The sequence below is a fragment of the Neopelma chrysocephalum genome, unplaced genomic scaffold (genome assembly GCF_003984885.1).
Source record: "Neopelma chrysocephalum unplaced genomic scaffold, ASM398488v2 Primary Assembly neopelma1_108, whole genome shotgun sequence".
Classification (NCBI taxonomy): Eukaryota; Metazoa; Chordata; class Aves; order Passeriformes; family Pipridae; genus Neopelma; species Neopelma chrysocephalum.
In genome coordinates, this window is record NW_020897773.1 from 100,914 (window position 1) to 245,092 (window position 144,179).

Consider the following 144,179-nt stretch of genomic DNA (forward strand, 5'->3'; position numbering starts at 1 on the left):
ATTATTACACATGCATGTAAGATGAAGAAAAAGTGTAGAAAGTAATAAAAATGTGTCACCTTCCCCCTCCCTCATCCCGCATCTTTCTGGGCATAAATTAAGCCTTACAAATGAAAAGGCTACTCTGTGACATGCAATTTTTCTTTTAATTAAAAAGCTGGCTGTGTTGTGTTACATTACAAAAATGTCCACATGCATAAATCTAAAAAAAGCCCCAAAATCTACTGTAAATCTACAACATACTAATGATTTACATTTGACTGCTGATTCGCATTATGTAGAAGTCTTAGATTTGGTAAAGCATTGTAACAATGTAGGAAGGCATCTACATCTTTAAACTCTGGACTGTATTTGCTTTTTTTTGTTTTCCTATAAAATTGCATGAAGGCTAACTAGAGAGGCTTCCTATCATAAAATTCCAAAGTCTTGATATGTTATCACCGTCTAGGTCACTCACTTACAAATATTGCCCTTTAAAAGCGCGCGTTTCTAATTGTTCCATGTTTTGTGAACCGAACTTCTACACATCTGATCTCTTAAATTATTCATGGAAATATCAGATATGATAGGAAGACAAACCTGAGATACATTTGAAGTACAACAGTATAACTTGCTAACTCCTTCATTAATAAAGAAAACCTCTCTGAAAAGCCTTCCCAAGCTTTTCCCTGTTTTTTGTCTTAACAACTGTCCTAGTTACAGGGGTCAGGACCAGTTTATCACAATGTGGGTATAACCAAAACTGTGTATTCTACACCCTCTATGTCATTTCTGATGGACTGTTAATAACAGATCATTTGCAGCAGCTGCCCAGGGTACGCGTGACACCTCAGGCTACAAGCTGGGTGTTAAAGAACTCTGTGAGGAGTGTTTCTTTGTCTTTACACTAATGACTCAGCCGTGACTACTCCCCTCCGGGAAGCATTAGCACCTTCACACCCAGCCTGAGGGGGCATCTCTGCTATGGGCCATACTGGACTGGCATAATAGGCAGCTGCAAGGACCTAGATCATTAAAGACTTCAAAAATATCCCATGACTCACAGAGTTAAATCACCCATTGTGAAACTCCCTGCCCTGGGGGAGGTACTGGACATTCCCACCTGAACCTGAGCACATATAATCTTGGGGTTTTGGGACTTCTGGTACCACTCGGCAGATCGAGAGAAAGACCAGAACTCCAACAGGACTGCGACCATCATCTGGACCAACAGGTTTTCCTTTCCTTTTACTTTGCACCCGGGGGACCACGTAGTGCTCAGCACAGGGGCTAACAAACACTGTTTTTGTCCCAGGGTGCTGGGTTATACATCTGTCTTTGGGGGTTAAAATCAGTTTTCTCTGTATCATTGTATTTATTGTAATCTTCTTAGTAAATTGTAAGTCTGACTTGTAATCTCTTGAGTTAGGTTCATTTTCTCCCACCGGTTTACCTTTAAACCAGCATGAATTCTGAAACATGTGCAATTTTATCTTGACATGAGTAGACTTCAAAGCATTGTGATCTTGTCTGATAGGTGTAGGAATTTCTGCATAATCATTACAGTAACTTTAAGAGTCTCTTCCACCCTGCTGTAAAGGTCAGAAAAAAGCTGCAAACTAGGAGGGGAATAGCATATCACCAGAGTGATGTGTCTGAAGCTTTTCAGAATAGGTTGTTTCTCCCTCCTTCCAAGTGTCTGTCTGTCTCCGTTTTCTTCTAACAGCTCACAAAACGTAGTCAGTTTTATATCAAGTTAAAGAGTCACATCGGCTTAGTACTAGTCTTTCTATGCAGTATTCGACTTGCTGAGTTCCTGCCTGATAGCTGAAGAGAAAGAGAGAGAAAATTAGCAAATCAAATAGTCACAGTCAAGGCAGAAAGCCAGAATACACAAGTGACCCCTTAAAGAAGGCTCACCCTGCTCCAACAGTCTTACAATGTGAATAAGCAATATATAAGACAGTCTCATGTGGCTTCAGACAATTGTCATTATCACCCAGGCACTACCCTTTTTTGTCCTGTAAAGTTAACATCTTATTTTTCAGTTCCCATCTCCAGAAAGCCTATGACCTTACCTAATGACAATCACTACCACTGGGATTATCAAGGAGCATATGTGTGGGCTCACATAAGTTTTTTTGTTTGTTTTAAGAGCAGCCTCAGGGTCCTGTACAGTTTGCACTGTACTATTGTAAAAGGCTGAGGTACAACACAGCACAGTCAAAATATAGGGGAAAAGCACTACATTCTCTGTAGTCCAAAACCAGCCAGCTCTTTCTGCAACATCAGCTGATGACATTTGATATTTTATCAGCAGTTGTATGAGTTTAATATGACTTTTTTCCCCCCAATACTTTATTTTGGTACATTCCACAAAGCAAAAAAGAAAAAAAAAAGCCCACCAAGGTAGTAAATTATACACAGAGTTTTATTTAATTCCTGACTGGTGGACCTTTAAGATTGTGCTTTCTTGGTGTTTTCCCTTAACTACAGAAGACTACTTAGGAAAAGGTCTTCCATTAAAAATGAAAATTGTGAGAATTCTTTTCTTTGACTCCTATGTTACAGATCAAAGAGAAGACAAAGCTGGAAGCACCATTCTAGTCCGAATATTACCAGTTTTGAAATACGCACCTCAGCATCTCTGGATTATTTAAAAATAACCCACCTACCACCACATGATACTAAGGACAACTGCAAATCACTCAAATACAGTATCCCTCCAACCACTCTTAAAAGACACTACTTGGTATAAATGTTCTACTAAAGCAAAATTTCCAGGAGAGAAAACAAAGCACATCAATCAGAACAGGTCTGGCACAAATGGTTTGCCACCAGGCTAAGAACAAAGCTACTTTTACCAATATATAATTCTCAAGGCTAGAAACACTTTGTAAACACATTATAAAGCACCTGTAGCTACTTACTCTAAAACTGAAAAGCAACAGCAAACACAGTGGTACCTACCATCAATGAGTTCTTCCTTTAATTTTGTTAACTCCTTCCTCATTTCATCTAAAATGTCCTGTGGTGTCACAACAAAAATAACAGATCAGTGAACAAATTAGTTTTGCCACCTGTAATTTTCTGTGGAGAGAAGTCGACAATTCTTCCAATCTGATTCTTCCAAACAACCCTTAACCCTTCTGAAACACATAACCCACCCTTCAGCTTCCAAGTTAATCCTCAAAACCTAACGCAGGCATCCATAAAACATCCTTACTGCAGTACAATACAGAGAAAAACCTTCCATAGAAGTCCTATAAATTGATTTCCACAGAACTTATGAGAAGTGACATTTTGAAGTTAGAATAGTACACTAATGTAACTGCCAAATAAAAAAAAAAAGTAAAAAAACCCCAAAACTCGACATGTTCCTTTAAACTAAGGAAGCTTTGCTACAGGTGAAATGTGATGTGGAATGCAAAAAAAGGAGCTAACTAAGCACCACAAGCCAAGGAAATAGACAAAGAAAAGAAGAAAAAAGGGAGATTAAGTTATCAAGGTCCCAGTTGCCAAGTGGAATGTGAGGGAATGAAGGCAACAGGGCAAAGGTGCCACCTCCCGCTTGCTGTTTTCTCCATCCTTTCCTCTAAGTGATATTAACTGATGATTTGATAGTGTGTCTACAAGCAGAGCCGGGGGTAGTGTCTGTTTCTGCAAAAGAGACTGTCATCTCCTTGTCAAATCCATAGTGAGCACAAAAGTCATCTAGAGGATTCCAGCTGTTTCTTTTCCAGTGTTGGGGTCAGCATGCTGTTCACAACTGTGCTGTTCACAACTGAGCATGCAATTACTGTCATGTGCTCTACATTTGTTGGGTCCCTTATGAGCTGCACCAACACATGTATGGACGCACTTTTCCTGCCTGAAGGCATTCCTGGTGTAAGAGCATGTACCAAAGCTGCAGAGTAGGTAGGTCTCCCAGTTCACCAAGTCTTATACAAGACTCTTGGGCAAACAGCAAGAAGCCTTGGAGTGGGAGTGTGGCCACCAGTTTCTGGCAAGGGCAAGTAAGAGCTTGACATGTGTCCAGTAGACATAGAGTTTGAGATGATTTTGCCTCCAGAGAAAATAATCTTAACAGAGGCAGTGGGAATGAGCGCACTGGAAAAACATGGGAGAGCTGTGCTTTATGGAATGATGGGGTCCTCATCTTCTGTGCCTTCAACTTGAAAGAACCACAGAAAAGAAATAAAAGCAGACCAGTAAAAAAGAGGAAGGGAAAAAAAAAGGCAGCTAGACTGGTATCAGCAGCAGCATTTCATGGAAGCTGCAGCAAGAGTCCCACAAATCCTCTCGAGATGACGAAACTAGATTCTAGAACAAACCCACACATGCTCCAGGACCTCCCACCACGTCAGAACCCATTCTAGAACTGCCTGCTGAGTCAGGACTCAATCCAGAAGCAACGAGAACAGATTGCTGATCCATAACCCAATTTAGAGCCAACCACTAAATCAGAATGGTCTAGAAGCAACTACCAAGTTAAAAGCCACTCTAGACCCACCAAGCTGGAGCTTGCACCAGAATCTCCCTCCCCACTTGGGGACAAGCTTGTTGATTCAAACACCTCTTCAGGAAGATCCTTCAACTCAACAATTCACACCCCTCTAAAAACCACTGCCACCACCATAGCCCTGCAAGCAATTACTAAATCATTAAGTTTGGAACTAGCTAACACAGTTAAAAATTGGTATGGGACAGCTGCAAGCCCTTATATATCCAAGTTGCCCATTCAAAGCATTATATACATACCTGCTTCAATCTGTCATAATCTAGACCTTCTGACTGTACTCCGTTGGCACTAGGTTGTCCCGTTGGTGTAGATTTTGGTCTGCAGTACAAAAACACATCCATGAGTACAGGATACATAGGACTTCCCCATCAGACTTACTAACACTTGTCTATCAAAAACATAGTAAAGAATCAGAATGAAAAAAAAAATGCTGGGAGTGGGAGGGTGGGAAAATCAAGCAGACCCAAAATACCACACAGAATAGAAAGCAACAACCAAGAACATTCTCCACACTCTGGAAATATTAATTACCATATGAATAAGAGTTATTAGTTCAAACCAAGAACTTTCAAAGTAGCAGACAGATTCCACTGTCAGTGGTTTCTGATTTCTTCATAATGGGCGTGAAAAGCTGAACGCCTTCAGATGTCAAATACTTTATCTTTTCAATTGCTTACTCATTCAAAAGAGGCTTTCTCAAGGAAACACTCCCACTAACTAATGACTACATGTTGATGCTGACTGTATGAATGCCATGGAATCACCCTGGCAGATTTTCAACATTTGACAGGACATGGCTGAGCAACCTTATCTGACATGCTTCCAAACCAAATTATTCCATCAATTGCTTTTTAAAGCTCCTGAAAGCAAGTACTGTAACAACAGTAAGACAACATGTGAGAGGAAATTCAGTGTTTTGGACTATGTCATGTTCGATGTTTTCTGATGCAATACTCTCTTAAGACAAAGACTTGCTTTCCAAGATCATCTTGCATTTTTTAACACAGATTCCAAAAGAAGTGGGTTTTCTGACTTCTCACTTCTCTTTCCTGATCCCCTCTTTTATACAAGGTGTAATTCAGACTCATGTACTTACTACAGCTATGAGCAGAGACAGTACCTAGATGCTGACAGCAGGAATACCAAAACGGTTCTCCAAAGCAGGGAGGGATGGATGGATGGCGTGGGACAAAGTTCATGTCAAGAGGTTTCCCCAGTGTTTAGGATTATCACAGTATGCTAACTTTGAGGAAGGGTAGGGTATTAGTAGACTAAACTGGGACCTATTTCATTGAACAAAAAAAGCCTGGCCTCAACTCAGTGTGTCACTTCCAAATTCCTACACAGGAGAAATTCATTAAGCACCGCACTTTTCTGGATTTGTCACCTGATGGTGCAGCCTCATTTATTACAATGGAAGGTGGACAGCAACAAAAATAAGAAAAAAACAGCAAGAAAGGCACAATTCTGTGCTTTATCTTCTTTTGAATATACACTATAAAACTACTTTTTTTTTTCAGAAAAAAGCAGAATGTGTGAAGGACACAAGCAGTGTATCCCATGTTTTCGTTCTCATTTATTTGTATATTTTTAATTTAGCTAACCAAAAAAAAAAGTTGTGTTCTCACTCAAAAGAAAAAGAATAGCAAACAAATATATGCATATATTTCCTAGTTTGTTTTATCAAATCACTACCCTTCAGCTTTCATACATCTTCCTTTACAAGACAGCAGTTCATTCACAGAGAAATTATCCTATTATACGGGTTTTGTTCAATAAGAGCTGAATGAACGTCACACTGGATTGTTTTGATGACTTTTACAACCTGACAGGAATATTTTCTGGATTTGTTACCTGAAGCAAAAACACTCAAAATGTGACTCCCAACAGAAAAGGGTGCACACACCAAAACGTTGGTTTGATACTTGTTCCTTCATGTGGGATCCCAATACTCAATTGCTACAGCTGTTAAGACTTAAGTCTACACTGTTTAAATGTAAGTTCCAAGAGAGAAACTGCTAACATTAGTATTGCTTGAAACACCCCAAAACGAAATACACAATCCACCAAGTAAGACAAAAGATGAAATACTGAATAACTTGATAATGAAAGAAGCTGAAAAACAGAATTCACCTTGCAACCACCACAAAATCTACTGTGTGTGCTAATGCTATGAAGGCAAACCACAATTCAGGATCTTTTACAAAACTCTTTACGTATTTATAGTGCTTAGTTCATAATGGAAGAATTCCATTCCCTTAAAATATTCATCAAGATGAGATCTTTGGCAATTGCTGTTTCACGAAGTATCTGATATTTGAAGTGTTACTTGCAGTTTACATCTCAAATCATGAACCCCAACTTACTCCAAGCAGAATAGCATGAGCTTTTCAGATTCTTCATATATAGTTTCTCATCACTTCCATCGACTACCACTTTGTTCCCATGCACTGTGGTATTACAGCATTTAACAAAACTGACTGGGAAAAACCCAGTATCCTCTTAAATACAGCTACTGGCAATTGACAACAGGCACCTACTGCCTTAATAGAAAAGCCTAAACAAGAATATACTTATAAATTTTTTAAAATTTTAAAAAAATAACTTATGACTTTAATGTTTTAATGAGATGACTTCAAAGAAAAGCTCTCCACCAAATGACTGCTTCATGTTTTTTTTTCTTCAGAGCTTCAGAATAAAAAGTCAGCTTTACCCACCCTACGTGATCTACTCCTGCTGTCAAAAATCTCAACAGGAAAGCTTCTTTATAAAACTCTACCCCTCAGTCTTAAGAATGTCTTCCATTTTTGCTTTCCGAAATGTAAGACATTCTTAATTTAAATACTGAAAGACAGTAACTTGTAAACTAAATAATTTCTATTATCAGGAAAATCTACCTGTCTTTCCCCCCTCTCTTCAACTTGCTCAGAAGAAAGATTAACAGTGAATGCAGTTGCCATTAAGGAAAATGTTAACTATTGAAATTCAGTTAATAAATCATCCCAACCATTCAATCCATAGACGGCTAAAGAGCTCTCCCGTGTGGCTTTTCATAGCATTGCCTAACAGGACTGTTAGGCAACTCTGACAGTCCCTAACACACCTTAAATCAAGCATGCAAGATAAAGATTTTATTCATGCCATCATGCAGAATACACCACCCAAAATAAGTAGCTAAAAGGGGAACTTTTCATACAAAAGATTAAGTAATCACCACAGCGAGTGCCTTCATGAAAAGCAAAGCTGGAATCTGACTCAGTAATTCTGAGGAGTCTGTGACACTTCTACCTGTGGAAAGTTCTCCTAAGAAAGGTTTAAATGTCAGTACTTTATGAGTACCACTAGAGAGTGAAACTTAGATCTACAGAAAAAAAAATACATGATGTTAACTCTAACTTGTGAGTATGTTCCAAATAGAAACATTAATTTATGTTTAACAAGTCTTCTATCAAAAAGCAGATGTGAAAACTCACCTGGAAAAGTAATTGCTATTCCTGTGTATCTAAACTTTACAGTTTTGAAAACCTGCTTCTCAAAACACCGCAAATAGCTCACTAAATCCTGGCATTCAACAGGAAATTGCATCTTTGCAGGTGGAGACTGCCAGAAAACCAGTATTTAATACGAATTCATATCTGATTCTTAAGCCATCTCAATTTGCCTTTGACACTATCTGCTTTTAACAAGTGCAAAAATGGGCTCAACTGGACAAACAAAATGTGAAGAGATGGTGAGTGTGGTGATTACCAATCCATGTAGAAAAAGTCCAACCCTGAACTGGTCAAAGTGGTTATTACAAAGTCTCAAATCCCAACAGGATGATACCTGTTTAATGAATCATAGAACCTGTTTTCAGAAGCAAGCAGATTTTTCCACGGAGATTCCCGTCTACGAAGGGGAGAAATACTACCTTAACAAGCTATAATAGGTCTTAATTTTGTTCAGTTTTAGCACCTTAAACACCATGGAGTTTCACTAGGTCCAAGAGTTCTATCTGAATGTTTCAGGAAATAAAAGCAAACACCTTAAGTCTTTTCGGTTTGCTACCAAAAAAAAGGCTTGATTTTAAACAGGACACTAGCTTATTTTAAAATGCTTAGAACATTCATTCTCAATAACAACAACTTCATTGTCAACCCGTTTGGAAGCTCTGAAGAGAAAATTTTGCTTACTTGCCAGTTTCTTAAGCACACTTTGCTTAGCCTCTGTAGATGACTCATATCCTCTCTGTAGAGGTTGGAAGCAGGTTCTCAAGCCCTACCAGGTGAAAGATATCCCCTTTTGGCAAACACAGTACTAGTGTTTCAAACAGCAGCACCCTTTGATTAACTCACTCAAAGAAAGTTTAACAAGCTGCTTGCTGAAACAGATTTAGCAAGCGTAGAGAATTAAGAAAAACGCAAGGATATTCAAGGGAGACCTCTACTGACACCTTTTCTTTCTTGGTCTGTGAAACATTCCTCATCCTGGCAGAGCAACTTGTAAACACTGACTAGAAAGCTGTACCAGCAGTCTTAAAGTATACGCTTATGGCACTTGCAAGCAGGTTATGACAGCATTGGAAAAATAATACTGATGTTCAATAAATATAGAATTCTTATTTTAGAGTATACACCAGTGAAGGCCCACATCAACTTGAATTCTACCAACATTTTCCACTGGATGAGTGAAGACAAAAGCTTGATGGAGAGAATGTCTCAATGCATCTCAAGAGACATCTCAAAAATCCTCTGTAGTCCTGTACTCCTCTAGGTCAGAAAACATTTTTTTAAAAGACTTCAGCAACTCTGAATTTCACCAGTTGAAAAAAGATCAGTGAAATTAGATGCATAAAACAGTTTAAAAGAACCTGCTATGGTAGGGGCAGGTAGAATCAAGACTTAAGAACATCCCAGACTCCCCAAAAGAGTCCAATGTGGAGAGTTGCCCTACTTATTAATCCCTTCACTTTCTTCAACTGCTTATCCATAGGGTATCTAAAGCCAAAGGGACAGGTCAGCAACTGTTTTAAACAACACGAAATCTAAAATGCTCTTTAGGATTCCTTACACAAAATATTTCTGTGACAAGTTCCCCCTCAATGCCACACCTTGAAGCAGAACGAGGTATCAGTACAAGAGACCTTGGTTAAAGCAGGTAAGACCTACTGGGGGTGAGGGGGAAGAAGGCAGGGGACAGTCAAGGCTAAAGGCAGTGCAGCATTTTGTTACACTGACAGTGTAGCAGAGAGGAGGACAGACAAGGATATTCATACAGGCTGAGAATGTTTAGTGTTGCATTTTAGAACTGAACTGGCAAACTCAACTACAAGTGAGGCCACTTAAAGAACAGCTGTTTTTAATACTCTAATCACCAAATCTCGTATAGCTGTTTCAAACAGACCAGACTTTTAAGGAGAATTCAAGTAATTTCAAACACAGCATTCTAAAGTTTAACATGTTCTTTTGTTTTCTCTCAAGAAATTCAGGTAATTCTGTCAGATTATCACAGTTCAGAATCCTTTAACCTCTGTACACACAACATACAGGAATTCTAAATGAACCCCAAGCCTTCTGCTTAATGTAAATGGCAATTAAACATACCTCAAAAAAAAAAAAAAACCTAAAGCAACTATTTCACTTACTGAAATGCCTACTGAAACACCCACTACCTACTGAAGTTCCAGTTGACAAGTTACCGAAGACTGGTTAGTGCAGTGAAGGATGTAGTTTTTTATGACAGACTTCCTTAGACTGGTATGAGACAGCTACTGAAAATTGTCACAGAATCAAATCTTACCAAGATAGCTTAAATGCCTAGAATACCATTCTATGACTACCACAGTGATAGAAAGGAGAACACCTATTCACTAGATTTACTACTGAATGTGTGAATTGCAGCACTGAATTTGGTTTTCCCTTGCAGGAAATTTCAGACTTCAAATAAATAGAAAAAATTAAACATCGCTATAGGCAGATATACACCTTAGCAATTCAAGTTATATACTACCAATTGTTAAAGAATGTTTTTGAGTTTTAATTTTGATTTTACTGCCAAAAATTTCACTTACTAGCACTCTCCAAAAGTGACTCGATTCCTACTTAGAACTGCCAAAAGCAGTTTCACAGCAGTAATTTTAAACCCATACATTTTACTTTTAACACTATTAAGGTGAGCTTTGCTATTTTAGCCCACCATCTTCAGCAGCATGTACAACAGCAAACATAAGGAAAAGATAGCCGAGGGGAGTACCTGGAGATAACAGGTGACTTGCTTCCATTCACTGTATTTGTCCTTTCCCAAGGCTTTCTTGTTAGTTCTGGAAAACATAGTGAGGAGATTAAAAACTGTCTTTTTCCATTCCTTGTGTAATTTACACGAGGAAACTTCAAGTATCTGGCAACTTAAGTCAGCAGGTTGGTTTTTTGCTGTTGTTCCTACATTGCATTAGTTCTTTCATATTAAGCTGCCTTCTTTTGTATTCATCTTTTGTATTCATCTGGTAGTTTTTAGTCATACTACCAGTTATGTTGTGAGAGTGTCTTAGAGTCTCACATGTGTCCTAGACACTGTAAATGCCATTTGATTCTTAATCCAACTGGGAGAAGGTCTGCCTATACTTTATGTATCTGATTGCTTTCAGTTGTGAAATATGGAATTCTGGAAACATAACCAGTCAGCTTCAAATACTCGAGGAAGAGGTTTTTAAGCTAAAGGAGTTTTCCTGAGCTGCTAATGAATTATATAAAATTAATTCAGTGCCAATTTCAATTTAGTTACAGAAGGTATGATACAACCTCACACAACTAGAATAACTTTTCAGCAACAAGATATTTATTTTCCAAAGTCTTGTCCCTAAAAGGATACTTCTACAGTTGCAATAGATCATTTTCCCTTTCAAAATAAGAGACTCAAAATTAAAGGAACTTTCCACAGTGTGAAATATCATTACTTACTTGCAATCATTACTTAACTCAGAACTTCAGTGTGCTACTGATCAGTCTATATTTCAGATTTGGAGTTTGTTCCCTTTCTTTCATATTGTTCAGCTCTGCTAAGCTAGGCAAGCAGAGAGGCAGACATGCCCTTTCAGAGTCTCATGTTGCCCAGAAAGTTCTCTGGGATGCAGCTAGATACTGAGAAGAGTATCTGAATTGCAGAAGTCTGCTAGCATAGCCTGTGATCCGGACAAATAAAGGTTGCCAGTGCTAGTAATAACTCTGAAGCTTGTTTTTATACACCAGTCTTCAGGACTTGTCCTGCCATAGGAGTTATTTTAGTGGGATTTTAGCCATCTCTGCAAAACTGAATAACTTCTGCTATGGCTGCAGCTTGTTCGAGGGGATGCTAAGCATTCCTCTTAGAACATTTTAAAGACACATTCCAGTGATGAGGCACAGCATTACCAGAGCATCTCACATCAAGAAATGAAGTGAAATTTCTCCATTGGAAGGAAATGGTTAAATTCTGAATGCATCTGACACTAAGAAGTTTGATGAGGCTTCTTATCATCACAACCAATTAAAGGAACCACTTCTACTGGCTTTTGCTTCCCTCTTTTGGTCCTATATTAATTTCCCTAAGGCTAAATTCATCCCTGTGTTTAACAGAATGAAGCAAACTTCTAAGGAGAGAGAAAAAAAAAGGGAGGGGGGTGTCAAAACTTCATTTGTGTTACATCATTTATTGCCTTGCAGTCTAACTTCTTTAGACTAGTGGCTGTGTCTCAATATTAAGTTTTCCAGTTATTTTCATCTGGACACACTTAGCTCCTAGTACTCCTCAGCAGAGGAATCAGGGATAAAGAATTTCAACTCCATACACTTATATTCTTTATTCACTTACATTTTTTTTATCAGTCACCTTCTGAACCAGGACCCATTTTACAGCAAAATCCAAGGCTATAATTATGGAGAAGAGGCAGGTTCCAAAATTCAACAGAGCTGCTGAGATTTGTCACCAGATTGTAGCATTATAGAGCCCCAGTGTTCATAAACCTGTGCTACTTACCAGGTGTGCTTGTTGAAGAAACTTTAGAAGTTGAAGACTCTGATTCTTCCTGATTAAAATGGAGGAGAGAAGGAGAAAAGAGGGAGGAGTGTTAGATTCACAAGAGTCAGTCTCAACTGTTTAAATATTTATTTCACTTTTTATATAGATTTAAAATTTATGTAGAAAATGTGCAAGCACTAGGCACTTTACAAAACAGTGGTTGAGTGTGTGTTGAACTATATAGTAAAGTATAAATAAGCTCTTGTACACCATTTGAATCTCTCTCAGTCTTTTTATTTAATAATGAGAAGTAGATAAAATTTCCCAACTCACAGTTTTATCTTCTTTCTGCTCTGGTTCTGTTGATCCCTTTTCAGCAATTCTTCTCCTATAAGCAGAGACAAAAGTTAACAAGATCGTCATGGCTTTAAGAAGAAAATGTTGTTTACTGCAACTAAAGACCTACACAGCCTGATAGATAATTGAAAATTAGTGTGTTTAAAGAGGTACTTTCAAAATACTTTCAAGGACAACACACTCCTGGCGAACGCAACTGTGCAATTTAAAGTCTGTATCCCCTCCCCTAGTGCTGCACAAAGACTTGCACAGAAGTACTGGATTACACTCAAATAAAAATGGGTATTCATGAAACATTATCAACTTCAGAAAGCAACCACATGAACAAGCCGATGCTTATTTGATCCTTAGCCAGCTGCAAACAGGCACCACAAATCCTACCTCTATGATGACCAAGCAGCTGGAGCACAGCAGAAACAGTTCCTTACCTCCTGGCCAGCAGGGCGCTCATTTCTTCCATCAACCCACTGCCTCCCAAGGGAAGTGGTCCATTTCCACGGCCACCATCTGTTTTAGATGAAGTAGATGAAGCAGAGCCTCCTCCTCCTCCACTTGAACTGGAGGAGTCTTCACCCTTCATAGTACACAAAATAACAGCAGATGTGCAAACAGAATGAGAGCTGACTTAATGAAATCAGCAGAGTTCACATACAGGAAAGACACAACTGCATAAAGAATGTGATGGGCTGGTAGCACATCTTGTAATTCTTTTTTAATAATTAATTAAGCCTACCCAAAAAGTCTTGATACTGCTAATTATCTTGAACAAAGGTTACAACCGGTTCAGGAAGACAGGATTTAGAGACAGGAACTGGAAAATGAAACGGAAGTTATATTTACCCGTGAGACTTTCCTAAGTTTGGCTCCAGCAAGTGCAGCTGCTAGTCCAGTTAAAGGGCGATTATCTTCGGACACAAACCCCGCTGAAAATCCAGAGGCTGGGAGGGGAGGAGCAGGAGGTGGAAGGGGAACAGGAGGAACTTGGCTAGGAAGTGGAGGAGGCGGTGGTGGTGGTGGCGGAGGCCCTGAAGGTGGAAGTGGAGGAGGCGGTGGTGGGCCAGGAGGAGGTGGGGCTGCTACTGAAGACTGAGCTGGGCCAGGGGGTAGGGGAGGTGGAGGAGGAGGTGCTGGTGGTCCTTGGACACCACCTAGTATCAAAGAGAAAACAAACAGAATACATTAAGGACTTAGAAAAGAAATGCCTTATTTCCATTGAAATGGTGGTTCTTTTGCTCAGTGTATGAAACACTAAAACTGGTAAGATACTAGGCAAGAAAACACTGCAAGTTTCAGCAGGAGACAAACTTTCTTATTCAATGTACTAAAAATATTACATAGTATAGTATGAGAGATCAGACAGTTTCAGAGACATTTAGATAGGAAACCCCTCCAGTCAGGTTCCGTGCTGCAACCAAGAAGAACTTTACACCAGGAAACAGGCAAAGAGTCAAGTAAGGCACGAGCACCGTACCATGTAGGAACAATACTGTGTGTTCACATGGTGCTAAACACAGAGTGACCTTTCATTGTATTAAAAAGCATTTAACACATCACCGAATCTGAGCCCTTAAACTGTTTGAGTACCAATGCTAATTTCTAAGCTATATATAAATCTTTCTTCTAAAAAACATTCCACTAATCAACTTTAATAATTTAATACAAATACTAACTGGTGAGTTAGAAGACTGACATATTTCAAGCTGATGGGATCGAACTCTTCTATTTTTTATGTATCATTCTTTTAATGCTTTAAATTCACATTGATATCCAATATAAAATGTATTTTGAGAAAGTAATATTCTGATGATCACTGTGTTATTATTATGAGAAGAATTTAAGAAATTGTGACTAAGACAACAGCTCCACACATCCCTCCCCATGTCATCCAAACTGCCATAAGGTACTAAAAATGTTGCACAACTCTCTTAAGCAGTCTCTAAGGGCAGGAATTTCACATACAAGTCTGCCTGGTTTTGTAGTCTGCTAACCACTGCATAAATTCAAAAGCCTTTTAAACTCTCTAGGCATCACTCACCATCCAAGTGCACACTTTTATTCCATACTAGTAGTGAGGCTGTTCACCCTATTTCCATCCCATCCCAGAGTAGCTCACATCTTCATTTAAGACAAGAGGGTATAAAGAGGAATCTACTCTGCATGGCTTGTGTGTGATTAAGCCACAGGCTGCTTATCCCCCAGGAGCCCCTCTGCCCATCCCTTTAGCTCAGCTACTGCAGAGTTATGTACAAAGATCTAAATCTACCAAATCAATATAAAAGCAGGATTCAGGTTAACAAAGACATTTAGACCCATGTAAAACATGTATGTCTAAATGTCCATTAAGACTGTCACCTGCTTAATCAAACTTTGTCTAAAGTCTCTTTAGCTACGCTGATAGAATACCACAGAAAGACCTATCTATATATATGTGTGCACATACAGCCATGTATCCAAATACAACCACTGTCCAAAAGGAAATGCTGTAGGTGTTACATGCTACTTTCTAAATTTGAATAATTCCTCACTTAAGGTCCAAAGTCGCACACATGTTCTTCTGTGTTGGCTGCCATGAGGAAACTAATGATGCTGCCTGTTAACATCTCATTCCAAATAAACTAACAGTGCAATATTTACCAAGCAAACATTTGACAAACTCAGATCTAGACAGGTGAGAGCTTAAGAAATCAGACTTTTACTTATGACAGGCCACAGAACGCCGGCTCTTGTGCACAGGAGCTTTCAAGTTTCCCTTACCCCAGTTTTCCAAATGGTATTTCGTTGTGGTATTAAGATCACTGCAACTTTGGAAGCATTGTATTAATGCCTGGGGGCAGTTAGGGGCTTTGACACCAATTGGTTTCGACTGCGTTCCTGCTTAGCGCATTAGTAGCAATAACAGAAAGCCTTACCCTGCTGGGTCGTAGGTTCAATCGGCTGAGAGGCTGCCTGCAAGACTGGCTCAGAAGCAGAGGAGTCTCCCAGCACAGAGTTTAGAGAGTTCTCAACAGAGGCAGGGGTAGCTGCAGAGGGAGAAGGGAGAACACTAGGCTTGGATGAGGGAGTCGAGGCATTCGGGGAGTTGGGAGAAGGAGAAGCTTGAGGTCCAGACAGTGACAGAGGCGGAAAGGAAGGCAGTGGGGGGGGAGGAGGTGGCGGAGGCGGCGTTGGACCTGAGGTAGAAGGTGAAGGAACCGGATAAGCCAGGTTTTCAGGAAGCCCGTTAGGAGCCGTGGGAGACGTGGACATTTGGGTCACCGGATTAGAAGCTGACACTGGGAGGACAGGTCTCGGACCAGTAGCTTTGCCTGGTGGACTGCTTATCATTACTGGAGGAGATGGGGGGAGGGGGGCAAAACTAGGTGCGGACCAGGCAACAGGCTTTGTATTTGGAGGCAAAGTCGCCATGGCATTGACGGGAGAAGGGGGCCGAGAACTTTTGTTCAGCGGACGAGGAACCGTAGCATAATGGGGGAGAACAGGGTGGAAAGCTGAGCCTAAAGATGTAGCAAAACGTGATGCAGAGTGCCTTAGAGGCGGTGTAGGGGGAGTGGAAGTCGGTGGTGCAGAAGTCACTACAGCGTACTCCGGTGTGGCCTCTGACATTGGTGCTGAGACTGCTTTTGCATATGATGGAGGAGGTGCTGAAGGAGGCTGGCAACTGGAGTATTCAGGAAGTGAAGTGCTATACGGGGAGTTGTCGAAAGATGGAGCTGGACAGAAGATGGAAAGCAGCAGCAAAGGCAGGATAAAAAAAGGAGAAAGAGAAAAAGGGAGCTAATGAAGCAACAAAACCAGCATTCAAACAAAATGTATAAATGTAGACTACAGTTAGTACCAGAGGATTAGGCACAAGTGAAAATACTGTTAGGAAAGTTTTACATATTATCAACAGGTGTTTTTAATCTTACCAACTATTTTTGTGCCAACATTTGAATTTACAAGTATGTTCCAGAGAAAGTTCTCAAATCCCATCTGTGAGATGGATTAGATATAGGGTTGAGTAATCAGTGTTTTATGAGCTTTTATCTTCGTATTTGGTTGCAAACTGCAAGCAAGTGTAGTGATCTTAACATTTGTTTCAACTCCACCAACAAAATTCCTACCCTAGGCAGCAAGTATCATCTTTCTATTCCCCAGAAAAAGCTCCATCGTAAACTTGAAAGTGCTGGGAATACAACTACCCATAAAATCCTCCACTCTAAAATGACTAGCTCTCACAGTATTCCTTGACTTCTACCATGAGCTGACTTATGCAAATTGAGTTTGTTACTAAAGAACAACCAAGCACTTGACTAATGTTCCATTATATTAGCAAAATGAGAAAGCTTTCAGTCATCACTGGATGCATTTCTGCAGGCACTGCATTATCTTATCTACAAGCACATACAATACATTTCACCGAAATGTTACTACAATGATAAATTAAGCCAGACTTCAGACTGAGAAGCTTTTCTCCAATATTACTTTGCCTTATATAGGTACATACCTTCTATGTTAACACAGTCAACCTGGTATGTTTAGGGGTTTTTTTCCAAATTATGCACTGCAAATACATCTTGTTGAATAGAGCAAGCAATGATAAGGTATTTAGAAAATTTAACTCATCACACTTTAACCAATGTTGAGGGCGTCCAATATGCTTCAAGTTCTTCAAGCAATCAGAGTACGGCAATGGATTGAGCAAATAGTGCAAAAAAATTTATTTCAGGGTTAATGGAAAATTATGACAGGAAAGTCAAAGCTCTTGGACTTCTTGCCATAAAAAAAAAAAGGAATTCCAGCAAATAGAAGCCTGTTGTCACAAAACTGTACTCACTGCCCTTTGTTGCTTCTCTCACACTCCATCACCAAAACACATAAAGAGTAGTCTGGTAGTTGAACACACTCAGGTTTTGAAATTCTTACCAGCATTTGAAATTCTTCTCTCTCTTTCCCATTCCAACTGTTCCCTTTCCAACTGTTCTTGTCGTTCTCTTTCTTGCCTTTCCCGTTCAAGTCGTTCAAGTCTTTCTCGATCCTGCCTCTCCTTCTCTTGTCTCTCCCTTTCTAGGCGCTCTTGCCGTTCCCTTTCTTGCCGTTCTCTCTCCAGTTGCTCCTGCTCTAGGCGCTCTCTTTCAAGTCTTTCCCTTTCTAGCCTCTCTCTCTCCAGCCTCTCCCGTTCCATTCGTTCACGATCCAGCCTCTCCCGTTCCAGCTCCTTCTGCCTCTGTTGCTCTTGCAACTGTCTACAATCGTGAAAAAAGGAAAAAGACTAAGCTGCAAAGTGAAAACCAGAAATACGAAGCAACTGTTAAGAGGACAAGAAGAGAAACTAACCAACAATCTCTGCACCAGCAAAAACAAAAGCACAGCATTTGTACCTACATAAAATTCTTAATTCTATGTGTCATTTTTCTGAGCTGGATAAGAGTTTTATTATGTTTACAGTAAAAAAAAAAATCACATATCCAATTTCCCCTTAACTAATTGAACATTCTGAGAAACAGCTTTCAAGAAGTAAGAATAGAAAGCTGCTGCTGCTAATTTACTGATACAATCTTCCCAGTTTGAAATATAGAGTTACATTTGTTCTTCGCATGGTATTTTATATCCGAAGCAGTGAATAAAAGTACAGTGAAACAGTAATAACACAAACACTCATTTAAAAAACCCCACCCCCACATAAATTATATTTTTTGGATTAACTAGTCAGCTAGTATTTATCCAAATTTTACAGAAGCATCAAAACATAGACATGTCTGTCTCCACTTGCATGGTACTATGCACACATACAATTTAACTGGCAACAACATGAGAACACCCTGAAGGCAGGGGAAAACTGGACATGGTCAAAGAAAATCCAGGGTGCAGCAGCCAAGGAAACACTGCGGGGAGCTGGCAGGTTTTCCAGCTCATGGGAGTCTTTGCAAAGGAAAGCAGAGAGGGGGAAGACAAGTATAAGCCAGGCAGAGGAAATATAGAGAACTTCCTAAGGGTAAGGAGGAATCTTGCAAGTCTCTGCCAAAGCCCCTGGGTTGGCTGAAAGGACTTTCCTGCAAAAATATAGTGGGAAAAGCTATATATCATCTTTTTGATTCTTTCTCCTCAACTTGTTTTACATTTTCTTTGGGTTGTTTGTTTGTTTGTTTTTAAGATAAATCTTCCTAGTTGGCTAAAATACACCTTTTTGATTTTTAAAGATTTTTCATCTCTTGGGTATAACTCGCTGCTAAACCAAAAAACAAGTACATCCTCCTCCCAGCTGTGGCCAGTATATTCCTGTCAGGACATAACACTGAAAATGTTATAAGTTGTTGTTCTCTTTGAATTCTTGTTTCCAAAAAAAAAAAAAAAAATATCTTGTATATAAATCATGCAGTCATTTTTTCTTCCATGCTTCAGATGCAAACTGAAGAGAGCTTCTCAACAAATACAAAGCACAGCCAGCTTTTAACTACAAAGCAAAAAGGAGACCTGAATTTTGACACCTCAAGCTGCTAGATACATGTTTTCCATACTACACCACTGGGCAATTTTCATGGACATGTCACTGGCAAAGCTATACTGAATGTGTAGAATCATACAAACTGAATTCTGAAAATGAAGGGAACTTCACCTGTTTCACTCCTTTTCATGCCTAGAAAATACTGGCATAATTGGAAACTCTAGCCCATGAACTATTACAACTGAAGTCCACCCATTTTTCAGACCAGTGTTTTTCCTTTATAAACAAAAATACATTACAAATATTGAAACTTCATAATTTCTACGAGCAATAAAATTTGAGTTATGTACAGCAAAAGGACTTTTTCCCTACTGAACTTGTTACCCACCATCCTCAGGAGCAGCAAAATAGTTATGCTCCTTTAATCAGTCCTTTCCTCAGCTCCTGCTCTCCCATATAACAAAGCTGTAATAGCAGTCACCATGAAACCAGAGCTGCAATTCAGCTTGTTAAATGTTTGATTTTTAGCCTCTGAAGTCCACTAAAAAGTCTGATGATTGACCCATACATATTTGGAACCAGCAGAGGATTTTTATAAAATATTAAGAGAATGTAATATAAACCACAGAAATCTAAGCTCCAAAAGAGATATTAAAGTATTTTTCACATTACATTTTTGCTTGCTCTGTACTGTGCAAAACTAGTTTTCCTATATGCTCTGTTCCCCCTCAGATAAAATCTGTTATTTAAGGAAAGCAGGTTTTTCATCATAGCTAACTTGAGCTTGCTCATCTTATGCTCTGAATAGCCTTTTAGCAACAAATGTGTGCACATTCACCTCTCCTTTAGGGAAAAAAAAGAGCTTAAGTCAACAATACCAGACTCCAAAGCAGGTTTGTTTATTGTCTCCATTCTTTTTCATTCATTTGCCAGAAATGAGCATATTCTACCTAAAAATGTATACTCTGTTCATCCTAAAACTAAAATGCAGATACGGCATTCGGGGTTATAATCATTTCATGTTGTATTTAGTTTATAATACTAGAAGATATCAATTCACTGGGTTTTAACAACACATCAAGTAACTGTCAAAAAATTTCTTTTGCTTAAGTTCTTCATTTCTTTATAGAAATAGAACCTCAATATAGGTCACTCCTCACACATGAGCAGCATCACCAAGGCAGTTCTGCAATAAAGTCATATGAAGAGCTCTGCTATTTCATATTTTCATAAGCAATCTGGAAAAGAAACAGTAAGGTGCTCTTCTTTAAGCTGCTTAAAATATTAAGTTATTTAGGGTAGCAAGGATGATGGTTGATTATGAAGAATTACTGATGGATCTTCCAACTTCAACTAACCTGGCGAATAAAACTCAACTGAGATATAACTGAAGTGAAGCAGGGGAGAGAGAGAGGGGAAATCTGCTAAATTCATATACAAAACGCTGGACTTTGAGTTGACTATTGGCTCAGGAGGGAGATATTAGGGTTACAACACATAGGTCTATGACAACATCCATTCATTGATGTGTTCTGTTCAAAAACATAAACCAGATGCTAGACATCAGGAAAGGATTACAGAACAGTACAGAAAACAACACCATCCTGCTTCATAAACCCTGAATCTCTGTTCCCACATCAAAAGGGGGAGAACATCAGAACTGAAAAGACTCAAAGAGCAGCAACACTATGATCAAATGTACCAAATACTTTCCACTCAAAAATAATTAAAGAAGTTGGAATTCTGCATTCCGGAAAAGACAACTGGAGTTCTACAAAATCCTGAGTGATGAGGACATCCTATTAAAAGAGCTGAGAGGAAAGATTTGATGCAACTAATAACAACAAAGATCAAAAGAAAAGAGCTCCTCTGAACATCAGGTAGATAAGCTGTGGAACTCCTTGCCAGAGCGATTCAACCAAAGAATAGGAAAAAGCCCAAAGAATAAAACCAACAACCATGGGAAGTCATTTAGAAAACCAATGGCATCATGAACAAGAAACTGTTGAACCAAGGGATGCCTAGAAGACGGGAGAGTAGCAGAGGGAAGTATTCCAGGTGTTTGTCCTGGCCCAGAGGATTTTACTTAAAGCCTTTCTAACTAGTGACAGGGTAAGTGCACGTGTGTATATTATGTACTAGATACACAGGGGAATTGGTGATGAGAGTGTATATAAAAGAATACTCTGTCTTTATATAGCATGTAACTGTGTGCAGTTAGCTACATTTAACAATTTTAACTAAAGTTCAAGATGTAGCTATGCCTAAAACAAACTGTGTGTTTGGGATTCATTGATTCTCCTAATACATCTTAACATATTCCTGAAGCTTTCCTGGGGTTCTTCTACTCTTCACAGAGCTATAAAGACACACAACACCCTCGTGTCATAACAAAATGCACCTAAGTGTTTAAACTTAATCTAAGGCAAAATACATTTCAATCAGCAATCAACATGATCAAATTGTATTGGCTATCTAATGAGATACAGATGAAAGGCAATGAGATAACCACTTTCATCCACACAGGACTCGAATAAAATAATACTGATTATTTAATAAATATTGAGTGACTCAGTATTTACCACTTCATTTCTCAGTAAAAGAATCATCATTTTCCATTTTTACAGGAAATAAAAGGTATAAAACCAGTTTTTGAAATGTACAAATAAAAATTATGAACAAGTTGAGCATTTTGTTTACAATACAAATGCTCTACCAAGAGAGGGCAGCAAAATACCTTGCAAACATATAAAATTCCCATGCAGCAAGATAGGAGATTAAATACAGCATCACTGAGCATAATTTTTTCTCATTATACATTGCTGAACCATCCCTTTGTCAACAAGAAAAATAAAAAACCCCAACCACACAAAACCAAAACAACAAACAAACAAAAAAAGCCCCCTGCACCCTTCCCCACCTCACAACCCACTACATTTTTACTGTAATTTTAACAATTTCAACAAACCTTCTGAACAGCAAACCAAAAGGTGAACAGGTCAGACATCAGTGTGCCAGTAATGCAATTAAGCTGCTTTAACACAACTTAATGAGCAAGGAAGAATTTTGCAAACTACAAACTAAGCTTAACAACTGTTACAGTTGTTGCTTAAAAAGATTAAAACCTCATTTGATTATTTAAAACAAAATACCTACTTGCATTAAATCCCCCTTGGTTTTGTTCAGTTAGTATTAGATAGCATAATTTTATTTTAAAATTTTGTCAGAGATCAAAATTATATTAGGCAAAAGCAGTATTAGATTAAGAAGAGTCATCACACATCAATTAAAGTATGTCTGAATGTCAAGACTGGTAGTTCAAGAACACTGTGAAAGCAATATATGAAAATCCTTCAGCCTTAGAACACACAGCATCTGGCCACCAGGATGACTTCTGAAAAAGATGAAGAGGTACTAAAAGTGTCCCAGAAAGTTGTCTGGTAATGAAATGCTCGTTATGCAAAGGAAATGTGATTCTAACTATTTTAGAAGTGTGGATTACTAAATCTAAGAGTTAATTTACAAAACTGTAGAGCATGTCAGTCACACACAAGGTACTGTTACACATGTTTAGATTCAGAGAGTCAACTTCAGAAATTCAGAGTAGCTGCTAGCTTTATCACAGATCCTACTCATGAAGCTTTTTTTATGGTTTTTAACTAGTTTCGTGCAAAAAGCATCTTGGGAAACTTCACTTTAGGGTGTTTTGGTGGAGGTTTTGGATATTGGGTTGGGTTTTTTGTTTTGTTTTGGGTTTTTTTTGTTGTGCTATTTTTATATTAGATTACTTCAATACTGCATCAGCTTTTAAAATTATTTCCCCTCTTCCCCTTATACTTTTGTCCAGTTATGGAGATACTGGGAGGTACTGGCAGAGGATGAAGAAAGAATCATATTTACTATACTAACTTGCAACTTAATATCAGCATAAATCCTGCAGTTCCTTGGGCAGACAAGCATAAGCACAACTACATTATTGAAATAACACGTGAAGAAAAATGCAATGAGGAGAACGAAGCACACACTCCTGCATCTCTGCTGAAAAAAACGTGCACTCTGTGATAGTGAAAGGGTTTAGAATTTCTCCTACGTGACAACTGCAAAATACAATTGCAGTTAATTTCCTTACTCAGGTACACAGAAAGCCTTCCTGCTTGCTCTGAGTCAGATCATAAAAGGGTATAACAATTAAGAAGTGCTGCTGTCTCAGCTCTTGATATATAAAATAAGCCAAATACACACGCACATTGAGATCATTTTCTATTATGCCTTTAGGACATAGCACCACTACATTCAAAACCCAGTGTGTTGTGATGGGCAACCAGGAAGCTCTCTCAAATTAATACTATCCATTATCTTTTGATCTATACTGATGAGGGGGAAGGGAAGAGGTGGTTGTTTTAACTTCTGCTCCTGAAGATGAAATGACTGACAGAGATTAAGAAACTGGTAAAACAATATTCTGTATCAGAACAGACTTAACAGCCAGAGAGAAACTGTCCTTTTCTGCAACACTTTTCACATCTAAGCCTCCATATCTTGGTCATCTGCAGAAGAGTTTCTGCAAGTGTCTCAGTTTGTGGAAAGACTGTCCTTCCACCAGAGCAAGTCTACCCCAAAATTAAGCAACTCCCATTTTGTCAAAAAACAGAGCTGCTGTCACAAAGGCACCAAGAGAAAAAAAATCTATGAGTAACAAATCCAGAGCTGAAACAGCTTGCAAAAGCAAATAGCTGCCTGCTCTGGCAGGTCACCTTGTTTCCTCAAATGAAAGTTTTGCCTTACATTCACATAAATCTGCTGGATGCTAACACTAGCTTGCTTTGCTCTTGGAAGTGAGATCAAACCATTAAATTTTTTCCTAAAAAGATGATAGGAAACTGCACTGAGAAGCCCATATATCAACCTCAATAACAGAGTTCAGTCACAAACCTGGAAGGCTTCTTGCCACAAAGCCAGATACATTAAAAACAGAGGTATTTCCATGCACAGTACAGACAAAGGCATCTTTGTATCACATCCAAATTCAGCAGGCACTGAGCTGATAGACATTCCAAGATGAACAGAAACTGGTTTGAAGTATTTAATTTTAAAACTCACTGTAGAAAACAAAGATCCAAGGCAAAGCCTGCAGAAAACAAAATATCTTCAGGAACAGACCTGACTGAAGTAATTGCTGCATTGAGTGAAGAGGTCAGCTGCAGATAGATAATACATAGTGTTTGACAGCTGTTAGTCATCATTTATGTACACACCAATTTCATATTCCACTCTTTCTTGGCTGAAAAACTTGATGTCAAAGCAGGGCATCAAATCACTCAGAAAGATCAATAAGAATACTATCCCTGTTTTGTCTGCCTAAAGATACAACAACAATAAGAAGGACGGGGGAGGAAAAAAGCACTAATAAGATTGATGTATTAAAAGAGGACACCAAAAACCATCATTTGAGTCATTTAAAAAAATAACATGGAATTAAAAATCATACAATTGAGGGGAGATTTTCAGGCTAAAAAACCCACCCACATAGTGTTTTTTGTTTTTTTTTTTTCCAAAAGTAGTTTCTGGCTTGTGCTTTTACTTATTCTAAAACAAACATGGTATGGCAGAAGAGAGACAAAAGGATAACACCCAAAAGGCAACACTACTGCTAGCTTAAAACATTGCATTCTGTATAAGAAACCAAATGTGATTATATGAAAGCATTCAGCAGTGTATACATCTTTCATTCTGTGCTTCACTATGTTTATTTTCAAGTTTTATAACCAAATACAAACAAGGAATCTAGGAATAACTACTATGTTAAAGTGTATAACCCCGGCTATAATTAAACCTGGATTCATCAATCCAAACCAACTGAGTTGTTCAAACTGGAGTCTCAGTATATCCAGGCTTTCAGGGCTGCTCCAAGCTCTTACACCAGCTCCTCTAACCTTGCCTCAGTCTATGGAGCAATAAACAAGACAGCAACATTTTGAGTTTTATTCTAAAATGCTGGAAGCCCCAGCATGTGGGCACAGATAGCATTATCTAATCCAACAGTCACTACTTGCTAGAATACATCTCACATGATGGCCCTCCTCCTCCCACCACTGAGTCACTGCCACAAACAGAGCAGCTGGCTGCAAACAGGCTACACAATGCGTGGCTGAGCTCGAGGCACCAGGACCAGATGCAGAGTGACCTCAGCTCCATCTGAAGCACTTTGTTCTCTGCAGAAGAGCAGCTACCTTGTTATTGCACAGCACCGTATGCACTCTCTGGACATCAATTTAGGTAGATACAGCCAAGCTACTTTATCACTGTTAAAAGCATTTATAGGGAGGAAAAAAATAAAAAAAGAAAAGGCATTTTAACATGTTATTTTGATAGTTTGATTTTTAATGGTTTAATCCCCTGAACATCATCTGCACAAGTTCAGGAAAGGAAAAGAGTGTCTGTTATGGCCCTTCAAATTTGTAGGAACTTATCTGAATAATAAAAACAGAGTCCTAACATTAAATTTGCTCTTCCACTGTTAATATTAAATATTTATTCATCACTCCAAAGTTCAGCATTTACCACAGAGCTCACTCTCCTGTATGGTCACGCAAACCTTCTGAATATGTATCTCAATGCCTACACGTTATGTACCATGGAATGAACACACACCACCCCTCTGAACTTCGTAAGTTATTTACAGAGAGAAAATATGGCCTAAATCTTGGAAATACACAATCTGTGTGGACATCAAACACAGGCAGAATCCACAGAGACTGAGAATCTTCATGAATAAAAAGTACACTGATGCACCAATAACAACCTCAGCAGAAGTGATCAATATTTCACCTCTTTGCATCTTCCTAAGCAATCTCAGTTGCACAAACTTCACTTTACAAACTGAACTCTTGTTATATGCTCTAAAACTCTTACCAAGTTAGCTTTTTTTTTTTCAAGTGCTAGACAGCCCCCACAGCTTCTACCTGAGCATAATGCACATCATGTAAGAGAAACCCAGACAAGATCTAGTCACCTTGATACAATGAGCAAGAAACAGAAACTTAGAAGATCTGCAAAGTCTGACTGTTAAAGGCCACGATTTGTGAAATGAGTTTATGTACATGCTCTGAAACTGATAATTACTGCCAGTCTGAACAGTGGTGTGGGTCTTTGGTTCTTTAAACAGCAGTGAGAAGTGAGACTGTTTCAAATTATGGGGGGTTTCGGTTTGGGATTTTTGGGGGTTTTGTTTTGTTTTTAGTTTGTATCAAAGAACACTTTACACAATTTAATGCAAAATTATAAAGGCATTTAACTGACTACATGTATCATGATTTTGAAACACTGAGCAAATCTAGGTCATTATAGCTACTTCCAGTGTTCAGGCAGCTTTCTCCTGATTAATCACCATTGCATGTAACACTTCCACTGTCAATTCGATTTTCTCCATACACTGGTATGGTCTACAGATTGGTGCTTTCCCCCTCCAAAAACAGAACACCTACTATGAACTATTTCTCATTCCATTTTGATCATCCAACTCCTGCTCTCCTTCGCATCAGCATCAAGGACTTGCTTTGTTCACCAAAACATCAGAACAAATTTGATTGTTCCTGGTCCCATTGATGCCTGTTTTTATGCTCCACACACCTCCACAGCAATCCTTCTCTCTTCCACATTAACTAAGAAATTCCTTTTTGGTATCCGTTAAATGCTTTACTGAAGCCCAGGAACAGCCTTTCTGCTTCTGCAAAGGAAAATGTTATCTGTGTCCAGTTTAGTATCCTATGTCATATCTGGGACCAAAGTCAAACTAACAGGCTTTCATTTCCTTGATCTAAAGGGATTTAAGTTTTAACAAGAAGCTTTTATGCTATAAGCTCAAAATGCATTAGCTGCAAGTACTAAGAATCAGCTTTTATCAGTCAAGCAAAAACTAGTAGCCAGCCACCACTATAAAGACATGGAGATACAACAACATTTTATTAGATACAGGAATTTTAATACACAAAGGGATCTATTAATACTTTTGGATCAAAGCTCATTAAGCCCAGTTTCCCTCACCTTGATCTTTTCAATATATCATCTAAACTAACAGAACACTTGAACTTTCCTGGCAGAAGCCAGATTGCAGGAAGGTACCTGTGTACATACAATTTTAGAAAAACAAATAAGAATCTCAGTAGTAGAAAAATCTACTTTTATTGGCAACTCCCTCTCAGTGGGATACTCCAGCGAGTACAACTGGAACACAATTTCATAAAAGGGAACCACAATAACTAAAAATCTGGAAAAATATAGACCAGTTTCTAATCCAAATGACACATTTTGCATTAAATAGAAAAAAAACCCCATAGAATTGAAAAATTTTCAAAAAGCGTAAGATTTCAAAGCAACTTTGTCAACAGAGTCAAAAGACTGTTTAATGGAAGAGTGCTCTTCTCAGCCTGCTATACAGACTAACGTTACCCAGCATTATTATAACAAAACTCAACCCTGTTCTCAAGAAACTTTTGAGGGCAAGAAAAAAAAAATTAACCTTTTATGATGACAAACAAAACCAGCTGATGGGTCTTGCTTTGGTCTCCTTTTGTCTCTTGTCCTAGTATGCAATTCCATCTAAACCATGCCTCTGGGATGCAAACTTCATGCAGATTTTGTCACAAGTACAGCACACAATACAATCATACGACTGTATTCTACTGACCACTCTGAAAACCCTGAACCAAAAATCCAACTACTGTATCTATTCATATGTGTATTTCAGGTTAGAACTGACTGGTCAGTTATAAGCTAATCAATCCGTATGCCTTTTAAAGAAATCCTGCTTCCTGAAATAAGCTGTTGGATAAATGATACAATTTCAAAAGCAAAGGAAAACTGGAAACACTACATCTGGCCACTAAGTAGGAAAAGATTACAGGCTGTGGGAAATCAGTAGACACCAGGCTATCAGGCACAGAAAGTGATGGGCAAGCTTTCATTCTTCAAATTACTATAGCTATATTACTACTGAATTGTGGGATAAAGGTTTTTTCTTTTACCATGTCCATGTTTTCAAAACAGCTCAGAAATTATCTATGTAATAATTACTAAATTACAGGGAGGGGGAAAATTCTTTTACCATAGTTAAAAAATTAACATTAGCAAAGTCTCAGAAAAAACATTTTTCATCTGTAAAATAAATATCTTTCCTTTGAGTCTATTGGTAAATAAGAAATTGCTACCCTTGACAGCCTCTGAACTTGCACTATCCAAAACTAAGAAGCCTTTCACAAGATGTTATGAAAACATCACACCATATCAACGCTATTTTCTAGCAGTCACACACCAATTTTTCTTTAACAGTCGACCCAATCCACAAAACAAACTAAAATTGTAAGCAAATCTGAAGTAGTTAACAATTACAACCTCCCCCCCAATATTCTGCTGTTGCGTTTTGCAAGCTTCTAACATTTTTGAGTACTTACGAAAGAATTCGGTCAAGTTTTGGTCCATTACGTCCCTGAAGGACAACAGGAGGCTTGTATACCTTCATTATTCCTTACTATCTATACAGTTCCTCTGTTTCTGGTGTTCTTGGTCTCTTTATTTATGAAGCGGTGATGATTTTGAAGTTATTTATAAACATTAACTCATTAAATTCCCAAGTGTCATATCAGATACCAACCCAATGACTCATATTCCTGACAATATATTTACCATGTCTGAAGAGAAGGTAAATTTACATGCACGAGTAGCACACACAAGCATGCCATGAACTAATCTTATATTTTAAAATGGTGTTTGACATTAAGTAACTCTGAAGTTATTAACAAATACATATGTCAACTCAACTTGGCTCATTATCAATCAGTGGAATTCATAAACACTGCCTGACTACCACGCTGACAAAATGTAAAACAACACATATAACAAAATATCCCTTCAGTTTTTAGGATTAAAAATAGAAGCTGGAGTGTTTTAAAGCTTGTTATTACTGTAGTTGAGTGAGTGCAAGTTAAGGAAAATTACAGTTAACTTCAAGTACTCCCTGAAAGGGAAAGCATAAGTCATGTGTTAAGGTTTCTTAAAAGAGAGTAACAAAGGTTACAATTCACCAAACAAAATTACTTTATTACACCTCATGTGTAATCTCGGCTTCATAAAAACCTTGGTGTTTTAGATCGTACATCTGGTCCTTGTAGCTTTAGAAATTGTCTCACTGCACAGTAAGCAATACAAGCATCCAAGTAAGAAGCTCTGCAGCAAAATAAGCAAAGTAATATTACTACTTTAGCACTTCTACTTAAAATGTAAGGCATCTAAATCCTTTCTAAGATAGAAAAGATTCTTTGAACCAAAATAATACACTTTTGCTGGGGATTATCTAATTCAGTTCCCAATTTCCCCAAGATTCTTGAACACTGGTTACAAAAGCAAAGGAAAAAAACATCAGATCTGTTGAAGAGCTCTCTTTATTATGCCACTCTTCACTGGTCAGTCCTTTGGCAAAATACTTCTGAAGAAATGTTTCTATTTCTGCCTAGGAAAACCCTGAAGCTAAAAGCCACATAATTTAACTTTGAAATTAGTCCTGCTTTGAGCAGAGGGTTGGACTAGACCTCCACAGGGTCCCTTTTCCAACTTTAATTTTTATGCAAGCAGATGTTTTTCTCTAGCTTAGAATAATTTCAAAAAATATTTTCCTGCACTCAACATGGTAGTCAGTTAAACACTACTAAATCCAGGTACACCTAAGGGCAGGGATATGAGAACAGCATTTAAAGACAACTATTATCAAGCCACATTTTAAAGAAAAGCCCCACCCAACAGACACATATTCCACAAGCCATAGGCTTAGCAAAGCCTGCCTTTCTCTTGATCCATCACAAACCCCATGTTCCTTCCTACGCAGTAACATTTATTCCCATTTCTTGCATTCCCTGTAGCCTTAGTGCTCCCCACAGGATTCAATTCTGCCCACACTGCCTTTACCCTTTTCTGAGATTGGAAATGTCACTCATAGATATGTCACAAGTAGTACATGCCTAAACCTTTTTTCCCAACTATTTACTACTCTCTACATTATGGGAGTAAGTCTGTTGCTCTTACAGTTTGAAAGCTGAAAGACAGTACGGAAGAGAAGTTCGAGCTTAGAGTTAATTGACCTTCATTAAAACCATGTAGTTACAGCAGTAACAAGACTGAAGAAGCACTTGTGAAATGTTTTAACAAAATTACATGTTCTTCTAAAGCTTAATGACACAACGTCAATAGTCTTTCCACAGACAATCTGGCTGGCAGCATGAGTAAACACTCCAGAGCTCCATCCTCTTTTAGGGAAAAAACAAATCAAAACCAGGACCAGACTTCAAAGAGGACATTACATTAGATGAAAACAATTAGAGCACACTGATCAAATGAGAAATGAAGCCATAAGAATGCCATCTGATAATATGTTCTTTATATACAAAAAATTTAAAGAGACTTGCAGAGCTCTTAATATAGGGCAGCACTTCTTCCTGAAGAGATGCCTATCTACAATGCTACTCTGAAAAATACTTCAGCATTAGAAATTTCAGTTAATACAGCCTTCTAAAGGAACAGACAAGAAATAAAAATACTAAAAGCCACTAATATAGAACAGAAAAAAATATCTAAAGAAAAAAAGCTTTTTAAAAGTCTGTCAAAAGAAGTGACATAAAGACCTTTACTATGACAGCAAACTTGTACATAAGTACATCAAACAGACAAATTTGTAATGAGCTTCTTGCTATTTGTTTTTAAACAAGGTAACTTTCAGATAATGTGATCCCAGCTCAGAATAAGAACATACTGTAGAAAAAAGACAGACAAGTATGACCAATTTTGATGTCAAAACTTTGTTCAATATGTTTTAGTTACTAGTTTATCAAACCTATAATATGAATTATTCCCAAATTAGCAATCTGCTTCTGCTCACCTTTTCATAAACAAACTAAGTGCCAAATATCAACACAGAAAAAACTTCAGTGCCAATTAGACCCAAACATGTTTAAGCATTTTTCCAGTTACCACAGAAAGCTATTAGGTGCGTTTACACCATCAGTCTGGACCACCTCCCATTTATCCAAGGATCTTGTTCCCTGCATCTGTACTGCATGTGACCTAAATGTCTCCCAGCATCCCTTCAGGAAGGGAACAGCTAATCTCCTGGGAGTATTTTGATGGTAAAACAATCCAGGATTGCATCACAGGCAGTATGCTTGAGACAGCCCAAGGTCTTGCTGTTTTCATTTAACCAGTCTAACAGCACTGTCCTACAAGACTTTGCCATTTTCATATACCCATATCCCATGCACTAAATCTACAGCATTAACCTGTATTGCCACAAAACAAATGAAGGAATCTGGCAACTACAGAGTTTCCTACAACTTGGGCACATCATTGATACATAGCAATTTTTAAAAGGAACGGAAAGAATCCGTATGTTAAAAATGCTATGGGTCTGAAAAATATCCCACAGGGCATAGGACAGGGTACAGTGGCTTCACATTGCAGGGAACAGCTTAGCTTGGAGAAGTGCCAGCTGGTCAGGGAAACACAGACTACTCGCTGAAGGCAGCACAGATATAACCAGCACTGCTACAGCTGAAACTTAAACAACTAAAGGTTACATAAATTTATACACTAGAAGTAGAAAAGGAAGGTTTCTTTGCTAAGTAATACAGACGAAGGCAAACAAGACTTCCAATAGAATGTTCTGATCTACTGCATCCACATTCAGGAAGAAAAGCTGTCATTTGTGATGATTCAATTCTCTGCTTCTAAAGGTTAAAACTTCCTTCTTTGCTTGCTGCTTTCTTCTTTATAAGCGTGTGTCAAAAACTGAAGACAAAACAGTCACTGCAAAATTAATTAGTCTGGTTGAAAATGACAGCAGTGAAACCTCCCAAGGCTTCCCCTCTGATCTTCAGCTCTTTCCTGACAGGCCAATAGCAGTTGCATTGTTTGAATGGGTGGAGAGCACGAACAAGGGATCAGCTACAATCAAAGCTTTTACATGGTCGAGCTGCACTAAGGAAAACCACACGCATACAAATGCTGCCCTAATGCAAGAGAGTAATTATAAGTCCTTGACATTTAATTTCTCATCATTAGGAGGTATCACTTTCTTGAATTTAACAGCTGTTTACTTTTAATACCGTACCTTCTCTGGATTTCCAATTCTTCTTGTGATGGACCATTTTGCACTTGAGAGGGAAGCTGTGAATTCTGTCGAGGCAACGTAGGACCTAAAAGTGAAGACAGACCATAAAAATGGTTTGAATTTTTACCATGCAAAAAAGCACATAATCAAGGAAAAAGGCCAGCCCCCACATGACTTTAAGAACTGTTCACTTTTGCCTTTTAAGCCAAACAAGCTCAAAAACATAATACAGCAAATAAAAACTGCAACAAATGTTACCTTAACGCATTTACATAATGAATTTATTTCACATGGATGGAAAGGTTTCACAGAAATGCAAAACAGATTTTATATATGATGGAATTTGACAAAAGCTTTGAAAAGCACTCCAAGTCTGAGATTTTCTTAAAACAATGAACAAATACTCTTGGAGGAACAGGAAGGGCTCAAAAAATTAAAACACTCACCTAAATAGAACACTGGAAAAGGGGAAGAGGGAAAAAAAAGGAAAAAAAAAAAGAACAGGAGAGAAAAAACATCAGAACCTTATCACCACATTGAGAGAAGGAAGATAAAGTATGTTTCTACAGGTCACACCAAAATTTACTCAGATTTTAGCTCATCAACTTGGATCAAAGACTTTCTTTTTTGGATAGGAAAGTACTGGGTCCAAAGGAACAGAGGCACATCACCAATGTACAAACTGTGAATTCTGCTAAGCACATGAGATGCAAAAGAGAAGGACATGCAAATTCATCTTCAGTTTTTACTGACGGGCAATTCTGAATCATACAACTTTCAAATAACTGCATATGTACATTTAGAAATGAAATATGTATGTGTATATTTAGAAATGAAATGACTTTTCCATCTTTCTCAAGTCTATTTACAGCACAGAATTATTTACAAAGAATTAACAGATATGAAGAATTATGAAGTGTGGAATGGAATAAAGGGGATCAAGAATGCATTATTTCTGTAAAAACAGGCACTAAACCAGTAAATTATTTAGACTATAGCTCCACTTAAGATTATGGAATTTATAAGCAAGTAGAATTAAAAAAGATTAAAATGTATCAAATTCTGAAAACATCCCAAAGCAACACAGTAATTTCTTGCTGAGATTCCACCAAACTAGTTACAGTGATGGAGTTGTAATGAGATCTCCCCTATATCAAATACCAAAATGCAGAATTTGTTTCCCATCTGAACTTGTGAAAGTCATCCAAACCCATGAAAAGACCATGTGTTATACACTGACACATCTAGGACAGGCAAACAAGTGCCCTGTTTAAAGGCTATACAAAAAGGTTCATTTACTCAGAACAGCATAGTTTTGTGTCCACTGTGGTCATAAAGACAATTAATCCTGAAAATTATAGAAGTGTACATTATCTGTGTATCCTACAGTCAAAAAGTAATGTAGGAACTTAATTCTGGAAGGTAAAAGCAGAAATTGCACTACAGAGGTGGTATCTTCCTGATTTATTCTTTTCAGCATGTACCTAATGACATGATGTTGCCCTTAATGTATTATTTTTGCTTCAAGTATCTCCAAGAGATATCCGCAGATATAAATCGATACTATTTTTAATGCAAAATATTAAACTGCAATGATAATCAATAATTAAATTATCACTAAGTAATAACGTGTTATACTGCTCATCTGGAAAACTTTTCAGCTTTAAAACTTCCGTAAGACACACGTCCTGCTCTCATCTCCCCTGTGTGACAGGTGGAAGGCTTTAAGGTCCATAAAACCATGACTGCAGCTCCCAGGCAGCCGGGCTATTTGCTGCCTGCACCATGCTGCAGCCTTTCATGGACTTTTACAAGTAGACACAATCCAGGAGCAGCTGTGCTGCTGCTCAGAGATGCCATATACACCACTACTGCTTGCCACGTCTAATAGAATGCTTGGAGTAAGTCAAGGTTCACAGCCTGAGGTGTAAACTGCAAGTAACACTTTAAGAATCAGATATATGATGAAACTCCCTTCGTATTTCTGAGTATGAAACACATTGACCTAAAAATCAACAACAAAGAACAGAAATAAAAACAAATAGTCATACTATGGACATTTACCAACCATTTACTGTACTGAAAGTACAGCAGAAACAAGAAATTCAAGCTTCCACCCATTTAATCTTTCAGAGTATTTAACAGGGGGTTTTTGAACAAGGTATTATCATGATGCAGCAGCTGAACACGGACCATCACTCTACAACCTTTCTACCAGTGTGCTCCCACTCTCTTTTTAGCCAACTCCTCCAGAAACCCACCATCGAGCCTCACTTGCATTGGCTATTCCAACCAACTTAGCTGTGAGAAAACCTGTTCTTGTAGCCTCAGACTTTGTTCCAGAGCTTTATCTGCCAGAAAATCATATTGTCAATTCTGCAGAAGGCAACCATCAGCAAGCCAAGTTAGAGTTGACTTGGCCAACCTACTCCAGTGATGTCCTTCCTTCATAGTTGTATATGCAAGAGAGCAGAACACAATCACCTGCTGACAATTAACTTGGTGGTTACCTAGTTTGTAAGTATTTCTTACAAATTTTTGCTGTAAGGAAAAGCAATTTGAGTGTACCAAAGGCTTTCAAGAAAGTAAAGTTTAGCTACCAAATCATTTGGCCAGTTTTCTCATCAAATTTCTCTCTGCAAGCACAGATTCTTAACAACCACCATGTTAATGGATATGGGCAAGTTAAAGGCACATACCAGGTGGAAAAGTACATTTTATCTGAGAAAATTTATTACAGCAAGCAAAGACCATCACTTCTTTGTCTGGGTAGTGGGGTAAGTAATAAGCCTTAAAGTACTGCTTACTTAAATAAGCAGTAGCTAGCTAATAAAAAGCTTTCTCAGAGGCTTTTGAACACTTCAAGATACTTCAGAAAAATCAAGTCCCAAGAGAAAAACTCACAGATACTGCCTGGAAAAAAAGTCTGATTTTTCTACAGGGTCACTTAATCTTCAGAAACCAGTACAAGCCAAGTAAGAGATGAGGCTGAATAGTCTATTCATTCTGAGTTTTAAGGAAAACCTAACATCTTTCTTTTTCTAAAGAAAGCACAGATGGTGCACTCCGCAGCACACTCTGACAGACAGAGGATATAATTTCATACTAATTTGTTCAGCAGCCATTCCAATTTCAGTGCTTTCTGTTTTTCAGCTTATTCTCACCTTTGCATCACATCACCCTTCCTCTATGACAGTTCAGGCAACTGCATGGTGAGAGATGGACGGGAAGTCTAAAAATCTTTAAAAACCCAGGGAAAAAAAGCCTGCATGAAGCATTTTTACCAGCTAGATCACAGCCAGTTCTGGTTCTTCATGTAGTCACTCAGACAATTATGCTGGCATAGCTCAGAGAACAACAGGCTGCTGGGGGCTGCTTTAACCAAATTAGGCATCCTCAACACCACCCTTTTAAACCACAACCAGAGTTGTAGTTTATCAAACTCCTTAATTTTCAGCCCTAACTGAATCTTACCTCTATCTCCATTTGAAAGCCAAATCAACTTCTGTTGCACAAGCCCATAAAGGCATAATTAGCAAACTGGAGACGGAAATAGGTGGTTTCTCCTCCCTCGATGCCTTTGGGTTCCTCCATTCCTCCAGTCTTTCAATCACATTGTCTGTTTTGGAGTTTCACACCACACACTATCCCCCTTCTTTTAATGTCACCTGCATTATATTATCGGTGTTGACATAGCACCTGGCTGACGTTGAGGACATAAGGTTCCTGTAGCCCTAAAAAACCCCAGGTATCTGCTGTTCAAGATTGGCACAATACATGTATTACAAGTTATACAATGAGCTACAATGTATATTTTCATTTGGCTGGACAGGCTTAGGTAACATAAGGATGGGTGAAATGGTTTTTGTGGGGACATCATGTCAAATCTTTCTCAGAACCCCACATGCCCTAGGGTTCAAAAAAGCAAACATACAAAAAACCTCATTCTTCCAATTACTGTAATGTTCAGAGTAGAGCATTAAAAGAAAAAAACTCTAATTTTTTAATAGATCCAGTAAAGCTGGTCAACTATCACACATGAGAATTTTAGTTTGAGGTGAAGATCTCTACTTTCTCCCCAGAGAAAATTTATATAAATAACTCAGTAACTAAGAGTTTCTACTCTTTCCTTTCTCAGCATGTTAGTGCCAAAACTAAGCAATATTCCAATTATACAGTCTGATATCCAAATCAAAGTATGACTTGACTTTTCAAAGTATTTTCAAAGACTGAAAGTGAACAGCAAGTTTATTTATACATGTATATAATATAAACGTAACTGTACTGACTAACTATAATCTTCAGAGACAATTTTCATTAAGGATAGGTTGAGTACTCCTGCTAAGCTAAGACCACAGGCAAGAGTTCAAAGCCACAGCCACTAAGATGTATTTCTGTTTTAGAATATAAGAACTTAAAACAGAAAAAAGTGTTCCACTAAACGCTTACATGTTTTCTGAAAAAAATGGAAAGCAGGCTTTTCAGAGATCCATGCAGGGAGTAGTAAGAACAATTATGGTGAAGTACCTTCTTTTACTTGTCCCTAGCTCCTTCTCCTCCCATTCAGAGCCTGTCCTGCTCTAGGACATGACAGAACAAAGTCTGGGGAGACTTGCTAACCAGCCTTCAGCAGAAACAAAGCCACACCACTCCTTGAGACGTGGACCTGTGTTACGGATTTATTATGCAAGACTATGATGGCCAAAAACTAGGGCATTAACCAGTGACAAAACTGTTCTCTAGTACTTCTAATTGGGTGAATCATCTTCCAGCTGAGACTTCCCTTTCCTTCAAATACCTCCTTCCTCTTATGCTGTCACCATTTTGTAAGTACCTTCAACTGAGTTAATTTAGTCATCACTCTATACTTAAAGGAAATACTTTCCATTTCACTCCACAAGTACTTTTACCTGATCAAGATAATAAGAGGCAGCAAGAATAACAAAAATATTCATTAAAATACATTTGAATTTAAGTAGAGGTAAGCCTCCTATCAATGCCAGCAGAGCCTCCTATCAGTGCAGGCAGTGCCTTGGAAACCAGGTGCTGATAACCTGGGTGCCAGGCTTGGCTCAGCACCAGTGTGCTGGGTGACCTTCAGCAGGCTTCTAGTTTCCCTCTGCCATCCTTTCATACAGGGGGAGACAAAGCTTCAGCAGCAGAGAACTACAGTTGCTTAAAGAAGCTACAGTATCACAAACTTAAAATAGCAATTATTGAAATAAAATATATCAGTACCATCTACTGTGGAATATTTACTATTTCCCCACCACCACCACCCCGTTATGACAAAATTTGTTTAAATAGCAACGTTATAGGTGATGACTGTCACTACTGGTGTATAATACTACAGAAATGAGCTTAACAAAGCTGTATTTCCACAACTATGTTCATGATTTTTATGAGAACACCCTGTTCCCAAAAGGCAGATTTAATCTATCTACAACTTCTACTGGGAATATTTTTAAGACAACAATACGAACTCTCAAGAGTAAAATATATTGACATTCCCCAATATTTATTAAATAAAACTTTATCCACAAATTAATATACTTCTATTTATATTTGCCATACAGTTTAGACCAACTACCAAATTTTAATTAAATTCTTTGTTCACCTAAAAAAAAAATTAAATGCTTTCATGTGATACACCACTAATTCTGAAGAACCATGGAAATCAGAAACATCATACAGGCAACCCTTAAGAGTTCATAAAACTCAGCAACTCTCTCTTCACTTCTAAATACCACAACCAACACTGATGATGCTTTCAATAATCTTAACTGCAATTAAAATAAAAAGGAAGTACTTTGTCCAATAAATAATTAAAACTTCCTCTTGGTCAGTATTTTGGCATATAAATTAGGATTAGTTAATCAGGATTAGCTATTATAAAAATCTAGAAACTACCAAAATTTTTTCTTTAATCAATCCCACATCTAAAAGGAAAGGAAAAATCTTGCTAGCAAAAATGGAGATATTATCCAACTTCTGACAACACAGGTAATAATATCATCATGTTACTCTCTTTCTTACAGGGAGTGCTGACAGCCTGCTCCAGAGGCTGGCTTAGAGTACAGGTATAGCATAATTACTTCACTGCTGTAGAATTTCTCTTTTCTCTAAACAAGTTTTAGCATGACGTGAACCAAAACAGTACGAAGAGAAGCATCTGAGATCCCCCTGCGAGCTCCGCATATATTTTTCTCATTTCAGTCTTCCACAGTCTTTCCATATATTCCAATTAGGAAACCCCAATTTTTGGTTCTGTTAGCATTTCCCAAAGATATTAAATTATTCAATCCACAATATAAGTGCATTCCCCTATCAGCAAGGATTTAATTAACTATCTCTGCTGTAAGAAAAAGGACTGCAGATACAGTCATGGAAAAAGCATGCATCTTTACCCCATAAAAGTTTTTTTATTTAATAACTGGACAACCTAACTTCTAGAGTTAATAATTAAAGAGAAATTCAAATAACTTGAACCACAGGAGCTTTTTTCCCCAAGATTAGATGAACAAAATAATGAGACCCTGGAAACACAAAAACTGTTTCTTTTTCCTCCTCCCCATTTTCCTATGAATTAAACTGCAATCTAAGGCAGTACTACAACAGCGTCATTGAAGCCATTCCTATCCTTGCCTTTATATCCAGAACACTCCAAAATCTTTTCAAGAATCGATATTAACTGCTAAAGATTAGTACAAAAAGCATCATGAATCTTAGGTACATGTAATAAGAATTAGAACAGGGTTATTTACGGTTATATGACATTCTTCAGTTCTTCTTCCGACGCTTTCATCTTCTGCAACCAACAACTCCAAGTACCTCCTCAAATGCAAATTACACATATGTAAATCTCATATTTCGTTTCTCATTCCCTTAGCAAGGCTTTCCTGAGATTGAAGAGAGATGCCACACAAAGCAACACCAATTCCAGCTGATCTAGGTACTTCTGCAGCAAAACTGAGTATGATACTCCTTTGTTCCTCCCATCTCCCAGAGCACACTTCCCTTACTTGCCCTTATTCCTTCAAAGAAATAATCCATTGTCTCCCACAGAGAATTTTCCCAGCCATCTAATTTCCCTTCATTGACAGTTTACTCATTCTGGAGCCACTCTGATTGCAACACTGAGCTCTACTTAATGCAGATATGAATATTTTCCTTGTAATTAAATGCAAAACTTTCACAGAGCCATCAGCATCAGACAAGACCAATACCTGAATATCTGAACTCATTGCACTCAGTCTTAAAGCCTAAAATCCTCTTCAAATGACCTCTTAAACTGACAACACACACTTGTCATTTGATGAAGGTGTAACTCCAAACAATCATTTAATGAAATAAGTATTTCAAAATCTTCCCAAATGAGCAACAGAAAGAAATCTTACTTCAGTTTTAACACAACTTCTAAATATTATGAGGCAAGAACCTGTAGTAATAGTAGTCTACCTTAAAATTCCAGGAGAAAATAAAGTCCTGTGTTGTTGTCTTTCTCTGCTGGATTTGCAGGTGGCCTACAATCTGCTCAACTAGCCAGCAGGAAAATAGTGTCTGGTTGAACAGCTACTAGCTAATGCAATTATTAAAACCAGAGCAGAGTTAAAACACTTTGATTTTTACATAAAATAAAATAAGCAGAGTTCAAGCATATAAGTCAGGATGTTCATATGATCAGCCCTGAAAATCAGGGGGAAGAAAAAAAACCTAGACCTGCAGAATATTTCAGACAGTTTCACTGACAAGGCAGCCACCGCTTCAGAGCCCTTTGAGACAAACCTGTAGTGTTGTTTTAGAAGAAAATTGCCAGCTGCAGTAAAGCCTTTAACTTCAGAGACTTTCACTCTGCATTCTGAACTCAACAGAACGAGGAAAAGCCCATCCCTGCGAGCTCAGCAGGGTACAGGCACCCAGTGCCTTCACCTCAGCTTCGGCAGATCCACTAGAGGGAGATCCTAAATTAAACAACCTCCAATTTTGCCAGCAGCCAGCAGAACAGCTGAGGATGCCAACTGCAAGCAAAGATCAATGACATTTTTCAAATATATGCAAGAGAAGGAGACCATGATTTAATTTTATTTTAAAAAGAGCGAGAGAGCCATACCCAACAGCTGACTTGCAAACTAAAAGGATGTACACAGCACAATCTTTAATATTCCTCAGAAGTCATTTAGATTTCTGTGAACCCTTGCATAAAATTTAAAATTCATCTACAGCTTTATGAATTTCTGAATAGTAGGCTCAGCTAACATTAAAAGTGCTTTCCTTTTATGAATAAAATACAACATAGAATAACCAAGCTAATAAAAGAAATCACCAGTGAGAAAACAAAGCAGAAAATAAGGATACTGCAAGAATCAAACTTCAACTGTAAGCAATTCTACAGTAAAAGGAAAGTTACCTATATAGCATTTATTTTACTTGAGTTGAAGGCTCTATATGCTATATTACATACACTAGAAAATACAGCAATTTATTTAAAATATTAGAGACAAGTTGTCCTCTTCAAGTACAGATTTTTGAATTCTTTAAGTACAGATTTTGAAGCAGTATCTTCAGAATACCAACTGCATGTGTTAGAAGTCTTAAAATCCTAGCAGATAATTGAAAGAAACAAAATTATCAATATATTATGCATTGATCTTCACACATTTATAACATATACCCTCCCAATACCTTTCCAAAGAAAAGGTTAATTTGTTTATAAAAGAAGGGAAGTTGCAATCTATTTTCTAAAATTTAGAGCTAATATGAAAGCCTCAGAGCCAGTGACCCATGTAAGTAAATATTCAGCTATTTCAGAGATGCTGGAGTGGGAAAAATTAACAGCAAGGATTCATTTCTAGCTACACTTTTAGGAAATCATATCAACTATAGAGAGAAGAAATGCATTAAACTTTGAGCAAGGAGTCCAATTAGCTTGATCCTAAACTGTAAGCTACTCAGTATCCCATTTCCAATACTGAAGCAGGCATGTTTAGAAAGATACTTGATCTTTTTTAATTCTTACACTGATAGAGGTCAGAAAATATGTAGATCATGCATATTAACATATGTAGAGCATACATATAAGACAAACCTCTCAGCCGATAAAACTTAGGAACACTTGATGACAGTATTCTAACACAGATACATTATGAACATTATCTTTAAATATTCTCTGGAAATGTTACCAGGCTTACAGAGCAATCCTATGTGCATAGCTAGGATTTTTTTTTAAAAGCAGCAGTGCTAAACTACTCATCTTCAGACATCTGCTGAAAACCATGCTAATAATTAAGCTTTGGTTTTATTTCATCTTGATGGAAGCTTAAGAGCACCTATGTGTGACAGAAAAAAGCTAATCTTAAACAACTACAGTCCTTTTTGGCTGACAGGGGCTAGGGAAGAACAGTTATCTCCTGTGCCCACCATTAGCTTGCGATGCAGCTAATTAACGCATTTTGACTTGTACCTTCTGCTGCTACCAAGACAAATCACAAGGAGAAACAAAGTGACTACCTTACAATTCAGAAAACTTAAAGGTTACAATCAGTCACTTTCAGACATAATTGCACAACTTAATTCACGTCCTTGTCAGAGCTACACCTCAAAACTGTCAAGAACGACCCGGTAGATGACAGCACTGTAGCCAGCACCTGGGCTGTGATACTACAGTCATACTCAACTCTCATTTCAAAATTTGCCTGAAAACAAAACAACCAATCATCAGAGATTAACTGGTCTTAAAGTGAATGAAGCAGACAAACTCCAACTGAAGTGGCACCTTAGTTCAGTAAAACTTCTGCTACTGAAAAAATATATCAACGCAGCTGTTAGCCCACATATACTTTGCATAAGCAGCAAGAGAATTAGGATTAGGCAAATTACAACAATCCATGAAGACACGCTGACCAAAAAATGAGCACTGTCATGCCTGCCCATGTCATTTCAGCCTCTGTAGTAGCTCAGTTTTAGTGTTATGAGGAGTTAAACTAAATTATGAAGATATGTATATGGATATATGCATATACACATGGTTTGAAATGTGTATCAAACTCTCTACAAATACAGGTAATGGGAAACAACATAAACCTCTCAAACTTGTGGTAATTATCATCAACCAGGTCTTTTTAGACTTTATACTAAAAGAGTAGAAACCAAACACTTCATGTGTTCCCAAATGTTGGCCAGGAGAGAGGTGACAAACAGTTAGAATGCATGAAATGTTTACAACTGAGTAATCCTTAGGGAAAGAACTGAGGGATTTACAAGAGGAAAATACCCAGCTGATGGTAGGAGAATAGGAATCACAATAGGATTATTTTAGCAGGCAAAAAGAAACCCCATAACTCTAGCTACCATTTCTATTTTGGCCTCATATGTTGCATAACAGTGTAAGCACTGCAGAATGTATCATCCTTGGTCTAGATAGCTTAGTTTCAAAAGGTAACTACCAGAATAAAGAGCAACTTGATAAAGTCACCTTTTTTGCTGTAGTTGAGACAGCCCTAGTAAAGTTATCTACAGCCTCTCCTACACACGAGAAAGAAAACCGGTACAGAAGAACTCTCTCTTGTTACATGGGCAATCTTTAAAGTTTAATGAGGACAAAAGAATTCTATTTGGTTACAAGAACACAAAGGACTCTTAGTCTTTTAAAAGAAAAACTCCCTGTGTGTGTATCACAGTGTTATACTGATCAATTTGCTGCAGAGCCTACCTAGAATATGTTACAGATATCACCTGAAGACTGAAAGCAACTAATTTTTCCACCAATGTTTTACACCCTATGTCACCCCAGCCTTCAAACAGATAAAATGACAGACCTGTTGTCTAAATTTTATGTGCTCATCTGAAGGTTACCCCTGGATTTAAGGTCTCCAAGCTAGAAAACTTTATGGTAAGAACTGCCAAAGAGGATGACCTGAATTCCAAAGTTTGGAGGAAAAAACCTCTTAATTTTATAATAAATCAGTAATCAATGAGAAGCAAGAATACTGACACACCATAAGAACACTGGATGACTCTAGAAATCCCGAAAAGTATCCTAATTACAAGGTACATCTTTCTTGGTCAGGTCTTTTGGTTTTGCTTCCTTAAAGAAAAAAAAGGCAAACGCAGCAGTTTTTATAGGTAATAGATAATACAAAAATTGATTTACTTGCTAGAAATTGCATTTACAGGGATGGCAGTGCAGTTGAGAATCACTGTTAAGAAGCAGTAATTAGTTAGACAAAACACCCAAATAATTAAAATGCCTATAGGCTGAATCATGATTAGAAACAAGATTTATTGACTTTCCCACATAATCATTGAATTTTTTCCACTTTTGTATTTGAACAATCTTAGAAAAAAAAAAGTACTTAAGAGACTCTTACCAGCTTCCTGTGAATTTAATACTTCTAAGGCATGCATCATGGCACTTGCAAAGACATTGGCATCTTCTTTGCTGCCAAAATTCAGACCGTACACCTGCCTGGCATCACGCCACTGGTGGAAGGTCTGTGTAGCCTGATTGTACTTCAGCCCTTTCGGAATGGCACAATTTATTACCACCTACAATCATTTAAAAAAAAAAAATGAAATTACTTCTGTTTAAAATTGCTGTTTCATCACAAGTTTCAGCTTTATGTAGATTTTATTCCTTAACCACATGGGTTAATTCAAGACCCACAATCTGAAAGACCACAATGCTGAAGCACATAACCATTTCAATTTTAATTCCAAGGCTGCATGTAATCAGTGATGAGAATACACAAGGGGACTAATGAGATATTTTGTATCAACTTTTGTAGCTTAAGTGTTCTCACTTCAAAAGATGCAGTGATGTTTCGTAACAGCAATGTAGTAACATCAACAGTTCTGACTTTCAGCAGCAGACTACTCGATGTGAACACGCACTTGGAATTCAGAAACTCAGTTTTCCATGAATTTCACAGAGTATTTGTTACAATTTTTTTTTAACCAAGTTATCACCTTCTCTCTGTGACTGTTGCGCCCCTTGGCCTGCAGGGCTTTCAGTAGCAGTTTATGTGAACTTCAACGATGCATCACAAGGTATCATTTTGCAAGATCGTTGCGGTTCACACAAAAGATGATAAATTCGAGCTGGTAGTACAACCATTTACTACGAGCCATCCACTAAGAGGATCCCATTGCACTTCGATAACCGGATCACTCTCACCTTTTTCGCTGAATAATGGGAGGAAAAACCCCACGATTGTTCTCAGATGAACGCACAGAAACCATTTATTACTTGGAATAAGTGTTTAATGACAAATCACACGGGAGATTATCAGTCTATGCTTCAGGTGTGTGATAAATGACCAAGAACAGATCAAAAGAATTCTATGAAATGCTGGGAGAAAGGGGAAACAAATATAAGAAGCTTTCCTCAAACAAAAGATTAGATTTTTAACCCCATCATAAGTATCACACGGCAGAGCATATTTCAAGACACAATGCTAAGTCTGCCATTTAATCCCAATCCAGTAACTTCCTCAAGGAAATTAAGATATAATTCTTATTACCCCCTTCTCAGTCTCTCAAAGCATTACCAAATATCAGACAGCTTTTTGGTCAAAATGATCGGGGGAAATGAGATATCATGCATCCAAGATTTGATAAGACAGGAAGAGCCAAAATACAACTGGTGGTGTCTACACAGACTGCAGCTGACAGCACAGAGTAGGGAAGAAAAGCTTTTAGGTTGCTACTTTGCCTTAAAAACAACCAGATGACTTCTGTGTACACCACTAGCCTTTGTAGATAGATATCTGTAGGAAGGAATGGAAAAAGGACTGTTGTCTTGGAGGTATGTAAAGTGCTTAGTTCATGGGGAAAAAGCAATAATGCAGTTTTGCTCCTTTGATTAGAAAAAAAAAATCCATTTATTATTTACTTGTCCCATAATTTTGATGAAGATTTATTTCTTAACATTCCAAATTTTCAGAGATTTTCTTACCTGATGATCCTGAATCTTCCTGCCCACTACTCTGAATGTGTTGTTGCCTGTGTGATGATATATATGAACTCTGCTGAATCCAGTTGATCCACCAGCTGGTACCCATTTCTTATTGGCATCGTCATAGACCATTACAGCAGCTCGTGCTTGGCAGATACTCTGTTCACTGTTAAAATACAAATATTTTGGAGGAGAAAATAAAATTACTTACGGCAAACCATCAATTTTCTGGTCAGCTTTTTTTTTTAAACTCAAAATGTTAAAGCAATACTCCTTGCAACTTGCTGAAACACCCACCTTTCTGAATATAAACCCTGTAGTACTTTGACATTTTGCTTACATGTGTTCATTCTAGAGAGTTGTGGTCAAGATAGACAGGCCTAACTACTAATGAAAGAGATCAAGAAGATATTTACTTTTCCTGCACTTTCCCCCTCTGCTTTCTCCTCACCACCAACCATGAATTTTAATTAAATGCCATAACAGTACACAAAGTTTTCTGCAAAATCTGAAGAGCAAAGAATTTGGTGTCACACTAGCTTCATACAGTTTGGATTTTCCAGTGGCAGTTACTTCCACAAGAGATGAGAATTGGAAGGCCCTTGCTCCCTTTAACATATATAGAAGAAAACAAACACACGTGGGACAAAGTTCAGCACAAAAAATTCACCAGCTCGTAAATGGAATGCATTTGGGATTTGTCTCATTTTACAACAGCCAACACCTAGATGTAACATTTTCTCCCTGAGAAAAGGTTCCATTGATTACTGAAAAGTGCAATTTCATGAGGAGATTGCTATCAGTAGCTAATCCTGATTATGCCAGTCATCTGGAAGCTAAGGTAGAGCCTAAAGTTACAAAGGAGCGTATCACGAATGTCACCATATTAGAAACATGAGAAATCAGAACATACCATAAACACACTGTTTATTAGGAGAGAAAAGGGTGACACTATGCAAGTTGGCTTTACGGGAAATGTCCAGATGTAGACAGGAAGTAAAAATAGAAAGGAATGATTTCTTATCAGTAAGTCAAATTCTCTGAACATACCACTCCGGTACATCCAACATTATAGAAAGCACATGATGCCTGGCTTGTAAGGAATGTGGCCTGCCATTTGGAAAATTGAGAAGGCTGAGGAGACATACATTCTTCAAAAGTTACAAAAGGAAAGAAATGAAGTATTTCTTCATATTTTATGAAGGAGGGAGACGATGCCTCTCCCACCCATCTTTCTTGGAGGGGGGGAGGCTGTGGTTTTTATTGATTGGTTGGTTGGTTTGGGGAGGGGTGTGTGTGTTTGTTGGGTTGGTTTTTTTTAAAGACCATGTTGAATTTCCTAATATCTTATTTCTGTCTCCCAACACAAGAAAATTCTGCACTGTATCCAGCTGTTTTGTTAACTTTCAATACTGACATTTTTGAGAAAACGGCATCAATTTCTATAATACTTTCCATGACAATCTAACAATTAGAAAAGCACTGAACACTAGGATGCTTTTCAAGGTAGGGGAGAAGAGGGAGTACTGAGATCACGTCTCTTATGCACGCAAGAGATTCAAGAACAAATGAGGAAATACGTTCTTAATTTTAAAAATGCATGTGTTCTAGTCTCATCAACTATTCAATAGCTAGATAAGAATTGGATTGCAACCTCTAATTAGACCACCCTTTTTCTAGCCAGAAACTAGTTCAATGTAGGGACATTAAAATTATAGTATACATATATACAGTGCTTTTTTTCTAAGCCGAATTTACAGTTTAGACTGGAAGGACCACATCTGATCCAAGAAGAAAGATTAGACGCAAAGAAAATAAATTTAGTTACAACTTTTATGTGTTTCACAGCCCCATTAAAAATATGGCACAGTTAAATAATGCTCAATCATTTGAGAAGAGGGCAATGCAAGAACCTACTGGATTCCTTTATTTTTAGATATTTTGGCACACATCTTAAAGTTCAAACCCAGAAACATTCTGTACTGTTCACAAAGTACATGACAAACAGTAGTGGTTTTTCTAAAATGCCTAACAGTATTAGAGTAAACTTGGAAAACTTCTGAACCCACAACAATTTCTTGCTACGTTTGAATTTGGATCAATCACGAGCATGATAAAGCGTAGGTGACAGGACCTAGATACTGATTTGGAAGCAGAGCCATGTGGTTCGCAGAGTTCTTGCCAAAAAGTAACTTCAACTCAGTCATGTGCCAGACAGATTAAAAAAAAAAATTCTATTAAAAATTGAGACTATTATTCTAAGCTAATATGTTCCAATTACAACAAAGGTAGAACCAGAGAGTCATTGAGTAATGGTACAGTGATCAGAAGACTTAATTATTAGGACAGACCGTCAAAGATCAGGTGTTCTTATTCAGAGAATTCTCTCTGCCTTGTCTTGGTCCTTTCACAGGCCTAAGTTTATAGAAGTTTTTATGATTTTATTTAACATACTGAGAGAAGGGGAAAAAAAAAAAAGAAAAACCTATTCATTTTAGAACTATTTGGTATTCAATGGCACACTTCACAAGTGCAAATACGATGACCTTGAGTAGAATTTCTAGCTTTTCTTTAACAACTGTTAAACTATTTTTAGTTCTGCTTCTCAGGCTATGCCTTGTAACTGGAACTATTACCCAAGTCTAGATCTCAAATACTTCATGCTCTATTTAAAATAAAACAATTTTCTTAACAGGGAATTATTCTTATCCATATAAAGGTATGAGATGATTCACATACTTTTAGAAGTTACAAATAAAAACAATTTTCAGTTGACCTTTTCAATCACTACACAATAAAACTTCTGCCTTCATTTCACACAAATCATATAACTAAAATTTCAATGTTCCAGGTATGTAATTTTCATATCCAGGTATCAATTTGAAGGTGACATACTCCCCTCCTGCCAACAGTTCCCACCAATCATCACTTTGTTTATCAGGCTGCAACAGAGAGATGGAAAAATGAAGCTATCCCTATTAGAAACAAATTAAACCATCACAGTATGCTAGCCTTTTTCCAGAGTTCAATAATTCCATATTACTAGATGTAGGGGAGATTTATTTAATTACTTTCTCTTACTAACAATTCTCTATAGTGATTACATTTCGTTTTGAAGAAAAGCATGGAGGCATGAGCTTTAGTAAAGAATCTTTAAGTCTGCTCTTCAATGGCCATTTGATAGTTTAGCATTTGAATATGGTATATCATATATTGTAGCCATGAAACACTATAAAGTAAATATTTAAGTCTCAAAAAAAAAGTTGTTTTTTTTTTTTTGTTACAACTCTACTAACTTCAAAGGGCTACTACACCAATCAAAAATTCATGCTGGTAGCTCATGACTATCTTTGACAGGTCTAATGAAAAACAAAGTTTGGTTTTTTTCCATGTTCCAACTTTTTCTAGGAAAATGCCGAGTTCAACATGCAGACTGTTGCTAAAACCTGAGCCAGTGCTCTTGTATTCCTTTAAAAATATATATGAACTTAAAATTCAGTTCAAAGGAAAAAGAGCCAACTGAATCAGAACAGTATAATTTATTATATTTCTTGCTTATCACGCTTATTACACTTCCCTGCTCTACTTCTAACAGGAAACAAGTCTTCACTGATATCCGTATTTATACATGAATTCTCTCCACAGGGTTTGCTGTAACACATGTCCCTTACATGCAGGAACTGACCTGTGCTAGGATGACTTCATTCACTGCACCAGAATCACTTTGGTCTGTTCAGAAATGCACATTTCTTATGGACAGATTACTTTTCACTAGTGGGAAATAAACAAATCATCTACAGTCATGTTGAAAGAGAAAACAAAAAGGGTTTTCACCTATTTGCCACGTCTTCACCTATTTGCCAAGCATCCTACAGGGTTTACTTGTCTTTCTACAAATTTGCCTCTTCCTGGTGTCATGTAACAGTTCCAGAAACCATTACACTTGGATTAGCCTGCCCTTTCCCCATATGAGAACTCATTGGGGGATGCGGGAGAATGAGCGAAGGGATCTATCTCCAGCTTCAAATGATACTGCCAAAAGGCACAGCTGCTCTAAGAACTGATTGCTAACTCATTAGGGCAGTGGTTTGGGGAACTAAAGTGACAATCTGAACATTAACTATGAAAATGGAGAAATTGTATGTTCCCAAGTAAGCTTACTAAACTCAGTATATGAGTTATATATATATATATATTTGCAGAAAAGTGAAAACTCAAACAAGAGAACATTCATGCAAAACAGTGCTTACCAAACCTTAGGAAACAAAGTGTACAAGCTTTCCTCCCAAAATGTAAAGTTTGACAAATAGCTCAATAAATATATTTTAGGAAGACTTCTTCTCTAGACAAAGATGTAAGGCTCTGATTGTTAAAGCCAACCATTATTCTGGGTAAGTCCACCTACAGCAATACCATATAAAGCCAAAGACAAGGTGGCTGGTTTTTATTTGGGGTGGAAGAGTGGGGGGAGGTCTGGCACTCAAAAGGCTCACACAAAAAGCCACAGTAGTAATGAATCATAACTATAAGATTATTCTTATGGGAGAATATACTTTCCTCCTCCAGTGATGAGATCATACGGAAAGCTCAAAAACCATAGCAAACTGAACCCTAACAGACATCATTCTTTTGCCCAGATGGAATGTGTTCATTCTTTCACTCCCAAGTTCTTAAGCACAGTGACACCAATCCACAGTCTGCTGACTTAAGCCTTTTTTTTTTTCCTCTCCACAAGAAGTGAATGCTTGGTTTTCCTCTCTCAAGAACTAAAAAGGATAAACATACTTAACCGATCAAACTCATATGAAAAACAGCACGATTGCAGCCACAGAATAGATCATTTAACTATACTAACAAGAGCAAGGAAAAGCTGTGATTGCTCTCATTCTCAACCTTTAGTATTTTTCTCAGTGATGTAACAATTAGGGTTTTGAAAATCATTTCCCACTACCGCTGCTTCTGGTGATTCAGGGATTTTTTTTGCTATGTTCTCAATTTAGAGAGACATAACAACATGTTCTTAAATGTGCAGTCTTTGCGGGGCAGAAGGAATGGAAAGAGACACTGATTCATCAAACGCCTGTTTAGGATTTTCAAACCATGTGGCACAAAGCTAGAAAGAAATTCCATACATTTCCAATCCAAATATCTTAAAAATACACGTTTTTGAAAAGCAGCTAAATGCTGGTCCAGATATCAAGTTATGTATCTTGGTGGTGGTGTTCTGCAAGATGATTTTCGCTGCTTGTTCATGAACCCCGACTGGCACATCCTGGTGAAAACACATGTTCTCTGTTTTGCTATTAAAAACATCAAAACCAACCAACCAACAACAAAAAGCCCACAACATACTGTGCACTGTACCACTACTTTTCATTAACTAAAACAGACATCCTGTAGACAAAGTTGTCATGTATTCTAAGATGCTCATTTGGCTTAACACAACAATTAAGCTACTTGTCAGCATCTTAAAGTTAACACAAGAAATGTTTCCTATGCCCTCAAATGTGCTCCTCAGATTATAGTCTGCTGAAAACCAGATTGAACTCCATTACATAAATGAATATTTATTATGGAGAACAGGGGAAGGGGGTCGGATTTGTTGAGGAGGGTGATGTGAGTGGGCAGAGGGGAAGAACTTTGGGTTACTTTAGTTTTTAACTTATAATCAACCACTTTAATTTTACTAATTTCTTGAACTTTAGCCAAAAGGACATCTCAAAGAAGGCTGAGTATAACAGCTGCTACCTCCTCCTGCCAACTAGTCTGGCATCCACACCACCAACAGGACATCATGGAAAATACAACCCATTTGGACTCAGCAAAGATTAACATAGTGCTTCTTACAATAAACCAATTTTCTCTAACTCATCCATGGATAAAAGGCAAGAGTCTCGATTTTTTCTGCATTACTAAAACCCAGTTGAATATGCTGCTGCAGGGGAACATTTCAGGCTTAGTACAGCAGAAGGAACTAAGCTGTGCTATTCTACTTGCACCCAACTTCAAATGACCACTCCAACACCTCAGCTAGTACGTATTTACTTGCTATTTAGGTTTTAAAATAAGACTCGGTTAGGACCAGCTGATTGATCTCATCAGTTTTCATGTGGATTTTTCTTCAGAGACTACAATGCCCCAGAGAACAAGAGTGTTTGTTGATTCCTTCCAGCAGATCAAATTCAAGAGTTGCTGTTCAAATAGGGGATGAATACAGAAGTAGCTCCAGATTGCTTCACTAACAGCTCTGCTGCTAATGAGTTAGTACTTGCCTGTGCCTAGAAAACTTTTGATTGATAACCGAGAGATTCATTCATCTCTCCCACTTTTTCGTCTCTGATAACCGAGAGATTCATTCATCTCTCCCACTTCTCAGTCTCTGATAACCGAGATTCATTCATCTCTCCCACTTTTTCTTCTCATGAATTACTCAGAATACAGATTAGCTGCAACATCAGAAAGCAGTAGAAAATCCTGCATAGGAAAGTCCCAACTAGAAATAAAACTAGTACTGCTGAGAAGCAGTGGAAACTGAATCATTAGGATTTAATAGCTGGCATAGGAAAGGTGCTTTGCTTTTGGCACAGAATTCTGCAACACTCCAGAGTTTTAGTTGGTACAGTTTGTTGAAGGCCAACTTACTTTGCTCAATGAGCACCTTCCATTGCAAGAAAATTGCTTTTCATCTCGTGTATAGAAGCATTTAACATTAATTTAAGAGCAGTCTGCTCTTGGAGCCAGAAAATTTACAGCATAAATTTCTCCTCTTGCTATAAATCTGCTCCTTGATGATTTTGCAATTGTAGCTTGTTCCACAGCAGCAGGTGAATATCAAACAGCTGAAGGAAATCATTGCAGGACACTCAGGCAGAAAAAGAAACATTATTTAGAACAGCAGCTTGATGTCAAATGAAAGCCTACCTTTCACACAGAATTATCAACCCAAGGAAATTTTTTTTTCCCAAACATTGTTTCACATGCCATATTTCATGCAGTGGACAAAGTAATTTTGTGTTGGCAATTCAATATTGTCTCTAGTTTTTTCCTGTGCTGAGTCACATAAAAATTCACCTATTCCCTCAGTGGAAATCAGGAATATCTAAGAAAGAATATGACAACAGCCAAACCAAGAAACAGCCACACTACATGGAGACAAACCTTAAAAAAACCCAAAGTATTGACAGGAATTAAAAAGAGGAGAATAAAAGCCATAGATTTTGAGTAGCATGAAACTGGTTATATTAACAATGGCTAACTGCATATGTGCAATAACATGCAATAATGTAATACATAATCATTAATACTATAATATAGAATCATTAATACTATATTATTATACATATGTGACTAATTTTATTTAGTTACAATCTCCACTCTAAACCTAAATTCATAAATACTCTCTGAAGTCAACCTTCCAACTGTCATCACAAATCAATGATATTAAGATACTCAGCATGCATACATTTCAGGCGAGGAACTATTTAACCAGTACAAGTCACCACTTCTCAACTCTTGAACTAAGGAGTCTGTATAATTACCCAAAACCAGATACCAGTTTTTAAATAGGAAGAGAAACTAAAATAATTTAATACACAAAGGAAGGGGTGTGTTTACTCCAGCATACAAAAGGAACAACCATTTGTTGTCTTGGTTTTTAAAAAATCTAAAATTCTTAACTTTTATCATCCACAGTAGACACTGCCTTCTGTAAAACCAGAGATGCTCAAAACTATTATCTAAAAACACCAAGATCAAACTCAAGACTTCATGTCTATCACTTAATTTGCCATAGTTTACCTGCTAACCTTGATTTGTACCTATACAAATACTTGTATATATACAAATACTTTGTATTACTGTACTCCTGTCCAGATATTTAACTATTTTTGTGCCTGGTAAGAGGAACAACTTTTCATGGCTTGCACTGCAGGTTCAGGGTTTTCCTTATAAAGAATTTGGATTGAAAAAAAAATGCAGCACTAGAATGTTACCTATACGTGTCCAGAAAGAATGCTCAGCCTCGTACAGACAATACTTTACATCCTTAAAATAAAACATAACGCTTTTAAATCTCAGTGAAGAATTTACTTTGAACAACTAGACACTAAAAAATTTGTCCAAACCTTACTGTCAAAAAAAATACTAGGTTTACTTAAAATTCCAAGTTTGAGACAGAGAGGTAAGAACTTGGATATGCTGGAATTTTATACACAAGATTTGGTCCTTGCCTCATATGCAAACTCAGTGATAACTCCACAGAAATACTTTATTAGAAGCCTTCATTATTGAGCTTTGAGATAAGATTTTCAATGAAGCAACCTACAAGTGACAAAAGCAATACTTTCTCACTTTCTTATAGAATTTTCTAGATCTTTTTATTCTATAGAGAATCATGAAGATTTTTCCCCAATAAAGGTTTCCAAAGGAGGTTTTGAAAAAAAATCAGAACTACACAGAGGCTATTTCACTGTAATGCATTTACACTGATGGGGGAGTCTTTCTAGCAATTATTTTTATCCTGGTAAAATAAGGTCTTACATTTAGACTCCACAGAACCATGAAATAAGATAATTCAGTTCATGCTTCCTCCATGCACTCATCCATATTCTTGTTTTCTTTTATCCCTTTACACAGGGTGTTCTCTTAGACATGGCATTTTTGGTAATTTACCCAGATTTTTCCCTGAAAATACTGCATTGTTATAATCAAATCCATTTTTCCACTGATTCTTCAAACATATTTCTTAAGGGCATTTACTACTTTATTTACACTAAAAGGTTATGCAGTATCTTTGCAGTAATTGAAACAGATTACGTTTCCTCAATGCAGATCCGATACAGTGGCAATTCAAGCCAAAGGTTTTGCCACAGTAAAGGATAATACTGTCTGGATAGTGATTTTACTTAACAGTAAAACAGGAACAGAAGATTCCTACCATGATTTTTCCTCTATCTCAAGACAGATTTTTATCAAAAATCACTTTCTTGGTTTGCCTACCTGTTGTCAAAGCTAATGAAAAACAAGCTCTACAGCAAAATCTGGGAATTAACCAATCTGTAAGGACCAGGGTACCCTGTAATTGAACAAAGCTATCAACCATAAAATCAGTATTTTACTGAATAGGAACAATCACTACAGACTGAAAAGTTCAAATCTTTTAACTTGAAGGTCTTAAAAACCAGGGCCAAAAGCTATCCATATACATTACTTCTTTGCTATAAATAGTCTATTTTTTGGTGGCTCTTTGCTTTCCTTGCTACAATTCCATGAATCTGAGCCCAATATGCTGTGCAAAGCCTTTTTAAGTGGGCAAGAAAAACAACATCTTCAGCAACTAGACTGACAGCTGACGATTTCCTGTGAAAAAACACTTAACATACATTTCCTATCTTCTATCCATATTTTAACAAAAAGTGACCTTCTTATGTTATTTCTTAAGCTTTCGACACATGGTACAAATCACAGCATTCGGAGTCCAGATTTCCCGGGCAATCCAAGTTCCCAAACACACTGCAACAGAAGCCGTCATTACATTACCATCACTACAGATCATGTAACTCATTTTACTTTCAGATAACGAACGCCCAACTCCTCTTGGAATAGCAAGACAGTAGGATTTTTACATCACCAATTTAATATAACGGCAGTCTCTGATATAGAGAGTGGTTTAAAGGCAACATGGCTGATCTCTGAGACATTTAAGGAGCCTTTAAGGATTGTCTTTCTAAAATTTAACTTCACCTAAAAATACGGAAGTAAAAAACCTGTATTTTATTAATTGTTTTTAAACACCAAGTTGACGTTGACATTGACATGAATGAAAACTAGGCCAGGTTGGATGGGGCTTTGAGTAACCTGGTCTAATGGAAGCTGTCCCTGCCCATGGGCACAGGGGTGGGAATCTTTAAGGTCCCTTCCAACCCAAACCATTCTATGGTAGTATTGGTTAATCAAGGTAATTGTGAGCAGCAAAGGACACAGAAAAGGCTACACCTATTTGCCTTGCAACTTTTGTTCTCAGACTTCCCAGGTCTGCATGAGTACTAGAGTATTACCTGAAGAAGAGGAAAATAAAGTTAGGGGTTCCAGTTTGATGAACTGGATACAGGGAGTCCATCAAATGGAACAGTTTGCACCCAACACAGGTGGAGGTAGTATGTGGTGAAATTGCGAGGCCACTTTAACATATCTTTACAAGGTGATTAGGAGAAGTTCCTGACAGCTGGAAAAAGGCCAATATCTAACCACTCTCTAGCAGAACAAGAACCAAGGTTTAGGGAGCCAGAGGCTCAAAGGATTGCAGTGAGCAGTTTGACATCTAACTGGTATGCTATGACTGGTGCATTTCTCAGGGGTCAACACCAGCTATGATGCTGTTAATGACCAGGAAAATGGGATGGAATGCAACTTCAGCAAGTCTATGGATGGCTTTCCATAAATTGGGCTAGACTGATATGCTGTACAGTAGAGCTACTGTGCAAAGGTGTCTCAGGAGGTTGGAGAAACCAGATGACAGAAACATCAAGAAATTTGGAGGCAAGAGCAAAAACTTGCAGCTAGGAAAAAAACCCACAATGCTGTACAAAGCTATTATTCCCCTATATTCAGACCATATCTGGCACATTGTGCCCGGTTTCGGGCTCCCCAGTGGAAGGAAAGACTTTGAAAAATTGGAGCAAACTAAAGAGAAAACCACTAAGGGGGCTAGAGAAAAAGATGCACGATGAGTGGCTTCAAGAGCTGTGCTTGTTCAGTCTTAAGCTAAGGCAGGAACATAACAGCCATTCTCAACTACTCAATAGGTCATTACAGGGAATAAGAGACACAATCTTTGCAAAGTGCACTACAGAAGGATGAGAGGTAACAGTCAAATACTGCAGAAAAGGAGCTTCTAACCAGGTAAGAAAAAGTTGCACCAAGAAATCAGTGAGAGGCTGCCCAGAGGAGCCGTGGAATCTCAAGGCCCTAAGCAACCCAACCAAGGTGACTGGAGCAGATGAACTCCAAGAACTCCCATCTTGAATAAGACACTGTATGGCTCTAGAAAAAATAAAATTCTTTGAGAACACCTCACCAAATTGCAGATATACAAGTACCTTATTTATGACAATTTCTGCTTTAGCACCTCATTTTATTGGAATGTTCTTCCAAAAATAACAACATGCATTTCACACTTGAAGTTGCAACCAGCCTCTCCTTCTGTAGTCTATAAATAAAGATCTTAAGCACTGCTAGTAGTTCTAATATTCAATGTCTAAAAGTAAGAGGTTTAAATAAACTACATAGTATTTATATTGCTGACGTGTACTACCAAATAAATATCTGAATATTTAATAATAAGTAATAAGCCTTATTTCTTGCATACTCTCCTCCCAACAAAACATGTAAGATTGATTCCTGAATTTCTGAAATCTCTTAACAAGTCTGTGCTACAAAACACTTCAAATATAAACACATCTCTTGACAATCTTGTCCTTATTTCCGAGGGCACCAGGATAAGGCAAGTTCAGGGCCTTATTCAAGCGACTCTAAATAAGTGAATTCTTAAGCAACCCAAGAGCAGTCATGGTGTGGTAAACAAACACTGATCTGCAAAAATTACTCCAGTTACAATTGTTTCCTTGTACAGGAAGATCTAATGAGCATTCTCATGTTGTGCATTCAGTGGAGACATTTATGATAATCTGTAAACCAAAGGAATACTAAATTTCCACTTAAATGCCTCTCTACAGTAGAGCTCTTCTCTCCTCTTTGAGCCCAGTTTCCACATACAAATTTCACAAATCAAGGAGAGGTTATCATCATCAAGTTGACACAATCTGGAAGCATTCTGCTTCCACTTCAATTATGGTTAATTTACATTTACCATTGAGCACATTCAAAGTTATCACCTATATTGAAACATGAATTCAATTTTCATGCCAAACTACTGTTTTTACTCACTGAACAGCACATTTTTCTTCCTCTCTTCTCTTCTTTGATCCAAATTACTTTTTGGCAAGTCTAATTCAGCCTTATTTAGAATAACTCTGACTTCTTTCCCACATCATTTTATCTGTAAATATCCCCTTTTTACACAACTGATTATTTTTTCACTCCTCCTGTACCCTATGTATTGGTAATATCCGTCTTGAAATGGCTACTCACACAGTCATTTCAGAAGCCTTTCTTCCAAGTCTGACTTCAAGTCAATCAAGATTTCAGCCTCTAACTCGAAGAAACTCCTGGTTCCACCTCACACACAGTCTTATTCCTTACTTCTTCCAGCAATTTGTATAATACACTTCCCTCAAAATACTAAGTCTGGTAATTAAAATCCAGTTCCTTAACTTTCCTTAACTTTCATACATTCTTCTATTAAATGCAGCTTAAATTAACCTATAATCATTCAATCCTGTGATCATTTTTCCTCTGAATATCCTTCATACAGTGCTATTTAAGAACTAGAAGTAAAAAATGTTGCACTTCACTAAGTTTGAAGTTGGCTTCACCAGTTAATGACTTCGATGACAAGATAATAAAGGTAGTATGATATAAAAATTCTACAACAATTTTATAGTACACACACTTAATTTAAAAAGAAAATCCTTCTTCAGTAGCTGGCAGAGGGATTTAGAGGATTCTGTCCTGAAATGTACATGCTGCTGTAATTTTAACAGAAGGGGCAGGTTACTTTTACATTAATGAGGGTATAAGTAAAAGGCTTGAAGTGCTCTACTCTTCCTCTCTAAACCAGCAGGCAAGGAAGAGCACAAGGAGAAATACGAAAATCAATGCTAGAATTCACTGCAAAAGTATTTTGAGACTCAGTGACCCACTTTTAACTTTGAGCACCAGCAGACGATTGCAGTAACTAATTCAATCTAGTTAATAATTAACATTTGTGCATTCATTACATCTAACGTTCTGTCCCAGAAAATTGGATGATCTAGATGCACCATGAACCATTGAGTAGAAGCTATTAGATTTTCTCACAATGTCAGCTATTTCAAGCATCTCTTGCAATAAAAATTAAGCGGCTGGAGTGAAGAGGCAGTAAGCACACAGCCCTTGAACAGAAGTGTATCAATGCAGCTGTGTGCTCGAAACACTTGTTTGGAGCGTTTCTACCCACGCAGAGCAGCCAACATAAATGGACATCGGAATTGTCATCTCAATGAGTAAAACCAAAACTATTTTTCACCATATCTTGCCGCCCTGAAATAGGTCTATTATCAAAACTCTACCAAAATGGTTACAATGTGAAAAAAACCAAAGAACAATCTCACTCCAGAGCAGACAACACCCACATATAAGAAGTTACTAAATTATGATGCAAGGTCAAGAAAGTTATATTGATCAACATCTTTATCATAACATTACACACTGATTTTTTCCAGAGAGTAGCTCTTTTAGTATTTCAAATCTCTTGGCAATGTAATGTTTAAGATTGCAATGGTTTTTTTCCCTCATTTTAGGATGCGTTGCAAGTTAGGTTCTCAAATATTGTCACTGAGATCTGCCTTCACACTAGAAAAACAGTTACCAAGCTAAACAGTGAGAAATTGTGTTTGCCTTGGTTTCCTGGTCCCAGTTCCTAAATGTTTCAGCTGTCTCTCCAGTTGTTCTCTCTGCTTTGCAATTGCTCAATGTTTAGAGACAAAAATCTGAATTTTAAGAATCCAAAGTCAACTCTGTTTCGCAGTTACTTTAATCTTAAATATGTGTCCCAGCTGAAACCAGGACAATATGCTAATCTGTTAAACACCAGGATCTACAGTAACAGGAACATATCCATGTTCATAAGCAGGACTTCTGTTCCATTACCATACCACCTACCTCTACTTCCAAGTTTTAGAACAAATTGCATCATATCTACAGGCTATAGCAAAAGGAGATTGTATTTCTCAAGAGTCGTTTTATTTTAAAACTTTCCCAGACACGACAAATCATACCTTTAAGTATATCTGCATGAACAAGTACAAATAATTATGCAACAAATCCAAACCTCTGCGTGTGAATTTCTATTTGTATTTCGGCACAAGATTTGACTCCAGAACAGCCAAAATTGGATTAAAACATCACTCAGAAGAAAAAAGTCTACAGATTTTTATATTTCTGTGTGTTATATTGTATACATAATGCATTATATTAAAAAAAATCCACTGTATAAGTCCTTTATACACAATGGTATTAACAGCTCGGGAAGTCCCCTAAAGTTCTGACAAAAATATTTTTTCCTTTAGGGCAGGGACAAAAGTAGTTACTGGCTTCCTTTACTAGAAAAACAGGAAAATGAAGTTTTCAAAATAGCAATTGGATCCAAAAAAATCCTAATCTAATAAGAGTGCATTTAGTCCATTACTATCAAAACTGGAAGAGATGTTTAGACACTTTCTTCTAATATCAGTTATTATCAGATGTCAGCTATTCTATTTCCTCCTTTTTAATGACTGTAACTCACTACACCTTATCTCCACTGAGAGCCCAGTATTTAACTGAAAGTAGTTCATAGGTTACTACTACTTGGTACTTAGTTTTTCTGCTTATCTTTTCTTACCCAAGTTTCTTCAGTGAATCATTACATATAAGCAAATACTTCTCATTAAACTGAAATTATAAATTCAGTCTAGAAAGCAGGAATACAAGCTTAAACAGACCAGCAGCTCTAGTCAATTAAGGCTTTTATTCTGTGTCTTTAAGTATTGGAAATACATCAGAGGAACTAAAAGGTAGAGACTTATAATAACCATCATACTTTTCAACTGAAAAAAAAATTGTAAACACCAATTGGGAAAAGAGAATTTAAAAGTAAAGTTACATATACATTCATTGATTATTTGTACTAATAACTTATTTAGTGGAGTAACTATAACGCAAAGGTGAGTTGAAGAACAATTCTGCTCACACTAGAAAATTAAGACTCCTTATCAGCATATCCATTGTTTAGGTTTGTGCTAACTGCAAGTGCCAGAAAGCTTTATCTGAACAGGGATTTTCACTAGTTCAGCTAATCCAGCAGTAATTATCGGAAAACGCTATTTTAACGCATAAAGGCAGCACAATCCAGCTGGCATCCCATGGGCCTCTTTCATTGTACAAGATGGCTGTTACGGAGCTAGAAATGTAACGTGGCTTTCATTACTCTGGATCAACAGTCCAACCATTGTATTATCTTTCCTCTTCAGCTATAGCTTCACCTTTAGAAACCACCTTTTCCAGGCAATCTTGCATCATTTTAATCAGCATTTTAATTTATTATGTTACTGTCTCCAATAGCCATTTTGGTGCCAGGATATCTTAAGCTTCATGTCACAGAACATTCTTCTGCTATTTACAGCATTTACTACTAGCCTGGGTTTTTCCAGTGTCATGACACCCTTTTAACAGCTACCCTTGGAAGTTTAATCTTTAAACCACAGAGGGAGTGTTTTGCATCCTCCCTCTTAACAGAAGCATTTCTAACCAGGGCCTTCGGGTCTCCTGGCAAACAGGAGTTTTGAGGCAGTTTGGGGGTTTGTGTTAATGGGGTTTTTTTTTGTTTTGTTTTTAACCCAAGCTATAAGAATATACTACTATGTTATAGCACACACATCAGTTTGATAACACCAGCTACACACTTAACAAGACTTAGTTGTCTTTGGTTGTTCCCTGCCCCACAAAAGCCCTCTTTCAGGTAAGCAATGCACAAGACAAGGGGCTTAACATGATACTGCATTTTCAGACTAGCCAAGCATTCCTATTTTGGAATATATTACGTGATCAGTTGCAAACTTAAGGTAAGCAAACAAAACCAGGCAAGACAGCACTACCAGCCCTAAAAAGGTATTTTGTGGGGAGATAGAGAGAAAAGAGTAGTTCTATTATCAGCTTTATGCCATATGTGGTCACATGCTAAAACCACAGTTCAATTAGCTGGCCTCTGATATAGTAAAACCCTTTTTCTGTTTATGCATATTCAATTGACCAAATTCATTTCTTAAAGAGCATGCAATGAAATGTAATGATAAAATTTGCTTAATGAAACATGACACAAAGTCAAAAGAACTTAGTTTACACATCTCCATGCATAAAACGAACAGGTAACATTCCAGAAAACACTAACAAGCTTATTATAGATGTCAGAAAATTATATACTTCAAATCCTTTTTCCATTATGACCTTTTTTCGCCCCACACACCAGCATATTACTTGTGGGGGTTGTTTTGTTTATAAAGTCTATCTTTAAAAGCAAAAAGGTGAACTGTTTGTTCTCCCTCCTCCCATGTACAAAGAACAGCATTCACTGTGTCTATGAAGTACCTAAGGGCTGTGAGTCATTTGTTTTGGAAAAAAGCTCCCAAAGGCTATCAAGCAAAACTGTTGAGATAAAGCCTTTCAAGACTTACATCAGGGTTTCCCAGACACTACGTGTACCAGTAAGTGCAGACTAATCATATTCTGTCAGACTGCAAACTACTTCTGAATCCATCTACCAGCATGCCAGTGAGGATAATGTAACCATAAACTATTAGAAGCACATGCTACTCCATGCAGTTCTTCTGCTTCTGCATCCTCATGCAAGTTGCTTCAGAAGTGCTTCATGGCTTTTTACAAAATTAAAATTGAGACAAATGGACTAATAGGAAGCAAAAACAAGCAGGGGGGACTCAAGGTTCTGATTGTCAGCAATGTGTGAACAAAGTAAAAAGCTACAGAAAGGCTGATTCAGGCCACAGGAGAAAAGAAGTAAACCGGCCAGCTACCCCATCAACACAATCCACTGAATAATCCAAAGTTATGGTTTGGTTTAGGAACCAGTTACTTCAGCTTTTATTCCAGTGATCTAAGGCTGCCAGTGACCTAGGCAGTCTAATCAAATCCAAGCCTTGTTAACAGCAGTAGTTTGAATGCCAGTAGCTGTTTTCCTTATGGTACTGTCAGACTAACAGCATCATTTGCACTCAAAGCAGGACACAGAGGTTATTTAAATCTAGCTATGGCAACACATCTCGCTCCACCAGCAAGGACATCAGGCAGTGTTTTATAACAACTAATATGTGCTAAATTAAATGGACACGCACAGATGTTCACAGGAGCAAGAATTCTCAAAAATAACCCAAAATCAACACAAAGAGCACAGTCACAGTGAAGAAAATATCCAAATGAAAAAATACAATAACAGGCAACACCATGCAGTCTTACCTCTTCCTGCTTAACAATGGCCAGAGAAGTAGCCAACTCATTATAAGGTAGCATTCAAAGCAAATTGAAAAGTCTGGGAACGAACCAATACTATTCACAATTCCTCAAAAAACACAGCATAGAGTGGGACCCACCATGAGCACCAGTGTTTCCTTCACCTCAACAGCTAAAGAAACAATTAGAAAAGCCTTCAAAGAGGTGAAGCAGCATCCTGAATTACCTAAAACTACTGTTGCGTCGGGTAAAGACATTCAATTTACGGAGCAGACTCGTGAAAATATATGCCTTTTATAGAGCAGCATAAGCCAGTAGGGAATACTTTTATACAAATTAAAACAAACAAACAAAAAAAGAACTGTAGAAAGTACAAATGTATAAAATAGTTTCTTTACCTCCATTAAGTAACCAGCATTCATACTGTAAGACCTACAGACACTGAAACTGGCTTGGCCAAAACAATCCAAAGAGTATCAATTACTGCCAAGAGCAAGAACTTCCTGCTGAGAGAGAAATTTACCCCAAAGTATGAAAACCATGCTCATAAAAGTCAAGGTTCCTAGTTACCTGTGGAATGTAAGATTTACCACTTTACAACCTTTTCTGTGACAAATCCACTAATAAGTAGCTCGTCGTGAAATAGTGCATGTAGGGGGGAAAAAGCTGTAACTACTAGTGGTTGTTTGGGACCTGCTTGTAAAAATCTGGCTCAGGTAACGCGGGCACATACAAAACTATAAGCAAAGTATCACCTCACTACCAGGAAGGACAAGAGATCACACAGAAGAGACAGCCACTACCTTTCATCATTACCCAACTTACTCAGGACAGGGGCGAAGCACTGTACACTAAGGATACGGTTTTGATATTTAAACATCACCATATAATAATTAGTAAAATGGTGGGAGATGTAAAATCTAAAGTATAAGGAAAAAGTAGCTTCAAAGTAGCTTTCTACAAACATAAGTACCTTGGACTACAGCAGACATAAAAATTGGGAAAACACTCGGCTAGTCAGAAGTGTATCAAAAAAAGACACGGGGGTTACAAGGTTACAAAATAAAAGAGCAAACACAGAGGAAAAAACCCGGGATGTATTAACAACATCGTCCATAAACATGAATAACAGGAAAATTCCCCTAACAGTAACAGCAGTGAAATACTGGAACACACTATTTAGAAAGATTGTGAAATCCCATGGAAGATTCTGAAAAAGTTAACACATCTCAAGGTAAATTTATTAGCTTCTTTATTCTCAACTTGGTATTTTAGGAGTACCCCTGTGCGTAGGCAGAGCCCTTGAGCCTCACACCCAGCAGAGCACACTTCCAGGCAGGAGGGACAGAATCCCATCGCATGAAACCCTCCCGGGAAGCGACGTGAGTCCATGACCTCACCGCCACAGCACCCCGGGGTCACAAGGATGAACCCTGCCACAGGAGAGACCAACACTGGCTCTATGCAAAACAAGGTCAAGATCCAGCAGCAGGGTTACTAAATGCATCGCAGCACTTAGCAGGTGCCGGTTTTATCGCCTTCAGATCAGCAGGCTGCTGTCTCAGAAGGTACGGAGTAAGAATCAATCAGCCAAATGAATCTGGCTCAGATGTTCCCAGACCATGGCTCCGGTCCCATGTCTGAGAAACACCCAAGGAGCATGCATAACTTTATTAGGATCTGAAGCTACTCAGCTAATTTGCAATTACAGCACCAGCTGGTGGCCCAAAACACCATGCTGTGTTATTTGAGCCTCTCAATATCCATGGCAGTAAAAAAACCCGATGCCTACACTATCCCAACTTCCTTCAACATTCAAGAGACAAAATAATATGCAGGAAATCAACTGAGCAAGGATCTAAACACTCACACTTACGACAGTAGCTTGGGAAATGAAAAACTTTTCTCTGAATTCAGAGTATCTCATCAACATAAATGAGACACAGCTTAGAAGTGTTCTTACTGTTTTTTCTCACACTTCTCCAAGTGATTTGTATTTTGGCTTATCTGCCCAGGATAAACAGTCCCTCAAATGCAGTAGCGTCTAGAAATGATCCTGGTAAATTATGAGTAGACATCTGATTAATTCTGAGTCCCAGGATAACAAATTACAGAACAAGCACAAACGTTCTGCCTCTTTAGATAGAGATACACCAAGGACTTTCAGGTTTGATGACAAAGAAAGAGGCAACCCCTTCCTCCCAAAAATGGGGCATTATTTGCATAATGATGGTTCTAATTTAGTGTTTCCCATACACTGATAGAGAGACTAAGATGTCAACATCAAGTGTTATCTGTTTTTGTCATTTCTAGAACCCATTAGACTTTAGCAATAACTTTTCTTAACATGAAACAAAATGAAACCAATCCCTAAACAGTCTAGAAATAGACTCTTGTCTGTTCCCAACAATTTTTAATGTAGTAAAATCAATAATCTCGGTTTAGTATTATTCTACTTAAGTTTCAGTTGTTTTAATTATTTAGGTGCCTGGTCAACTCATTCTACTGTGATTACTCAAATGGTATTTGTTCCAGCTAATATGAATATGCAAGTTTTTTGGATCTTTATCTGCTGTTTTTCAAAATTCTGGATTACAGGTGGTTTCAAAAAGGTCCTGAGCATGTATAGCTTTTCTTCACATTTAGTGCACTATCAACTTGCTATATGGAGTATCTCTCTTATGAGGAAGGACTGAGGGAGTTGGGCCTGTTCAGCCTTCAGAAGATACAACAGAAAGGACCTCATGACTGTCTGTAAGTATCTGAGGGAGGGTGCCAAGAGGATGAATCCAGGCCCTTCTCAGTAGTGCCAATAGGACAAGAGGCAACAGGCAGAAACTGATGCACAGGAATACGAGGAAGAACTTCTTTACCGTGTGGATGATTGAGCTCTGGAACAGATTGCCCAGAGATGTTGTGGAGTCTCCCTCACTGGGGATGCTCAAGAACCGTTTGGATGCAATCCTGTGCCACGTGCTCTGGGATGACCCTGCTGGAGAAGGGAGGTTGACCCAGATGACCGAATGTGGTCCCTTACAACTTGCCTGTTCTTTGAAAATGCTGTTGTACCCAGGTTGTTCTAGAAACCCAAGGATGTTTGCCACACATCTGCAAGTGCCTGGCAATTCCAACTACGGCAATTTATATCTGTTCACCATCTGACCCGAGGTCACGCCATCTCTGCAGCACAGCTGCAAAGCACACATGCATTAGCTTCTCAGATGCTGCAGTCCATATTTAAGCCTAATTTAACTTTAGTTATTAACTGCTTCAGATGTAGCAGCTAGGGGATAAACTTCTGTCATAGCAATAAGTGACAACAAACGTGTGAGCAATCCATCTTACCAATGTCCCCGAGAAACCTGGTATCAGTTGTCCTGCGTAATTCTACAGTGTCTGGATAAATTGTAACACCTTGTTACAACTCCAATAATTAGAGTCAATCAACTGACCAGGGAAGTCTGAACAACATTAACTCGATCTTCCTAAAAACAATTTGAGCACTTTGGGATTATTGTATTTGGTGTTAGCTCTGAAGTCAGCTGTTTGCTCTCCAAAGCTCCAGCCACTGCGAATGGCCTTTCATGCCAGGTGCATAAATACATATAAAGGATGAAGAAGAAATGTGGAACCTTCTCTTTTGCTTTTTTAAATAGATTGATCTGAACATGTCTGCAAGAAAACAGAGAAGAAAATTGTGTAGGAAAGTTAGGATGGATGTTCTTTGTCCTAGAATTAGGCTGGTGCTATCCATGCTCCTCTTTGTATACAAAGTCACGATTTTAGAAATAGTGGCTAATGAAAGCTTAGAGTTAAAACTTGAACATATCAGCAAATCCTTTTTTTGAAAGTTTTGACTTCAGCATATATTGAGAGATTATATTTTTAACAAACTGGATTTAAAAAACCTGTCAGATGGTACACAAGGTTTGCAGAATGACTCCACAAATTCCTGCTCTGTGCACACCGTTTGACTCATGGTGCAATCCCAAAGACAAGAAGTCCCTGTTTTTTGCATACCGATTTTTAGCTTGATTCAGTCAATACATTGTCTGAGTTTGCATGACCATTGCTGTAATGCAATGTAAATAAAGTTCTCTTTCCTCAAACTTTTAGAAGTATTTCAAATAATTTTTGGTATGATAACATCACTTATTGTTCTAAAGCAGTCTCCAGTCTTGAAAACTATACAACTTTGGCAGGAAAAAAAGCACCCTACAAAGCCCCACATTCTTCATTCTGAGGCTGTTTAAAACAGTTTTCTATCAAGTCCTATGCCTTAAACAAAGAGCTGCACTCAGTTTCTGATGTCTCTGAAGATTCTTTAGGACCAGAAACCAAAGCATGAATTTCTACCACTGTACCACATTTCGCAGAGTTTTAGGTGGTGCTACTGAAACCGTGGGTTACTGCAGAACCTGCTGAGGCCTCTCCTGGCAGCCGCATAAGAAGCCTGAGTGAGACACAGCACCTGTGACGAAAAGCTCCCTCCAGATCCCTTCTCTGGTCAGCAACAAGCCTGCTGGATGCTTCCAAAGGAGAACTGCAATACACCAGCCCTTCCTCTGAAGAGAAAGCCATAGGATTAAATTAATATGTCCTGTAATATTCGTACTGTACCCTAAATTCAGTTTACTTGATGCAGCCTAGATTTAACTCACCTAAAATCTCTGTACTTACATTTGACTAACAATCCCACCATTTCGATTTTTATTGGAAAAATATTTCTTCTTGCTTAATACGTTTTGTTCAGTTTGCTTTCTGTACACCTATGCAGAACCACAACAGCCAAAAATGCTGTTCTCTGCAAAATTAATGCAGCAATGACAGCCAGAATCATGTCCACCCTTCATCAATATTCAATTTTGGGTACTCTAGTGATAAAACTTAAACAAATTGTTCAATCATAAAACAAGTGGCTATAAACAAGTTTTCATTATCAATTTGCTGTCACTGCAATTTTAGTAGGAATTCAAATTTACTGTAGTATTTTTGTATTTTAATCTAGGTTATGGTATTATGTATCTATGAAAGCAATTAGCAGAAAAAACATTCATTTATTTTAAAAATCCAAACAAATATTGAACACCTTTTCCGTCAAAAAGTTCCATTTCCCAGGACAAAAAAAAAAAAAAGCATGTGAGAAGAAGTTATGTTTGAAACCCCTAAATATACTCTGATTTTCGCAGCTAGCTGTCTGCAAAAATACTGCAGAGAAACAAAATAGTTAATATAAAGTTGGGCCTCTTAACTGGATCAAACAGGTAATTAATTAAGTTCACACCTGCTTTTAAGGGAAACAAAAGGTAGAGGTTTTCTGTATTAGTAGAGTTCTCCACCTTAAAATAGGAGCTCTACACAACTTATTTGCAAAGGCATCCCACTGTGGTCAGCATATATTCTCACTAGGTGCTACCCCTACACAATTCTAACACACAAGACAAATAAGGCCTTTCCTGCATCATTCACTGTTCCAAAACATCCAAAAGAACCTAGTTTGGCCTAAATTTAAATTACGTAACCTCAGTTTCTTTCAACAGGAGCTTTACAAGTGTAAATAGAGGCAGCTCTTGGTCCTGACATGGGAACGTAATTGAATTTTGAATTAACTGGAACACAACCACATTCTCTTACATACAGCTACATTCACTCTGTACAGCTAGAAACTGTCAGACAAAAAAAAAATCAGAATTTTGCTGTAAGTAACTGTACCTTCTGAGCGTACACTACCTGTGAACTTTAATTTTAAACAGAGTTTCAGACTCCCCAGAACAAAATGGAAAGTTTTCTTACTTATCAGTTTCTTGCCTGTAATTCAACATTAGACTGTTAACATCTTCAATATCCAAAGCCCTCAAAACTTCCACTTTTCATCACTGAAGAATTACTCCTACACCTGTTCATGATAATGGAAGATGTGAGAGAAATCAAGCCCAAAACCTTCATTAGTGTCAGATTAAGACTTAAAACATCCAGAAATTTTATGTGAAAATTCCCAGAGTAATCCTAACATTCACAATACACAAACTATGCCAACCCACGAATATAAGCAATAAGAATGTAATAGCCTGGATACAACTTAAAAGAGGAGTCATTTCAAGCACTGCACTAGACTTTTAACTGTGATCTTATAGATGGTGGGTTTTTCTCAGTCAATACATACTTACACTGAAAAACCCAAGTGTCAAGTAAAACACTTCTATCAAAGTCACAGTATATAGAGTGCTGCCACCATAACTATCTTCTGAGGTCACCGTGTTTTAGTTTTACGACTCTGGTAACAAGGAGACAGAGGAAAGGAATGTTGAAGAGCCAACCGATACTACTACTCCATAAAAATGTATTGACTTTTCTCCTGACTTACAAGGATGCTGTGAATTTAAAAACAACCTAATACTAGTATTCCTGCATTGCATGCTCTAAACTTGCAAATTTAATATTCCTCTGGTTTTTGTGCTTTGTTCTAAACACAGCTACCTGGGTACAGTTAAAAAAATAAGGGAAAAAGAAAAAAGAGCAAAACTGACCCGTAATGAGCCAGGTGCAGCAGCAGGATAGTGACCTGACACAATAGCTGCAAGGAAACCCTGTTCCTGCATAATGTAAATCATACACAGGAGCTGCACAAGTTTCAAGCTCTTCCCTCCAGCCATAAAAATTACGCAACATGTACTGCCTCTGTGCTAGACACACAAAGAATACTTTTATAGAAACAGTTCCATAAAAATATTACAAACTGCTAGAGCAATCACTAAAGTAACCTGTCAAAAAATTGTCAAAATGTTTAGAGAGATCTTTCCTTACTAGTGCAGACCTTTATATGCTAAAAGGAATAAATTGGAAGGTGCTACTTGGATAGTCTAAAATCCTTCAGCTGCATATCCACTTAATCCACGCCAAGGAAAATTAACAATGTCCTTTTGGTCTTACAGTAGCACAAACAACATGATTGCTCCTCCTTGTCACTTCACTTGCAAAGAAATACATTTACTGTACTGTACTGCATACCATAAACCAGGTTGGTTAACAAAAGCAGAACTCATAATGACAGGGCAAAATGAAGCCAGTTGCCAAATCTGAGCTTTTGATTTGACTTAACATAAATCCCTATCACCCTAAAGGTTAAAAAGTTACATACAGAGACAGTGATTTCTGGACTTTGCTGCTACAGGAACTTATGGATGCAGATAAGATCAGCAAGCTAAAAAGGAATTAGAAGAATTCACAGATAACAGGTTCTTAAAAAAATTAATAAAAGGAATCAATAGGCATGTTCCAAAACACCTTGAAACAGACAATGGATTCTAGGGTGCTGGCAGAGGGAGAGGAAAAGGGATTGCTAAGAGGCAGCTGGTGGTTTCTTCCAAGCAGTTTCTCCTATTGCTACTCTCCAAGACAGTGTATGGGACTGCATCAAACACTGGTCTGCCCCAGCAGGGCACTTCTCCATTTTAATGCTACTCTAACGCTGAAATCTCTCCTGCTCGCACAAACCCGAACTCTTTCCATGGGCAGTGAATCACAGAACTCTGAAATCTGTCTTGTTTAAATTATACATCCTGTTTTCTTTGTTTTGTTATCAAGGCAGTTAAATCTAAGATAGGAAGCAAAGTCTTTTAGATAAAGAGTAATTTTCTATTGTTTTAAGCAGTCAGAAGGAAGTCCCAGTTTAAATAAACAGCCACTCTGCCCAGGGATCACCACTGGGGAAATCTTGGCAAGCTTTCTTTTTTAATCTGGCATTAATTTTAGCTATAACAGCTTTCAAACCTATTTGCATTATTTCATACTTAATCTATGGCTACACTACTTTTGATATATTTTTCTCTAATATTTCATAACAAACAGATCAACCTAAACCAAGGCCCTAAAAGACCTGTTCTCCAGTTATCAGGCAACATGAGAAAAGCATTGCTCCATGCCCCTCTTACAGTATGCTATCAGATATGAAAAATTGAGAAAGAAGAGACACTGAAGTACAATGCAGACTAAGACCGAATTTGAGACAACAAAAAGATCTGTGCACTCTGCAATGAAACTGAAGAGTTCAATATCCAAATTTTACACTGAGGAGAAAATAAAAGAGGATTATGATCACTTCTGCAACAGGCAACAGCAAAGAATCACACGTATGTGGGTTAGCAAGGCTGTTGTGTTTACAGGCTAGATGTGACAATGTTGTCCTCATTGCTATCACACACACAGTGTTTAATCTCTGTGGTGAGGAATTATCCAGGAAAAGCGCTTACACTTCCAAGAGACTCTAAACTGAACAGGGAAGCTGAACACAGTGAACTTTATAGGCTTCAAGAGATATACTGCCTGCAGCCTTCTGAAGAATTTAAAAAGCAAACCCAACCACATAAGTTATGATCTCCCACATCTCAGCTCCCCCACGGCTACTAAAAGGATGGGAAGTTTGCCAATACTATCACCCTTAACTACTCAAGACAGATACAGCAGTGTCTAGCCAGACCTGCTGCAATGTCAAAAGAGAAAAACAACTCCTGCTCTTGCTTCAGCTGGAGAGCTAACAATAGATGCAGTGCATTCCATGGATCAAATAGAGCTGCAAATAATCCCAGCATATTTCGCCATGGTCACACGGAGTACACAGGCTGTCACTAAAGTTCTCCCCACACTGGGGAAATACTGGGGGAAGTCTTGGGGCTCCTACAGCCTGCAGCCACTTTTTAAAATGGCTTTTTACATTATTACCTCTTAGGATGAGCAAATAGATTCTAAAGTGGTTTGAGCTGACCCAGCCTTGCCTAAAACATAGTTCAAGACATTCTAAAGATAGGAAACAAACCCTTTCATTTTCAGGCAAGAACCTATTTTGCAAACACGGCATATAAAAAAAATTTTAAATGCAAGCTAAATGTAGACTTGATACTTCAACTGCCCAATCACAGAAAAAAATTTAGAGATCTTTACAGGAATAAAATCTTTTTTAAATGGCTTTAACTGACATTACAAAATAACATTCCATTAACTTCAAAATTTTTAAGACAAGAATAACGGCAAAAAAGCAGATACAGTTTTAGACAAAAAAAATTATGATTCTGCTCTCATTTCCACAAAGTTCACAATGAACTACAATTTTAGTAAGTGTTAGACATCACTTATCAGCATTTACTGAAGCTCGGACAAAGCACAGACCAGATAAGCTTTATAAACTACATCTATTTTGACCAAGCCTAATTAAATTCTAAAACCTTGTACTGAGCTAAGTTACTGGGGTAAATCACAGAAAATGAGAATGGCTATATGCATTATACAAGTTTGAAAACTCCACTATCAGTCAAGTCCTGTTCACCCTATTACGTTTTTTGGTAGCAGCTCCACAACCACTGGGCTACAAACCCAAGCTACAAAGATGGCCTTGTGGATGTTCTCCTAATCATCCCATCTACAGGTATCTGTAACTCTACAACAATCACCTGGAAAGCACCCTTGACAGGTTAACAGAAAGACACTGACTGCCAAGTAAAGGGAGAAACTATTTGTTTCATTAAGAATTCTAAAGACAGAGGTTTAAAATGTAAGTATCTGTTCCAGGTTTTCATTTGTGCCTTTGCTGGTCTCATTAGTTTAGATTAACAGTGGAGAGCAAAAAGCAGCACTCATTTTTGAAAGGAATGCGATGCTCCTGCTAGGAAAAATGGCCACTTACCTTGCACCTCTGGATTTTACTTAAAAGAGCAAGTTAAACTCTCTCTGTACGTGCATTCGCTAGAGCTGGATAAAAAGCTTGGGCACTCTCCCCACTTCCATTCCCCTTATGATCTGTTCTTCCATACTGTCTATGAAACATTTTAAACCTAATTTCCAATAGGGAGTCAAGCAGCATGAAGTTACTCACCTAAACCTAAAGATGCTCAGCAGTGTACAGGAGATAAAAGAAACTCTATGAAAAGAACATAACTGCAAACAGTGGCTTGTTGCAACACAAAAGGAAAGTGAAAAGGCTTTTGCATTTTCAAGCTATTTTGCAGACAGAAGTGGCCATAGTGACACTTTTTAATGAAAATTCAGCTAGTTTCTAGAAGTAAATAATCCATGATTACCCGTTTAAGAGCTTATCCCCTAAGTGTACCAACTAGCTACACAGAAAATTAGTATTTAATAACACTGTCTAGCAGCATTTCCAACACTTTCAGGCTACTATGAAACACAAATAAGCTGTGTACAAAGGAGGCAAAACCACCTGTTTTTTCAGGTGGCATTTTTGCCAGGTGCAGAAGCCTTGAGTACTGCTCATTACATCTCAGCAAAATTAACTCTCATTGTACAGAACAAAGCTTCTTCAATCACAGATTTATTTTCACGTAAAACATTTTGGTTTAGAAAAACAATTAGCTTTACACTGTAGAAGAAGGGACTGACCACAGGTCACAAAATACTCTCGAATGCATTAGACTTCCTTCAAAGCTTCTAGACTATGTAGATTGCTGTTAGGACAATGTAACTCATTCTGATGAAAACCTGGAGTTTCCCCTGAAAGTCAGAGCAAGTTTAAGATTCAGTACAGAACTCTGCTACAATCCACTGCAGCAAACAACAGCCTGGGTCTGACTGAAAGGATTTTAATCAGGCGCCTGCAACACCCTGGTACCACGGTAAGGGAATGAAATCTGAAGCACGCTGCAATTGTGTAGCTATAGCAAAGTGAGTTTATGGTAAAAAGAGGGTTATTCCCGTAAAACCAACCTCCTCCCCTCTCTTAGGTTATTATCAGTAGGTTGTAGCCCAACATCTTGCCCCATAAACTGTTATATCCTGCTTGGATCCCAAGAGGGTAATCCTTCTCAACACCATACCCCCAAGCATTACCAAGGAAGCTGATACCATTCTCATTCTTTAAGCTTTAGTCTTTTCTCCATGATACTATCAGTGATACCAGCAACAGATTGCTCCACGCTGCTTTTTACAAAGCCCATGTTCTCAATTGCGTAAAAATCTGCAAGCTTCAACTACGACAGATGACTTTTTCCGTGTACTTTGTGTCTGCATTTACTATGTATCTTTTCCCTATGAGAAAACTCTGAATGTCATGGCTCCGAGCCTTGGTTTTCAGGAGACTGCAGTTGTTTGGCTTACGCTGAACAGATTCAATTCCAAGCTGAGGAGACACTCAGCAAAATTTTCCCTGAAACTATTACCACCATGTTTTCAGCTGCTGTTCAGAACCTCAGACCATGGAGGGATGTCAATCAGGTTTGCAGAAGCCCATGGCTCAGTGTTACATCCAGAGCAGAGGTTCTGAATGGGAGAGGAAGCAAGCCGTCAGGGTTATAAAGAACTTATGTTTAACTTCACTCCCAAGAAAAACACCAGTGAAAACCTGCTAAAAAATAACAAATACATCTTCAATGCTACTTATGAACTAATAACGTCAGATAAGTTTAGTTCCCTCTAGTTCTTCTGAAGTCCTATTCTTATTATCATAGAGAAGTAGCAGATACTGTAGTATGACTTCTAATATAGGTTCTTGACAGAATTCACAGGACATTTTTGTAAGAGAGATATGTACACAAAAATTACTGTAAGGAGAGCAGAAAGGAGTTTTGAAAACCATATTCAGACACCAGCTATCAATGCTACACTCAGAGAAATTATATGGGGTGCAGTTTTGCAATCCCTGTGCTGCAGCAGAACAATAAAGAGATGGAAGAATATGCTCGCTATCATCAGAGAGGACAAAAGCCCAGAAGAAGATGCAAGCAAGTAGGGTAAGAATTCTGAATAATACTAGCATACCAGAAAAGTGCCTGGAGAAAAAAAGTTCAGGTCTACATTTAGATACGTTCCAATGAACAGATGCAAATCACTACATGACAGACAAGACAACAATCAGCCTCAGCTTCCAAATTATGTAGACCAAGTGGAGAGTAACAACTGGTAGGATGTCTAAAAACAGACCACAGTGAGATATTAATGAAATTGGTGACTTTAATCTTGCAAAGACTTACGAGAAACGTGAAGCCTCATATACACTAGATGTAGCTTTGGAGAGAATAAACTGTTCTGTACTGCCCACAGTTAGTGAGCATGGAAGTCTTAATATGCAGCAAGATTAAATCACATAGTGAGACAAACTCCAAACATAATTCAGAATGGAGTAAGTTTCCTGACAGAGGTGACACCATCTCAGATTAAAGATGCATTTAACTTACGTGCCCAAACTGCAGTCTACAGACCGGAGTCTGCAGGAAAAAGATCTGTCTGACCAGACTGGTCCCTGGCATCATTTTTCCCCAGACCCTACAAAGACATAGCCAGAGAACATGTACAGCTATTTTGAAAACCTGTTCCTCGCTCCTCAGAGGGTACTGCACCACCTCCTTCCTTAATAACCAGATCTACATCTGCCATGTAGCCAAAACACATAAAAGTGACCATTTCATCATCATTATAGACCAGTTGCACCTCTGAGTATCTAAAAGGAGTCACCGAAGAGGATTGTCCCATTATAGAAGACAACACAGAGATCAACTTAGATCAATTTGAAGTATCTTCAGAAAAAGCCACCTGGTCTAACCTACACAAAACACTAGAACAACGAATTAAGTGTCCCAGTCCTACCTTAAAAACTGGCAGATAACTACTGATGGATCTTAGCTTGGTTGAAGTTAGCAATTCTGATTAAGCTTAGTACAAGGAGATCATAGATTCCAGGACCTAGTGTTCCCGTCTGGTAAGCACACCTTGTCATAATCACAGTTTCATCTTCCTGCATGTGCATGCTCTACTAATAAGACAAGAACTACCAAAAGTTACAGTGATTTTAGGGAGAACACACGGCTGACAATCTAGCTGTTCCAAATCTATGTGTATTTCAAATATCATGGCACATTATGTTTGGCTAGTATTTCAATTTTTAAAGAACACGAGAAATTACACTGTATTATGGTTAAAAAATAAGCTTCAAAGTTAAAAAAATTACAAGAGTTAAGAACGACTAACAGTTCTGGCTGCTTATATATGAAGGAAGGAGTGACTTACAGTTGTAAAACCATTAAAAAGTCTTAGTTATATACTTACTCCTCTCACCCCTCCCACCTTTTTTCTCAGACTGCCTCTGACTTAGGATAGATGAACTGAGGAGTAAACGAACAGCTAGTAGGTTTCTTCATTATTCAATGTGTAGTGACGTTTTTTGCACATTAATCAAAACTTGTTCTGAATACCAAATTCAGTAGTTATTCGCAGTTTAAGCACAGTGTCATAAAACAGATCATTTGAGAGCTTTAAACTTGAACATGCTTCTTTTTAAGAAATAAGCGAAAGTTGGAAATTAAAGACAGGAAGTTGTTTCCTCCACTGGAGAGCTGAAGCACAACAACTGGTGCACCAAGCCCTCTGATGCTGATCATTTAATCCAAGATGATCTAGGGCCCCCTTTGTCTTTAGTGGCCATATAATGTTCTCTGTGCTTTAAAGGACAAAGGTATATGCTGAATAATTTAATATTTTGACAGATTGGGCCCATAGACTTAAGTTAGTCAGCAAGATAACAAGTCAGGACATAGCTAATGAACACCACTGACAACTCTGAACAACTCAGCCAGCACCAAAGGACAGAAATTCTTTGAAAAATAAAAAGCAGTCATTCTTGCAGAAAAAACTCATCTGAGTCCATGAAATCATCTTATCTTCAAGCAATTCCCTACCTCACTCATTAGAGACTTTCTAACCCCTGCAACAGAGAAAGACAACTTAAAACAAAAAGAAAAGCAACCTTCAAACCCCAATCTATTTCTTTCTACAAAGCAGAATCCAGTCTCTATTGTAGGGGAGGAAAAAATAGCATATAATCATTCACATGCTTCAACATCCTTTTTAAGATAATTCTGCATATAGTATATGCATACAGGTATTAATTAATGACCAAGAGCTAGCAGGCTGGTGTCACTGGTCACACATACATGAAGAATGTATTGATTTCTTTTCAACCCCCAAACAGAACTTTGGACTACCAGTATCACAATTTATTTTCAATTTGGGAGGAAGATGACGGATATGAAAAGCTGACCATTTTGTTACAGCCCTTTTTATTGCACCATAGCACCTGAGCTTAACTTTTAAATGCTCTTTGCCCTACAATCAGTGTTTTTAGAACATCCACTTTCTACTTTGAGTTCCTTTAAGACTTACCCAAGTAGCCCACCAACACACTACCTATAATTTAATCTCAAGTTTCCTGATTTCCCATGTATATTCTAGAACTTCTCCATCTACACATTAAAATAAGTTCATGTCATTAAAGTTACAGATAAATCTGTTAACTTCACAACTAAATTACATTCTGCTACCTCCTCAAGAAGTAGAGACAGTTTTACAAATTCCTACTGTTTCCTGTGTCGAAAGATAAAATTAAAACAAGCCCTCATAGCATTGAAAGCCACAAGCAGTTTACTCATTCTTACCAAACAGTTGTGCAATAGAAGCAAAGATTCCTCTTCCCAAAACAGAGAGCAAAAAGCCCCCAAGCATCCCCATCCATGTATTTAAATCATTTCTCTGTGACAGAGCTCAGGTTTGATCTCACCAAATGCCATAAGAATTTTTTAGGTTGCATCAAGTTCTCTTTCAGTACAGAGAGGAATGCTTTTTATTGGGTCTGTTTAAGAACAGGCACAGAACTCCCTGCATTGAGGCCTGAATTAGGCATCAGACTACAAGAAAGAAATCTGTATTACTAAAGGCTGTTTGCTCAATGATTCTTTACAGATTAGAGGCACCCCCTTGGCAAAACAAGCAAGAATACAGTACCAAGAAGTGTTTTAAATCTTTCCAAACTTTATTCTTCCTTTTGATTTCTACTTTAAGAAGCCACACAAAAATACATTTACTACAGTATTTTAAAAACCAGCTCTTTCAAACCTGCTTCAGACTGACAATTCGAAGAGATGGTAGACAATGGCATCTTTCAGTTCTAAGAGCAGAAACCGTGGCAAGCATTTGACCTGCTAATTTTAGTTCCTAACTTAATTTCAGATAAGATTTTTGTACATTGGCTTTCAAAATCCACAATAAAATTCACAGAACTGCTTAAAATAAGATGGGTCATTACACAGTATAAATATGATGGCACGTAAGACACAATGGATGCTTTCTAAAAGCACAGTATTACAAATCCCCAGCTTTCAAGTTTCTGTATTTCAGACATCTTATACTGCATGACAGACTTTGAGGCAAAGATCAAATTAACATCCTCCTAGCTTTCAAATAATTTTTGTCTTCTTCTCCACTACAGAAGATTAACTAGATTATAAAATAATGCCTTACCAGATGTTGTCATTTGTCCATTACTTAATTACTGGTTCCAGAGCCATAGAGAGTAATTTTCCCAAACACGCCCTAAACATCTATTCTAGAATCCATCAAGAGCAAATCTAAAGAGTTCAGATGCTGAGACGGTTGGGGGGGGGGAACAGGAAGGTAGGGAGAGGAAGTATCAACATATTCAAATATCAAAGTTGATTCTAATAATTAAAAATTTACTGGATCTTTTGGTTTAAAGATTCATACAATGCCATCTGCATTAATTTTCTCAGCATCACACACAAAGGTTTTCAGAATTCACAGTCTAATATTTTTTCCCTCTAAGAAATTTCTCCCTTTTGAAGTGTTAACATGTTGCTTGGCAATACCAACCCACTACAGGGAAAGATAACCACCACCCCTTTTTGTCTGTTTGGAAGCCTGGTTGTGTTGCACAGGTGTCCCATCCAGCCGAAAACAAAGAAAGGCTCTGCAAGTGCACTGACGTCACCGCAGCTACAGCAAGCACCAGAACAGAAGCTCAAATATATACTTCATACTACAGTCCTACAGGAAGCCAGAACCATACCCTCCTGTTAAAGTATAAAATGAACGGGCAGAGATATGTGCCGGGAATACCAATTTAATATATCCTGTACTAAGTGACATTCTGTTTGTTGCATAGCAACAGGAATCTACTGCAGAAAAACAATATGGAACTTTTTTTTTTTTACTTGCCAAGCCACAATTAACCCCAGTCTTCCTGAGAAACAGAAAATCCATGGCATAAAGCTCTTCCCCTTGTCACCAATCTACCCAAGATGCTACATCTAACACTTACTCTGTTTTAAAGTGATTCTGTACATTTAAACAGCTGTAGGGTATGGTGCTGCCGAGAGAAAATTCAATGCTGCAATGCATATGGCCAGCAGCATTTTAATTCTATAGTTATGACCAAGAAAAAGTTCTCAGACCATTCTTAAGTGTGAAACATTTTCATCATTTTATACAGTATTTCTGTCATACTATGTAAAAAAAATCAAGGCACAAAACTTCTAGAAGAAAAGCTTGTGGCTTTATTTCTAAATGGTTTTGCTTTGTTTTGTTTGGGGGACTGGTTTTGTTTTTAAAAAAAAATAAAAATGAGCATCAACCCACACTACTTTAAGATCTGTTATGAATTCTGAAGATAAACTATATGTGGACACTTAAACTGTGTATCTCTTTGTGGGAAAGAAAGTTTTTTGTCAGACAGTATGAGCTGCATAAATTTTTTTCCTGTTCCCTGAAGATTAAGAAAATTACAATCACTCAGGTGGTTTGGAAATTGATACATCATAAGTTATATGAAAATATGCATCAACAAATTGGAGAGAATCCTCTCAGTTTTTTGGTTTTTTGCTGATTTTTTAAACACCCTCTCCATTCCCACACGAAACCATGGTAAGCTCCCTGAGAGTTACAACCAAAATGTCTAATGAGTCCACTGCCTATACCTACCCCAATTGCAGACATACTTGAGGAGAGGGAGTTCTGTTCAATCCAGGAGGAAAAAATGGGAGATTTCAAATATATAGATGTTGAATACTGAGACTGCCACTTCTTACATCACCAAACCTGAAAGCATTCCTAAGAGTTACACTGACAGACTTCATCCTAACAGCACTTACAAAATACATGCAATTTACTTAGAAGAACAAGTTAAGGAAAGACATTATGAAGGTTTTACTAAGAAGGCCTAGTTAACATAAAGCCATATACCATGGATGAACAAGGTAGCAAACACCTCCCAATTCAAAACAGCCAGAGATTTCTCTTATCATACAGTCACTTCTCTTCCTCTTTATTCACAACTAGTGAGAGACAGAATGGACCGGATAGAAATCTGATACCTTATTGTAAGTGAAGATTGTGCATCAAGTACTGGAAAACCCAAACAAGCGAACACCTGCACAGGTAGCACACAGAGGTTAACAGAACATATAAGTAACAGTGTTTTCTTTTTGTTGTTGAGGCAGGGAGCAGTGCAAGAGGAGAGGTTCCTTGTTTTGCAATCATCTGCCCTAAGAAAAGGATATATATGAATCTAAGGCAAGATATTCAGAGGACTCAGAACCGGCTTAACTGTACACTCCTCTATCGCATGATGAGTAACTAGGGATTTCAATAGGGCAAAAATAAAATCCTACTACTAAGTATTATTAAGCATTAGTCACATCTAAAGATGCAACCCTTGCAGTGCAATACACTATCTGCATCTTACAGATTTACTATACAAAAGCCACACTAGTGACCAAGACCATGTCACCACAAAAATATCAAAAGTGAACTCTTTAAACAAAGCATTCCAAGCATTTTTCCCCCCCAGTGATCTCCAGTAGTCAGATGCTTCAAAGGAAAATACATCATCATGCTTTACACAGGAACAGTAACATCTGAAAAGTATTTTCACAGGTTTACCTTTTGACATTGCTCTCTGCAAAGCAATCTCCACATCCTTCATGCAGACATCATCTTTGCAGAGTAAAGCAAAAACAGGTGGTCATCTAAACAACATCCTACAGCCGCTAACCTGTTATAAAGCACTTAATTCCTTATTCTTTGAAATAAGAATTGGACCAAATATTGCTACTAGGTCAGGCATCAAAATTATGAGTTATGTATAAAAAAGAACAAACACAGCAACACTTACCTGTATCTGCAACGTGCCTGCGACAATCCACACAGTACAAAATCTCCACATGGTGTCTCCAAACAATTGAGTAACTTTCTCAGGAACTCAGCACTTGGATGTCTGAAAGCTTGCCTGTGTCCTGTTCCCTGCCACTGCAGCAGTTGATCTAATAAAAGATAGTGCCTGTCCTTATAAAACCTTTGTCTTGTTTATATCCTTAGAGCAACACAGCTACAGCAACAGTATTCATAACCTGCAAGGCAACCCTTGTGTTTATGTTATTGCCATCCATTTGTGGATTTAGCTACTGTTGGAAGCAGTGGCAATTACAGGAACATAGAACTGTTCTTTCAGTGAGTAAGAAAGGCACATCAAATAAAATATACAAGAATACTCTTTGGTTTTTAGCCTTCATAGTAAGTATGCCAAACCAAGAGGCCTAAGACGACCTATTCCTCCAAACTTTAAGAAAAGACTACTCAAAGGTACTGCCAAAATATAAAATGAAGTCCCTGAAACCAGCAGGTCAGATTTCTTCACCTCACAACTTAGTTGCAAGATCAGATGTAAAGTGCAGCAGTAATTATTTTGAGGATAATTCATATATGATGCAGTTAACACAGTCCAGTAACCAAAGGCTACTGGACTCAACACACTGCATTGTGGAAACTAGAACAGTATCACCACAATCCTTGAGATTGCAGCACAAGATCTTTAAGGTGGAGAATTTATATGATTTACTTCTTTTGTGTGTTTGATGCTTTGGTCATCTTCCTCAATCTCAAGTAAAAATTTTCATCCAAAAGCCACTACTGCACTTCTGCTCCATAGCTAAAAACCATTGAAATGCTACCATTCTCAATTACTCTCCAAAACACTGAAGAAGCAACTGAAGTACTGGATTCAACTTCTGCTTAAGTTCAAATACTTAAATACTTAAGTGCTCTAACCATTCAGTTGCTCTTTCTTCTACTCATGATTAGACACGGATTCCCTTCTAGCTTTCCAAGACGGACCTCTCTCCTCAGCCTTGGTCAGAACAACACTGAAATCCAGTGATTACTCTTGTTCTTCTACTATTCTGTTAAATTCCAAGTTTTAAAACTTTTTCTGTTTTGAACTAGGCAGCTATTATAGCACACACCCACCTCACCTCACCTTCTTTACAGAATTTGCAGTAAGTTTAGATTTACATTAGAACTCAATTCAGGAAACAGAAGTTTGAAATTTGTAACAAAAAAAACCAAAAGAATGAGAGAATGTTTGAAACAAAACCCTTCCAATCATGTTTGTGCCTCCAACCAGAGTTTACAGAGTTACTTCTGGCAGCACACCAGTCCAGCAAAGTAGCATTTTTGTATCACCCTCTAGAGTGCAATCAGTTTCCACTTCTTTCCCTCATACATCACCTGGTGTCAGCACCTTTCTTTACCATAATTTAAAAAAAAAAAAAAAATCCAAAAGAGAAAAAGAAAAAACCTACACCACCAACCCACACACTTAGCAAAGAGGCAGACTAGTTTTGCACTAAACTGAAATAGTTTTTACTATTCTTTCTTTATGTAAGACAGCTTTGCCTGGAGAATTTTCAACATGTGAAACTAAGAGCAGATTATTTTTCGCCTGAATATTTACTGTGTTTTCTTTTAATGAGCCTCGCCTGAAGATTACTCACAGAGACAACAGAATCTTACTTCAACTCCTCACATTAACTTGAGCATTGATTCCCAAAATATGTGCTTAACGCTTAGCAGTTCAACTGGCAAGACTAATCCAAAGTGGATTGACAATTCCTTTCACGTCACACTGAACAGTCCCGTTTTCTCTACCACGTTGTCACTAACATTCGGGCAGTAGACCCAGAAAGATGTCACATCACCTCCCCGGCAGCAGTTCCACAAGTGCCTACAGAACTATCACATTAGGACGAGCACATGCATAACGCTGTCAGAAGTTGGTAAGCGCAGTAGTCGTGTTCTTTTTTGGAACTTTTTTAACATTAATCATGAAATAGCTACACTGAAGGATACTTGCAACAAGTGATAGCAGGAGAAAGGCTGAACAACTACTAGAACAATTAATTAGGAGTATCTGAAGTAAAACTCAATGTTTTCGTCTACAGACCTGTACTGGTACAGAGCATTTTCAAATCAGACTCAGTTACTTAGATGTATCTTTTTATTTCACATGTTAGAAAATTTTAAAGTTAAAATAAGGTAGTGCAGCTATTTCTAAAAGGGGAAAAAGAGTCTGTATATTAATCAACCGAAAAAGCTTTATACAAACTATGTTCTTTTCCAGGTTTGTGAGAACAACATGGGAAATTAGGGCAGGAAAAGGACAGCAGGGATAAAACACCGGCTCTTCACCTGGCAGATTTAAATACAGACAGATACAAAAGCAGCTTCCCTCCTTTATTCATTCCAAGAGGATCTAACACCCCAAGAACACAAGGTAGTTTTATACAATTCCCAAGGACTGGCAGGGAAAGGCAGGCTAGGGAAGTGAGATAGGCACCACCAAAAATTACTTATATATTGAGGTAGTTCAACAAGGCTTGTGTGACTTCTGTCACCACTACATTTAATTTTAGCTACTACTAAAAGTCAAATTTTTTGGAATCGAACATAAAAAGCACATTTCTTCTGCTTTCTCTCAACACTACAGCACTCTTAAAACCTAAACATGTCTGGATGCTTAAAGAGCTGGCACACGTATTTCTACACTGCTGAGTGGAAGCAGGCATGAACTGTCAAAAGCAATTCTAGATGAAAGGTCGAAGTAAAGAAGGGAATAATATCTGTTTCACAAAATGCATTTGCTCTCTAGTAATGAAAGCAAATTACTCTATCCAGTGGTTCAATAACCTACTTCTGCCATAGTTCCGCATGAAATGCCCTGGCATGGCAAGAAGCAGTCCCCATTACAAAGTATTTCCAATCACATGCCTAAGGCAGCGCCGAGACACGTCACTTGGGGCAAAGCATTCGCTGAAACAGGTGCTGGGAGAAAAATTTTTCTCCTTTTTATGGAAGCGTAGAAAAAAGGCTTTTACGCTATAGTGGCCTGAAGTAGGACACCAACTCACTCAGTCCTGTTGTCTGACCTCCAACAAAAAACATGAAACCCTGAATCAGAGTCAAGAAAAAACTTGTACATGCCCTTCCAGTGAGCATTCCTGAATTATATGCACTCCCAGACTGTTTCTAATTTTTAGAGGCTGACAACATAATTGCTAAGATGGTCATAAATAGCTTCTTCTAAAAAAATTGTATTCTGATTCCTGCACTCTCCATTCACATGGTAATTTTTTAAAGACTTATACTTTTACTATCAAAATAGTTCACTAAACTATCCAGAGGCCCTGAGGGCAAAACAGCTGTCAGATTCCATATCAGGTGGGCAGAAACAACCTGTCCAAAAATTACTTGCAACTGTCACAAATAAAGTGCAAGCTAAAGACCGCAGACAAATGACTCAGTCCATCTGTTAGTTTACTTAAGAAAAAGGAAAGTAACCTGAATTCTTGTATCCACCTGAAAAAAACCTGCCTACATCACCAATTTTTCTCTTGAGATACAAGCAATTTTAGGAACTGTATTGGTTGCAGTTATGCGTATCCAGCCTAATTTAACTGCCTGCTTGCACTTCCAACATTTTGTCAAATATTTCTCAACTAAATTAAGCTTTCTACTTCAAATACACTATTCAGGCTATTATTAAAACTAAAGGGAAGGCACGATTCCAAAGCCTTACCTTACATATCAATGTACATAGTAACTTAATGTCACCATCAAAATTAATGGCTTTGCTGCTGTGTATTTTGCTACCTTAAATAAGTGCAGCTATTGCAGTATACTGAACTGTACTACTGTCACTAATAATGTTCTTGTATACCCACCTTCCTGGAAACCCTAGGAAACGCGTGTGGGTTCCTTCAAGAATTCCTAGTCCTAATGAAGGTACATGTTTTGTTACTGCTGCTGTGGGCTTTCACTCAGTAAACAGTGAGTATGGTATTAGTTTTCTTAGCAGAACATTTAAAATATAATGAGGGCTTACCAATCCAGGCACCAAATAAGCTGACTTTCAAATAATAGCATGAACTACCTTCTAAAGCAACGTACCTGAGCAGAAAAGCTGCTGAATGGAAGTAAATAGAAATTTTAGTATGGTTTAGAGATCACAAATTTAGCTAACTTTTTACCTTGAAAATATGAGGATATGACATGATTTTCTAGAAAGGCACAATCTATAATAACTTAGCTGTTTGCCTTATCTAAATATGGAATGAAATTCACATATATGATATACATAATAGCCCATCACAAACAAAGCATTATACTGGGCTCTGAAAACACTAAAATTTAAAATTCCTTGAAAATACAGTTTCTTTCCCAGTTCCTGCAACCTGGGTAATGAAACCTAACTAAGCAGTCTGCTTTCTGACTAGCACACTAATGAAAAACAATTCTTTCCCACACAAAGAAATGGATGTAGTAATCCCAAGAGAAGGCTGTACAGTTTGATTTTTAAAAAGTCAGTATCTTGGAAAGCTCATTTATTTTTATTGGAGTTAACATTCAAAATGTGCTTGATACAAAAAAAAACCAAATAAAATTAAGATAATACAGTTAACCTTCACCATAGAATCTCAGCCCTAGCAGTAGAGTTATGTTTATCAGCTCCCATAATACAGGCTTCTGCATATGCTACAATAAAAGTCTGTTCACACATATTCTTCTTGTACAGATATGATGGGAAGTCATGCTATTACTAGAACCAGGGCACCAAATTGTTCTGCTACCTAGATCTTTACCACCTTTTCCCCCCACCACATTCCAGTCAGCTAGTGAACAGAAACCTCACTGAATATGCCGATTCCTGGATACTTATTATAATATAAGTGCATTCAGGAAACTGAATTAGGAGGAGTACTTAGGTCAGCTAACTCCAGTACAAAGAGAGCAACAGGTGTTCATAGGAATCAGCTGTTTACCTAAGGCAGGGGAGAGGGAGAGACACACAAGACCTATTCAAGCTGGCTCCTGATCCAAGTAACTTCATACTTAGGCGAGACCATTTAACTGGGATATTTAATATTCAAAGTTTATCAGCAACCTAAAACCCCTAACAGATGTTACTCAAATAGCATATCATTTCAATTTGAACACAAAGCAGACTTCTGCAAGAATTAATTCTTGTGTACCGCTGATGTTTGCCTCTTACGGAATTGCTGATTATTTTATAATTCCAAGATGCTCTTCACAATGATGATTAGTTTTATTTGAAATAAGGAAAAAACAGTTTGTTTTTCAGTAACTGACCAGCTAATCACCCAGACAACATGCAAGACCTTAACACAAAATCATCAGAATTAGATAAGGCTCATGACGGCTCAAGAACACACAAATATATATATATATATATGTGTGTGCCAAAGGACAGAACAGAAACTGAGTGTTTCCCCCCCACCCCCGCTCATCTACTTCTTTTTCTACTCTCTGGAGCACCAACTGCATACTTACCTGCCGAACAGCAATGGCAGAATGCAGTTTATGCATTCCAGGAGACCATCAGTATTGTGCCAAAAGTATGTTTTTAGTATTAACTGCTAAGATTTAACACCACCTGCAAACAGAGGAGCTGCACATGAAACACTGGACACTTGTCCCACCTACCCTGTCACTCCTCCCCCGTCGCAACTTGCCTTGACCAGCAAATACACCTTAAAAGACATTGCCTGAACAAAATCCAGCATGAAGATACTGTTTAAACATGTTTCAGAAATATACCGTCAATCGTAGTCTAAACAAGTCCAAAGAGAGAGCATGTACTGAAAGCTTGCCATTGTACTGGAGTCGGACCAATTAAACAAAACTGAGTGAATTTAATAGTGCCTCTATAGAGAGAATACTTCTTTAACCACATCATTTTCTTAGCCTGTGCAGTTTAATTGGTACAGCTTGCTTCTTTTTTCCAAAGGCTCAGAACTGAGCGCTCTTGAAGTCAGATTTCTTTGAAATACCCCATGACCACTCAGAGCGACCCTCCAACTTGCAACCACATTTCCCTCTTACCACCTTAACGTATACACACACGAGCAGGTAGAAAGTTTCAGACCTGTAATATATTCATTTACCTACATTTACTAACTGCTTCAAGTCAACTATTCAAACCTCTAAATAAGCAACCTAAGGGTAGGTTCAACCCAGACACTTTCCTGTTATGCTGGTTAAGAGAAATACTTGTGCTCCCTCCAAGCTGGCAGAAGTCCTAGCACACATACAGTTACATCAGTGAACGAGCAGTCTTGCTGGTATAGCTCACTTCGCTCAGCATCACCCGCACAATTCAAGTACTTTTTGCCAGCAAGAAACCCAAATTTATACGGGGCTGCCCAAGAAATTTATGCCAAGTCCTGCTCGATTAACAGCATTTCATTGTGCTAAAGGCTGTCAAGATAATTAAAAAGAACACCTCTGTGTAAAGGATCTGGGTACGAACTGTAGGTTTTCCAAGTTTTAACTTTTCATCTGCAGGGTATCTGACTTCTACATGAGCAATGTGAATAATCGAAAATAAATTATCACAAGACAAAGCAAAGCTTAAAATAACACAGGACATAAATACCTACATTTAACAAAGAAAACTAGAGGGAAATACAGGAACACAATTCTAAACAAAACAGCAGGGAGACTGTTCCCATGCTTCCCGCTGCAATGCTAGCCTTTCCACTGAAGGTGCACTGAAGGGGGAACCCTTACGGTTCAAAAAATTTGATTAGGATTTTCCTGTAATTTACAAGGAATTCAAATGGCTCATCAGTTTTATGCACCAGAGGAATTTGCCGACTTTGATCATGGAGATCTTGCGGACCTCTACTCTAAAGAACCTGACGACTTACGGTCATCTTTAAGACAAAGAAGGTTCATATCCAACTGCAAAGCAGACAATAACTTCCAGGGGGAAAAAAAAAAAAAAAGGAAGGCTCGAGTAACTCGTTTCCCCAGCTGTTCCAGCGAGGGACAGGCCTACAGGGAGCACGACGTCCCCGAGCAGCCAGACCAGCGCTCGGCCACCGAGCTGCATTTCTCAGCGGGTCCTGCACCAATCCAGAAAGGAGATTATGGAAGCAGAACAGGCGCTAAAAGAGAGCTGGGGGGGGAGGATGGCGGGGGGGACGGGCCAGGGAGGCAGAAAATCGCCTTCAAATGAATGAGCCGGCGGGGAGCGGGAGTTCCCGGCGGGAAGGTGGCAGGCACCCACCTCCCTCCCGGCCACCCCCCGGCCCCGGCCGCGGCCACCTCTGTGTTTACATCCCAAACCTCCGAACGCGACACTCTCCCGGCTGGCGAGAGGGGGGGTCCCCCCTCCCCCCTCGCCCCCCGGCGCCTCTTTATTGATTACCCAGGGAAAAGCCCAGCTGCTGCTGCAATGCAACACGCGCCGGGTAAGGCGGAGGGGAAGGGGGGAAGGAAAAAAAAAAAACACCGGGAGAGAAAGAAAGAAAGGAGACAGGCGCCCGGGGCTCACGGCGTGCCCGGCCCGGGGGAGGCGCCGGAGCGGGGCCGCCCCCCCGCCCCGGCCCGGGCCCCGCTGCCGCCCCCCGACCGCAACTTCGCCGCCGCCGCGGGGGGACGGGGACGGCGGGGCCGCCCTTCCCCCGCCGCCACTAACAATGGGCCCTTCCCCCACCGCGGGGCTCCCCTCGGCCCGGCCCCCTCCCCCGCCGCCAGCCGAGCCCCCCCCCCTCCTTCCCATTCCTATTCCTATTCCCGTTCCCGGCTGTGCGCGGTCCGAGGCGAGGGGCGAGGAACATCCCCCCCCCTCCCCGCCCGCCGCCCGCTCCGGGGCCGGCCGCTCACCTCATGGTGCTGCCCGCGGTCGGGGAGCCGCTCCCGCTGCCTCGCTCGCCGCGCTGTGTCCCCCGCCCCGCCCCGCTCCTCGCCGCGTCCCCGCAGAGCGAGACCCCCGGAGAGCGAGAGCCGACACCCGCCCGGCAGCGCCGCCCGCCCGCCCGCTCCGCCGCTCCCTCCGCCGCCGGGCCGGGCCAGACCACCGCGGGGAGCCGGGGGTGGGAGGGGACGGCAGAGGTGGGGGAAAGGGGCGGGGAGGAGCAAACCACCGCGCGGGAAGGGCGGGGGGAGAGGAGGAGGAGGAAGGGGAGGAGGAGGAGGAGAACGGGAGGGGGGAGCGCGGGGGCGGCCGGAGACACCGGCGGGGCCGCGGGAGCGGCGGCGGGCGGTGGGCGCGGGGGGGGGCAGCGGCAGGAGGGAGGGAGGGAGGGCGGGAGGAAGGGGCGGGCGGCGGAGGCCGCGCCCACCGCCGCGCTGTGCCCGGGCGGCTCAATGGGGCTCGGCGTCCCCGGCGTGGGGGCGGGCGAGGGTGGAGGGACGGGGCGGCCGCAGGTGAGGGAGCGCCGGCTCCTCGGGAGAACCACCGGCCCGCCCGCGGCGGCCCCTGCCCCGGCGGCCCCGGGAGTCGCCTCGGAGCGGAGGGGCGGGATGGGCTGCCGGAGAACCGCGTCCCGGCCAGCGGAGCTCGGCGCCTCCCAGGGTGCGAAGAGCCCCGTCCATCAGCAGACCCTTCCCCACTCGGCCCCTGCGCTGCCTCGCCGGGTTCTGTCCGCCCGGGAACGCTGGGGTCGGTGCAGCGGTGGCGTTGCCGGAGAGAACACGCAGCCCCGGCAGCCCCGCTACCCGAGCGCGGCACGCACTGACAGGCGACAACACACTGCGGGCAGTCGCCCCTCTGTGCCCTCGGAAGCCGATGGCCTAAACATTTTCCAGGAACAGAGGAATGTTATTTCAGCTCTGCATCTTTCTGTAGCCCCACGTTTGTCCTAAATGCAGATTTATGTTCTGTTCTCGGTGCCCGCAGCGGACCCAGCAAACCTCATGCGTAACTTTAACCCAGCTCCTGTTCGGCTCCTTTCTGCCAAGCGGAATACTCTTTCTCTTTCGTCTCGGTTAAAAGAAGTGATGAGCAAGTGTCTTTGTGATTTCCAATGCCGTTAAGCCATCTTAGTGCTTGTGCATCTCCGATTTCATTTTCCCCCATGAATACCAGTGTTTTCCAGGGTCTAGTTATTAAAAATGTACATGAGAAATAAATGTGTATGAATCTTCTTTATAGATGTCTAGACTTTTAGATATAAAAAGTAAAGAATTCTAGAAATACATATCTTTATGTATTTCTGATGTAGGTTTCACACAGTGAAGTTTTTTTTACCATGAATCTCAGTTATTTGACACTATGCACACAATCTCTTCCTCGATCAGTGTGGTACTGAGGCAGGGTTGTTTGCTGTCAATTAATCATATTAGTAACGCAGTAAGAGATGAGGTGATCAATTGAAAAAAATGGTCAGTTGTTAGAAAATACTAACTCAGGAACAAGGACAGGCTCTGAAACTGAAGCTAATGAAGAACAGTTTAGTAAGAAAACATGTTTTTACTGGCCTAGAGATGATGTCAATGAAAACGTTGCAGTTGAGGTGAATCACAAAATGCAGATGAGTAATCAGAAGAAAAGCGGCATCGCAGTCTTAAAAATTGTGTACCTTTGACCACAAGGTAAACACAGTCTGAAAAAGGGGACACAATTCAATCTGGTAAACAACATTACCTTGATCGCTTCCAGCAAATACTGAGGACTCTAATGACTGACAGTGGACCCCAGTTCTTAAGACATCATGAAGTTCCTAAGATCTGGGCTTCCTATCACCAGAACATCCTCCAAATAAAAGATTTGAAAAGAAAGCCATTCTGACAATGCAAAGTCTCTTGAAGGCAGCCAAATAGAAACATTAAGAGCTGTATCTGATATATCTATGTATCTGTATAGATATATCTAAGATGTATGTGTAATGGGTTTCAGCAGATACATCAGTGGAAGGAGTGGTAGATACAGTCAGAAAGATTTTGTCCAAAGGGACCAGTTGTTCTATAGCAGAAAACATCAGGATCGTAATGTGACTGTCCTGATGCAACTGTCTGGTCTTATTAGTCAAATCTAAAACAATGTTGACTGTGACAGGTATATACAAAACATTGAAAGTGTGCCTGGGCTACCTCTGCCTGAGAGGGAATGAAAATAGCCAGAAGCTGTTACTCCTGCAAAATAACTATTATCGTTACTTGTCTTATACTACTTGGTGTTCTTAGCCAAATCAGATATGGTCGTAGCTGGATTTCTCAAGACGTGCTCAGTGGTACAACAGAATTTGTAAAAATGCCAGAAGAATCATTTTGCATGCTGGCATCGCAGATGTCACCAAGTGCAAAGTCATTTTGGACACTAGCTTAGTCAAAAATCTCATTGAATTAATCTGTAACAAAATACTAAATCTGCAGAAACTCATATTAGCAGCTAAATGAGAAGGAGGGAAGCCAAAATTATATAGGGCAGAAATCAAATTATAAACGTTGAGTGCCTTTTTCTTTCCAGGTCAATTTAGTGAGGTTATTCTCAAGAAATTAAAGTAGTCTAGCAGAAGAATGAGTTAGTGTCGTGTACATGTTATGATACTGAATTATGCATTGAGAAATCTGTATGCTCTCATAGCAGCTGCATGTTCTCAAGCCGCAATCATTCAATGTGTCCAAGTCGCTTGGTGCGACTCTGCTGTTATCTTTCCCGCTGACGGGATCCTCCATCGGCACAGCATGGATGTCAATGCCCTCTGCATCCCCTCCTGCTGCTCTCCCTTCTTCTGGCAGTGACAAAATCAATGTGGCAGAAAGCCTTCGTAGCTGGTGGTGTCACGCTAATAACCTGAGGCCCCCAACAACTGATGAGGCAGAGCCGTGTAATGGTTCTTCTAATCTGTGTCCAATGACTGTGTTCATGCCCTTCTTCCTCTAGATCCAAGCAGCTCAGAATACCCCAAAACCGCTTTGCATCCCTCCCTCTTGCACTTTCTGCTGCTCAGCTGCAACTGGGAACTGGAATTCCAATGTTTCCAAAGGCTAGGCCAGCTCAGGTTGAGAAGTATGGCCTGCCTCCTCTCCAAACAACCTAATGAAGGCTTTTGAATGCTAGAGAAATGGCCCGCCAGGCATAAACTAGAAGAAAATGTATTTCTGTTTGGTATCAGCCTCTGCAAGAGGCTTGGCAGACTACTCCTGAGTAAACCCAGCCGACTCCATTGCATCTCATCAGCATGGCTCACCCTTGATACAGAGTCATGAGCAGGATGCATGACTAATGTTCTGGAGACATTCAGGGAATCCACAAGCTTCAAAAAGCAAAAGCAGAGTAATCCTTTCTCTCAAAGTGAGGTTTCCCCCATCTTCTCTGAAACAATCTCCCATCCTGGAGTCTTTGTTTCTTTGAAAAGTCTGTATTTAAGAGGAAAAAGTACTTACTACAGTCAGCGTCCTAGGACAGCAGCACTTATAGAAGATCACTTTGGCCTTCTTTGATGGCTGTACATAGCATAATGCAGGATACAGCCAGAAAGGTTTCTGGAGCAGGTAGAATTGTGTTTTTCTGGTGGTTTGGGGTTTTTTTGAAGGTTATTGTTCTTTTTATTTAATGCATCTAGATTTCAGGTTTTGAAAATACAGGAAAGATACTTAATGTCACTTGTTTAGATTATTTGCCATAGAACTAGTATAGAAAGAGAACACAGTTTCCTACATAAGAGAAGTGAGAGAACTGTAACAACAAAGCATGAGCTTTCTTTCTGGTAATAGTGAAGGCCTTTCCAAAAATGGTGGACTAAAAGAAAATTACTCTGACAGTGTGCTTCTGGTAGCATTGAAGATTATCAAAACAGAAGTGAATTAAGTAATTGAATATATAGTTCTCATCACTGATTACGTTAATCTAATTTATAAATACATTTTCTGCTCTGGACCAGACACAGAGCTGACGCCCAAACCAATTCTGTGAGGTCATGGTTAGTTGAACAAAATGAGGATCAGACTTTTATATAGATAGTTAAAGTATACTGGCTAGTATAATTCTTCCTGTCCTCTTCTTGCTTTCCCTCACCCTCAAGTCATTTTCAATTTCAGGTTGCCATGAATCAGCCGACTGCTGAAGTGTTGCATAGCAGACCATTAAAGGAAATGCTTTCAACCAAAAACTCTTTAGCTTTCTTTTATTTATGAAATTATACAGTATTTCTCAACCGTCTTCTGGGGGATGGGGAGAAAACTATCTCTAAAATTCTCTAGGAATGCTAAAATAAACAGTGATTGGCATGACTCAGCAGATAACAACAACAATAGCCAGCAAGGTCTTTTCTTAAAGGAATAACATTTTTATTCTGTTGTAAAAAAGGAAAAACAACACCACCAGAAAAGGAAGCAGATCTTTTGCTATCAAACACAGTCCTTTGGCTCCTGAAGGTGAAGCTCAGTATTCCTACGCAAGTAAACAATTCATAGGTCTTCCATCAAGCACCTCCAAAGTGAAAGGAAAACAACAGCTGAGGCTTTCCACTGTGCTTCTTTCCAACAAGGTTCCTAATAGTACCCCTCATACTGTCAAATAACATCAGCATATCTAACCACAAGCCTCTCTAGATGTGAGTTGGGAGTATGCTATGTGTCTTTCAGTCTGTTCCCAGTAGACTCAAATATTTAAGTGAAAATGCCTCGAAGAAAAAGGGATTGTTTTTTCCCCCTAGGTTTATCATGAAAAGATTTTATATTGTGCTGTAGGCTATTCAGTGAGGGCTGAAGCCTTTTTTGTGTAAGTACTGTCTATCAAGTGTAAATCAGTGCATTGTGTACTGAGTGTAAAAATGCTTTTCTGACACTCAGATAAATTATAATTGTTGTTTTGACCCTTGTCTTTCATTCACCTCTGCTTAGTTGCTGACTTTTGTGGTTTCTGAGATGAAATGTTGATTTAGGACCAGTACGATAGACCAATCTCATCTCTTCCTTTCCATCTAATTTTATACTCTTATCCCCTAATGGTCTTATTTGCCACCAGTCTGCATTCTTCTTGTGCATTACCAATAAAATTTATTCATTATGTTCTTTGCTCTCCCTTGCTAATGTCTTAGAACAAACTGTACTCCACTGTTTTGTCTTATGCTGGAGGAAAGTCCAGGCACAAAGCTGGCCCAGGATTTGGTTAAGATTGTTTTGAGCCATCTTTTCTTACAACTCTAGATGAGTTATGCTTTAAGTTCCTCAGTCACAGCCAAGGATTTGGGCCATTATTAATTAGTTATTATTAATAATTTTTAAGTGCCTACGGTGCACTTGTGGCATAAAAAAAGGCCTGTTTCATGCCTAGAAGAGGATCCACTGTACAGGATGTCTACATTGCAGTCTCCTATATCTGAGCTGGCTTTAAAATACTCAGCTGGTATTAGTTATCTGGTGCAGTCTACCTGAAACTGCATTGAGCTCTGCAGGCAGCTTCCACAACACTGGCAGAGATTTGACTTTACCAGAGCACGTTCACTGCACCATACCCCTTCATTCTGCCCTAATCGAGGCAGGCAGATACCAAAAGAGGTGGTGCAGCCTTTCAGTTTGAAGCCTGTACCGAATTTCGCCGATTTAATGCTACCTTGCCCTTTGCTATTTATCTTTAGCAGACAAAAAAAACCCAAAGAAACAAACAACCAAAAGCCCAAAACCAAACCAAAACCTAAAGAATTGCAAAAAACATTGTGAAACCCTGGGATTATTCTACTCAGACTCCATTGCAAGTATGTTCTGTATTTTGCCCATCTTTCTCCTTTCTCCTCCTTTCTATTTTAGATGACTGATATCACACTTACTATTGCTGGTTAGTTTCCATTCACTGCAAAGTCAGAATAACTTACGATGAAAGTACAGTCCCAGTTATAGATGAATGACAACACTTTTACTATAACTGGTTACTTTCCACTGACTGCAAATTTGGAATAACTTGCAGTCAAAATAATGTCCTGATTATAGACAAATGACAACACTTTTGCTATTGTGAGTGAGCACCTGTGGATTGCTAAACTGGAAGTAACTTACAATACAAATATTGTTCCAGTAAAGGTAGCAGCTTAGTCAGATGATAACCTTTTTTGTCCTTTCTAGCACTGCAGATTCTGCTTTCTGGCAATAGCTATAGCCAGTTCTGTAATTTGGATTTCAAATTTAGTAAGTGATAAATCATGCATGAGACCCAAAATATACAAAGCAGCAGTTGTAAAAATATTCTTCCTCTGTATTTTAGAAAGAACATCACAAAAATTTTTGCCAAAAGAATTAATGTTTCTATAAAAAGACATGAAGAAATGAGCTCTTAAGAGATTACAATGCTAAAACATGCCATTATTATTACTATAACTAGTTAGCAACAATTTCAAAATTTAGATATACTCTATAAAATCAATGAGAAGGAATTCCCTGCAACTGGCCCTAAGTCACACTAAGTCACACTTCCAGGACTAGGGATCTGGATCTCAACGATAATCACTCTCTCTGCTGAGTATTTATTTATTCTCCACTTCCTCTGGTAGTTCGCCTCCCATGTTTCACAAATACAATAACATAAACAGTGATGGATTTTCTTCTGCTTTTCTTTCCTTCCACCCTCAGACAGAACAGAACCTCATACACTATTTCCTATGTCACAGGTTTATTTCTAAACAACTCATACTGAGTGTTTGACGCTGATTGTCACGCTGCAGTCAGGAATTTAGGTACTACGGTCAAACAACTGCTTTCCAAGAATACCACTTATTAAAAAGTACTGCTGGAGAGTCTACATTCAAATCCTTGCTGAATGCTGGGGTTTCTCCCTGGCTAGTAAGAAAGGATTAATCTTCTGGAGAATGTAATTAAATAGAGCTAGGAAAAGACCAATGAAGATTCCTCACTAGGCTGTTTAAAGAGTTTTGTTCAAAAGCAATCTTACACTATCTGGAATACATTTCACTGTCAGGAAGTTCTTCTTTGTAAAACTTTCCTTGTTTCTCTTAGGCTTACTGTGCTTAGATATATTCTACCTTCCCTGTATTTTTCTCTTCTCAGTAGCTGTAAATTTTATTGCAGTCTTCTTCAGACATCAGCTATCCCTGAACCATCAAGTGCTCTCTGTCACTAAAAAGATTTTTCAATGTTCCCATAGCTCAGTTATATAAAAGCCTCTGCTATCATTTTGTGGCTCCCTCCAATGTCTTTAGTCTTGGGAGGAAAACTAATGTCTTTATTCAAGGCACAGGCAACTGCTCTTTGCTTCTGAACACAGAAACAAAAATCACATTTCACCCCATGTTTCCACTTGGACTGTTGTCAGTCTAAAAGATGCTGCAGATTTGTAAGAGAAGACAGGTAGCACCAACTGAGTGAAGACAGACTGGTTTATAATCATAAGGGATGCTCAGTCATTTTATTCAATTTTCATGACTGGTTGAACATTTTTAACCTTTTAATTGTGAATAGAGGTTGCTTTGTGTGGCAAAATGACTCTTACAACAATGATCCATTCATTCTGCTGTGACTACCCCAGTGGGCAAAAGGGAAGGGCCAGCTTCGTAATGTTTGAAATTATTATTATTATTAAAACAACAAGACTAGAGTATTGGCATATCTGCAAAGAAATAAAAACCCTTCCATCACTTACTTCTTCATGGTTTAGAATCATCCTAAGCTGGTAGCAACCATAACCATTAGCATCTGATGGGGTTAGTCTATTGATAAAATCATCAGTAAAATCATCCTAGAGCTCCTAAACAAACTCAACCAGAAAAAGGAAGCCTACAGAGGGTGGAAGCAGGGACAGCTAGCCTAAGAGGAATACCAAAAATTTGTCTGAGCAGCCAGGGATCAGGTTAAGAAATCCAAAACCCTGATAGAGTTAAACCTGGCCAGGGACATCAAGGGCAACCAAAAAAGCTTCTATAGGTACACTGATGATAAAAAAAACCTGGGGAAAATGTAGGCCCTCTCCAGAAGGAAATGGGAGACCTGGTGACCCAGGACATGGAGAAGGTTGAGGTACTCAATGGCTTTTTTGCCTCGGTCTTTACCAGCAAGTGCTCCAGCCACACCAACAAGTTGGGGATTGTGAGAATGAAGAACCATCCGCTGTAGGAGAAGAACAGATTCAAGAGCATCAAAGGAATATGAAGGTGTACAGGTCCATGGAACCTGATGAGATGCATCTCTGGGTCCTTAGGGAACTGGTGGATGAAGTGGCTAAGCCACTATCCATCATATATGAGAAGTCATGGCAGTCTGGTGAAATTCCCACTTTGTGGATTAGGAATTGGCTGGATGGTCATACTCCAAGAGTTGTGGTCAGCAGCTCGATGTCCAACTAAAGACCAGTGATGAGTGGTGCTCCTCAGGGGTCAGTGTTGGGTACTGTTTAACATCTCTGTGGTGACAGGGACAATGGATTGAGTGCACCCTCAGAAGGTTTGCTGATGACACAAGCTGAGTGGTGTCTTCAACATGCTGGAGGGCAAGAATGCCAAAGGGACCTTGAGAGGCTTCAGACGTCGGCCCATGTAAACCTTATGAAGTTCAACAAGGCCAAGTGTAAGGTTCTGCACCTGGATCATGGCATCCATCCCTGGAAGTGTTCAAGGCCAGTTTAGATGGGTCTTTGAGAAAACTGGTCTATTGAAAGTTGTCTCTCCCCATGGAAGGGGGGGTTGAAACCAGATGGTCTTTAAGGTCCCTTCCAATCCAAATCATTCTATGATTCCATGATTCTATGAATATGATCTGATGTGATGGTAAGAAAGCATGCTCAGACAAAAAATGCCAGAACGATGAGAAGCCCGTCCATTTCCACAAGAGGTGACTGATAAGGTGAAAAATGCTGAACTGAATGAGGAACAATGCAAGTTTGCAAGCCTGTTCCTAAAACCCAGCTGCAAGGAAAATGCGTGTTTGCTCCTTTGGAGCAATGGCTGAGAACAGGAGCAGGTAAAGAAGTGGGTTTTTATCAAAAAGGTGATGAGGTTAGAATGCTAAAAAAATTATAAAACTCTGTGAGGAATTCATGAGCATTTTTCCTGAGAAAAGAACAATTCATCAATCTACAAAGGCAGGGAATGTATTTTTTTTAAGGAATTACCATATAATCATGTTTCATAGACCATTATTCTAAGCCAAATCCCAGGGAAAATATAATACCAAAGTCAGTCTGCCATTGTAGAGTTGGGCTTTGCATTTATCAATTTAATTTTCATTTTAAAAACAAAGAAGTCCAGCTATTTATTCTGATAAAGCTGCTATGCATCACCCTTGCATCTCTTAACTTCATCAAGAAAGCCCAAAGGAGTTTTAAAACAGAGACATTACAAGATTCATTCACTTGATAAAAATCATCATTCACTTCACATCCTTCTCCATAATGTGAAATAAATGGAGAGTTCAGAGGACAGCTGAAAGGGGATATTTGCCTCCCATCCTGCCAAAGTGCGGGGTTTCCTGCTTCATAATGATCCTTGTGGATTGACCATGCTTGTGGTAACTTAGAGCAGTCTGGAAGCTGCTGCAGGATATGCCTGGGAAGAGAGAGGAGCTAGGTAGAGCTTAGAAGATGAACTAGCCCAAGGAATACTATGGGAATTTTATACATAGATCATGTTAGGTCAAAGCGCATCACTAGAAGTGATGCCTTCAAACCTGACAAAATGAGACTAAAAGCATTGCTTTTGAATCTGCCTGTGACTTGTACAGAGATGTAGAGAATTTCACCCTACTAAATAAATATTGGTTGCACTCATATGTTAACAAAGAAAAAGTTGTTCTTGCCTCTACTTACATCTGGATCATGGAACAAAGCCCAAAATGGTTGATTTTTTTCAGGAAGATCAGTTTGGTATAGACTGCAGGAAAGTCTTGGACTCAGGAGCTCTGCCTGAGCACAGCTAAATCAATGCACTGACTCTACAAAGCTCTTAATTTGTATATTTTCAGGCAATTTTTAGAATGGATCTTTTAACTCATAATAATGGCCAGTCTTCGGGAACGAAGATTTTGGGAAAGGTCTTTTACCTTTCCAGCCTGCGCAATGGATTTTTTTAGGTGAGACACAGCCTGCGCTGAACTGAGCCCACCCTTTAATCCTAAGGTTCATCTGCCGGGGCCAAGCAAGCTTGGACAATGGCAGTGAGGTCCTCAGGACGTAGGTTTGTTTAGAGTGACCTTCTCATAGATGAATGGCCTCACAGGGCTAACGGGCTCCATCTGCCCGGGGGGACTGGGATTCGAACCTGGGTCGCAGCGGTGAGAGTCCTGCATGCTAACCACTAGGCCACCAGGGGTCCCAACTCATAGAAATAAGCAAATTATCCTCATTATCACTGCGTTACAGTCTCACCCCTGACAATGTAATGCTGGTTTGTATGATAAAGAAGTACCTGAGTATGTTGCTTTCTGTGTGAGTTGGACCTTTAGCACATGCAAATCATATGAGACTCTGACCCACATAAACTGTGACCTTACAACAGGACATTTCCTCTTCCCTTCATTTCAAGCATAGCAGCTCATCTTTCCATTTACATGAAGATCTTTTACATCAATTACATCTGAATTTTACGCTATAATTAAGATCCCTTTGCATCAAAAAAAGCGGGTCCAAATGTATTAATTAATTTCATTAAATAAGCACACAAGAGACTGCCTTGCATTTTTTGTTCTTCATGTAAGAATTTTGTGAAGTTAACTGCAGTTCAGACAATTGCTCAGCTTCATAAGCATTTTTCCCTCCAATCCTTAGACTTTCACCTTTTGCATATCTTACTGGTTTCTGTGAGGGCTCTCAAGCAGACACAAATGTGTTTCTCTTCCTATATCGTACTGTGTACATTTGTTAAATCCTTCACAACAGGTTTTCCTCAAAAGCTGAGAATTTTCCTTCCATAGCCTAGGTTTTACCTGTCTGTTCTGCAGATGTACTCTCCTGAGATGCTGACCTCACTCATTTAATGTTTTCTATTCAGCTACTGCATTCTTACAGCAACTACAGCAACTATACAAAGGAGTTCTGGCTGACTGTAAGAACTAGGGAAAGGCATGTCTAAGTGTACTTGAGGGACTTAAATGTAACAGCAGAATATCCACAAAGCAATTAAAATAGATTCATCTTAAGTGCCCAGGATTGTATCTTCATTGTCTCTTCTCCTATTATTATGTAAAGAAACCCTTTGTTTGATGTTAAATTTATTATTATGGCTGTGAAACTGGTGATCATTTTAGATGGGTACAGAAACTATGGAGTAATTGCACAAGGGTGGTCATTAGTAGGGGAAGACGGAAAGGAATGCTTAGTTGGGAACAGTGATTTTCCAGAATTTATCAAAATGCCAAAATTTCTGAATATTGACCTCAAAAGACAGATTTTTTTTTTGCTGCTATTTCACTTTACCGTGGCTTCATCCAAGTAGGAGTATCATGCACAGTTCAGCTTTGTTGGTTTCTGGTGTCTTTACCACAATGGAAATAAATGATGAACAATTCCTGTTCTCATCAAAAATAGATCATTTGCAAAGCTTACTGGGAATCTTTGTGCAAGAAAAGGGAAGGGTTAGAAACTGTGACCACATGAAACACAGATCATGGTCCATGTTCAGAATACATGACTAGTAGAGCTCACCCAAAAGCCTGGAGGAATAGATCTGCTAACACTATACACTGTGTTCTCCCTCTGCACTGCCTGTTAAGCTCCTCCACAATGGAAGGAAAGATATTGGCAATCTTTGGTTTCATGCCTGTCATTACCATGACACTACCATACGTTCCCTTCAGCATTATATATGTCTCCCTTTACCTCTCAGCAGCAGCAACATCAGTTACTCAACAAGAAATGTCTTGAAATAAGCCTTTCATTTGAGGAGTCTGCCAAAATGAAAACACTTTTAGAAAGAGACAACTGATCTCATAAACAGAAATAAATCTAAAATTAACTGAAACCAAAATCACGTGTTTCCCCCCCATACGCCCCAGCCAGGTCTCTGGATGTTGGGAATCTTAAGCTCCATTCTGAAACTAAATTAAACTTGCAGTCCAAAAACTAACCCCAGACTCAAACTTTGGTGAAGTGGCTTGAAATGATACGTTCTCTAATTAGATATGAATGCACAACTTTAGATCCATTGTACTCACAAGTTGTTTCCTAGAAACAAAATCTTATGATTTCAGTTCAATTAGATTGTGTATTTTAATTAATTCTCTAGTCTTTCTCTGGAAGCAAATCATCAAACAGAAGAGACATCTGCACAGTTCTAATTAACTTAAATAGAAATAAAGAGTGCACAACCTTAGGGTTGATAGGACACCTGGATTATTTCTCACTGCGAAAAATAATACATCTATCCACAAGCAAATTTTGGGAAGAGAGAGTGTGGTAATTTCATCAGCAAAGCATTAGGAAAAAAGGCAGTCTAGAATTACACATTTACTGAGTAGAGTGTCTACTCCGTGCACTGTTAGGGTTTCACTTTGAAGACTGGAATGAAACAGCAACAGTTTGCTTCTTTCAGAGATTTCTGCAGTAGAGGAGAAGGCAGGATCTGGTCTATGTATCTGTCTATAGAGAACAAATCCTTCTAAATAAAACACACCAGGAATTGCAGTTGCCACCTTTATTCAGCCTGACTGAAATAATTCCACTGAAATCTATTTCTGTTTTGTTTTGTTGTTTTTTTCCTGAGAGAATGGGTCTACATTTTATTAAAAGGATAAAACTGTTGTTACACCTAGAAAGCAAGAAGCCTTTCCAAAAAAAAGTACCTTGAACTAATTTTTACAGAAGATAGACCATTTATTTCACAAAATTAAGCTCTCGTATTTGGAATTTCATGTAAAAAACACGAACCTCATGAATGATTCCCATAAGGATTCATTTAACAGGCTTCATTATACGGAAAGGGTATAAAGCAACCGAAAACCTAAAATGGCTGCTCGGCATTATATTGTTCTGTGGCTGCTGCTGTGATTTACAACTATGCATTTTCTGCTCGTTTCTTTAGCTTAGTGATGAATTATAAATGAACAACTGGATCCTGGGATTCTTCATCTAGTTCGAAAATAAAATTAACCTGATGGAAGGTCACTTTTTTAACACGTTAAGTCAATGAATTCTTTATAAGAAAATGCTTTATTTGAAGAAAAAGGCCCCAGCCCCTCTCAGACCTTTTGGTTTTGCTCTCAAATGAAGAATAAAGAAAGCTAGATGTAAAACCAGGCAACACAATTCCAAGTAAGCTTGTTTGGTGCGGTTCAAGTAACTGTGTGGATACACAATTCACAATGCTTTGTGTGAACAAATATTTATGCAACTAGAAAGCAACTGGTATGCTTTGGATTGATTTGAATGTAAATATGCACAAAATTTGTCCACCGATGTAGGCATTTTACAACACATGGAGTCTGCAAAATCACCTTCACTCTTTCTGACAATATGGATCATCCTGTCTGCTCAACAGTTGTGGTCCATATCTGTTATTAAATAATGTACACAAATGCTGAAATCCCATCCCACAAATGAATCATAAATAATTACTGAGCTTTTTTTTAATAGATGACGCAAGCCCCTGCCTCAGGGGCTTGCTATCTACCTCAAAAATGGCCTAAAAAGATGGAAAATAATACACAACAGCAGAAACTAGCAGTGGTTTGGCACTGTTCAACACTAAAGGCTTGAGAGAAGACACTGCTATGAAGACAGAACTCTGAAGTTCAAAGTCAAGAGCACAATTACACTAGAAAGACACTTATCTCAGTTTTACTTTCATGCTGGCTGTGATTGATCTCAAGACCTGCTGGAAGGAGAATCACCTCCATGCATTACCCAGTCCTTGCTGTATTTCTACCTCTGTCATAGGTAGGCCTGAATTTTTATAATTAGAGAGTTACATATCTAGGTAGGTGCTACTAAACTTAGAGATGCTCTTGCACTTTGTGTTTTCGGGTCCCGAGACAGGCATGCAGATTGTCCCTGTGCCTTTCCAAAAACCCCAGTGTGTGGCTGTGTGTGCCTCTGTGGGCCAGTCACAGGGGTTAGGGCAGACCAGAGGAGGCGTCTGTACAGCCCTTTGCATCCTCTGACCACAACCACCAAAATAGCTCTTGAGCTGCCAACCACAGGCCTGGGGAACAGGGAAGGTTCTTCAGCTCTCTCCTCATATTACAGGTCTGGATTAGGCTGATTTAGCCTTATTTTTTTGTAAATAAGGCACCAGGATCTGCCAACATTTTATCTGATCTCATAAGAATTATTTTTAGTAAGAACTGGTTTGCCCTGAAAGAAAGCTATTCTCTAAAAAAAGCTTTGTACACTTAAGACATATGGGACAGAAGGAAGCCTGCATCTAGCATTACTTTTTTTCTTCAGTCACCAGAAAAACCCTGAAATTGCCCTTTTTAGCAAAGAGAAAAGATACGTGGATTGGTTCTGAATCAAAAATAATAGATACACCTTGTGCCATCCTTGGCAACCTTTTCCGAAGTCTCATTAGCTCACAGAACATGTGCACAACTCCTACCTCTAAGAAATTTACACAGGTGTAATTCCACCAAAATAACAGTTGAATAGCTGTAGTAGAATGAGAGCTATTTTTGTCACTTCTTTCGCAAAAATTAGTTCAAATAAATACTTTACAGAAGTATCAGCAGTTCCCCTTTCTGTCAAGCTTACTAGCACTGCAGACATTGCTTAGGGTCATCACACTCTGTATTTTGGTGCACAGAATTAGTGAATGGCATGCATGATATGCTTACTAAGCTACTTTGGATAAACATGGAAAAAATCTAGTGGTGTAGTTGTCACAGACCAAAATGGTTTCATGTGCTATGTGATTTGAAGGAAGATTCTTTTGCTGTGTGTCATTTACCTTTTATACATTGCTGCTGCTCAGTATTTCATAACCATTAATTCTTTGGATGCCCACACTGACATTGTTATATACATATATGCATAAAAAAATGGGAACTGGGCATTCTTACGTGACGTCACCTTATAGTCCACAAACAGCTTTATTGCTCTTTACCATGTTTGGGAACAAAGGGAAAGGGATGCCGATGACGCATATCTCACATTAGAACAATTTCCTTTTCACACTTGGAAAACAGAGCTCCTCTCTTTTACATATGGTTTATGTACACACACATAGCCTTGGGACATCAGGATCTGAGCAAAAAACCTCTCATGTTTCATATGTAAATCCATGACATGTGCTAAATGGTAAATAAGCTGGTGAGGTGAAGTCAGCAAAAAACTTTCAGGAGTTAATTTTTAACTTCATTTCTTAAGCCATGGCTCTGCAAGTCATAAGGACCTTTGAGTAGGTTGGGCTCTGTCACACATGAATTAACTGTTGGCATAACTGATACAACAGCAAACAGCATCCGAGATAACGAATTTCTTTGGGAAAAGAACTGCTTGTGTCTCTCTGGTATATGGCATAAGATGACCTCTCTGATGCCTGCCTTTCCTGCTATACCTGTCGTGCACTCTCTGTGCTTCAGTTACTGTGAATTCCTTAAATCCATTGACACTACAGGGAACAAATTATGATATTTAGCATACAACGGGAATTCAGGCTAATGTGGGATCTGTTTCTCCCTTGGGTCCCCCTGTGGCACTTTGAAACTGCCCTCTGATGCTTCTGTATCTCTGTTTCTGCCTTCACAGTAATAATTTCCCTGACCTAGGAAGTCTGAGAGACTGTAAATGTGTTTAAAGTAAGCTGAGGTCTTTAGTTGCAATTTTCAAAGCAGATGTAGCTATTTTGGAAAGGAGGTTGTGACATTATGGATAATAAAGTTAAGGCTTCCTGTATCTGAGGTTTTTACATTGTCCATTTAATTCACTGTTTTCTAGCTGAATTACAGTATTACAATATTAGCAAGTACTAACTATGGCAGCTGAAAGTTACACTGCTGGGTATCCACCTCATCTCAATAGTTTGGGTAATTCTAGCCAAAGTAACCCAAGAAAGAAGGATATAATTTTGCCTTAAAAACATTCACATCTTTTTCTGGTAGTAATCCTAACCATCCTTACTCTGAAGGAGGGAGAGATCACCAATGCTGATATCAAGGAGGCACCTTTTGCTGTTCATACCATGAGCCTCTCAATTTGATCAAACCTCTGAAAATTGCTTTTTACTCATTCAGTCAAGAATGGGCAGGCTTGGATTAAATTTGTGTGGTGTGATAGAGAGCTGAGTGGGAGAGCAGGGGGAACAGCCCTGTGGCAAAGTACCAGGGGGTACCTGGTGTACCAGGGACTGACCTATGGAGCTTGGAAGCAGCAGAATCTATGATGAGAACTTGAAGAAGGAGCTCCTGGCAGCTGGAATGTGGCGATGGTGAGGACTAAAACAGGAAGTTCAAAGGAGACTGAGAAACAGGGATGAAGACAAGCAGATGTAAGGCTAAGAGGGGGAGAAATTGGGACTGTAAGAAGTAAAAGCTAGAGGAACTAGGAGCTGAACATTTCAAAGTTGTGTTAAGACCTGACTCTGTGCCTAGGTGGGTTCCTCCCAGAGTCTGGAATAGAACCCAGAATTTCTGAGTTGCAGTATATTTCTATTTTTCCTATGAAGATCCACTAAAAACGTGCATGCCTTGTCTCCTTGCAGCCTGCACAGGGGATGATACACTTCTACATAATAAGAGTTGCCCGTCAACTTCTACTTCAATCTGTGGATCTGGAATTTCTTCCAATGAGACAAAAGGAACTAAATGTAGTAACATGTGAAAGGAAATCAACTTTCCTTCCTTAAAAAGCTGTGAAATTCTTTGATATACGTGTGAGGTGTGAGTGTGTGTGTGTATACACATGAACTAGTTTGCAGGGAACTTGAAATGAAAATACATTCAAAAAATAGGAAGTACGGGAATACAAGAATTGGAGCTCAACCATTGCTCATCTGCTCTGACTATTTCCATTTTTATACGATCTTTATTTCTGCCACCTCATGCAGGGGTTCCTCCAAGTCATCTGGTGCACCAGAGTTACTTCACCTTTTATTCTTAGCATTTGTAAGTATTTGTGTGGTGGTAGTTCCTAAGTCAGAGAGCCAGTCTCTTCACAGACAACTTTGCAATCTAAAGAATCTGGATTGTAATTCCATAGCTGGAACTTTTCACTGCAGCGCTCAAATTGAATTCAACCAACCCCCAGCTTATGATGCTACTCTTCCTACTCTTCCTCCTTTTATTTTTTCTTCACTCTCAAGACTTTTATTTCTTTTTTACGTGTTTTTTTCACACTTTTTCAAAAAAAATGAGAGCATTCTATATTTCTCCATCGCTCTTTTCCTTTCCACCTCTTCTGTTTCTGTTCTTCTTTTCCACAATTAGCTCATCTTTTTTTTCCTTCTTCATTTTTATTTCCCTCTTCTGTCACAAGGAATGAAGCATGAGTCTGGATCTTGCATTATCTTTATAATTATTTGAACTTGTATTACGTCTTCAGACCACCACTAGAGTCACAAGAGTTAAAACTCAGGGTTTTTTTAATCATAATTTTTTTGATAAAAACTGATCTTAGGCAGCCTTCCAACTATGATATCAGTCTTGTAACGTTTCCCTGAATTTGCTGACATCCTGAAAGAATGATCTCAAGAGGTAGGTGTGTTCTCCTGGCTGAAAGGGCCAGCAATGGCACATCTCAGTCAGTGATTAGGCTGCCCACAGCTGACTATTTTGGGGGTTGGAATGGTGCAAGTAGAGAGAATGACACCCCCCAAGAGGCAAGATCTGGAAATAGCTGGAAGAAAGGTGTGCAGGGGGGATGAGGGGTAAGCAAAAGAAAATCCATGGAGGAAAAGGAGGAACTTAAGAGCCCAGAGGCAGAAGCAACAGTAGCCCAGAGGAGAGATTTTCTCAGTGTGATGGAGAACAGGAAAATAAGAACTGATTAAATTTTAGTTACAACATAATTTTAATCTTTGAACAAACCTCCTGGTGATATCAGTATGAGTTTCGGTGATAACTGGAGAGATTATAATGAAACACGATAGCCTGCTTTTCTCCTTAGTTCTCCTCTATCATCTTCCCTATCCATCCCCATTTTCCCTGCCTAGGCCTGCCTGGCTCCTACAGAAGTTAACAGGAGCTTTGCCACTAACTCCAAGAGGAGCACAGTTGTGAATTACTGTAAATTGAGGCCAGCCTTGGCAACAGGCTCACAGAAGGGTCAGTCCCACGTCAGGAAGCAGAGGATGTTTCACTGACAGTGCTAATGCACTGCAGAGCAATAAAACTACTGGTTTCTGGCATATTATGGAGCAACATGACAAAAAATTGCAGAATCCACAATATTATCCTACCCACAGTTTTCCACTGACCCTAATTATAGTACTGTTGCTAAAGCTATATAATTTGATTTTCAACAGCACACCAAAAAGGCAGGAGCTCAGCAGTTCCCAGAGCAATTGCACACGGTTTGCTGGACAAATACATTTTGCTCCTAGTCAGGACTAAGGTGAATAATTAATGAAGAAATTAGATGTCCGAACATGTCTCCAGTTGGACTACAGAACAAGAACAGTTAGTTAGGGTTGGCATAGCTGTATCTTTTGCACTCCAAATGTCTAAAGTTGATGATAGCTTTTTACTCTAATGGCAGGTGGTAGATCCAGTGGAAGCCACAGTGTTCTTGCACTTCCATTCAGAGTGCAATTTTCATATCTTCAGAGATGACAAAAGGCCTAAGCACCACTGGTGTGGTGATACTTGGCCCTCATGCATATGACAATAAAAATATTTGATAGATTTCATTTTACAGACTGTATGAATTCCTGTTTGAATCTTAAAGCATTTTGCCCTTCTATTATTTCCATACATGTGTATTTTTGTTTATTTTGCTATTAAAGCCCCTAAACTCTTTTTTGCGTAATTTGCTGTCGAAATAGAGTTGTGGTACACCATGAGCTGATGCCTCCCCACCACTGACAGATGAGTATTGCTGTGGTGGACTCAAGAGCTTCCACCCTCAGCTGCCCAGTCCTTCTAATGGAGATTTCCACCTGATGGCCGAGTGTGCAGCAGGAAGCCTGTGCTTCCACCTCTGTGGGGAAATGGGTGCAAATCCAGTTAAAAATCCAGTTAAGAATCCAGTTGAGGTGCATGTAAGTAGACAACCAGGTTTTCCATGACGAAACGGAGGTGTTGTTGGGAGGCAATAACCTCCAACAAAGCAGCAGGCTAGGAAGCCAAGGCAGTGACTTCTGTAGCTGCTGCAGCAAAATTCACCAGAGCTCATCTCTTGACATGTAGTAAAACTCTTGGCGGTAAGTGCAAATCAGGCTTCCTCTGACTAAAGTGAAAAGTAGCAAGGGACATGATTTTAGATTTTTACTGATTTTGTTTTGCTTTCAAAGGCAGCAAGATTAAAATTTGGATTCTAATTATCTGCCTTTTTTTTTTAAGATGCAGTGCCTAACTAATTCCCATCAGTGCTTTCCCTAACATCAGAAGTAAAGCTGTCTCTAAAATATATTTTCTCAATTCCAAGCCAGTCATATAAGAACAGTGACTAAGATGAATCTGTTCCATGCAGCTCTCATTCTGTGTTTAATAATAAAATAAATCCAAAAATTACTAATGAAATCCCAAATCCTGCAGGGTGCTGAATATTGCAAACTGTTGTCTGAGCTTGCACTCTGACCCTGGTTTACCTTTGTTTGCTAAAGCACAGTAAGCACACATATTATAGAAGCAAATAAAACACACAATTAAACCAATACATTCAGGCAGATAAAACTAATGTAAGGTTTAGCTCTTCTCAAAAATAATATGCTCAGTAGAAGACAATCTCTTAAAGTGTGTGCTATGTATTAACATAATACATTTCCATGCTTAGATTTTCAAAACTGCAAAATACAGGCATTTAGAGGTACGTGTTTCAAATTTTAAATAATCTTTTTGGTAGGGAGCAGACAACATCTTTTTCTGACACACTGAAGGGGAATAATGTTCATTGTTTATGCATTTGCTCGAGCAGTGGAATTTTACATGGCTAAACTTCACTTCATCAGATGTATATCAGTTTAAATTAGCTCAAAATCCAACTCAACATTCATTTTTAGATCACAGTCTTCAGAGCAACTGATTTATCAGGATGCCTAAATCCAGATGCACTACAAACGAGCCAGGAAAGACAAATAAGCCTCTTGGCATAAAACAAATGAGCCAGGGGGAAAAGGAATGTGAAAAAAGAAAGGACTAAGGGAAAGTAAGAAAAAAACCTGCCAGTGGGAAAAATGCATGGTTTCAAATCCCAAATGCCACCCTATTTGGATTTCGTCATGTTCCACCTTCCTTCCAGCCCCTCCTTTTTTTACTTTGGGGTTTTTTTTCCTTTTTTTACCATTACTATGTGGACCACCTTCCCTGCTCGAATCTATCAGCTCTTTACTTCTGCATTTGCATTCCTTTTTAAACCACTTCTCTTTGAATTTAGAGTGCCTGAATGAGAACAGTTTGGAAGGACCAAAAGGCTTTGAGCATGGTCTGCGCAACGGTAGCTGCCTGAGTATGCTTTTAGCTCCCAACAGATATGAAAAAACACCCCAAGAATAGGACCTTAAAGTGAAAGGTAGTCAATAGCAGATCCTTTTGTCATCCTTCCACTGGGTATGTTGGTTTGCTGATACTGGAGTTGTGAAGACTTTGTACAAGAGGAAATGTTGTAGAAGAGGAAAAAGTGAAGGAAAATTAAAATGTTTATATGATACCAGTCCTGTCAAAAAACAGCAGCCAAGTGGTGGAATAGCTACCCTTTAAGAAATCTGTGATTAAAGGTAAAATACTACTGGGCTGAGACCAGTTCTCCTTAGCTGGGGAGCAGCCTAACAGAGAGAAATCCTTCCTGCACAAGCTTTCCATTAATGGTGGCTAATTAACCTGGTGCTATGTTAAAGATTTAACATATTTATCAGGTCTGACTCAGTTCTTATTCATCGCTATTTAAGAACACAACAGAGAGTACATGTCTTATTTCCATCCTCGTTCAGTTAGTCTGGCTTGGGTGAAGAGGTAAATGAACTCAGAGAAGTTAGATCTCTTAGATCATGCAGAGGATACAGTTTTACCAGATAGCCCTCGCTGTGTGTAAGCAGACAGTGCCACATATATTACCATTATAATCTGTTCTTCATTTTGCTCCTTTTGTTTCCTATCAGACTCCCTGGAGGCCTTAGTTTGTATTCATTCATTCTCTAAAACGTCTTCCCAGACACTCAAATCCCACTTCTGTTATTGCAGTTTCTTTTAAATTTGTCTGGATCCCTTGTGCAGAGTCAGGACTTTGCTGTTCCTTAGCTCAGCGTTCTCCTGGCTAGAGTCCAGCTCAGGTAATTATATCCAGTGCTCTCTCAAACTTCTCTCTCTAGCTGTATTTGGAGAAGTTATTCTTCCCTTTCTTTTCTGAACTGCTTTATAACATTGCAGATACTGGGAACTGAAGAGATGTGTATTCTGGAGAGGCTGTGCATTATGCATTAGGGGTGTACCAACATCTTCTGCAGGGGGACTGAAAGGACTGACACAGCTTCCTTTCTTTTTCATTTAAATGCTATTTTAAGTGGACAGTTGTCACACCAAGTAGAAGCTGAAGGACAAAAATTTGGTCCAGATTAATCCGTTGTTGCTATTTGAATGTGGAGACTTGGCCCTCTAATTTACTATTCTGATTCTAGCCTTGATTTGCTCAATAGCTGTTCAGTGGCTTGTGTCACTTGAGCCGGTTGTCACAAGATGCTCACAGAAATAGATTTCTCACTTATTGGGAGAAATATCAATACAGAGGGTAAAGAGAGAACCAGCACTGCTAGAGGTAATGCTGCTACATCAACCATGAGGCAAATTACAAAGCAAAAGCATAGAAAACTTAATTTTGCAATGCCCATGTTCAATCTCCTTATTAACCAGCAGTTCTCTGTTTCTGATGTTTGTCCAGTGCTAGGCCAAAGACAGTTGAGTATCCTTTATAATGAAAAAGGATTCAAACAGAATCATGAGAAGTCTAAAACATGTAAGAGAAAAAATATTTTCTTTCTTAGCTAAGAAGTATGAACCATAAATTTAGGCAAATTACAGGAAGAAAAAGAAATATATAGTAAAAAGAAAAAGATAGAGAAAAGTAATTGATCTACTTACTAGATGCTGCTCATTTCCTGCAGAATATGGGCATGAGAACTGGCTGCAAATACTTATGCAAGCTCATGTAACCACTCACTGCAGTGCAGTTCTTCCAAGCCAAAGAAATGGATCTTCACACGTCAAACAAGTAAACTATAATCAATTCTCACTCCCTCACCTTGGAGGAATTTGAGCTGTTGCTATCAGCAGAAGTTAGCTGTTCCCTAGTCTGGGCAGAATTGCTGCATTCAGAAAAATCTTGGGAAGACAAATGATTCATGAGAGGTCTATCTAAGCTCAGAAGAAGTTTAAGAAATGCTTTCCTAATCTAAACTTGAAGGTTTTACTTTCACCATGGGCCATCTCTCAGTGAAGGATCATCAGGGAACAGTCTCATCTATTTGGCCCTGCTTGGAATGGAGATTGGACCAAACTACCTCTGGAGGACCACTCGAGCTTAAATTATTGAATGTTTATTCTCCAGCCTCCACAATGATAGCCTATATCAGAGAGCAGGCTGCACCCTTGGTGCTGGCTCTGCACCCACAGGGGAATCCTTAACACCAGAGAAATTCCAACTTAGGAAATACAATAAAAGAAGCATCTATCTGGTGCAAAAGTAATATAGACTATATTCAATAGTTTTTGGTTTTCCTTTCCCCTCAAATCTTCCAAGTTTTAAAAGCTATCAGGTCCAGCCCAGCTTTCATGTTACAAAAAAACCTTTATACCCAGTGAGGCCATGACTGAACTTGGATCACTTGCTGAATTAAGTTCTCCAGAGTGATGACGACCATCACAGATGATGATGTCTAGATAGCTGAAATGGCTTCTGCACTTGTCCCAGAAGCAAAAAGAGGGGAAGGAAAGGACCAGGAGTTTGTGAAAGTATACATCTGGAAGTTTAAGTTAACCTTACCGTACTGCAGAGTTAAGTTAGCACAGCCTCTGTGCAGTTTTGATGACAGGACCTGGCTAGTGCAAAAATATCTGGCACCAGGTTCAGCTTCTTCCCCCTCTGCCAAACAGGCCTTTCATGCAAAAAGAGATTGACCCCACTGTACCGGGTAACATTTTTATCCTCCCTCCCCTGCAGTTCAGTGGTGCGTAAGCAGCAATAAATCTGTGTTTAAAGTGCTGTTGACTGCTTTAGAACCTCGGCAGCAAAGGAAATAAAGTAAGCACACAAGCATGTAGCCCTTGCACTGTTAAACATGGCATCTACTGCTGGGGATAACTAAAAGCACGGTTGACTAAGGAACTAAATAAAGCTGTAATGCACTACTGTATGATTTATATCTCATGGGCTTTTCTGTAATTTTATAAGTAGAAACCAGGAATGGGTGCAGCACATGTTTGCACAAGACAAACAATAGGAACAAATTAATTTTAGGATCCTTACTGCAATCAAAACACTGGGAACAAGGAAAGAGTCAAAGCATACAAACTTGAGCGTTGGAATTTTTATGAAGAAGAAATATTCACTCTAGAATGATATCCATGTAGAATGGACGCTGTCGGCCTACATTATGCCAGCTGAGATGAGTTTGAGGATGATGATGATGCTACGACATAAATAGCTAATGAGAAATGTAACTTTTATCCTTTCATGCTCATATATTTTCAAGAGGTAATATTAGAATAAGGCCAATTCTAGATGTTCATAAACTTCAGCATCTGTTTCTTTTTTTCTGTCTGAAAACCTTAAACATCAAACAGGTTTTGGGACCAGCCAGCAGGCAAGTAAAAAATTGCTTTATCCTGTCCAACTCAGGATTTTCTTACTAATCACTATGAGTAAAGACGTCTAATGTAAGAATAGCAGCAGTCTAACCTTCACAGAGCCCAAATATTTCAAGTACTTTACAAATATTGCTACATGAATTCGCATTGAACAGTGGTATGCATTTTAACAAAGAGAAGCAAAGGCACTGCTTCATTTTATGGAATTTATGGATCAAATTTTTGAGAGCACTGCCAGTCTTATTCTCTGCAGGGTCTTTACATATGGGGCAAGCTCACCATGGTATAATCCTTACCTTACTTTAGTCATTTAGTAAAAGAGCATCAGACTGCTCATATACATTTCTGCAAATGCTGTAGCAATCTCCTCAAAATTCATTGGGACAACTATGTATTTTCTTTAAAAAATGTTGTCAGAGAAACAAAATAAATGCTTGAACTGCTGCTTTAGCAGAAAGTTCTTTTTGGCTGCATGATTGCAAACGTTTGTAGATGAGTGAAAATGTTTTGAAACAAACTTAAAATAGAATGTGGAAATAACCATTAGCAAGCCAGAGGTGCCTACGAAGATCATAGAGGATAGAGAGAGGGATATTAAGAGAGTGCTGCGATTCAGCTGGGAAAGATCAAAGAGAGTCAGATAACAGCCAGGGGACATCAGAGTACCATGAAAGTTGCTGAGGATGTAGGAAGTCTGTGTAGTGCTGTGGGACATAAGGGAAGTTGAATAAGATATGTATGTCAAGAAACGTCCCAGGGTGATACAAAAAACCAGAGGACACATCATCATGACAGAGTTGTCTGAGAAAGCCTCACAGTGCTATGAGATGTAAGCCTCAGGATGATGATGATGAAAACCAGAGAAGGCTGAGAATTGATGGGGACACAAAAGACAGTCAGCTAACATGAGGGAATGTTACTGAATGCAATCACATCAAGAAGGGCTAAAACTGCTGGGGATAACTACAAGAATGACAAAGTCAGAGTGTCCATATTTTATGAGGAACAACACATGCTGCTGGAGGTCAGGGACCTATAAAGGTAAATGAAGAAGCAATTATAAATATGCCAAGGAAAAACACATCATATCACAAAATGGGAGGAAAAGATTTCATTGCTAGAGAGCATAAGGGAGAATCTGAAAAATGTTTTCAGCAAAAAGCTCCGAAGCCTTAGGAACCTTCTTGGAGCAGCTGCTGAGCCTGAAGAAGGCTATAGCATGTTAGGGAATGAGAGAGCAACCATAAGATGCCAGAAAGAGTGAAGCAGATTGTGAGTTGAATGACAAATGTGTAAGCTGCTGGTTGCTATAAAGGGCCACAGTGTCAGGAAATGTTGGAGCCTGCTGTACTGCTTCTGGAGGCATCCAGGAAGAATGCAAGTTGAAAGAACACTATATAGGTTGAATAGCATCAAGAAACATTGGAGAAGGCTGTGAATACCTTTAAGCCTGTTCAGCAGAGAGATCCAGACTAAGGCAGTGAATTATTGGAGCGGTTAGCTATGCAGCCACATAGAAACCAAGGCGAGGCTGTGATCTCCCAAGGGCCCAAGATACTAGAAAAAAGCTCCAATAAGAATGCAGATTGTCTGGGGGACTGAAGAATCCTGCATATAAACTAGGGACAACCGAAAAGCTGTGAGATCTGTCAGGAAGCACAGAGTAAGGTCACAGACTGAAACAACTCAGATGTCTGGTTTCACCATTTGACTAATAGAAGAAAGATGTGACCCAAGATAATCCTGCCTGCTGCTCTTTTGGAGTGCAGAACAGAATCCCTTTCAGTACTGTCTTAAAGCAATGAATGCTTCCTGCTGAACAACCAAGGCCATGTATGGAAAATAGCTATCTATCCTATGTCATTGTATGTTTAAACATGGGCCTTGGAAACCACATGAGACTAGGAGAGGAAAATAACCTCTTTGGGACAAGGAATACTTTTAAAGGGCTAAGTTGTGCTTAATGTGGGGTGCAGGGAGCCCTTCTACCCTTCTCAGTACAGTTAAAAGCAGGTAAATATCACTGGTCTTTCATCCATAGTCAATAAAATACTGATAGCAGAAAAATCAGTATGGAATATATGTTTTATTCATGCAACATCTAACTCCAGAGCACCAGTCCTAAATGGAGTAACATGGCCAATGTATTTATAATTCACAGTGCCAACCGGCTCTGGAGCAATGCCTTGCTGGAGCCTGGACAGAGTGAGGGCCTCGGCCCCCATCTGGCAACCTGGTTTTGCAGAGGAAACACTCTATTTGAAACCTGCCCCTTGCTGCACATCTTCCCCAGGGAATGATGGTCGGCACCAGCACTTCAAGCAGCACATCTCCTCCCTCCCTCTAGCACAGCTCAGCCTCAGGAGAGCCATTCTGCAGCCTGCGTTTGGATGGGGGGGGCAAGGGGAAGAAGACAAAGAGTTATTTTTCATGAGATCTGCTCCAGAAAGCTGAAAACAGCCAGGTTTCCAACCTCTTCCCTTTGTTTGCCTTAGGTCTCTGGGTTTCTATAACAGGCTCTGGTTCAGCTTCCATTAGCGCTTCCTCATCAACATCGTTAACAATGGTTTCCTCACTGAGGGTATCACTAGGATTATACTTAGTGCCAGAATCCTCTGGCACAAAATCACTGTCTGAGTCAGAGCAGAGAAATAATTAACCCTCATGATACTTCTCTGAAGAATGAACAGAATACCTAATAAGATTTATGGGGCATCAAACTGATCCTGCTCCTAAGGGGAAAAGCATCCGCTTGCTGAAGTTAACATCGCCACCAAGGTGTGAGGAGGTTCCTGTGTCAACCAGGAGACATTTTCACCTCACCTGTAAGCGACCTGCATTACCTTAATTGCTTTAGTTACCTTACATGCCTAAACAACAAACCACTTGTTTACTGCTCTGGCCCTGGATTAGATCATGGTTTCATTACCCCAAAAAACTATCAGTGTCAATGGATTCTCAGCTTCTGTGAAACTGGTCAGGCTGGAGTCAGGTAGGGCAAGACTTATCCTCCTAGAAATTACCAGCATTTGATTTGCAAACAGCCTTCAAATACTATTGATCATGTTCTTGATCTATAAGACTAGATTTGTCATTCAGCCTACAACCCAGAACTGAAATGGAATTGCTGGAAAAATTTGCCCACATATGGAGAAGCGTGTTGCCCCACAGAAGAGAAATAACCATCAAAATCTACACAAATTTGCATGCTTTTGCTGTTTTCAGCTCGAGAGATGAGTTTTCCTTACCTCCAAAAAGTAATCAGTCACTTCAGTGGTAGATATTTGTAAGCAAAACTAATTAACTTTCTAGGTCCAGAAGAAGCCCCTCCCAAAAGCTGGTAATACGTCTCAGTGGGGTTGGAGAAGGATAGTACAGTCCTAGCTGACTGGGAAGGATCTCTGGAGAAGTACATATGATACAGATTTCTGTCTGCAAAAAAACAGTAGTCTGCTAAGATCTGGAAGCCTCAAAAATCCTTTCACTTCTGCTGGGAATTTAGTTCAAAGCAGCTGCATGTAAATGTTGCATAGCAAATGCTATGCTGGCAAACCTTTCTCATGATTCTTGTTTTTAAATCAACAAGAGTAAGCTATACAGAAGATGAGCTAGCTTTAGGGCAGCCAGATTTACCCTGTTTTAAAATAAAAGTGAAAACAACCCCACAGAAAAAAAAAAGAAAGAGATTTGAAATATGTATGAGCAGCCTCAATGCCCTGCCTCATCTCTTTGTGCTGCATAAAGGGGACACAGATTGGCTGAATCCTTTATACATAGAGATCTGGTACAGAGATTCATCAGAAAACATGCCACTACCATTTCCAGTTCCTCTCCCTCCCAACTAGGAGGGGTAAGAGGCAGGGAGACAAAGCAGGAGGGTCAGCAGCAGGCTGGGAATTGCCTGAAGGCCCCTCATCTTTCTCGGGGCCCTAAAATGGTGAGAGCAGTGAGTGTTTCCTCCTTCATTCACATCCACTGCCTGTGTGTTCCTGGTATCTGTGCAACCTCTCGACTTTTGTCTCATCTGAAAGAAAGGAGAATTTTGTCATTAATTCCTGAAGGAGGAAGATCACTTCAACCTTTGACCACCTTAGTGTTAAGAAAAATGAGATCAGTAAAAGTTGCTAATGGAGAGAAAAAAACACCGCAGCACGAATGCAATGGTTAGGGCACATTTCAAATCTTATTAGTGGTTATCCCTTCAACATAAAGTCACAGCCATGGAGTGTAATTTATACAGATATTCTCCCTGCCTCCACTCCTAAACACCACCTTTCATATTTTTAATCTACTCCAAATCTTATGAAAATGCTGAACTTAGAGATGTGAGGTTAAAATTCCTCTGCAGACCCAAACCGACCAAAGGGCCAGGCAAATACTTGCAACCTCTGTGACAAGGATCTTAACAGCAGCACCATGTTGGAAATAAGGAAGCTCTTCTCAGCACAGATCCCAGCTCTTACATATGCTTTATGTGGATCTGCAAGCCCGATAGCTACACAAGCTCTGTATCAGACATCTTTTATAGAAAGCTGCCACACTGCAGACATCAAAGGAATGTGTATGCTTGTAGCTGTTCCAGGAATTGGCAACACAAAAGTCTAGAATACACTTTGACACTAATTTGACCATGATTCGGACCTCCACCTCCACTGATGTTTGACCAAGGATGAAGACTCAAACAGGAGAGCTTGAGGAGCTTGCAGAAGCTCTATTCTGCTGTGCATTCTCGGCCAGAGCTGCTTGGTACAAAGTTCTTCTACTGTTGTAACCATGGGAAGGTGTGTATGGGAGAATAGCTGCACTGCTGTGGCTTCCCAAGTTCTGCCTGCCAGCCAAGCTGCCCAACACTCCTGTGTGTGCACAACTGGTGTCCTCCTCTGCCTGCAGCCAAAGGATGGGAGAAGCTGCTGATTCAGATCCACTATCCCTGCTCAGCCCGTCCTGCTTCTTGTGGAAATTACTACCTCTTCGGATCTGCCTGCAGAGTAGGTTCATGTGGACACCCCCTAACCTACTTTGGTCAACCTGAGCCAGACTTAGCTTAAATGGATTAAGCAGGAGGTTTTTGCTAACTCAGTTTGATTGAAGTGGGTTAAGGGGCACTCACACAATCATCTCTGCAAACACCTCATGAGAAGGCATTAATTCCTGGGGAAAGGCAACAACAAGTGACTGGGACTACCAGCCTCTTTTACTAACACAGCTAAACCAAGAGTCCACTAAAACGAGGTCTCGCGACTTCAGGGACAGGTATGAATTTACTTTGTAAACAGTAAAAGTTACTGTTTCCCACCAGCTTCAGGTTGCTTCGCTCGCCACAGCACGGGGGAAGGGGGAGCGGGTTACTCTAACTTAAGCAAGAAGTTGGCAGGGTTCACCTGCCAGGAAAGTCCAGGTTTTAGCATTACAGCAGGCTAGGAACTGCTCATGTCTCCCTTTCTGCAGGCTGAACTAAGAAGGAAGCAATTTCCATTTGATCTGGGCTGAGACATGTAGTTTAGAATTAGAAGCCAACTTAGTTAAAAAGTCCAAAAGCCTTTCCACCCCAGCTGCAGTTACACTGCTCCAGAGGCCTTGGGAAGGTATCGCTACAAGCATTTAATCTCACTTGTCTGTTCTGGTTGTTTGTACTCTTCAATTACGTCAGCCACGGCAGTATGAACAGCACAGGTAAACCAGCCTTAAGTCATGCCTATCAAATAAAAAGCTTTTCTACTTAAAGATTAATGTAAGAAATCAATGTGCTTCCAGTGTGTGCCAGCAGATGATCTAACTCCGTCTTAAGCAGGCTCAGAAAATCCACATAATGATGATACAAAATCTATGAGTGGTTAATGCTGAGAGTGTCTGTCTGCTTCCAGAGTGCTTCCAATGCCGGTTCATGAGCTGGCTACCAGATGTGCTCCTCTTTTCCCTGAAGGCCATCACGAGGACTGCTATTTCATTCTCAAACCTCAGCAGGCAGTGAGTGTTGTGACAATATAGAGTTTGCTCTCTAGCATATGTCTCTTGCATGACACCACATTCATTTGAATATGTTATTATGCTGAAGGGACTAAACTGACCACTTAACAGGAAGGGATGAATCTTTCTAGCTATCAAAACCAAGCAGCTTAACAAGAACGCTGTCAGAACAGCATCCAAAAGTGAAAGGGCTGTTTTCTACTAAGGGTAGAAGACAGCCACGTGCAGGAATGGCTCTCTTGCTACAGTAATGGCTATTGACATCCACACGTATAAACTCCCTGACATAAAGCAAGATCAGATTAGACATTAAATGACATTTTCTTTTCTAATAGTTAAAACAAACCAGGAAACAATGCTGCCTTGGGCAAGGTCATTGCTAAAAGGTATGGGAAGTGTGGATCACAGTGTGCGTGAGGCTGTGGGCTCCCCGGTGGCCCTGGTCAAGGACATGTTTGGAGTGTGCTTCCTTTCAAAGGAGCAAGGGCACCGGGCAAAAGGAATGAGGATAGCAACAGGCATTCAAGTCTCACTCTGCCTTGAAGCTGTGACTTGGCCATGACAGACACCAGGATAGGGCCCCAGAATCCTGCTGTCCACATACAGCCTTAATTGTTGTGAACAAAGTGACACCACTGTTGTATTATCCTGTTATGACAGTATGAGCCTGAATCACTCAGTAAGTGCGAAAGAAATAGAAAATTAGCATTGATGTAATTAACTGTGTATGGCTCAACCTGGCAAAACCATTAGCCAAGCTGTGTAAAACATAAAACCCATAGAAAGGAGACACGTGTTTTGTGCTCCTTCAAGAGCTGTGGAGTGAAACCTGTGGCTCAGTTTGGCATGTTATAACCCATCCAGAAGCACAAACTGCTTCTGACTGCAGACTTGGTTCTCATGGGCACTGAGATGCAGAAGCTGGTGAGATGTCAAAGACCTTGGATCTTAGTGTATTCAAGATTTATCTGCACCCCTATGCACATAAATGCCCTTTCAAAGAAAAAATAACCCTGTGTGATTGAAGTCTGCATCAGTACAAATTCCAGGCTGGTTCAGACACACAAGAATGGAATGTATAATCACAATGCCCGGGATTCTCCTCAACTTTACTGAGGGCTGGGTTGAAGTTATTTTGAAAGAAGCAACTACATCTCCTTTAAGCACTAAGCATTCCCGGCAGTAGTAATTGCCTTGTAACTAACTCCTCATTAACACTCTCAGACCTGACTGACTGCGCTGACTTTCTGTTGCTCCTAGTCCAAGAACAGGATTAACATCTCAGCACCAAAGTCTGCTCTTAATTGTACTGTTAAAGACACACACAGTCAATCAAATAAACGGAATAACTCTGGATTTACAGCAGCATGACTGAGATCAGAGTTTGTGCTATTGTTTCCCATCAAATCCATACTTTAGCTTGATAAAGCACCGTGTTCTATACATACCTTCTCTTAGCTGGGCAGACCAGCTTTTTATACCCATGGTGATAGATAACCATTTTAATGAATTTAATACTCTTATCTTAGTTCCTTATCCAGGAAAGAAAAGTAGTTTTGCAAATAAGAATATGGCACCTGCTTTGGATCGAATAAAAACATTAATGTGAAGAACAAGAAACCAAGTATCTGACCCTGAGTGATGTTGAGCACCTGTAACTTCCACAAACTTTGTAGGAGTTGCAAGAACTCAAGATCTCCGTGGATGATATTTTAAGATATGATGCAAGATCTTTTTCTGCTATTTTATTTCAGTTTGTCATTTATGCAAAGGAAGATTCTAGATAAAAAACCTAAAGAAATCACCATGTGCAATCCAGATGCCTGAATGTAACTTTACGAAGCAAAACTTGCAGTGGCAATGCATGTAGAAGCTTGATCAAAGAGAGGTCATTAATCATGTACATACAGGTTGGATGAGGGGAAAAGGCCCGAGGAAAAACCACATGAAAAATCTTCATCACACAAGTACTTACGTTATTGCTTCATAGCTTTTTATGGCCTTAAATCCAAGCAAAAAAAGAAATTATCTAAGGTGGTCTCGGGAATACAGCAAGGATATACAATGAGAGACGGAGGAAAGGGTAAATGAAGTTTTATAGCATTCCAGATTTCACTTGCAAGTGATGGAATGGCCATTAGGACCATTGGAATGATTTCTTGCATGGCAGAAAGTAGAAACTCAAGAAAAGAAAGCAAGATAAATATGTATGTTTTAGCAGAATTCTTACTAACTACTAAATTATTATTGGCTGCATACCAAACACTCCACACAGTGATAAACAACTGTTCATTTTATTTCACTAAACAGAAAGCCCATTGAAAGATTTCTACTATTACTGCATTCACTGGAGCTCACTTGAAAAATACAGTTTTGGACATACATCAAATACAACTTACAGCTGAATAACTGCAGTGGTCTAACTTACTTTCCAAACATGTCAAGAAAATGTTCTGTTCTCCAGGCAAGAGGAGAACAACAGAGCGAAGCAGCACACTAACTACAGGTATGAGACATTCCCTGAGGCTCAAAAATAGCTTCTCTAGTTAATTGCCGAGATTTCAGCAACTGGCCTTGCTTTCAGGATAACCGGGAGTGGGGGTGGTTTCACATACAGTCCCTCTTTTTTGGTGGCAAGCCAGCAAAAACAGTAGGAATTCCCATATCCTGTCTTGCCACCAAAAAAGGTACGTTTTCAACAGCTGTGTCAGCACAAGAGTATGTAAGGCCACACAGTAAACTGGAAAAACGAACTGATCTCAGTTAAAAAAACGTGTTACTAAAAACGGTGCTGCTTTTAATCCCAGCATTGGTTTGATCCCCAGTGCAGTTACAAACAGCTGTGGCAGCGCAACGTGAGGCCATAGGTGGTGGTGGTAGTGGCAGGGAAGACAAAATCCTTAAGATCTGCAGCCAGGAACCAGCTATGCAGCACTGTGTATTAGGCTGTATATAACTGTCATAGTGACACATCACATTTTCCTCAGAGGCAAGGCCAATTACAAAATCCCTCTCTCTGTTCCTTGCCCTGGCTGCTGCAGTTTGTCACCTGCAAAGTTGTGCATATTGAGCAGTTTTAGAAGCTGCATCCTGAAATGGATCACAGAAATAATCCAGGTTAAGGAAAAAGAAATACCAAAATGGATTTGGATTTGTTTTTTAATCTTGCTCTGTTGCATTAGCTCAACTGCAGACATGGTGAATTACAAGGCTAATGACTGGACATTGGCAAGCTCCTAAGACAGCTCTGTATCAACACATAAAAGATCCTGAATGTTTAAGTCAAAACTAAAATCCTCTGAAAAGCAATTCTAAAGTGCTTATGACTGGACAGCCCAAAACTGAGACTCTTTTTTCAGAAAGAATATCCCTGTCCCACTAGAAAACCTGGATCCAAATTTGGTGAACAATGGTTCTGTAAAAAGTTATACCTGTTACAAATTTGTGCTCCCCCACATCTTTCATTTTCACATATTTGCATCTTCTACATATTTGTAAAACACCACCAAACACAATTCCCACTTTGTTGTTATAAATAGCTACCCAAAACCTAATGTAGTGAAGAAACACTCCCTCCAGTGCTTCCAGTGTTTGGGCTGATTGCTTTAGGCTCTCTCAATACCTCTATCACCTGAATGAGATCTGTTGATTATCAGCATCTCTGAAAGACAACTGTTATATTTCTACATCTGAGTTCTCAGACACACAAGCATCTAAACTTTGTGAGCTGGTCTAGAAAGAAAAAAAACCCCAAATTCTTAAATCTCTCCACTCTCCATAACCTCCACTCATTGGTGCAAAGCCCTTTAACAGAATTGTTTAGGCCACATAACACCCACAAGTTGCAATTTATGAAGTTTGGCAGCCTAATCGCTGCAGACTTTTTCAGAGTTGATCCCCACAGTAACAATTATTTTCTGCTTTACTGACTCAGGGAAATTCATTCTAGTTTTTCTCCCCTTACCTCCCAATCACGCTTTTATTTCTATGCCACATTTCTTCGTTTTCCCTTGGGCCTATTGTGCCTTTTGTGGTCAAAAAAACCTCCAGCTATAGTATTTCCCCATGTTGCTAGTGGAGACTGCAACAGCCTGCATAATTTGTCCCCTCACATGCAGATCTACCCTAAACCTTCCAGTTTATTTGTTTGGCCACACTGTTGAGGTTTGAGGCATTCAGTAAAACTAAATTGAAGTTGTGAGTCATTATCAGGAGCTTTTGGGTTCTCAGTGTGTCCCCATGAAATAGAGAATAGAGACTGCAAGTTTTACATGTTTATTGTCATCGCAGCAGTTACACAAGCTGTGTGACATGATCAGAGCTTAGCTCTGTGGCTTTGTGCTATAAAGGCACGAAAAGCACTTCAGGGAATGGTATTTTAAAATATAATGGGAGAAATCTTGGAATTTTTTTCCCTCTCCCTCATTTCCCTTTTGAAATGAATTTTAGTAAGTTTTATGTAAATACTTTACACATACACACACACACACAATTGAAAAGCAGGGCTCCCCAAGACCTTATTTCATGATTTTATTTTATGCCGTTGAGCCACTTTCCCAAACCAGCAGCTTTAGTTCCAGTGCAATTCCTTCCTAAGCACCCCTCAGCCAGGACCAGGGAAACCTGCGAGGGCTCCTAAATACCCTTTTTGTTCCATATGAAGCCAACCTCCAGCCTCAGAAAGGACCTTGCAGCCTGGGAAAACCCGGGAATTGATGCAGTTGCGATGCCAGCCGAGCTCACACAGCACCTCAGACACACGGCCCGGGGCCCTGCGCTCACCTCCCACCGGAACCTCCAGGCTCCACGCCGGCCCACCCCTGTGTCCGCCGCCTCCGTGGGCTCAGGGTGGGAGGCTGAGGCGGATAGAGCCCGCACCTGGCCTGGCCTGGCAGAGATCCGCAGGTCCGGTCCCGGGCAGCCGCTCCACCGGTGGCGGGGCTCGAACCTGCGGTCCCGGGGCCGGCAGCCCTCCCGCTGCCGCCATGCCGCCGCGCCTCCAGGGGGCGCTGTGGCGACGAGCGCCGAGTCACGAGCATCGCGATTGGGCGGTGCTTTCCCGTGGGCCAATGGGAGGCGCCGTCTCACGCGGCCGCCCCCCCTCTCCGCCCCGGGCGCCATCTTTTCGCGGCCGCGGGAGCGGAGTAGGGCCGGCCATGCCGCACTTCCAGGCCTGGGAGGAGTTCACCCGCGCCGCCGAGAAGCTCTACCTCGCCGACCCCATGAAGGTGGGACAGCCCAGGTCGCGAAGGGAGGAGCGCGTCCCGGCCGCGGGAGCGGCGCTCCGTAGGCGGCCCCGGCTGCGAGCAGCTCGGCGGGGGCGGCGGGCGGTGTCGGGCTCGGGGCGGGGGGGTTTCCGTGGTGCAGGTCTGGGGAGGCAGAAACACAGAATCACAAGATGAATTAGGTTGGAAAAGACCTCTGAGATCATCGAGTCTAACCTATGGCCTAACACACCACCACACTCAGTGCCACGTCCAGTCTTTCCTTAAACACCTCCAGGGACGGTGACTCCACCACCTCCCTGGGCAGCCCATTCCAATGTCTAGTCACCCTTTCTGTGAAGAAATTTCTTCTGATGTCCAACCTAAACCTCTCCTAGTGTGGCTCGAGACCATGTCCTCTCCTCCTGTCACTCGTTGCCTGGGAGAAGAGACCGACCCCCACCTGGCTACAACCTCCTTTCGGGCAGATGTAGAGAGCGATAAGGTCACCCTTGAGCGTTTTCCAGGCTGAACACCCCTGATTCCCTCAGCTGCGCCTCGTAAGACTTGTGCTCCAGACCCTTCACCAGCGGTGTTGCCCTTCTGTGGACTCACTTCATCACATCAATGTCCTTCCTGAATTGAGGGACCCAGAACTGGGCACACCTCGAGGTGTGGCCTCACCAGTGCTGAGTACAGGGGGAAGAGCAGCTCCAGGGACAGGTTACTTGCTGGTGTTGCACCTGACTGTCCTTTTCTACAAAACACGGGCAGTTCTTGTTTATCACCCCAAAAATGTGTTTTGGGTGGTGGTGTCAGCATCTGGGATGAACCTTGAGAGCCTAACTTCGGAGCCATTGTGCTTACTCACAGTGTACCTGTGTGATAGAAACCGAGGTTCAGTTCTGCTGAATGAAGAGCGTATCGAGAATTGGTTTGTTTTATGAGTTCACATTTAAGACTCTATCATTTGAATTTGTCTTCCTGAAAAAGTTAAAAGAAAGCTTTCATTAGCTGCTACATTGCGTTGTTGCCTGCAGTGACGTTACAGACTGGAAGGTGTTTGCTTCCCAAAGAGGAATTAATCAAGGATTTAACTTCTTGGAATATATGGCTACTTCTTGTTTTTAGTGACTTTTTCTGGAGTACTGTTTATGTAAATATTAAAAGTAACCTCAGTCTTCAGAAAAGGCATTATAATTCAGCTACAAAGGAGCACAAAAATGTAATGTGGAATTCACACCTGAGAAAACTTCAGTAAAAAAGGCCTAGTTTCCTTCACCAAAAATAGGTGACGTGGAGTAACCTTCAGAAGATTAAATTAACATCTGATTATTTAAGGCAGATGAACATCTGCCTTTTAATTAGCACAGAGACACCATATGTAATTGCCACCCATCTGTGATAATAAAATTGCCCAGTTTTGCCTTCTTATGCTCTGTGACATTCGATTAAGTGAAGAGGAGGAATGTCTCTGCAGCCAGGAGTTGCTCTTCCCCTTTTCTTAAAGGAAATCTCTTCTCATCCATGGCAATAAACTCATCTATGGCAATAAACTCATCTATTTAAAAAGGAGTTTATACGGGCCCCAGAGTCATAACACAAGTACCCTCCTTTTAATTTAGCAAAGGATTAGCCTGAGGAGCTTTTGTATGTAATTGAGCTTGCTGGGAAACAGAAGGAAGAAGAGCTGGGGGAGGTGGGTGAGTGTTCTCCACCCAGGCAGTGAGTGGTCTGGCCTTTGGGGAGAGCAAGTTCTCAATGTATCAACTCTGTGCCTGCTGCTTGTTGCAGCCTCTCCTGTGCATTAGGGCCTGCTCAGCAGGGATGTGTGCTGTGATCAGAAGGTGACAGCTTGTTAAACAAAAAGGGTACATCTGTGATGAGGTCTATCCTGGAGCAGGAATTTCAAAATGTGTTTTGCAGTGAAGGAGCTGGTTGACTATTAGCACGAGTCACTCCGTACAGTAGAGTCCTGTTTACAGTGTGAGTTCAGAATGTTCTCAAAGGCCACCTTGCTTTGTTTCTAGTTACTGGTGCTAGGTGAGGCTAGAAACAATAGATACAAAGTCGCTGTGGCTTTGGGAATTTTGGTGATTTGAGGATCCAGAGGGACTGGGTAGGTTTGGGCTCAGGGCAGGTGGCTGCAGGAGGAACTGTGATAACAGTTCAGGTACCGTAGAAAAGTGGTGATGTTGAGCTTACCTCACTCAGTTAATGCCTTTCAGGTCTTCATGAAGAGCTACTTTTTTTTTTAAGTATTTCAAGCTTATAAACACAAGCTTCCAGTTAGTTTTTCTGAAGTGCGATACGTAGTGAGAGGGTGTCTTGTATCGACTGGCTCTCACAGTTTATCCTGCCTGTCACTGAGGTCTCTGCAACTGCCATTGCTGTTTTGACTGTGCTTTTGAATGTGCCCAATGTTAACCTTGCTGATGCTGCTATAAAACCAGTTTAACGCTTTAGGCAGGGAAATGTGATGGCTCAACTCCACACCACCCTGGCTGTAGGGTTAGTAGCCTGCAGAGCTGAGGACCACCACAGAGGTGGTGAAAACAGGAAGTAGTACATAATTATAATAAAAAGTAGTCTGAATGTGGGCAGATTTCCTTCAATATGTTCTGAAAATTGTTAGCTCTAGGTGCTAATTCTTGAAGTGTTTGTCATTTCAGGTGCGAGTTGTTCTGAAATACCGACATTGTGATGGGAACCTCTGCATCAAAGTAACAGATGACGTAGCTGTAAGTACAGAATAATTCCCCTTTCAGGGCTTGTTGTGCTCTCATAGACTTGCATTTTGCTGTCAGTCAACTTGGGAGCTCTTAGCCACTGCCTTGAGAGTGCCTGACAGTTTTCTAAAACCTTTTGCTGAGCCCTCCCTAGTTGCTGTGTTTGTGATTGACACTGACCTGTGGTTCAACTCTGTGCAGTCCAGGAAAAGTTCTAACACTTCAGTGTTCTTTATGGATTTCAACAGAATTATTGTAGGATTCTGTCAAATCAAGGAAAACGAGCACTACAGAAATCTTGGACTCACTCCATCTGAACTTGCTTCATGGAACAACATTGGTAGCTTCTGCTGAAGCAATTCAGGAGCATTTTCAAACATATGTTTACTTGTGTGAGTGTGATCCTTATTTGCTTAGAGTGGTGACAGCTTCCAACCACAGGTTCAGCTCCTTCTTTGTGATTTCGCAACTAATCAACAGTGGTGTTATAGCTGAGGAGCTGTTTTTCTGCAGTCCAGAGTGGGCAGCAGTATTCTGCCCTTCTCTTCAGACTTGGAAAAAACCAGCTTTCTTCTTTCCTTGAGAAGTAGTCTGGCATTCGTATTTCAAGTGCCTGGGAGGGATGTGAAAGTACAGTAATGGCACTTCTTGGTAGGGTAATAGGACTTAATGTGGGAGAGATGTGGAGTGTGGGGTGCTGATAACAGGGGAAAGTGAAGGGCAATTTTGTTGAGATCTTCCATAGGGGAAGTTGGAGTCAGGTGATTCACAAATGTGAACTCTTTTGGGGTATGTAAGGCTGCCCTTCCTGTTTCCAGTCACAGATGTTACACCAGGTGGGGGAAAATGGGGATTGGTTTTGTTTTTTTGGTTTGTTGGGGGTTTGTTTGTTCGTTTGTTTGTTTGGGGTTTTTTGTGGTGGCTTTGGTGGGGTTTTTTGTTGTTGGCTTTTTTGGGGGGGGTGTTTTGTTTTTTTTGTGTTTTGTTGTGGGGGTTTTTTCTAAAGGTGATAAGGAAGTTTCCTTGATGCTCAATCTGTAGAACTTATATAGCTGAAGGAAAAATAAACTGTTTCCTTCTGTCTTCCTCTGAATTAAAATAGGAATTCAATGATGACAAAAGTTGCTGAAGAATGGAGTATTCTGGGTGGTTTTGGTTTTTTTGCTGCATCAGCCTGGGCAGTCATACTCATACTTAGTCTCCAAGCAAAAAACAAACTACCACAGTCTTTCTATGATAAGTCACTGGCATATTACCCTTGTTCCTTGCTATTAAAGGCTTGTCACATGAAGGAGTTTCTTTTTATCCTAATCAGATGCTATGTTCCTTATTTAGGCTGTCTTAGAAACAGATCTTGCTTGAGGGAGGGGATCCCTTTCAGTGGGAAATACTGTCTGATTTTATGTTCCTGGCAGCGTAACATTAAGCACTGTGAAAGGCAAAATGAACTTGCTTTCAGAATACAGAGAACAGGGAAGTAACTTCAGTTTTAAAATCTGGCTCTATGTTTAGACAACACAAAGAGGAGTGTCTTTAAAGACAGCTTTAAACCCCAATCTTTAACAGCCTTTTTGAGCTAGAAGAAATTAGTATAAATTATGAGCTTCCCTGTTTTCAAAATGGAAGGCATGACTGTTTAGGAGAAACTGAAATGTAAACACTGATAATGTGTATATTTTGAAACAGCGTGGATGTGTTGGTGCTGCCTCATGGTAACAACATGCCACAAATGAACATTTAAGTACTCTCCTTGTTTTGCGTGTTCTAAGCACAAATGTGTTGCAACTATAAACAAGATAAAACAGTTCAAGTGAAATCTGATACTCAGCAACTTTCTCTTGCAGTGTTTGCTGTACAGAACAGACCAGGCACAAGACGTAAAGAAGATCGAGAAATTCCACAGTCAGCTCATGCGGCTCATGGTGGCCAAGGAATCCCGCAGTGCTGCCATGGAAACAGACTGAATTGCTGAAAATAAAATGAGTGCTCCGGTCATATTTCACTGGAAGAAAATATCTCTTGGATTTGAACGAATGCTGGGACAGGAGATGCTTTTATGTACTGAAGTGGACCGATGACGTGTCTGAAGCGTTTTCGCCCCTCAGGCTCCGCTTTGGAAAACTCGGAAAATAAATGCTTTCAGTTGAAAGCTTATATTTATTTTTGGGTATCAAACAAGCAGCTATTCTTACACATTAGGTATGCTAAGAAGACAAGTAAATATTTTAAATCTGCAGTATGTTAGTATGAATTTGATGGGCCACAAGCATATCTCTGTAAAGATACTATAAAATTTCATATAGATTTCATTGTGTTCATACCTTATGCTGGTATATTCTTACAGTGAGATGGTTTATTAACCTAATACTGTAGCATGATGACTGGATTTAATAAATATTTACATAAATTATATTAATTGGTGGAATTTAGAGGAACAGATGTTTTCTGAACTGAAATGATGAAATTGCCAATCTGTATTACCGCTGTCACTAGCAACATTTTAGCTTTTAGTATTGCTCTTGATCATAAGTTGTGCAGCATTATCTGTGATGCAGTTTACAGAACTGTTACATTGGCTAAATAATTGAACTTCTGTATTTTAAAAATTAAAGTAGAACTTCACTTGAATATTGCTAGAGATGGTGAGAAACCGAGAGGGGTTTTTTTCTGCTTATGCAAATACTGTTACTAAAAAAATAGTTGCTTTTTAACATACTTGAACTATTTTGTACTAGCAGGGGTACCTTTTCCCATCCTTGCTTCAGGCAGGATTGAAGCGTATCAGCAAGATAAATTCCAGAAGCTCTTGCCTATTATGTTAATAGAAAAAAATCCAACCAAATGCTATCCAGATTCCTTAGTTTAGCAGCTTGTTAATTGCATTTTCAAATGTTACATGTGGCAGATGGATGTCAGCCAACTGAATAAATGGATGAAAACCAGCTTAATAAATACTTAAATACCACTGTCAAAAATAGACCAATGCTCCTGTGGCTTAGACTTGTTTCTCATACGTACCTCTGGTAGGGTGATGGAAGCCTTAATTGTCTCTTGCAAAGGCTTTTTGCTTCAGAACCCAGTAGCTAAAATTGATACTTGCTTTGACTACTAAAGACCAGATGAACATTTTCATGTAATGAGGCTATTGGTATAACTAGATGTTTTCAGAACTAATGTTTTGGCTTAAACCAAGCCATGAAAGTAAAGCAGAGCCATACATGTAGTGGCATTTATATGTAACAAAGCAATCTACTTAAATAGCTACCTGCTGGCACTTACATAAAAATAATGGAGCTACTCAGAAGTAGTACTCCATGTGGAGTTTCCACATTTGCCAAAGGCTTGGAAAAAACCCCAGGCTGGAATATTGCATTAGAGTACCCTTTTAGCTGAACGTAAAATGTTGCATGTTGTTGGAAAACACTGCAGTGCTGAATTCCCAGTGACTACTCAAGTTCTAGTCTACAGGAGTGACTGGTATGTATGTAACATTTTTGTATTGGCTTTTGAAATGCAAATAAATCCAGAGAGAAGGCTGGACTGTGTTCACTGTTAAACTTTTATTAAGATACTATAATTCTGATTTTTTCCTCGATGGTCCAAATTACTTTCTTAACATTTTTGATATAGTATATGAAGTACTTAAACCACTTTTGTCAAAAGCACTGTTCTGCAGTATGAGTGGTTGCTACACAAAGTCACAAAAGTGGAGCTGTTAAATTGACAGATGAAAAGGCTGCAGCAATTTTAGTGTACCTTCTGGACATGTCCTGTAAATTGGTTTGGCAGGTTAATGTGTGAGCTGAGGTACAAGAAGCCTTCAGTGGTATTGCTTCTGCACAGAGGATCAAATAGAGACGAGACTGGACAGACTTGGTGTACCAAGTGGCTGAAAGGCTTAAGCTTTATGCTTAAGCAGGTTTTAGAGAGGGGCAATTACAATACTATTTAGCAAAGCAGGCAAAGAAGTATATTTCTAGTTTTCTAAATTGAGAGATTATTTCCATAAAACCATAAGGAAATACTGATGCTACTTCTGTAAGAGTACGTGATGTTAAGCTTGTTCTTCATATACTGACAGAAAAACTAGAGTGGTTCTGTGCCATCAGAATACACAAGAAAATATGATATAGCTGCTGCTTAAAAAAAAAATGTTTTGGAAACTTCTTTAGGAACAGACAGGTGCTTCTTTACTTTGTCCTGGAATTTTCAGCAACTTCAGTACTGTGTTCATGGGGCCGTGGGGAAGCTCCAAACTCCAAGCTCTGTCTTTTCATGCTTAAACTGTTGTTGAGAGTGTGCTTGTGCTTTCGTACACAGATCACGGTCCTAATAAACACTCAATGAGTTAGTCCATCACATTGCCAACTCCTTGAATGTATCCCCTGGTATGTGATAAAAAAATCAGTTTAATGTGGTTGCTGCTCCGAAGGGGTGCTTGAATGCCTGTGTTGGGCAGCCCAGCATGTCAGCGAATGCTTCTGATCACCAGCCAGGAGCTGGTGCCAATTCCAGGCTGCAAACAGGCAGTGCCGGAGCAGATGGGCAACCTGTGCAGTTACAGACAGGTGACCTTGTCAGAAGTGAAGTGTTGAAAAAAGTGGGACACTTTCCTCTGCTATAGCTTGTTTTGTTGCTGCATGTTAGTTATCTTCGGCAATTGTTCTGTTTTGTAGGGATAGTTTAATAAAAAATACAGGCATTGTTATTGTGCAAAGGAATTGGGTTAGTTTACCCATGGAATTTATTCTGTTTTTCTGGTGTTCTCATTTCCTGGATTCTCTGAGCGTTTTGATTTCAATTCTTCCTTTGTGCACAGCGCTTAAGCTGACTTTGTGTCTGAGCTCTCTCTTATGTGCAACTACACCACTTCTGTTTTCCATTTTAGGGTTTTGAACCCTGAGCTTCTCTGTATGCAGTCCGTTGTGGAAATGTATTCTGGATTACAAGAAGATTTAAAAATTATTTGTAGAAGTGAGAATTTGGTCCCAGGTCTTTTGTCTGACAGCCTTATGAAAGAGACCTTTCCAGTAAAGTCCTGACTTAACACTTTTAGGAGTCTGTCAAAATGGGAAATGGAACTGGAGCCAAGCAGGGGCTTTTAAAAGTGTTTTAACATGTCAAAATAATTATATTTCATCTCAGTGAGTTCCTTCCTGCAGTATAAAAGTGGGTAATATCCAACGTGAACAAACCCTGGTTTCTGCCAGGTGTGGTCAGTAGGACTTGGATGATGACTTATTCCCATAGGCTGATCTTAAAGAATTAAGTCATCTGAAAGGTGTGTTTGCTTCCTGCTATAGGCAGAATGAATCCTCTCACTTCAATCACCTGGAAGAAGGATGGCAACACAGTTACCCCCAATACACCTGGGCTTTTTTCTCTTCTGGCTTAGGGGAAGACAAAACTAAAACATGGAAATTAAACTGTAACCACCTTTTAAATGAAGTTTGAGATCTGAATTGGATCAGATCTCACCCCACCATAGCAGATAGGTGGGTTTTTTTCTGTAAATTCACCTAGAGTGCAGATTATGCACAAGTCCAGTTTCTTTCAGGAGTCTGTGACCATTAGCATGTGTCCTTAGGGAGGAGGAGCAGCTTAGCTGAAAACTATTTTTCTTTGTACAGTGCTGTGTGTTGAGGTAACTTCTAATTGACTGAAACAAAGCAATCTTGATCAAACAAATCTAAGGAGTCCTTTTGATAGATTACTTTCTTAAAGGTTCTTCACTTTTTTTTTAATAGGAAACTAGTCTATGAAGAACTATATCTAGTTTTTTGCTTAAGAGTGATTTGCTTTTCAAGACGGGGGTGTCTATTCTGAAATGTCGATGCTCCTTTAAAGGTGGATGCTGCATGACTCAGATGTTTGTTTATAAAGATACTATCTTTTAGGAAGGCTTTGAGAGTTCAAGGATTGTTCAAGTACTAGCAGCAGTTGAATTGTCTTTGTTGCTGGGGAGGACATAAAAACATGCCTTTCATCTCTTACTACTTTTACATAAGTAGATCTTTAGACTAAGTAGACTCTTTAGACAGGCTTCCAGATAAACATCCCACCATGATGCTGGGCTGAAGTATTTAATTTGAATCACTGCAGACTGGAGGCAGATGTGGGCTTTCTAGTCTATAGAAATATTATTTTCGAGATGAGAATGATGCCAAGTATTTTAGAAGCAGATTAGTTACTCAGCAGAATACAAAGCTTGGTAGTTTGTTAGCCCCTGCTTACTATGCAAACCTGTGTGTGTGTCCTGTAACTATTCTACCGGACTAAATGCTCTCGGGAGAATGTGGGCTTAAATTGGACCACGTGAAACTGAAGTCTGTGGGAACTGAACAAATAAAAGCACGGTCATACCACGATAGCAGAGTTAACTGCCTTCTTGCAAGTACAGGCCCATGTTGTTGAACATAGTCTTTGTTCCTGGTGAGGGTGTAAGTCCTTGTTTTCTTACACTGTGCCAAAGTTAGTTATAGGGGTGTGTTCTCGGAGTCCTGTAATGGGAACGCAATTACTCTCTGCCATTCTAAAAGCATCTTAAGTTCTGAGTGTCATCTCTGAGTGCTCTTACGTGGAAATGGCCAATCCTCTAGCAAAAACCAGTGTACTTGACCCATTATTACTCCTCAGACAGTTTCTGGTGTTGTGAATATTGGTATTATAAGACTAAGAGTGAAGTGTTTCTCTTAAACTGCACAATATGTTGGTATTTCTGAAAGTGTTTTCTATTTAAATCAAGACCAGCTCTGATGATATTTTGCTTTTTTAGCAAGTTTTGATTTTGTGCTCACATTCTTCTGTCTCTCTTTTTTTTTTGCGGTAAGTCTGACTAATTTCTTTTGGAACTTAAAATATCAGGCATACCGAGAGGTCCAGGACAGATTGATCTTTTTATTTCCCTTGAAGTTGTATTTGCCTGCTGGGTTCATTTTTTGTCTAGAAGAAGTGATATCTGTTCATAAAAGGACTGCATTGTTCTGCTTCTACTGAGCAGAACCTTCCTGAGTACAGGCAAGCGTTTACAGCAAGATTTCAAAGACGGGTTTTGGGGAGAGAGGTTTGAGTTTTCTGAACACCTACTGAATGGCTGTGCTGGCTGGTAGTGAGCAAAGGAGAGTTTGCTGGTCGCTTTGGCTAGCAGAAATATGCATTTTAACCGGATTGCTCATGCATGTAAATACAGCCACCTCTAATGCAGTTCTGCTATCATTATGTGGCTGAAAGATGAAAGGCTTGCCTCAGGGCGCTGACAAATGAGCTCTGGCAAACGGTGTGTGGCTTAAAGATGTTACTTTCCAAAGGCATCTGCTCCGTTAAGGAGTCAGCAGGCAGGAGGGTGAACGAATGCCTCAGACATGCCCGTGTGAAATTCAGTGTCTTATTTTAAATTAACTTAGAAGATAGTTTTTAAATTTGGGGTCAGGAGGGAAACTGACCTTTTCAATGAGCAATTGACGGCCGGGGAGGTGTTATTTATTTTTTGAGCACATTTTCTGTGGCAGTGCTACCATATAGCTGAGGACAGTAACCAAAGAAATAAGCAAGTTTCATCGGGGATTGTTCGTTTGTGCCCAGAGGCAAACCTTCTGTGCTTGGTCACACAGCAGACCCAGGTAACACGTGAGTAAAAACGTGCAAATAACCAACCATAATTTTTAGCAGAGCAAACAGCTGCTTTGCAAATAGCTTCATAACCACTGCAGATGTTGATCATCTAATAAATGTGCAGACTGGGATTCCACACCAGCCTTGGTCAGTATAACAGCTGGCTCCTGATTCCTTTTGCCCCTTGCATGGATTCCAGTGTGCCTCAGAGCCTCAGCTGAACCATTTCTATTTACCAGTGCATCAGAAAACTCCTCTGTGTTCTGGGGAGCTGCTGGTTTGGTATTCTGCCTGGTTAGTGTGCTGAGATGGCTTCACAAAAGGTCAGCTGAGTGCTGCAGGGAGTGAATGTTGAGAGCTCCCAAGAGGGGTGAGGAGAATGATGGGCGTAAAAGAACCAGCAGTTAGATTGGCTTAGGCTGCCATGGAACCACAGCCTAAATAACTTGCACTTTGGAGTTTCCCTCACTTGCTTGTAAAAACCTCCCATCTGTCCCATTACATACCCTGTAATGTTCATGCTATACATTATTTACCTAAAAACTAGATACATCTTAATTTGTTTCTGTATTGTTCTAGTTTGTATGGATGATACAGAAAGTGTGGAACCAAAGGTTGTGGATTTTATTCTTCCTAAAAGCCTCTAACACTCTGGTAGTCTCTCAAACAGAGTAGCCACAACTGAACACTATACAAGGTGAAAATTATATCATGGATTTATCAAACTGAGTTTTAATTCTCAACATTCTTAAAGAGCTGATGTTGGGGCAGGGGTTTAAGAAGGGATCAGCATGTTTAAAGGCTTAAGTGATTCCAACAGTAATGGTTCAGTGAGCTGTAGCTGCTCCAAACCAATAAATTCTTAAGATGCCTCCAGAATACATCCAAGTGGCCAACCCTTGAAACACAAATCCTGACACACCTCGTGGATAGGATTTCAGTGGTGGTGAGAACGGACTATTCTGATTTCACAGAGAAGAGTTTTTCTTTCCTCATTCTTTTGACTTCTGTATTAAGCTTCCTTCTTTTCTGATTCTTCAGTACTTTCTTCATTTTCATTTGTTTTAAACTTGTTCTTTCTCTTTAGATCTTTCACGTTCCTCTTATTTTCCTCTATACAGTTGATGATAGTGACTTTTTAGTTGGCTTAGGGGAAGAGGATTGTTATACATTTGCATCTTTACCACCTTCTACTTGTGGGTTCTAATAGAAGATTTCATTCTCAAAGCTGATCTTCAGTAGAGGGAGATTCTGCATTGTCACACTCATGAAGAGCATGTGTGCAGGTGTCACAGAAACATTGATAGTAAACGGGATGACCACCCTCCTTATCCAATAATAGTATAAGAAAATAGTTTTTCTGGATGTAAACAAACAACACTTGGACTTTAGCGAATAAAAAATCCTTCAGCTCACACTATGTGTTGGAGAATCTACCTGGATTGTAGCAGTTCATTTACTTTCCTGTAATGCAAATTGCATACTATACTTGGCATTATTTTATTTGGCTGATGACTGTCCACCAGTCTACAACTTGTAATGATTAGATATCAGCAATTCTCCATAATAATTTCTCATCAATATCTGTCTCACAATGTAAAGAATGATTTTAGAGATAAAAACTGTTCTCCAACTGCATCTGTTGTTGTCAGTTTCTCTGGTTTTATATGAATCTTTGTTTGAAGTCCCTGCAGTTCCCCTCACACCAGCAGTCCCATAAGGTTCTATCACAGCCACATCCTCCCCTTAATTTCTGTAACAAACTCCAGCTGCGCTAAAGGTGGATATAATGCTGTGTATTGTTGCTCTACCTCAGCTCGACTCTAAAGCAAAAATAACTTTGAGGAATGCCAGACCATAGAGTTGCTAATGTTTTCCATTTCTCTTATTTACAATAACAGAATATCTCAAGTTGGAAGGAACCCATAAGGATCCTTGAGTCCAACTCCCTGCTCCTCCCAGGACCACCTAAAACTAAACCATATGACTCAGAGCATTGTCCAGATGGTCCTTGAGCTCTGGCAGGCTGGGTGCCATGGCCACTTCCCTAGGGAGCCTGTTTCAGTGGTTGGCTACTCTGTGAAGAACCTTTTCCTAATGTCCAATCTGAATTCTCCTGATGCAGCTTCATTCCATTTCCTTTTGTCCTATTGCTGATCACCAGAGAGAGGAGATCAGCTCCTCCCTCTCCACTATTCCCTTTGAGGGAGTTTTTAGATTGTGATGAGGTCATCCCTCAGACTTCTCTTCCCCAAGCTGAACAAACCAAGTGACCTCAGCTGCTCCTACTAAGTCTTCCCCCTGAGGGCTTTCACCAGGGTGGTCACCCTCCTCTGGACACACTCTTAGTTTTACGTTGTGCTTACACTGTGGTGCCCAAAGTTGCACACAGTATTCAAGGTGAGGCCACACCAGTGCAGAGCAGAGTGGGACAATCACCTCCCTCTGGTGATGCTGATGACTGGCTGATGCCCCCCAGGACACGGTTTGTCACTTTGGCTTTAGTGGCATTTGCATCTCTATGTTTTCCTCTGAGTTGTACAATTTTCACAATAAGCAGCCCAACCAGTTCCAGTTAGGAGGAACACATGTAGGAACTAAACCTGATATGATCTTCCTCTGTTCTCTCTGTGTTTGAGGAACCAACTTTGCTCATTGCTCCTTACTGCTGCTATTGCTATAGGGAATCATAGAATTTTTTAGGTTGGAAAAGACATCTAAGATTGTGAAGTCAAGTCATTAACCTAGCACTGCCAAGCCCACCACTAAACCATCTCTCTAAGTGTTTGGTCCTGTTAAACCACAGAAAAAACTAATATTAAGTGAATTGGTAATTTACAAGGGTAGACACCCACAGGAAGACGTGTCAGAGGGATATCTGCACAATATGTACTTTAGGTACTTTGATTGACCCTGTCCACTTCAAAAAAGGAAGAACTGTAAGGCCATCAGAGGTGACAGGGTACCTTTCTGGATAACTGAAGACACCTGTTTTCAGAACATGGGACAGCCTGGATAAAATATGGCACTACCTCTTCACCAACCTGCAGAGGCTGGAGAGTTACTGGCTAACTGGAGATTGGAATTGGCATCTTTATAACAAACAGGGGATAGAAGAAATGCAATTTTTCATTAAAGTAGTCTAATAGAATATTGTGCTGGTTTTGGCTGGGGTAATTTTCTTCACAGTAGCTAGTATGGAGTTTTGTTTTGGATTTGTGCTGGAAACAGTGTTGATAATATAGAGATGTTTTATTATTGTTGAGCAGTGTTTGCACAGCATCAAGGCCTTTTCTGCTTCTCTCACCATCTTACCAGCAAGGAGGCTGGGAGTGCACAAGGAATTTGGAAGTGATATAGCCAGGCCAGCTGACCCCCACTGACCAAAGGGATATTCCATACCAAATGGTGTCATGCTTAGCATATAAAGCTGGGGGAAGAAGGAGGAAGGGAGGGTAGTTTGGAATTACTATTTTCCCAGTAACTGTTACATGGGATAGAGCCCTGCTTCCCTGGGGAGGACTGAACACCTGCCTGCCTATGGGAAGCAGTTAATTAATTCTTTGTCTTGCTTTTCTTCTGTGTGCAGCTTTTGCTTTACCTCTTAAAGTGTCTTTATTTCAATCCATAAGTTTTCTGACTTCTCCTGTTCTGATTCTCTCCCTGATCCTGCTGGTGGGGGAGTGAGTGGCTGCATGGTGCTTGGCTGCCAGCTGGAGTTTAAACCATGACAAGTATCTATACGGTAGCTGTAATAAAGTGTTATGACAGTGGCACGTAATCCAGTTGCACTTTTATCTGTCATCCTATAAAAGTTATGTTTACTGTGAAATTCATTGGCTAGGCTTTGCAAACGAGGATTTGGGGAGGGCTCTACCCACGTTTGTTACAAGCACGCCGGTGGCTAAAAAGGCCAATATGAGATAGGCATATGTCCGGTTGCAAAAGGCACAGCAGAAAGACTCCTTAGGTGGTATATTCTGCAAGACACGATTCTTTCTGTGTTGTCTTTTCTCCTCAAGAGTGATCCTGCGTGCTTTCTCAAAGGCGTCAGCAGTTTTATAGATAGTGTGTCTACAGACCTTTCAATTGGAGGCCAGAGTAGACCAGTTATGGTGGTCAATATGGCCAAGGCTGAGATGTTGTTTCAGGGAGTCCTTGTATCTTGTCTTCGGGGCTCCTCTCATGTGGCAGCCAGTGGCAAGTTCACCATAAAGCAGGATCTTAGGGAGGCGGTGGTCCTTCATCCTTTAGACATGCCCTGCCCAACGCAGCTGTGTTCTCAGCAACATGGCCTCAATACTTGTGACTGCTGCTTGTTCTAGAACAGATGTATTGGTCACATAATCTGACCAGTGGATGTTTAGGATTGTACGGAGGCAGCGTTGATGGAAGCGTTCTAGGAGGTGCAGGTGGTGGCAGTAGATGACCCATGATTCAGGTCCATATAAGAGAGTAGACAGCACTATGGCTCTGTAAACACTGATCTTGGTACTTTTCTTCAAGTGTTTATTACACCATATTCTTTTATGGAGTTTTCCAAAAGCACTATATGCCTTTGCTAACCTGTTGTCTATCTCTCTGTCAATCTTACCATCCAAGGAGATGAGGCTCCTGCTGGACTGATTTGAGCTCTGATTCGCCAATGGTGATATGGAGATGATGGAAGACTTCCTGAGGTGCAGGTTGATAGAGAACTTCTGTCTTCTTTAAGCTGACTTCCAGCCCAAAGAGCTCAGCAGCGTCTGCAAAGCAGGATGTTAAACGCTGCAGAGCTGCTTCTGTGTGGGCAACAAGAGCGGCGTCATCAGCATAAAGCAGCTCCCGGACAAGATGGTTTAAGGTTTCAGTGTGGGCCTTCAGTCGCCTTAGGTTGAAAAGGCTTCCATCAGTACGGTATCAAATGTAGATACCGTCCTGATCATCGAGGTCTGCCGTGGCCCTTTGGAGCATCATGCTGAAAAAGACCGTGAATAGAGTTGGTGCGAGAATGCAGCCTTGTTTCACTCCATTGGTAATTAGAAAGGGCTCAGAAAGTGCATTGCCATATCTGACTCGGCCGTGCTGATCCTCATGTGTAGGGTGAAGTCGTAGCCCCACAATTGAAGTTTGAGGTATTGCAAAAGTTAGGCTGTGTTCCATGGGAGCAGTGAAGCTAAGTAGATAGTTTCCATGGACACAGCCTTGAGTTGCAAAGAGTACAAGGTTAAGACTGTCTGATAATGTGCAGGTGCTTTGAATTCCTGGATGTTGTGTGTGGGAATGTAGAAGTTAGCAAGCTCAATAAAGGCTGCCTGCTGCGCTGAGCAGGCAGACATCTCTTTGTCTCACTACCTTTATGTGTCGTGTGTCTTTCTTCCCCCACAGACCAAGACCCCACGACAGTTACCCCACGACACTCATGGAGTGAGATGATCATTTTAAGGAACTTGGGGGGACAACCTAAGCATTCCAAAATCTGCCATAGACCTTTTCTGCTCACAGTATCGAAAGCCTTGGTGAGGTCAACAAAGGTTACATAGAAACCTTTGTTCTGTTCACTACACTTCTCTTGCAGTTATCTGAGAAACTGTGAAATTCAACATAGTCTTATTTGTACGTTTGTGAAATCCCTGTAGTCCTACAGAAGAAAGATAGATTACTACTAACACTTTTGGTGTCTCAAGAAAAGTAGTATGGAGCTGCTTGTGCAGATAGATGCCCCAGAAGGGGCAGAACTCAGCCAGCACATTTGGTGTGGAAGAAGAAAACAACAAAAAAGGACAAGCCTTACTTGCAGAACAGTTTAGGCACATACTGCTTTAAAGCAGATTACTTTTTAAATTTAGCTACTATTGCTGCTCATAGCAAAAGATCATGAGAACTACACCCAATACTCTGGGCAAAGGACTACTTGAGCAGACTGGGATGACTGGGTACAAGAGGTTGAAAAAGATGTGAAAGGAATCATCATCCATGATCACAAGTCCATCTGTTGAGCCTTCCACAATACAAGCAAGAGAACCGAGATGGCATGGAGGTGATGAAAAGAGGAAGATTGGAACTTAGGAGTGAAACGATAGTTGAAAACTGAGATTGAATGGAAAAACCTTGAAGAGTCAATCAAGAATTTAACATCTCTCTGACCAAGTTTGGAAGACAGGCCTTGAACAGTACAGGTTCATAAAAAATAAACCCCTGTCAGATGCATTCTCAGCGTGTTTTCTGTTGGGCACGTAGTCATGCTGCACAGCACAGGAGCTGGGGAGGTGCAGCACTCTAAAACGTGATTCTCTCAAGTCAGCCCTACTACAACAGTCTAAAATGTGATTCTCTCAGTCAGCCCCACTCCAGCGCACCGAGCACAGTTGAGATTGGCTGGGAGGCCATTTAGGAAGCTCACAGGTGGTACCGCTTGATGGCTGCCCGGCCGTGCCCCAACTCTGGCATGGCAACGGTAGGTCAGTGTTCGCTGGGCTGGACTCTCTAACCCGCCGTGAGCCCTGTGCTCTGGAGCTCAGGCTGAGCTCCCAGCTGCCTGAGCGCTCCAGAGATCCACCAGCGCGGTGGACAAAGGGGACAAAGCCTTCGCATCCCTGGGCTCGTCCGGGCACAGCTGCGGCGGCGGCGGTGGCCGGGAAGAGTCCGGGAAGAGTCCCGGTCAGTGCCCGGGTCGTCCCGGAGCTCCCGCCCCCGCGGCAGGACTACATCTCCCGGCGGGCCCGGCCAGGGCCGTGCCCCTCTCCCGGCGTGCCGGGGGCGGCCCCGGCGGCAGCGAAGGGAGGCGAGGGGAGGAGTGGGAAGTGCGGTCCCGACCGCGGCAGGTGAGAGCGGGCGGGTCCCGGTGTCCCCCCGGGGCGGGTCCCGTTATATCCCTGGGCTGGGAGCGGGGGGGTCCCCGCGCTGCTGCGGGGGTTGTGAAGTTCCCAAACGGGAGGTGAACGGTGCCCCGGCAGGCGGAAGAGCCTAAAACTTCCCATCCAGTAAGCGGAATTACTTTTCCAAGCGGTTCCGCGTGCTGGAGCCTGCGGGCACCGAACTGCGGGAGAGCGGGCGCTGCGCCTGCGTGCCGAAAATGCCAGTGCTTTGGAAAGCGGAGCTGGAGGCATCCACGCATTAACAGTGCGAATTACTAAAGTCTGGATAACGCCGAGTGGGGATACTTAGGTTGATTTGGGGAACAGGAAAGCCCTAATCTGCGTTTTTGTGGGGAGCGTAGATGTGACATTCCCGACGGCTTGCTGGAGCCAGGGGTGCTTGTCCAGGTAAAGGTTCCTCATAAGCTGGCCTTAATGCTGACACTACTTACGGCAACAACGATTTTATTTAACTTTCCTCGGGAATGCGGCCTGGTTTCCCAGTTTAGTTAGAGTAAGTTGCTTAAACTATTGGCATATAAGTGGTTTTGGTTTGGTTTTGTTGCTCATCTCAAAATGGGGATATGAAATTGAACTTTTATTTATATATTTTGTTTAGGGGTAATTTGCTAAACCTGAAAATTGTTTGATTGAGTACTGTATACATAGTTCCCTTTGCTGAGCAAGCCTTTTAGGGATGAGAAGAAAACCTTTTAAGTTTAGTGACCATATTTTGTTGCATAACTGAGCAATCTGCAAAGACTAAGCAAATGATGTACTCCCCTTAAGTTTGGTTCAGTTTGTCAGATTTCAGTTGGGATTTTGTCTGCCCATCAGTTACAACATACAATAATCAAGTACATTGCTTAATTTTCCGGCTCTGTTAAATTAGGGCATTCTCTCTTCTCTCTTCTCTTCATATCATAGCTTCATCAAAAATAAGACAACTTGCCCAGTTATTGTAGGTGAACCTACAAGATTTAGAGGCCAGTGTCTCAAGTTTACTTACAGAGTGACAAATGCAGGGTTAATATTTTGATTGGCATTACTCTTTGGACAAGCCATGCCTCTCCCCTGAAGCGGATATTACTCCTGTCTGAAGTAAGCTAAAACTGAGACTTGAGTGCACAAATTGCTAATGGTTACTGAAAATCGATGGAAGATAGGCCCCAAAAGCAATTAAGCAGCTTTGAAAATCAATCCACAGTTGAAGTTGTCCAAGGACAAGGATTAGATCTTTGTCAGAGCTGAAGTCCTTGTGGGGAAGGTTCTGGCGCAGTGTCAAGTTCATGACTCTTTGTTCTACATCTTTTCCAGTCTGAATTCATATAATGTGTGTGATTTGCTTAAACTCTACTTCTTTGTTATTTCTTCCAGAGTTTGTTATTTTTTTCATATGTGTAATCATGGTGTTGAAGTAAATAATTTGAAATAGAGCACAGTTGGTAATAACCAGTGTAGCCAAAATCCACATGAAATTTGTCTGTATGAATTGTCCAAAATAGATTTTTGATTACTGGGTGTTTTAAAAGGCCTTTTTCCCCTCCCCTATTGGTCTACTGTACTTTATATATTTGATCATTCTGCAGGGCTATATAGTGCTTTCAACCTGTTTGTTTATTTGGGTTTCAGCAAAACCTTCAGATTTACCTAGTATTTTTAGGCATAAAATGGCAATGTTTTAATCTGGTAAGCACTGTGAAAGAAGCTCAGGCTCCTTAGTAGAATATACATGGCCAATTTGTTCTGAGTAATTACAACAGGTAAATAAAAGGTTTGGGGTAATAATTCTGGAATGGTAATACTCCCAGAAATTCTTGTTGCTTCAGTAATAGTTTGTCAAGTAATTTGTCAGTGAAGAAGTAATAAAGCAGGGATGGGGGTGGTAGGTGAAGTACAGCTTATAGCTCTAGGCAAAATGAATTGATTATCTCACATATTCCTATGCACATTTCATGTATTTTAGTTGGAGTAGTCAAATTTTGTGGCCATATGAGCAGAGGTAAAGCCTTACCTTTGTGGCAGAGTGTGCACTACCTCACTGGGCTTGCAAGAGTATTTTCTTCATGCAATGCGCAATCTCAGAACCAGGGCAGTCTTCTTTAAAGTACAAGATCCGAATGTGGCAAATACTTCTCTAATTACTGTGTGAGTCCCTAAAGAAAAGTCACTTGGAAAGTAGAGCATCTTGCTTCTCTCTGAAGAGCTTTGGTCTGCTTGTAATTAATGTTGAAAATACTTTTTTCCCTTCTGAATAGTACTACTGGAAAAGTCCTGGATTCTTCGTCTGAACACATTATTTTTAATTAAAAGCATCATTGTGTGTGTAAATGGGTATTTACATAAATAGTAAAGCAGAAAAAATCTACCTCTAAAATGACATTTGCTTTAATATTTTGGTCATGCTAGACATAGCAGGATGGCTGACAGTGATTTGAATATACCCTGGGGTTTATGGTTGTTTTTCTAAAGCAGCATTATCAGCTTTTATATATATATTTAAACCTATTGTTATTGATTAAATGCTTTCTGACTGGCAGGGCTGGGAATATTTCTGTGGGAATTGTGGTAGCCATGCTTTTTTAAGGTGCTTTTTTCAATAGTGTATTTGCCAGAATGTGGTCATGTTTATGAAGGGATCCTGCTGGGTTAAAGAACAGGAGCTGTTTTCTAGGTCTCTCCTCTGAAAAGTGAGCTGTTCTTGAACGTTCCTCCAACTTTTTTTTGGAACATCTCTGTTACAGATTATTAGGTGTAACCCACAACACAAGTAAATGCTCAGCAAATTTTTTTTTGTTCTTTCTTTATCTCAAGCAATTCTTCTCATATTTATTGTACCCAGCAGTAAAATTTTTTAATCTTGTGAATTCTGTAGTGAAGACACGTAATTATTTCTCTCCTAGTTTTTTCTGTGTCTGTAGCCTGTGTATGTTTTGCTCTCTGATAGAGGACAACTCTTTCTCAGGTTAAATGGTGATGCGTTATGAATCAAAACCAAAGCTCTGTTGAAGGACCTAGTACTCTTGATTGCTTCATCAAGAGTGTTAATTGCTCTAATGTGGTGGGTACAGGTAGTGCACTATTCTAGATGAAGCCAGTAAATCCAAAGAGAACTTAAATATTTAGTTGTTATTAAGAGAGAGATAAAGTAGCAAGAATTTTTCTTGTTACATGTTTACTCTGGCACATCCTTTTGGTGTTGCAGTTATTTGACAGAAAATGACGACTACCATCTGTTCCCCTCCTCTGTCATCATTCAGAGTTCCTTTTCTCATTGAGAATGAAGTCTTCATAGAGAGATAACAAATTTTGATCTCTTCCTGTTTCCATAGACACAATTAATAATTTTTTTTCTTTTTACACTTATACCTCTGGGCAAAATGAATTGATTATCTCATATATTCTTATGTACGTTTCTTGTATTATAGTTGGAATATTCAAATTTTGTGGCCAGGGAGTCTGACATTCTAGAAAAAGAGGAAATCAGAAATAATAGAGGAAGGAAGGAGTCTCGTCATAGAGGTAAGAATGATTATGGCATCATGAAGGAAGGAGAGACTGGCAT

The 144,179-nt window shown here is 39.7% G+C and overlaps 3 protein-coding genes and 1 long non-coding RNA gene across 9 annotated transcripts in view; 2 read left to right on the forward strand and 2 right to left on the reverse strand.

Moving 5' to 3' along the window:
* Positions 1-1,330: 1,330 nt before the first annotated feature.
* Positions 1,331-88,522, reverse strand: ENAH (ENAH, actin regulator). 6 transcript variants are annotated; one of them, XM_027696633.1, is made up of 16 exons: positions 88,325-88,522; positions 45,356-45,521; positions 43,770-43,947; positions 32,850-32,861; positions 32,404-32,488; positions 17,735-18,054; positions 15,739-16,539; positions 13,670-13,977; positions 13,258-13,403; positions 12,806-12,860; positions 12,491-12,539; positions 10,733-10,799; positions 8,327-8,389; positions 4,741-4,819; positions 2,950-3,007; positions 1,331-1,806 (listed from the first exon to the last, which is right to left on the reverse strand). In XM_027696633.1, the coding sequence occupies exons 1-16, from the start codon at positions 88,327-88,329 to the stop codon at positions 1,769-1,771; spliced, it is 2,430 nt and encodes an 809-aa protein (XP_027552434.1). In that variant the 5' UTR covers positions 88,330-88,522; the 3' UTR covers positions 1,331-1,768. The 6 variants fall into 6 exon arrangements, with proteins under 6 accessions (XP_027552434.1, XP_027552435.1, XP_027552438.1 ...); XM_027696634.1 differs by lacking the exon at positions 8,327-8,389 and having other exon boundaries at positions 88,325-88,443; XM_027696637.1 differs by lacking the exons at positions 8,327-8,389; positions 32,850-32,861 and having other exon boundaries at positions 15,739-15,849.
* A 34,225-nt stretch (positions 88,523-122,747) lies between these two features.
* Positions 122,748-123,194, reverse strand: LOC113973956. The gene is made up of 2 exons (XR_003536388.1): positions 123,017-123,194; positions 122,748-122,929 (listed from the first exon to the last, which is right to left on the reverse strand). It is a non-coding gene; the product is annotated as an uncharacterized LOC113973956 (long non-coding RNA).
* A 138-nt stretch (positions 123,195-123,332) lies between these two features.
* On the forward strand, positions 123,333-130,523 carry SRP9 (signal recognition particle 9). The gene is made up of 3 exons (XM_027696645.1): positions 123,333-123,462; positions 126,111-126,179; positions 128,012-130,523. The coding sequence occupies exons 1-3, from the start codon at positions 123,391-123,393 to the stop codon at positions 128,129-128,131; spliced, it is 261 nt and encodes an 86-aa protein (XP_027552446.1). The 5' UTR covers positions 123,333-123,390; the 3' UTR covers positions 128,132-130,523.
* Positions 130,524-140,460: 9,937 nt separating this feature from the next.
* Positions 140,461-144,179, forward strand: part of EPHX1 (epoxide hydrolase 1) — a 25,759-nt gene continuing 22,040 nt past the window's right edge. Inside the window, exon 1 of the mRNA XM_027696569.1 lies at positions 140,461-140,581. The gene's annotated coding sequence lies outside the window, so the exon portion shown is untranslated. The remainder of the gene's footprint in view (positions 140,582-144,179) is intronic.

What these genes read in the sequence shown, in the direction of transcription:
- ENAH (XM_027696633.1), bottom strand. An exon ending in GGAAGATTCAGGATCATCAG is followed by an intron (nt 43,948 to 45,355) that starts GTAAGAAAATCT and finishes AAATGATTGTAG; the next exon opens with GTGGTAATAAATTGTGCCAT. An exon ending in GAGAAGAATTTCAAATGCTG is followed by an intron (nt 16,540 to 17,734) that starts GTAAGAATTTCA and finishes TCTTCTGTCCAG; the next exon opens with CTCCATCTTTCGACAACTCC.
- SRP9 (XM_027696645.1), top strand. Translation starts at nt 123,391, where the DNA reads ATGCCGCACTTCCAGGCCTGGGAGGAGTTCACCCGCGCCGCCGAGAAG. An exon ending in ACCTCGCCGACCCCATGAAG is followed by an intron (nt 123,463 to 126,110) that starts GTGGGACAGCCC and finishes TTGTCATTTCAG; the next exon opens with GTGCGAGTTGTTCTGAAATA. An exon ending in AAGTAACAGATGACGTAGCT is followed by an intron (nt 126,180 to 128,011) that starts GTAAGTACAGAA and finishes TTTCTCTTGCAG; the next exon opens with TGTTTGCTGTACAGAACAGA.